This window comes from Prionailurus bengalensis, chromosome B1 (genome assembly GCF_016509475.1).
Source record: "Prionailurus bengalensis isolate Pbe53 chromosome B1, Fcat_Pben_1.1_paternal_pri, whole genome shotgun sequence".
In the NCBI taxonomy this organism is placed as follows: Eukaryota; Metazoa; Chordata; class Mammalia; order Carnivora; family Felidae; genus Prionailurus; species Prionailurus bengalensis.
The window spans coordinates 147,901,149-148,045,327 of record NC_057344.1 but is presented as its reverse complement, the minus strand read 5'-3'; the positions used below and the strand labels follow the sequence as shown (position 1 = coordinate 148,045,327).

The 144,179-nt window shown below is 36.8% G+C and overlaps 1 protein-coding gene across 1 annotated transcript; it reads left to right on the top strand.

The window, feature by feature from the left end:
• Nucleotides 1–47,439: 47,439 nt before the first annotated feature.
• Nucleotides 47,440–142,090, top strand: NPFFR2 (neuropeptide FF receptor 2). The gene is made up of 4 exons (XM_043572505.1): nt 47,440–47,951; nt 123,931–124,280; nt 133,961–134,060; nt 140,503–142,090. The coding sequence occupies exons 2-4, from the start codon at nt 123,953–123,955 to the stop codon at nt 141,350–141,352; spliced, it is 1,278 nt and encodes a 425-aa protein (XP_043428440.1). The 5' UTR covers nt 47,440–47,951; nt 123,931–123,952; the 3' UTR covers nt 141,353–142,090.
• The last annotated feature ends 2,089 nt before the right edge of the window (nt 142,091–144,179 follow it).

The window sequence follows — 144,179 nt, the reverse complement described above, 5'->3', positions numbered from 1 at the left end:
TATTTCCTCTGATGAGAACTCAAAGGCAGTTCTGCAGAGAAAATACCTTTAAAGATGCTACACACTTAAGAGATTTATTTTTAAATGAATTTATAGCACTGAGGAAAAATAGGCATGGCATTTACTACATTTCTTACATTAACTAAAGAATTAGAGCCTTTTTAAAAATGTTAATTCATTTTTGAGAGAGAAAGTAGTAGAGGAAGGGCAGAGAGGGGGACAGAGGATCTGAAGCGGGTTCTGTACTGACAGCAGTGAGACAGGTGCAGGGCTCGAACTCATGCACTGTGAGGTCTTGACCTGAGCTGAAGTCAGGCACTCAACTGACTGAGCCACCTTGGTTCCCCCAAGATTAGAGCTTTTTATGGCTATTTTAAATCAGTCTAAATTCAGGTGGGTTATCAAGTGTTTCTTCTCTATAAATCTTTAAATGTCTCTAAGATAGTGATTATAGGCATACATTTGATAGACAATAAGCTGAGAAGAAAGTTTTAGAAACAAAAGGAATTCTTAAAGTTAATAAAGCTTCTAATTTCGTCTCAAGTGATTTTCTGTCCACTTAGGACTAGGGTATAACCTCACTGATAATATGAATATCCACTATATCTGGATAAAAGACTGAAGATAAGAAGGTTTGACCAGTGATGAAAGCATTAGAAAAGGTAGGGGCCCAGAGAACAATATTTGTGGTGATTGATTTAGGACATGGCTTCCCACATGGAATGTGTCAGCTGTCACAACTGTTCAGTTTGCCTGAAGTTTTAGTTTCTCCCTACGATGGAGTACATTTACATAACCTGCTTCCTTGAACGCTATTGGCATTCTTGACATTGGCTGAGTTTAGAGCACTGACAATATTGTTTTTATCAGCCTGTGAAGTTGAGAGCTGTGACCTAGACCTTTATAAATTCACCAAGGTAATCTCTGGGGCCTGGCTGGATGGTCAGCTGCCCGCTCTGGTAAACATTCCTTCAGCATCTGTAGGTGAGCGTTTCATCACTCAGTAGATGAGCACTTTTTCCTCTGGGAAGATTTATACTGTGTGATTTATAAAAATGATATCATTGGTTTCCAAAATATTCTCTTGAAAGACAATATTGTGAGTCTTTTGAGAATCTTCTTCACTCTATCCTCAGGGCTAATCACTGTGCTTGGCACACAGTCAATGTTGTTGGACAAATATTTCTTGAATTAATAAGTAAATGAATAAGAGACATAATTTAAGCAATGAAAATGCCTGGTTAGGAAAGGAAAAAAAATTGCGAACTCCAAAACCAATGATGTATTAACCTACGTATTGTATGCAATAATGCATAAGTCACCTACTTATTAGCTTTCAACCACAATGATAATATAACCTTAAATACATTCTGATAATGATTATATTTAAAGTCTTGTTTTAATATCATCTCTCATTTGTTGGGCTGAGAAAGTTGGGTTACAAGCTTGAAAGTGAAAAGTGAGAGGAAGAAGTTTGCAGAGTTTTGAATCCAGCCAATCTCATGTAAGAATTTTAAGTGCTTCATTAGTTTAAAAGGGTAGACTTGTTAAAACAGTTTTTGGTCATTCCTGCTTCCTTGAAATATTTTACATTTTAATTAATTTTCTTTCTCACTCTTCCTTTGGGAAAGAAAAGAGAACAATACAATTGTTCAAGTACAAGAATTGCAGTTTTAGACCATTTGTCTGCTTGGGATTGGGATATTCCAGTTAAATAAACACACTGGGGACTGATTTCTGGTTGAAACTATTATTTGGGGAAAAAAACAGACTGGTTAATATGTGAATTAGTGTAGATGGAAAAAATCCAGTTTGGCAGTAGCATTAACTGTCTAGATAACATACATTTTATAAGGATTAATAATAACTAATTCTCATTCTGAGAACCAAAGAAGGAGGAATATTTAGTTCTTATTTAAATACTCCTATTTAAATAGTCCTTTGTAGTCAATTAATGAACTTCTAACCAGTCACTTGAGTTTGTAAATTCCTGAAAATTTGCTCTGACCTCCCTAGCAGACTAATACTGATCTAAGACCATTTTTAGCAAGAGTGGTACCAGAAAGCTCTCAGTAAAAGTGGATTCTAGAAGTAGGTAACTCCAAATAAACGTAATATCAACACTATAGTGGAACAATGTCACATTCTGCAGGTTGCCCAGATGGTTCAGTCCTATAGGACTATATTGTGATAGAAAACTGTGGAATTGATATAGTCCTAGGGCCAGTCCATGAATATGTATGTTTGCTCAGCCATGTTGATGAAAACCACCTTCGAGTCTCCTTTTTTATGGGTTTAGAAAAGAATGCATTTAACCAGATCAATAATTGAATACCATGTCCTTGAAGGAATAAACACTAATAAACGTTCCATATTCACCCCATCAGCTACAATTTGAGGTATGACTTGGTTAATTTGCAGTAGTCCATTGGCATTTTCATGATGCATCCTTTAAAAAAAAAAAACAGCAGCCAGTAAAGTGAAATAGTTCTTATTTTACAAAGTAAGGAACAAATGTGAGGGTTCCGACAAATATTAACTATGACCATTCCAGTTATACTTCTGAAAACTGAACCTTTGGTAGGTCCATGGACCTAGTGGAACCACTGTGAGACAAAACTGGGTTAGAATTCCACCTGACCCCATGTCCTCATGTGCCTTATGTTGCTGGGAATCAGCATCACGAGCATTGTGTCCAATAGTCTTGTCATTACATGAAGGGCCATAGGTCCCTTTGGGAAAGAACTATAGGAATCAGTACTATATACATAATAGTAGTTTTTGCAGACTCTTGCATGGGTACCTGGCATTTCCTTCAGGTTTTGGTTCTGCTCTCAGACCTGGTTCAGATCTGGAAAGTAGACAAAAGGCTTTCCATAGGGCAGCGAATCTTAGTCTTCTAGACATATTAAAGCAATATTCTTGTTGGGTGCTCATCTTCCTTGCTACCATGAACACCTTGCTCTATTAATCATCTCCATAGTTCCTATAGGTCAGCATTCCGATCTTGTTGCCCAATATGCCTATCCTGCTTCTACCAAAATCATAGGTGCCTAGGGAGCCTGGCTTTTTGAAAAAAGCATTGCAAATCATTGGCCTTGAACTACAGAGGATAGCCATCTCTGAGCTTTGTGGTGATGCCACTGCTTCCTCAACATTGCATTCCTTATTTCATGATAAATGAAGTAATCTCCCTGAAGAACATACGAAACTGGTAGATTTCTGGTGTTGTAGAGTACATTCATTCTAGCATGCCCACTTCTGAGACTTTGGATGCTTTCTTCATAGTCTGTGACAGCAGTTCTGGTATCTCTACTTGTCTGGGATTCTAAGGGCCATTCTATCAATGCATTAGATCTGTGTGTGATGTTCTTGCCAGGTATTAAATTCACTTTCTTAAAAATACTGTCCTATATCCATAAACTCTCCCTTGTTCATATTTATATCCCATCCTTTCAACCCAGGACTCCCAGAATTCACTTGCAGATACTCTCCTCTTCCTGCTTCCAGTTTCAGTAGCTTCTTTGGTGTCCACTTCCTTTCCTACATTTGAGGCCCAACATTTTCCTATTAGAGTGATTTCCTATTAAGCAGAGATTTGACCTGAGTTAGGAGATAGAGATAAAAACAGACCCTCAGAAAGATGAGCATTGAGTTACAAGGCACCATCATAATTTGAGGCCTCTGCAAATTTTTTAAGCAGGGCACATAGGGAAGGGGCTCTGCCTTTCCACAGGGGGAATGGACCATTACTGCAGGCTTTGAGGGTTTAAAGAAATCTGAAGATTTATAGTTTTCAAGTGTACACACCCTGATAGGTCCATTCTAAGTCTTTGGGTCCTGTTCATTCTATATCAGGACCCTGACTTTGACATAATAGTCTAGGCTCGGAGAATTTAAGCGTTCTTTGAAGTTCTGCCACCACTACATTCTGCTCTTGAGCTCTATCTACCCTCTAGCTGCAGGAGATGAATTTCTCTTTAAATACTTACAAGATGGCCATGTCAGCCTTATACTTTCTGTCTTTAATGAACAATAACACTCAACAGCTATCTAAATCTGTAATCCTTATAGTCCATTATTTCCCCAGCATGCTAGGGACTGTGAATAATCCTCTTCTCACCAGTGATAGGGTTTTGGGGGGTGAGCTACCTCTAGAATCCATTTTTATTAAGAGTTTTCTGACATCACTCTTGGTGCAAAATGTCTAAGGTCCATGTATTAGTCTGCTAAGGCTAGCATCACAGAATACTACAGAATGGGTGGTTTAAAAAACAGAAATTTATTTTCTCACAGTTTTGGGAGCTGGAAGTCCAAGAAGAAGCTGCCAACATGGTGGTTTTCTGGTTTTCTCTCTCCTTAGCTTACAAGCAACTGCCTTCTCACTGGGTCCTCACATGTGTACTCCTGGTGTTTCTTCATCTTCTTATTGGGTCAGGCCCTGCTATTTGACATCATTTAATTAATATATAATTTTCTCTTTAAAGGCTATATCTCCAAATACAGTCACATTGAGGATTAGTAGTTTAACATGAATTCTGGAGGGACACCATTCTGTCCATAAAAAGTTAAATAGAATCAGAGCCTGAGAAAAGGGATTCCTGCGAATGTGATTTATTGAGGGAAGACTTTCAGGGAAAGAGAAGGAAGTGGGGGCATGATACAAAGCGAGAAAGAACTAAGCAAGACTGTAATCCATCTGAGACGAGTTTTGACCTGATTCTATAGAGAACTCTGGAGTTCAAACAGCCCCACAGAATTGTCCCCATCTTGAGGCAAGGAGGCTGGCACTTGTACCCCATATCCATCCGTTGCTGGCTGCTGGATGTCCCTGGGAGTGTGGCATAGCCCTCAGTCCCAGGAGAGGACAATTCGTTAGAGAAGAAAGAAGCTGTAAGCAGTTACCAGCTGGTGATATGTTTATCTACTTGTAAAGGAGGTCTGGACAACCAACAGCATCCATTGTACACAAAAAAGTTTGTTTCATGTCTCACAATATGTACACACCACTTAAACCACAATTTCACTTCTAGAAATCTATTGTTGGAAAAAATTCGAAGATACAATCAAACACTGATGAATAATGAAGTATGCCACATTATTATTTATGGTGTTGGAAACTGGCAAACATTCTAAATGTCTAAAAAGAGATAATGCTTAAAGGGATTGTAGTGCTTCTCTATCTGGGAATTTCTGCATTAAATTTTCATAGTTTTAATGACTTGGAAGTATTTATCATGTGTTGTTAAATAAGAGTAGAGATTTCAAAAAACTACATACAGTTTAACTTCAATTGTCTATCTCTACATATTTATATCAAAATATCAGAATAACATTAATATATTAACTGAGATTATCTACTAGTTATAGAATAAATGAGTTTTGGATTGTAGTTTTTCTAGGCTTTTCTGTACATTTTAAATTACAAAGTCAACGTCTTTATGAGTTATAAGACTAGAAAGATTTCTAGTTATTCTTAGATAAGATTTGTTCATGTTTCTTTTAATGGACATGTCCATTTTGTCCTTGCAAAATTTATTGGCATAGAAATGTTTATATTACCCCCATGTTTCTAGTAATGCCTAGAAGATCTTTGGTGGTATCCTCTTTTCATTCCTAATATTGGTGATTATATCTTCTCTCTTTTCATAATTAGTCTAACTAAAGGTTTGTTAATTTTATTGAGCTTTCAAGGGAACAGCTTTTGCTTTGTGGTAGCAGAGTAATGACACTCCAAAGATGTCCATATCCAAGTCCCAGGAACTATGAATATGTTATTTACACAGCAAAGGAACTTTGCCAATGTGATTGGGGTTAAGGATGGTGAGATAGAAGATTATCCTGGATTATCTGAATGGGCCCAGAATAATATAAATCGTTAAGAGTAGAGAAATTTGCAGCTGAGTCAGAGAGAGATGTGACTACATAAGGTCAAAAAGAGGCAATGTGAGGGGCTCCTGGGTGGCTCAGTCAGTTGAGCGTCCGACTTCAGCTCAGGTCATGATCTCACGGCTTGTGGGTTCGAGCCCCGCATCAGGCTCTGTGCTGACAGCTCAGAGCCTGGAGCTTGCTTATGATTCTGTGTCTCTCTCCCTCTCTCTCTCTACCCCTCCCTTGTTCACACTCTGTGTGTGCCTCTCTCTCGAAAATAAACATTAAAAAAAATAATAAAAAATAAAAAGAGGCAATGTGAGTTGATACTATAATCCTGGCTTTGAAGATAAAGGAAGGGGGCTAAGGAATATGGCAGCAGAAAATTAACACATTGTTTAATTTCTCTATTCTTTGGTCGTTTATTGATTTCCTATTTATACTGTATCTTTCCTTCACTTCTTATGGTAAATTTTGCTTCCCCCCTCCCCTCACCTTCTTATGCTGGAAATTTAGATAATTTAGACGTTTTAAATGTCTATGCTTCTTATGCTGGAAATTTAGATAATTGATTTTAAATTTCCCTTTCTAACATAAACATTTAAAGCTAAATTTTTAATTCTCTAAATTTATAGCTGTACCCTACAACTAGTTATGTTGTGTTTTTCTCATCATTTATTTAGAAATATTTTTTTTTTTAATTTTTTTTCAACGTTTATTTATTTTTGGGACAGAGAGAGACAGAGCATGAACGGGGGAGGGGCAGAGAGAGAGAGGGAGACACAGAATCGGAAACAGGCTCCAGGCTCTGAGCCATCAGCCCAGAGCCTGACGCGGGGCTCGAACTCACGGACCCCGAGATCGTGACCTGGTTAAAGTTGGACGCTTAACCGACTGCGCCACCCAGGCGCCCCTAGAAATATTTTTTAATTACCCTTGTGATTTCTTCTTTCACCATTATGTAGTTTCATTTCTGTATATTTGGGGGATATTTTGGATACTGTCCAGTTAGTTGTAATACAATTCCATGCTAGCCAGATTTGTGTGATTTCAATTGTTCTAAATGCATTGAGGCTTGTTTTATAGGCTAACATATTGCTAATTTCCTTTATCATTTCTTAGAATTAAGTTTTTCTGTTAATGAATTTTCTTGTATTTTTGTCTGGAACATCTTTATTTTCTTTCATTTCTAGATAAATCTAGATTGACAGGTTCCCTCTCCATCTTCAACATGCTAAGGATGTCATCACACTGTCTTCTGAATTGCATTATGTCTAACAAAATGTGCATGATCATCATTATTTTCCCTGTGTTTATGCTTTTAAGATTTTTTGTCACTGGTTTTTAGTAATCTGATAGTAATCTGCCTTGTTGTGGTTTTATTTATATCTATGCTGATTAGAGTTGGCTGAGTTTCTTGGATCTGTGGGTTTATAGCTTTTATTAAATTCATGAAGCTTCTAATTATTATTTTTTCAAATATTATTCTGACCCTTCCCCTTTAATGAGTCCAATGACATGTATTTGACCTCCTAATATTTTTCATGTGTCAATGAGGTACTCCTCATTGTTTTTCAGTCAGCTTCTTTGTGCTTCAGTAGTGCTAATTTGTCCTGTTGTTTGCTCATGTTCACTAATCTTTTCTTCTGCGATATCTAATGTGTTGACACCATCTGGTAAAATTTTCATTTTGGTAGTTGTATTTTTCAGCTCTCTCAAGTCCATTTTGACATATATATATATATCTATATATATATCTATATATATCTATATCTATATCTATATCTATATCTATATCTATATCTATATCTATATCTATCTTTTCTTCCTCATTCTGTTAATACAAATTCCAGTTGCTTTGACCTCTTTGAAGGCCATCTCTTTCCTCATCTCAACAGAAATGCCATGCTCTGCTTAAAGTGTCCCTCTTTGATCTGGGTCCGGAAAATACAGTTAGAAAGAAAGCTAGGAAAAATGATGGGACTCCTCATTTGTACCTTCTCATCTCTCAGGGACCACAGTCCAGTACTACTTACTGTTAAATTTCAGAAAACATTTTCCCATATATTTTGTGTAGTTTTCTAGTTGTTTTTAGTGGTAACATAATTCCTGAGTCTGTTTTTTCCCTTATGACCCAATGCAGAAGTCTGCTGTATTTTTAAGCTATGTCTGAAAAAAAAAAAAAAAGAAAGAAAAAAAGAAAAATTGGCCCAACCAATTGATTTGTGAAATGTGAGTATGTTGAATTATGGATAACATAGTTGCTTCTTATTAAATTTTTAACCAACTATGCATCTGTATTCAAGTAGGAGAAAGGAATATTTCTTCTGCTTCTCAATTTTCTACTTTGTAGCTGGATCCCAGAAAAGTTTTCCTGCTTAAAAATCATGCATACCCTTTAAGGTCAAGATCACATAATTGTATCTTCCAAAAGAACTTCTTTTTCTCCAAGGAAACAAGGGAAATTCTTTTTGCCTTTGGACTTCTTAGAGTATGTATTTATACCTTTGTTAGGGGACTTACAATGTACCATCTTGAAAGCAGCATGCATGTCTCTTTTCTAGCTTGCCTGAAAATTCCATAAGGGAAAGAACTGAATCATACCATCTCTAAAATTGCCATGTTAGCCTACACAATACCTTTCTTAGAGTAACTATCAAGAAATATTTTTAAATAAGTAAATAGACTTAACTGTTTTGTCTTTGTATTAATTTTGTAATACATATCACATTCTTATATATTGTGTGTAAGGAGAAGTTAACTATACTTTCAAAGTGTCAGTATTGTGTTAAGGAATATTTTGGAGTTAAAAGGGCCTATTTTGGAAAGAATTGAGTCATACCTTTAAGATTCGAGCTAAATGGAACAGTAGAATTCCCATTAGTTTATTTTTATGTGCCAAAAAACAGTACAAATCCATGATCTTAAAACCTGGAGGCACATTTTCAGTAGAGCTCCTTTTGAAACTTTTATTAATTGTAGGCATACGTAGAAGAGAACTACACATTGTTCTGGTTCAGTTGTCATATGAACAGAGTCACCCTGAAATAAAATTAAGGCTACTATTCTGTCTTTAGAAGAGAATGAATACTATCAAGCTAACTTTAAGGGGAAAATGTACTATATAACATTTGGAGACCTATAAAAATAAAGAATAGTGTTATTTTTTAAAAGCTAGCTTATTGCTGCTCAACTTTTTTATTGTTAAATTTTCAAATCTACAGAGGAATTGAAAGACAAATACAAGAAATATCTGCCTATCCTTTGCATAAATTCACTCATAGTTTACCAACATTGCTACTGTTTTGCTCTCTTCCTCTGCAAAGACACACACATACACACCCCTTATTTTTGGTTGAATCATTTGAACTGGAGTTGCTGACATCATGACACTTGATTTTCAGTATTCAACTACAAAAAAGTATAGCAGTTTTCCAAATTAACCTAATTATCACTAATACAAAAACACCATAACCAATATAGTTCATATCTAAATTTCCCTGATTGCACGAGGTGTAGATTTTAACAGTTACTTGATTATTCACCATTCATTCATTCCTTTGTTTGTTTTAGGTAGTAAGATCCATAAGCTCTAACTGAAGTTCCTGCACAGCCTTTGAGTGTTATAGGACTTTTGTTTCTTTTAATACCTAACAGTAGAAAAGCCCCAGTCTACTTTTGTTTTTATTTTGTTCTGTTTTTCATAGTATTGAGTCTTTTAAAGGATCCAAGCCAGTTCCTTTGTAAAATGTGCCAAGTCCTGGATTCATTTGATGATCCCTCATGATTGGATTAAGTCCAGATAGTTTAAGCAAGAATATACTACGTTAGTGACATGTATTTTTTATATATCACATCAGAAAGTGTAAAATGTCACATTGTCACACACTAGTCATGTTAAGATTGTGCTTAAGTAGAAGAAAGCATAATTTTGTACAAATTTGTACAAGTATAGTATAAAGATTTATATAAAGAATAGTATAAAATTATAGTATAAAATTTATATAAAGAATAAATTTATATTGATCATAGCAAATGAAGGCATTTTAAAAATAATGCTAAATATATAATTTATTGTTGGGTTTCTCTACTTCATTGATAAGTGTATAAATTTAAAACACATTCTGATTTCAAATCTGAATATTAGCTGTTATAGCTTTGCTACATTAAAGCAATGATTTATTTCTTTTTGGTGCATATTATTTTGGTTCAAGCTATTATCTTGAAGACCATAGAAAGGTGAATTTCAATGAAAAATAATGTGTATACATAAAATAAATTTGGTTGCAAAATTTTATTTTTAATGATAAAATGACCAATTAATCTGCTCATAAGCATGAATAGGATAGTGTGTTATTGTAGTTAGGTGCATAAAACTAATTTGAATAGAATTTCATGTATCACAATTTTAAATGAGCCTGAATCACCAACCATCCTATTTATTTGATAACCAGGAGGAAATGATTATGCTAAACATCTTTTAATGAATAATCATAACTTGATTTGAAAGCACCAGAAAATTCTGCAGATTTTGGTAAATTGTCATATAAACTTTCTATCAGTAATGGGCCAAGAAAATGAAATGCTATCGTCTACTTCTGTTTGCGAAGCTACCTCTTTCCTGTTCTTACTGCATGTGCCAGAAACACAAGCATTTATAACTAACTGAAGCTCTCTATTGAAATGCAATTCTATGATCAGAAAAGGTAGGCAGGAGTATGTTGGCATCAGGATTAGCTGAGGGGTAAGGAGAGCTGATTTTACTATTATGAACTACTCTTTGAGTCATGGTTTGAAAATAATATTTTTTGTCAGTTCTTCCATCTGGAATTGGTAATATAAAAAATCCATTCCCCTTCTACTTCTTTCCATTCATTTATTCTACAACTACTTACCCAATAGCTACCAGGTGCTGGGATATGGTTGAATAGGCAGGAAGAAGATAACATTTCCTATGGAGCTTACATTTTCATGAGAGAGACAAATGATAAACAGATTTGTATCATAAAATGGCAGGTTGGGACAATTACATTAAAAAATAAAGCAGAGATAAAGAATAATTGAAAATAAAAGGGCCTTTTACACAGAGTGATTAAAGAAAATATCTTTATTGACATTTTAGCAGAAACCAGTGAAGTAAGAGAGAACCATGAATTGATTTGGGGGAATAGAATTTAAGGCACATGGAAGACAGAGCAAGCATAAAGGTCTTGAAAAAAGAGAGATTGATGCATTCATAGAAAACCAAGGAGGCCAAGGGTGTTAGAGCAGAATGAATAAAGGCAGAAGGAAGTGATAGGTGATCAAGGCAGGTTAATTAAGAACTGGGATGTTATCAGAGTGCAGAGTGTAAAGGACAAAACCCTTAGAAGTAGTTCTCAAGCAGGGGTAATTTTGTCCCCAGGGGACATTTGGCAAAGGCTGGAAAACTTGTGAATTGTCACAACTGAGGGTTTGATATTGACATTAGTGGGTAGAAGAAAGAGATAACTGTCAAACTTTCTACAAGGCACAGGACAGCCATCAACAATATAGAATCTTCCCATCCAGAATGGCAATCGTGCCGAGGTAGAGAAACCCTGAGGACCAGAGGGCAAAGAGGTCTCTCGGGCTACTCTGTGGAGATGCAGGTACAGGTAGAGCTGCAAGAATAAAAGCAGTGTGGCTGGGTAGGAAGTTACTGCAGGATGGTGGTTTGGACTACTGGCAATAAGAGGAATAAGGAACGGAGCAATGCAATCAGATAGTGATTTAAATATATGATCAACCAACTATAAATCAAAGGAATGGGAATCTTAAGAAGACATGTTATTTATCATTGACAAAATGAAAGGTAAGGGTTAATTTGTCCCACGCTTTTCTGGGCACCCTGCCTATCCAGAAAAAGAGTCAGTCTCCACCCACTCCTGCAAAGCTCCATGGAAAAATGGATATCATCCAGTGCTTAAAGCAGTCAGCCCTGATCGACTCCAGGAAATGGACCCTGGTCCGACATACCCAGGCAAGGACTGGTATTTGCACAGCCGTAGAGGCTGGTGTGGCAAATCCTGCCAGAATCTTGATCTGGTAAGCTGCCTGCAATGCAAAGCTTTGACCCCAGGCACTTGAGTACATCAGGAAGAGGCAGGATGGGACTGGAGTTAAGGTTCTGACATATCATATTGCTACTGTCCCTGATCCCACCAGAGGAGGGGTTAACACTTCCCCTAATTATGGACTTACAGCCACATAGTCCATGGGACAGGGTGTCTCTCACTGAGCTAATGTTCTTTTCTGCCACATTGCTGACCATTGCTTTGAACTATGAGGAGGCAAGAGGCCAAGTTAGGAGAGAAGAGGGACAGCCCTACACCTCCTCTTGATCCTTTCTCAGCAAGTTTTTCCCTACAAAAGCAAAACCAGCACATGTGGTATATGTGCCCATTGGCCATTTGGATTTATTTGTATCCAAATACACAAATATTACTACTTGGAAATATACTTACAAATACTAGTGAGTTTATCAAGATATAAGCACTCTTGTACATCTGACCTTTCTGGGGTGAAATCTGGAAATAAATTCCAAAATATAAATCATGGAAATGCTGTGATGCAACAGTCTAACGTCTAAAAAATAATTAGGCAAATATACAAGGATATATATATAAGCAGTAAAGCACTATCTTTGTTAGTGAAAATTGGCCAAAAGACTTAATCTAATCAATAAGGAATTGGGTCCGTAATTTATAATATATCAACAAAAGGATTCCATTGGATATGATATATTTCTGTGTAAAATATGTAGTAGCATGGCTAGTGAAATTCCTTTTTATATTAGTACATAAAAATATATACATGTGTGCATTACATATTCAGCAAAATGTTTATTAGTAATGATTTTCTCTGAGGAATAGGAATGAGGGGGGTTTTCCAAATTGTGATTTTTTTTATAACTAGTTTGAATTTCTTAGGATAATCATACTTTTATAAAAGACACACTAAATTTTACTTTTTTTAATTTTTTTAATTTTCTTTATTTTTGAGAGGCAGACAGAGTGCTAGTGGGGGAGGGGCAGGGAGAGAGGGAGACAACAGAATCCGAAACAGGCTCCAGGCTCGGAGCTGTCAGCACAGAGCCAGACGCGGGCCCAAACTCAGAGATGGTGAGATCATGACCTGAGCTGAAGTCGGATGCTCAACCGACTGAGCCACCCAGCTGCCCCTAGACACACTAAATTATAAACACAGGAAACTCTCCATCTTAATGTGTTCTATATTTTGCCTTTTAAATGTTGTTTCAATATATCACAAAAAAAGAACTGGAAAGTAAGAGAATAATTTTCAGTCCTCCAATTGCTACATCATGATAGATTTGCTTTAAATTAATTTTCACACACAACTGCCTCTTGAATTTCCATACAGTATCTTATAGGTGAAAAATAAAACGAATGCCAAGAAGAAATACGTTGTCTTTGAGTGGTGCTATATTTAAAGGGAAATTTGACTTTTTTGTATCAAAAAGGTATATTTATTGGCAATATAACACTATAGTCATATAGTTATATATATGTTCAGTGTCTTGCTATTACCTAAAGTGAAGAAATAAAAGGAATCTATGCAAATATTATGTAGAAAATACATGCACACGGAGAAATTACAGATCTTGTCAGCGCTAGAAAGAAAAACTGCCCCCAACATGCAGTAGCTAGTACTCACAGCTAGATCTTGGTGTTCTTCTTCTGGACATACATTTCTGGGAGCACTGACATCTGACGAGGCAAAAACGAGATTGCTGTGTAATGACAATCATGACAGACACGATTACATGTCTGAACACAAAGACATAAAAATTGTCCAAACCACAAAAATGATCAAATATCCCAATATGTCAGCCAATATAAGTAGTGTTTCTTCTTTAATTAAGGCATTAGCTTAATTTCATTCTTCCTACCTTCCAGATAAGATTTATTAGGCTATCCAATCAGAGAAAACTTCCCCACTTTCTGATACCATCCAAGCCAGAGAAAGCCCTGCTTTTTAAAACCCACTTTGAAATCACTTAACACAAAACCTACATGTTAAAATATGTCTTTCCCACCCTTCTTCAATAAGCTGCCGCAAAATCACCATGACACAGGTTCTCCCTCACTGCAACAGCATGAAAAGGAAGATTTGTGTCCCTGGTGCTATTGAGTTGGATCGACAATACCACCAGTTCTTGAAATAGACAGATTTGTCTCTATGGGCCCTTTCAGCAATAAGATTTTTCTGTTCATCTAGTCATATTGAAGTTGTCAAGTTAAACCATTCTTAAATAGTTGATTGTGATGTTTTCTGGTGCTTAAGATCTCCATGCCCCAACATGAAATAGCTGTTTAATCATGAGTAAATTATTTAGCCTCTTAAGTTTTAATTCTTTCAACTGTAAAGTCTGAGGAATAATACCTATCTGGGAGAATTTGGCAAGAATTAAGTCAGATATTGTATAAGAGTATTTAGCACTGTTGTTGGTCTGTAGTAATTGCTCAATAAGTGGTACTTGAATTGACTGTTAGCGTGGTCATTATTATTTTTTATTACTGTAATTATATTCAATTCTCTGTGTAAAACATGTTTTTCTATGATTTATCTGAGTATATGAATTTAAAGTCTATCCAATGTCTAAATTTATAAATTTCTACTGCATAAGTCAATATTTTCAAAAAATTAACATCCACATCATTGTGTTATAACTTGATTTAAGTCTACTATCTTCACCTGTTGGCCATACTACTTTAAATTATCTCGGGGCGCCTGGGTGGCGCAGTCGGTTAAGCATCCGACTTCAGCCAGGTCACGATCTCGCGGTCCGTGAGTTCGAGCCCCACGTCAGGCTCTGGGCTGATGGCTCAGAGCCTGGAGCTTGCTTCTGATTCTGTGTCTCCCTCTCTCTCTGCGCCTCCCCCGTTCATGCTCTGTCTCTCTCTGTCCCAAAAATAAATAAATGTTGAAAAAAAAAATTAAAAAAAAAAAAAAAGAAAAAAAAAAAAGAAAAAAAAAAAAAGAAAAAAAAATTATCTCAATTTCTTGGGGCGCCTGGGTGGCTCAGTGGATTAGGCGGCCGACTTTGGCTCAGGTCATGATCTTGCGGTCCATGAGTTCGAGCCCCGCATCGGGCTCTGTGCTGACAGCTCAGAGCCTGGAGCCTGTTTCGGATTCTGTGTCTCCCTCTCTCTGACCTTTCCCTGTTCATGCTCTGTCTCTCCCTGTCTCAAAAATAAATTTTTAAAAAAATTTAAAAAAAAAATAAAAAAAATAATCTCAATTTCTTTAATAACATACCAATATGTACAGAAAGCTCAGTTTTTATATTTCCTTTTTATATTTTAGAATAGAACATATAACAATGAATAAAATATTCCAGAAAAGAGTGAAACATCTAAATTTAGGGGTGTCTGGCCCCGATTGTACATGGGTGACTATTTACCTATAGACCACTGTGACTTCTTCATTCATTCCTTCAATTGCTTAGGCTATAAATCTGAGTTAGCCCAAGTTCCTTTCTTTCTCTCCTATTGATCATTTCTCCTTCTACTCTCCTCTTCTTGGCTGAGCTACAGCTCCTGCCTCTTCCTATTTAACAATAAATCCTTTAAAATATATGATGACCTGATAATTTATGTTCCCCTCTGTGTGAACCACCCCAGTTCAAATCACGTCTGTCACCAACACAGACTATCACAAATGCTTTCTAATTGACTTTTCTGTTTCCATTATTTTTGCTTCTCTTTTGTACATTTCTATCTGATAGCTGGGATGAACTTTTAAACAAACAAATCATATCAGGTCATGTCCCTGCTTACAACTTTCCAATGGTCTTTCAGTAAACTAAAAACTCAAACTCCTTATAATGGCCTACATGATCTAGCCCTGTCTCCTCTCACTCATTTCCTCATCTTTTAACTTTGTCACTATTAGCTCCTCTTTTGATCTTCGTTAATGAGTCTCTTCTTCAGAAAAGTTTTTTACCCATCTAAAGTGTCTCTCCCCCAATCACTTTCAAGTCCCTTATTTTTTTCATAGTATCTATCATGATCTGATATTATATCACTTGCTTGTTTGATTGGCTATTCCACCTTCCTAACTTCTCAAATCTCAAAGTATAATGGAAACTATTAAAGAGATAAACGGTAAGGGGGCGCCTGGGTGGCGTAGTCGGTTAAGCGTCCGACTTCAGCCAGGTCACGATCTCGCGGTCCGTGAGTTCGAGCCCCGCGTCAGGCTCTGGGCTGATGGCTCAGAGCCTGGAGCCTGTTTCCGTTTCTGTGTCTCCCTCTCTCTCTGCCCCTCGCCCGTTCATGCTCTGTCTCTCTCTGTCCCAAAAATAAATAAACGTTGAAAAAAAAAATTAAAAAAAAAAAAAAAAAGAGATAAACGGTAGGCATGGAGGTGGCCAAGGTTATTAATGCTAAAACGATGGATTCCCAACAATGCAAATTCCAAGGCAGTTCTGTCAGAACACAATTTATAAAATATGTTAGTAAACACAGGGAACCAATTCCTACTTCCTGTGCCAAGAGGTCAGTTTGCTGTTTTAGATAGTAAAGGCAGTTCTGACAAAACTCACCAATACCCCTTCCTGCAGAGGGACAAAGATGGAGGCAAGGGAGAATGACCTCAGGGACTTTTTCACCAAAGACAGAGGATGATTCCCCTCTCTTCACCACATCCAGAATAACAAAAGTAATTTTAAAAATGAAACAGTAACAAATTCAGAATCAGTAGGGTTTTTTAGTCAATTCTCTTTATTTTTTTGATCTGATAAGTAATAGATTTTACCTGCACTATTTCCTTTATGTTAAGATTTCTCTCCTTAATGGTGACACTATTTCAAATTTCTAGCAGGGACGTAAGACCTCCAAACTGCTCACCCCCATCCTAATTTTAGAAAAGGCAGAGAAAAAGATATTTCTTCATTGAAAATATCCTGATCTTGGTCCAGTCACTGTTTCTCCCTCTATAGGTACTGTGCTTCCCTCTTTATTCAATGTGAATGATCATGTGGATTCAAAATTCAACTTGTCCTTTCTCATTTTGAGAGGCCAGCCTCATATATTCTCTAACAGAGCTCTTACCAAATGACAAGAATGTAAAAGAATTCTCACAACGTAATGCATAAAACTAAGGGACATGCTATGCATAACTCTGTAGCCTTGTCAAAACTTACATAAAATAACCTACAGGGAACAGAACAATTTAACCTTTCTGATTATGCTAAGTAGCAGTTCCCCAGATACACATGTTCACAAAAAAGGACACACTATCATCTAGAAATTGGCCTACGAGCCTCATTAGTTTGCTTAGGTAGAATTGCCCAAGGTTCTTTGGCAAAACAGATCCTGCAAGTGAACAGAATTAACACGTACTTTGAGATCCTTTCCCTGAACAATCTGGGGTCATGAAAGAAAAATGTTAATTTTCCATTTTTCACCAACAAGTTCTGTTAGCAGTGGAAGAGACTTCCTTCAGTGAGAGGGAATCATAATCATAATTATATTGAGGGAGAAGTCTGGAGGCCATCCAAACCTAAGAAAGAGATGAAGATTGATGTATTTGAAAGTAATTTGCACATGTTAACCAATAGTCAACACAAGGGTGGCTGATGTGCAGTACAGAATACTTCACTAGAAAGTCACAGTTCTTAGGACACTTCTCTAATTCAGTTCCCCCATTCTATTCCAAAGCAAGGCACCTGAAGTACATGATAATGAAAGAGATTAATCCATCCACAGGGACAGGTGGAAAACAAAAACAGAGATTTCAGCCATATTGTATACTTGAAGAAACAAAAAAAAAGCTGAGCAGAGATAGAACTAATTACTGGGCCACTGGTTTTAATATACCTGGGAAAACAGTTCCAAATGCCTAAAATGTCCCTCTTTGTTCAGGCTGTCTAGATGACTTGAGAGGATAATGTAAACATTATTAAGCAGGATCTTCGGCTTAAAGTCTAAGGATGACATTTCAATATTACTCAGTGACTCGGATCTACCCTTGCAGGATCCACCCCAATGACTTTAAGATAAATAGCAGTGCTAGATGAACCTACTCCCATTCAAAAATGAATACAAAGAAGGGGCACTTGGGTAGCTCAGTCTGTTGAGTATCCAACTTTGGCTCAGGTCATGATCTCATGGTTCATGGGTTCTAGCCCCATGTTGGGCTCTGTGCTGACAGCCTGGAACCTTCTTTGAATTCTGTCTCTCTCTCTATGCCTCTTCCTGGCTGCACTCTGTCTCTCTGTCTTTGTCTGTGTCTCTCTCTCTCTCAAAAATAAACATTAATTTTTTTTTTAATGAATACAAAGGAAAAAGAAAGAGAGGAACAACTAGATAAGGGTAATAAAGACCATGGCATCTATGCAAAAATTCTGCAAAAGAAAAAAATAAAATTAGCAAAACATTCAAAAAACTTTTTTAAAAAAGCATTCTTTTGAAAAATATGCCATATTCTTAACAGCATGTTTACAAACCAAAGTTATAATTGAATTCAATTTAAATCACAAGAACTATTTTTTTGTTTTCCCATCATAACACTTTCATAACATATTTATATTTTTATTATCCCTTTTTAACATTTAAAAATGGAGAATTTTACCACTCTATATGTAAGATTTAAAGCCCTTTTATCTGTATATACTTTGAAACTAAACCGTATAAACATTATGTTAAAATTCTTATTCCAAACTATTACCAGAACTTGAGTGGTGTCATCAACTATGGATATTGTGGTATAATATTAAACTTGCATGGTTTTCTTTTTCTTGTAAGGCTAGTTTAGTGGTGATAAACTCCTTTGTCTTTTGTTTATCTGTAAAGCTCTTTATCTGTCCTTCAAATCTGAGTGATAACCTTGCAGCAGAGAGTAATTTTGGCTGTAGGTTTTCTTCTTTTTTTTTTCTTTTAATATTTGTTTGTTTATTTTTGAGAGAGAGACAGAGAGTGGGGGAGGGACAGAGAGAGACAAAGAATTCAAAGCAGGCTCCAGGCTCTGAGCCGTCAGCACAGAGCCCAACACAGGGCTCAAACCCACAAACCATGAGATCATAACCTTAGCTGAAGTCAGACCCTTAAGTGACTGAGCCACCCAGACACCCCTGTAGGTTTTCTTCTTTCAGAACTTTGAATATGTCATGCTACTCCTTTGTGACCTGAAAAATTTCTGCTGAAAAGGCAGCTGATAACCTTCTAGGTTTTCCCTTACTTTTACCTATAAAAAGTTATAGGTAACTTTTTGTTTTTGTCTTGCTGCTTTTAAGATTCTTTATCTTTGACCTTCGATATTTTAGTTATTATGTGTTATGGTATGGTCCTTCTTGGGTTTAAGGGCAGTTTTCAGTTATTATTTCTTCAACTAAGTTTTATCTCTTTCTCTTTCTTCTTCTCTTGAGACCCCTATCATATGAATGTTTGTTCACTTGATCTTTTTCAAGAGATCCCTTTATTTATCTTTTTTTTTTAATTAATGTGTATTTATTTATTTAAAAAAAAATTTTTTTTTCAATGTTTATTTATTTTGGGGACAGAGAGAGACAGAGCATGAACGGGGGAGGGGCAGAGAGAGAGGGAGACACAGAAATGGAAACAGGCTCTAGGCTCTGAGCCATCAGCCCAGAGCCTGACGCGGGGCTCGAACTCACGGACCGCAAGATCGTGACCTGGCTGAAGTCGGACGCTTAATCGACTGCGCCACCCAGGCGCCCCAATGTGTATTTATTTTTGAGAGAGAGACAGACAGAGTGAGTGCAGGAGAAGGGAAGAGAGAGAGGGAGTCACAGAGTCTGAGGCAGGCTCCAGGGTCTGATCTGTGAACACAGAGCCTGATGCGGGGCTCAAATTCACAAGTGCAAGATCATGACCTGAACCGAAGTTGGACGCTTAACCCACTGAGCCACCCAGGTCCCCAAATTTATCCTCTTTTTAAAAAACTTCTTTTTTTTGCTGTTGAGCTTGTATGCTTTCCATTACTCTTTCTTCCAGATTGCTGATATGTTCTTCTGTATCCTCTAGTGTGATTTTTACCAATTTCCTTAGTGTGCTTTCTATTTTTACTTATCATATGCTCCAACTCTTATTGGTTCTTTTGAATATTTTCTATTTATTGAAGGTCTCACTGAGTTCTTCCACTCATTTCTCCAGCCCAGTGAGCACCTTTATGATCATTACTTCAAATTTTCTATCAGGCATTTTACTTACCTCAGTTTCATTTAATTTTCTGAAGTTTTTTTTCTTGTTTCTTATCTTCATGCATATTCCTGTCTCCTAATTTTGCTTGACTTCCTGTGTTAGTTTCTGTGGATGCTGTGGATTTGTTTTTATGCATCTAGTGAAGCGGCTAAGTCTAACATTGGAGAAGTGGTCTTATGTATGATGGCCTCTATGTAGACTGTGTATTTGGTGCCTCTTGCTGACTGTTTGGACCTGTGGCTTTATATGCTAGTTACTCTCTTAAACTGTGGTGTGCCTTGATCTCTCTTGCAGTTCTCTCTCTTTGGTTGTCCAGAAGCTATTTAGTCTGCCCTGGGTTCTTCAGGAGGAATTGTTCTATTATTAGGTGTCATTCTGTGTGTTCTGCAGAGGAGGGGAGTTCAGTCTTCCTTCACCATCTTAAACTGGAACCCAGATTATTCAGTTAACTTGACTGGTTATTTCTTCACAGGTGACAGTTACGTGGGCAGGTTCACATTGTGGTAACTCATTGAGCTGTACGTGCATGATTTGTGGGCCTTTCTATATAGATGTTATTCTTCCACACACATAATTATTGTTAAAAGGATTAACTAGCTTTCTTTTTCATAGGCTCCTTTATTTAAAATTTTTTTTTCAACGTTTATTTATTTTTTTGGGGACAGAGAGAGACAGAGCATGAACGGGGGAGGGGCAGAGAGAGAGGGAGACACAGAATTGGAAACAGGCTCCAGGCTCTGAGCCATCAGCCCAGAGCCTGACGCGGGGCTCGAACTCACGGACCGCAAGATCGTGACCTGGTTGAAGTCGGACGCTTAACCGACTGCGCCACCCAGGCGCCCCTAGGCTCCTTTATTTAAATTTAGGCCTGGGTTTTTGTTGTTGTTGTTTGTTCTGGTTTGTTTTACTATGGGAAATCGCATAATTTGGGCAAGCAGCGAGGTGTAGGAGCCGTTGGGAATACACCAGATAGAACACATTCTGATGCTGGAGGTAAAATAAGTGTGTGTGTCTGAAAGGCACCTTTTCTTTCAGGCAAGCCCTGCCTCACCTGTCATTAGGAACACAAATTACGGTAGATCATTATTGAATATCAACAATACATACTATTCTGCTCTGTGTGGACTGTGAGGGTCCCAATCCAGATTCATTCTCAGAGAAGACCAAATAAGGAATCACCTTCAGAGAAAAACTTGTCAAAGCAGAGAAATTAGAATGAAATATATATATTTATATACACACAGTAGATATATAAATTTAATGTGTGTGTGTGTGTATATATATATATATAAATTTAGTGTATAAAACATATATGAATATGAATATATATTTATATTTATGGCCAATGGTATTTTATGTTGTCATTTTTAAATAACATTGCACTCATATTGTCTATTAAAAATGACTAGTTATAAAAACTTGTATTAAAAGAAGAATATTTGGGAGCATCTTGGTGGCTCAGTTGACTAAGTATCTGACTCTTGATTTTGGCTCAGGTCATGATCTCATGGTTTGTGAGTTCAAGCCCTGTGTCTGGCTCTGCACTGACAGTGTGGAGCCTACTTGGGATTCTGTCTCTCCCTCTCTCTGCCCCTGCCCCTCCCCCTCACTCTCTCTCAAATAAACTTAAAAGAAAAGAAGAATATTTGGAATGAAGTAATATCACCAAAGACTTCAATGTACATTGAAAGATTCATTAGGATTTGATGAAGATAAATTGATTCGCATAGTCATTTAAGTTTCTTAATGAATCAATTTGAAATTAAAATTAGTTTAATTTTATTAAATGTCATCTATTTCTATTGCAACGAAAGCTGTAGCGCATTGCTTAGATGTTTATCATAAATATTAACAGTAAAAATTCTAGGTCACTGGGTAATTTTTCATTCTTTTGATTTTATTATCTATGCCTTAGGTACAAACAGGACTATTTATCAGTGAGGTAAAAAATCTGACAGGGAAAGCAAATTGAAGACTTTTTCCCGAGTATTATTTATGGTACCAACTACTCAAAACTTAGTTTTTACATTACTTCTATTCTTATAATTTGACTTGTCTGTTTCTATATACACAGATTTCCAATTTTTACTTACCTTCTGTTTAACACTACATTAAGGAAAATCTTCCCACTTTTAGGTTCATTTCTAAAAATAGCCATTGATTCATATACCAAAGTAAAAAGCAAACTAAATATTTATAGTCAGTAGTTTCAAAATATTTTAGTAGGCAGTATAATTTTTCTGTTTATTTTTTATTAAGTTTTTAAAAGAAATTTTAGGTTCATAGCAATACTGAACAGAAGGTATGGAGTTCTCATATACTCCCTGTGCACACATACACACAGTCTCCCCCTCTGTCAAATCTCCCACCAGAAGGGAGTACATTTGCTACAGTCAGTGAACCTACATTGCCACATAATTATTGCAGTGCAGTATTTTTAACTGACATTTTCTAAGAACTTTAGTGCTAATCTGTTTCTTCAGGCAGTTTAAATGCCATTTGAGAGATAATACCATGGTGACTCAGAATCTCTGAAAACCCCTCTTATTCAGTGAGGCATAGTTTGCAAAGCAGGGTTCTAAATAATAGTTATAAGTTATGAAGCACTAGTTATTACACCTGTTCATCAACTAATAAGAATTCAACAAAACAGAACCTTATAAATTAATATGCTCCTTCTGCATTTCTTTTTTTGTTTTATTTTTCAATAATTATTAAGCAATTGTTGCCATAAACTGAACATTTCTTACTGTCCAATATCTGTATAAGTGACAGTTACGTCTTGTATTTGCATAGTACACCATTGTTTACAATACACAATGCTACCTCATATTTAAGCATGAATACATTTATTCTGCTGTGAAATGATCTTCACAATCATGGCCCTGAAACCCTTTGGCATCCTGAATAATCCAAGAAAGCCCAATTATAACCCTGCTACTATACTTTAAAATCCAGAGGAGTATAGATTTTTCTTTTAAGCATTAGGTAGTAGTTTGAAAAAAACAACATTGGTAGCAGTGGTAACAAAATAATCATATATCCTGGCTGTCATTATTTATGCAGTCACTGCAATTATGTTAAATTTTCTTATATCCCTATTAAGCTAATATTTTACTGTTTAAAATGTACAACTTTATTATATCATTTCTCCCTTATTTCTTTCTTTCACACTTTTGTTACAAAATCATGGCATATATAGTCAATAGAGATTAAAGGCTTCAAGATCTAAGGCAAACATATTGACTAGGATGGACTGAGGATTAATATGAAGACTTTGGGCAATGATATGATTCTTTAAATCTGATGTGGTGGCACCTTTAACTTCACCTTACTCATCAATTAATAAAGGCTATTTATTGATGCATGGGTTTTAAATAAATACAAAGAAATTGACAACACACTGCAATGAGGACAAATACCTGAATCCACAGAAGCATCCATGCCCAGTAAAGATAATATAGAGCACAGCAGACTAGTAATCATGCAACACAAGAGAGTAAGATCAGGAAACTGAACAGAGCCAAGATGACATTTCTTAGCCTCATCTGGTAGAGTCTATACTAACTAGTCAGGAAGTAACAACCAAGCAATTTTGGTTTATATGCTATTTTATTTTATTGTCTCTGTGTTCATGGTTATGTTAGCTATTGTAATAGTTAGGAATGTTTTAACCAGGGATCTCTACATCACAGGGCCTCAGGCTAGGATGAAAGCACTCCGTTTTCTTTTGGACTTTGCAAGCCTAAGGCAGCAAAGTGGGAGAGGTGAATGTGACACAACAAAAAATGAGAAGCACTAAGAAGTTACATTTGACTATGCTGGCTGCCACTCCACCATAAGCCATTAAGAGACACAGCATAATTTTTGGAGGTACTTATGTTTAGCCTGGGAGACTTCTCCGTGGCTAGAAAAATCATGCATCAGAGCAGTCCAAGGAAGAGAGAGAATTAATCTGCCTAACTCCCTCCATTCTCCCACTTCCCATTGGTCAACTACCTTCAACTTCTGGGTTTCATTTCATTATTTGGTCCCTTCTGTTTTTATCTGGTATGCCATATTTCAATCCCTGTGGTATGGTGGTTCACTGAAGCCTCGAAGGGGTAGTAGGGATCAGAAACTCTAGGCATGTAGCTAGTCAGCCTAACTGTTCTAGAGGGAAAGGGCTCCACAGTCCCCAGCTCTCCTAGGGTAGGTGGTTGGTCACAGGCAACGGAAGTCCCAGCAGTCCGATGGTTGAGTATGGAGGCAACTGAGGAGGAGAGCAAGAAGCTGCTGGTTTAGGGAATCTGAGGAGGTGCCTAAGTCTTATACAAAGTCCCAATAAAAAGCACAACACTTTAGTTTGGTTTATTTACTTACGGAGAGTTTGTTGCCAAAGTGGTTTATTTAAAAAGCTTATTCTGCAAAGGTGTGGGTGGATTGTATTGGAACGATAGGCACTAGTATAATTATAGTAATCTTTTCACTGTGTGCTAGAGCTCCCCATGAGCTGAATCCAAGAAGAAGCCAGAGCCCTTTGATGCTAATCAAAACAGATTTTCCTTCCAGGGCACAAAACAGGATGGAAGAGCGGAGTCGATCAGAAGGGGCAAAGAAAAGCTCTCGTGCACCATTTAATAAATGGAACTTGTTATTTTGTAACGTGAAATTACTTAAATTTCCAAGTAAAGGAATCTCTTCAAGCTTGTCTATAGTGCACCCTACCTTCTGCTTTTAAACTAGTCTCACCTGCTAATCCAATGGTTTTCAAACTGCAATAAGCACCAGAATCACCTGAAGGGCTTAGTACAACACAGATTATAGGTCCATGACCAGAGGCCCAGTTTCTGATTGAGTAGTTCTGAGACAGGCCCAAGAATTAACATGTCTAACAAGTCCCAGGTGATCCCATTGTTGCTGGGCTGGGGACCACACTCTGAGAACCATTGCATTTGCTTATCATAAAGGCAAGCCTCAATGCAAACATTGTCTGAGGTGATTGCTCAGGTGCCCCCTTGACCTTTCACCATCTCTTGCTTGGCAGTCTGTTGCCCACTATAGCAGCTGCTCTTTCTACCTCGCCCCTGCCTATACACAGAGTTTTGATCCTTAGTTTTGCTTGAGATGGTTATAAATTCATGGCTTTAGTGAAGTCACTGACTTTAATCTTTTCCTCCTACCCTTTCCGGACTAGCCTCTTGACCATTGCCCTGCATTTGGATTACCTCTCTCCCACACTGTTTCTGGTTTAGCTCCCCTGGCAAGGCTTTCTGTCTCCTGTTCTTTGCCATAATAGGCTTCTGATCTTGGGAAGGATCTTGAGAAGGATTCCAGTTCCCAGACTTTCAAAACCTCAGTCTTGTTCATTCTCTTCCTCAGTGTCTCTCCAGAGTTTCCTTCCTCACCTCCAGGATAGGTGGTTGTGAAAAAATGACCAGTTGGGACTCTGACCCCAATTAACAAACGCAATCATAATTCTAGTGCCCAGAATGAAAATGCAAAAATGTAACGTATGCTACAATATAATACAGATCAAAATTATTTTTTTCTCTTCTCTAAGTCTAGGTGTTTTACACAGTATGTAAACAGTTTTTGTTTGCTTACTTTTTTAGGTAGATTAAGCTGGAGGCAGCATTCAGGATGGATGGGAAAATGAAGAGCCAAAAGTTCTCTTTGGAAATTTAGAAAGAGAAATATCTTCTAGCTAGAACATTCAACATATCTTTACTCTGTGTGATGACATGCTCTTTGGAATGGGGGGAACAAAGGCAGAAAAAGTCATTGCTTTGTGTACTAAGATTAAGTTTTCTAGTAGGAGGGATTTTAGGCTACATATCAATCTTGTTGATGGCTAATGAAGAGAGATTGACATCTCGAAACAAGTAAGCATTTTTAAGGCATCTGTTCTGCTTTCCCTCTCATAGCTCTGATTAAGGTCATATACCTCTGCTACTGTGCATACCCTCCCTCCTAGCCTTACCCATGTGAAGATGGTCATTACTGTCCTGGACATGGTAGTAAAGTGCATTTATTTTCTCTTAATTTGGGGAGCACAACCATTCTGATGAAATCACATTGTTAAACTTCCCATGGCATGTTGTAAAGTCATGATGACTTCCCTGGTGAAGCTGAATTAATTCCGAGAGTTAAGTTGGCATCTTGCCCTCATTGCCATGATTATAGCCTCCTGGGAAAGAAAACATACCCTAAAATTTATGCTTCAGCTCATGGATACCTAATACAACAGTCTTTGAATTAAATATATAATAGTGCCATTCAACTCTTTGTTGGTTAAAAGGCTGTGTGCCTAGTTTTGTATACTTAAATCTTTAGTATGGCCCTGGTGATTTATTTTTAAGTATGGTTCCCTAGAATTTATCTTCCATTTTCTAGGGCATAAGGAATTCCTTCTGTGGAAAGAACTCTAAGAGTTTTCAACAAGAGTTCTGGGAAGACAATGTCATCAAACACTGCAGAAAGGAAGTTGTTCCTTTAAGTGCCTTGTCTTGATTTAGATATGGTAGATCACAACATAACCCACTCAGTATCTTAACTGAAAGCTTGAGTCAGAAATCCATGGATGATCTGGGGCGCCTCAGTGGCTCAGTCAGTTAAGTGTCCCACTTCAGCTCAGGCCATGATCTTACATTCATGAGTTTGAGCCCTGTGTCAGCCTCTGTGCTGACAGCTCAGAGCCTGGAACCTGCTTTGGATTCTGTGTCTCCCTCTCTCTGACCCTCCCTGCTCATGCTCTGTCTCTCAAAAATGAATAAACAGTAAAAAAAAAAAAAAAAATCCATGGATGGTATAATACTTCCTCAACCTTAATAGAAATTAAAAATTTGGCAAAACTGGAACATCTTGTAATTAAGTTAACCATCAAGGAAAGTTTTTGCATCTTGTTCTTTCTGAAGTGCTCCACTCATCAAAACCACTGACATACTCTCTCCCTTTCAAAATGCTGCTTAATCCCAGGCACTTGATATGTTTGGCCATACTGGGAAATTAATAATATTCAACTCATCTCTGACCACTGAGTTCCTCTGTTTTTCTCTATTTCAAAGAAATAGCAGAAAAGCTTTTTTTTTTTTTTTCAAAACTTTTGTTTCAGGATGTTTAAGCAACTTTTTTGACTTTTGTTTTTTCAGTGAGGTGACTCAGCTCTTTTGAGGAAACATAATTCAGGAACGTTTCACAGTTGATTAAAAAACATAAAGTGTATGCAATAAAATGCTAATGAAGAGAAATGCTAATCCTGAATAATGTTAAGAGGAAATACACATTTTAAAAACTGAGAATAAGAAGTGAGTAAAAAGGTCTCTCTCTCATATAACCACATTTCCCAGGCTTTCATGCCCCACATGGCTTCTCGGTAGGTCAATCAGAGGCCCTGGCCAAAGACTAGAAAGTGGAAGGGAAGAAGCAGCCAAAACATTTCTCCTCTTTCTGTACCATCTGTCCCTTGTTCATGGCCCCAGTTTCCCATTAGATTGTCCTTCCTTCTGTAGTCCCAGCTCTCCTTGGACAGGCCCACTGTTATTCCAGCTTCTTCTGGGCAGCCACCCCCTGAGCTCTGCTAATACCACCTCCCCCACTTGACCCTCCAGCCCTCGGACTGCTAGCAGCTTCCACCTCTTTTCTCTTTGGTTTCTTAGCTCTTCCATCTCTCTTTTTTTTTTTTTCAACGTTTATTTATTTTTTTTGGGACAGAGAGAGACAGAGCATGAACGGGGGAGGGGCAGAGAGAGAGGGAGACACAGAATTGGAAACAGGCTCCAGGCTCTGAGCCATCAGCCCAGAGCCTGACGCGGGGCTCGAACTCACGGACCGCGAGATTGTGACCTGGCTGAAGTCGGACGCTTAACCGACTGCGCCACCCAGGCGCCCCATCTCTTTTATAACCAACTGTTGACATTAAATTCCTTTTGATTGCAATATCTCAAGTCACTTCAGTTTTCATGATGTACATAATGATTTCTCTTTACCGGTTTTTTAGAATGTTTGTTTATTTGAGAAAGACAGTGAGGAGGGACAGAGAGAGAGGGAGAAAGAGAATCCCAAGAGGGCTCTGCACGTCAGCATGGAACCTGATGTGTGGCTCTATCTAATGAACCGTGAGATCATGATCTGAGCCCAAATCAAGAGTTGGATGATTAACTGAGTCACCCAGGTGCCCCTTTACTGATTTTTTAAAGTAAATTTTGTTTTTTAGAACAACTATGGTGTACAGAAGATGTGTGAAAATAATACAGAGAGTTCTCATACACCCTGCATTCAGTTTTCCCCATTAGGAACATCTTACATGAGTATAGCACACTTGTAACAATTAATGAATCACTATTAATATATTATTGTTTTTAAAAGTCTATAATTTATTCCAATCTCCTTTGCTTTTTTGCCACATATCCTTTTTCTGTTCTAAGACCTTATCCAGGATATTAATTACATTCATGTAGAATCATCTGGGCTGTAATAAGTTCTTCAACTTTGCTGGTTTTGTATAACTCTGACAGTTTTGAGAAGTAGGTCAGATAGAATTTTGTAGAATGTACTCTATTTGGATTTATCTGATGTTTTTCTCATGATTAAACTGAGTTTTGGGGAGGAAGATTGCAACAGTAAAATGTCATTTTTTTGTCATCTCATATCAAAGGTACATACTATCAACATGATTGATCTCTATGGAAGTTGTCCTTAGTTGACTATGGTAATGTTTGTCAATTTTCTCCATTGTAAAGTTGCTCTCTCCCCTCCCCTTTTCATACTGTACTTTTTGGAAGGAAATCACTATGTGTGGCTCACACGTAAGGAGTATGGGTGCTCTTGTGATTTTAAAGCCCTTATCTTGTAATTCCACAGGATTGAAGGTAATGTTTCTTGATGTAATGTTACTTGTACAATAGGAGAGCTGGCCCCAGGCTGCTCAAGAGATCTTTGTCCATCTTGGCTATGAGCTATTCCTCTCATTTAATATGTTAACTACAGTATGCCTGTGAGTTACACAGATCACAGACCACAATACCTTTATACTATAGAAGAGTTGCCACTTTCTCTACTTCAAATGAAAAAAAATCTGAAATCAGCCAAAGCTCTCTTTTTCTATTACTTAAAATAGTCTTTGTATTCCACAGCTCAAAGTGGGATACCAGAACCATGCAGTGTTTAAAGCCGCAAAGATTCCCTTCCCTGGAAAGGAACTGGAAGAACAATTAGGTATTCATATGGTAGAATCCTCTTATCCTCATTTGCATAGATAATAATAATAATAATAATAATAAACAGTACAAATGTAAGAGACTCAGATGAAACAGCTGTCAGCCACTGATCAAACAATTAGCAGTAAGGACCAAGTTCTCACTTAGTGGGATAGCCTTTAGCTTTTCACCTGTAATAAGACTTAGTAAAAGCAAGCATGGCACAAGTCTGCTGCAGTGAGAATGTCATCGTTACTTTTGGGAATAAATAGCTTGAATCAGACAAACTAGTCATAATATTTTGAATGCAATGTTTCTTTTGAGGGTATTTAAAAATTGTTCCTCTGAAAGGATTTTAACAATCTTAATCAACAGTGCACTAGGTAGTAATATAGTAATGAAATGTTCATATGAAAATCCCTCCTGTCAACTTTTTCATGTTACAACACTGGGCATTGAGTTAAAGTTCTCATTAAACAAAAACCTACTGAAGATATATAATATGCAAGCATATCTAATTTTTGTGGTATCCAGGGTAGTGCTACTCAAGGTGCTGTTTCTCAGTGGGATAATGGGCTTATGTCAGGAATATAAATGAGATACAATTACCTTCATCAAGAGTCTTGTTATAATTTTTCATAATATTATAATCCTATGTATTTCTGTGATGTCAGTTGTTTGTCCTCCATTTTATTTGAGTTCTCTCTCTCTCTTTTTTTTTTTGAGAAGTCTAGCTAGAGGTTAATCAATTTTATTTTTTCAAAGAACCAGATCCTGATTCTATTGATCTGTTCTACTGTTTTTTAGTTTCTATTTCATTTTCTTTTGCTGTAATATTAATTATATCTTTTTTTTCTACTGCCTTTGGATTTTATTTGTTCTTTTCCAGCTTTTTTTTGGTGTAAGTTTAGGTTGTTTGAGATTTTTCTTGCTTCTGAGGTAGGCCTATATTTCTATAGTCTTCTCTCTTAACAGTTTTTGCTCTATCCCAAATATTTTGGATCACTGTGTTTTCATTTTCATTTGTTTCCATGTGCTTTTGATTTCCTCTTGATTTCTTGGTTGATTCATTCATTGTATAGTAGCATGTTATTTATCTTCACGTATTTGTGTTCTTTCCAGATTTTTTATTATGATTGATTTCTAGTTTTATACCATTGTAGTCAGAAAAGATATAGTATAATTTCAATATTTTTTAATTTATTGAGACTTGTTTTGTGGCCAATGAATCAGACAACCTAGAGGAAATGGATAAATTCCTAGAAATATATAACTTCCAAAACCGAGTCAGGAAGAAATGGAAAATTTGAGCAGAGTGACTACAAGTGCAAATTGGTACAGCCACTGTGGAAAAGAGTATGGAAGTTCCTCAAAAAATTAAAAATAGAGTTAACATATAATACAGTAATTCCACTATTCGGCACTCAAGCAAAGAAAACAAAAACACTAATTTGGAGAGAGATGTACATCCTATGTTTATTGCAGCATTATTCACAATAGCCAAGATATGGAAGCAAGCCAACTGTCCATCCATAGATCAATGAATAAAGAAATTGTGGTATATGTGTGTGTGTGTGTGTGTGTGTGTGTGTGTACATACAGTAGCATTGTTTATAATAGCCAAGATGTGAAAGCATCTGACATGTCCATTGATGAATGGATAAAGAAGATGTGGTGTGTGTGTGTGTGTGTGTGGTGTGAGAGACAGAAATGGAATATTATGAGGCCATAAAAATTGAAATCTTGCCATTTGCAACATGGATGGATCTAGAGAATATAATGCTAAGTGAAATGAGCCAGTCAGAGAAAGACAAATACAATAACTTCACTCATATGTGGAATTTAAGAAACAAAACAAAAAAGAGACAAAAACAAAAGAAAAGAAAACAAAACAAACCCAGACTCTCCAATACAGAGAACAAAGGGTGGTTTGTCGGGAGGGATGGGTGAAATTGGTGAAGGGGATTAAGAGGACACTTACCGTGATGAACACCGGGTGGTGTACTGAATTGTTAAATCACTATATTGTATACCTGAAAGTAACACTATGTGTTAAATATACTTAATTAAAAAAAAAAAAGTCTAGCTGTAAAGAAATGTCAGCTTAACTACACAGTGTTCTTAGTGATATATTTAACTTACATTCTGTCACATGCTCTTCATTTTGTATCTGACAAGTAACAAACAGTTCATAGATTCACACCTGTCCTTGGACTGCATTTTGAGTAGCAATGGTCTAGGAAATGATATATAATGGCTTAGTAGTTACCTGGATTTTAGTTTTGCTGTTAGAATATGGTTAAGACAGATCTATATGACTTCAGTTATTCTAAAAATCAGGTTAGAGCTCTTTTGTATTATTCTAGGCATACCTTTTAATGTAAAATCAAGAAGAGTAGGTCTCAGAGATGAAGAAAGGACAGATCATTCAGAAAGTATGCAAAAGATTAGATTTTGAAGTCAGGACAAACATCTGCATACCCTTATAGAGTCCAGAATAACAGAAGGATTTCATTGAGAATGCAGAGTGTTTTTTATAAGGAGACATAAAATTCACATTAATTGCTCTGTTTCCCCCATATGATAGGAATTAAATTCAATCTCCTAAAATGCCCTTTAATGTGACCAGGTCTCCCCATTCCCACTGCCTCTGCCACATTCAAGACTCTTATTTATCCTGTACGATCATTCATAGCATCTTATACTTTTTTGCTCATGTTTTGCATACTCTGCTTTATAACCATTTCTAACATATATATTTTATATTAGATTTTAACAATTTGGAAATATCAGAAGTACTTGAGGATATAATTTTACATATCAGATAAAGGGTTAGTATCCAAAATCTATAAAGAACTTATCAAACTCAATACCCCCAAAAATGAATAATCCAGTGAAGAAATGGGCAAAAGACGTGAATAGAGATTTCTCCAAAGAAAACATCCAGATGGCCAACCAACACATGAAAAAATGCTCAACAGCACTCATCATCAGGAAAATACAAATCAAAACCACAATGAGAAACCAACTCACACTGGTAAGAATGGTTAACATTAACAACTCAGGAAACAACAGATGTTGTTGAGGATGTGGAGAAGATGAACCCTTTTGCACCGCTGGTGGGAATGCAAACTGGTGCAGCCACTCTGGAAAACAGTATGGAGGTTCCTCAAAAAATTAAAAATAGAACTACCCTATGACCTAGTAATTGCACTACTATGTATTTATCCAAGGGATACAGGTATGCTGTTTCGAAGGGGCACAGGCACCTCAATGTTTATAACAGCACTATCAACCATAGCCAAAGTATAGAAAGAGCCCAAATGTCCATCGATGGATGAATGAATGGATAAAGATGATGATGATGTGTGTGTGTGTGTGTGTATTATATATATACACATATATATACACACATATATATGTATATATGCATATGTGTACACACATACATACAATGTAGTATTACTTGGCAATCAAAAAGAAAGAAATCTTGCCATTTGTAACTACGTGGATGGAACTAGAGGGTATTATGCTAAGTGAAATTAGAGAAAGTTGTTTCTTCTAAGACTCATTTGATGACTGTATCCTTAAGTTTTCTATAATTTTAGATTGCGAGCTTTTATTTGGCCAATCTTAATCTATGGGAATACTGCAAGGCCTGGTTCTATAAAGAGATGTTTATTTTCACTTCTTCCATGAACTCAAGAGTTCTATTAATAAGGGACCTCATCAATTAACTCATTATATTTTGTGTATAGAATCAACCGGAGAGTAAAATTTCAAGTTCTAAACCTGTCCAAAGGCAGAATTATGTTTTTAATTTATCTCGGGAATCACTTTTCTCTGTAGAACACAGGCTTAGATAGGTATCTTTCCCTGTCTTCCACTTTTTCCTTGACTCTTCCCTCACCCTTAATATTAAAGGAATAACTTTTCAAAGATCCTGCTTCAGTGGTGTCTCAGTTCCAACTTACGTGCATGATTGTGTATCCTTGTCTTTTGTTTTCTTTGCAGTCATTAAAATGCAAGGGCTAGTATTGGCAAAGGCCTTCAAAGTCTCGAGAGCTGTGGCTTTAGCTATGTTTTTCCAACATCTTCGTGTTTGACCCTAGGGATTTCCCTATTCTCTTGTACTTTCAAATAGGTATTTCAAATCATCATTACTATATTATCCTCATCATTAATAATATTTTCAAGCAGGAGTCACAAACTCCCCAAAATGGAAATTCACAGAAGCTTTTACCTTCTGATTTTCCTTTTATTTCTTAAATATTATGAAGAAGACATGTCACTGCTTTAAATCATACTCTTCTAATTTTATACTGGTGATTCACTAATTTTCTTTTCTTTTAATTTTTAAAAATGTTGATATATTTTTTGGGAGACGCAGAGCAGGGGAGGAGAAGAGATAGAGGGAGACACAGAATCCAAAGCAGGCTCCAGGCTCTGAGCTATAAGCACAGAGCCCTGTGCAGGGCTCAAACCCATGAACCATGAGATCATGACCTGGGCTGAAGTCAGACACTTAACAGACTGAGCCACACTGGTGCCTCAAATTCTCTAATGTCTGCTAAATACTGGGCAGATGCTTTTATAGCATATAATAAAACTTGAAAGCATTAGCCAGAGTTTGAAGTCCCTAGTGCATCCATTAGGAAACTGGGTTGGACAGGTTATTGCTAGCCTTTTCTCTAACACTCATGTGTTTAATTTTCTCTGTCGTTATTTTATCTAAATCACCTTTATATTTCTAGAAGCAGCCCTCAGGGTGGATTTTTTGTTCTTTATGCCAATTCTATTCTTTCCTGCTTAAATGATACTTCCCTTTGTGCCTATTTAATGCCCTGATTGTTGGAGAGTAATTGTGCATTAAAAAGTCACCATTTATATTTTATCATTGAGAAACTGAAGACTTATTACATTATTCCAAGGATATTCTCTCTTGAGGTAGGGAAGCACCTTTATCTGAGCAAAGTCTCTTTTGAAATAGCTCTCCAAATGTTAAAAACTATAGCAAATAAGCAACCAAGACAAATGGTCTAATGATGACAATTTTATAATGACATGAATTTGATAGGTTTAAGTTAACATTGCTGTAACAGTCCGTTGATATTCGATGTTAAGATGTTTACTGTCTAGTCTAGCAGACTCTTTTGCTGTCCCCAAAAGAGTGTTCTTATATTTTTTTCATAAAAAACAAAAAACAACAGGCCTGGAATACTGTACAACTGCCTAGGTTTCGTTTGTTTTTTTGTAATGGTGATGTAATTATCTAATTATCAGAAACATCCAACTGAAAAGTCTAGTACTTTGGGACGTGCTCAGTGGATTTCTTTGTAGACAAAAACATTTACTTAAAAAAATTTTAACATTTATTTATTTTTGAGAAACACAGAGAGAGAGCATGAGCAGAGGAGGGGCAGAGAGAGAGGGAGAAACTGTGAGATCATGACTTGAGCTGAAGTCGGACGCTCAACCTACTGAGCCACCCAGGTGCCCTTGTAGACAAAAATATTTACACTAACTGTTTCTTCTACAAATTGAGAGTATTTATATTTCTCTGATTCTTTAGAACTTTTGAGAACTGATTTGTTATTCAAAGTAAAACACATAGAATATAAATAGACTGACTAATCCTCAATTCTACTGTTCTGTGTAGTCACAAGGAACCAATATGTTATTTTTAAATAATTTTAGTGCTTATATTTCACTAAAAATGTCAAAATAATGAATCTATCCAATAAGTGATAAATTCTTCACATTGTTTTTTATTTAAAAAGCATTAATAGATAATTGGCATGGAACTAGTATTTTAATGGAACATTTTGATTTATTACTGGGTCAGGATGATATTATTAAATGAATTTGTTGTCAAGGGGCACCCTCCACAGAAATATATGTAAATTGGTCATGAATAAATCACTAATATGAAGAATGTATTAAAATCTTAATCTAATTATAATTTAATTGAAAGTTTACAACTTTCTATTCTTATAGCCTACATCCATTGTTACAAACGTGTAAAAAGAGAAATATTAGCTAATTAGCTATTAGCTAATATTAGATTGTTTTTTACATCTTTTAAAATGCCCAGAGTACTTTTTTAAAGTTCATTTATTTATTTTAAGAGAGAGAGAGAGAGAGAGAGAGAGCGAGCATGGGAGAGGCAGAGTGGGAGGAAGAGAGAGAGAATCCCAAGCAGGTTCCACACTAACAGTGTGGAGGAGCTTGAACTCATGAACCTTGAGATCATGACCTGAACTGATATCAAGAGTTGGATGCTTAACCAACTGAGACACTCAGGTCCCCCAGATTTCTTCATTTGAATACTTTTGGGAATTCTTCATGGGTATGAAAGTGATGCTAAACATAAATCCTCATATCTCTTTACTTATAAAAAATTATAACATAGGGGCACCTGGGTGGCTAAGTTGGTTAAGCGTCCGACTTCAGCTCAGGTCATGATCTCAGGGTTCATGGGTTTGGGCCCAACAACAGGCTCTGTGCTGACAGCTCAGAGCCTGGAGCCTGCTTTGGATTCTATGTTTCCCTCTCTCTCTGCTCCTCCCCTGCCCACACTCTTCTCTCTCTCAAAATTAAATAAAGATTAAATTTTTTTTAATTATAATATATAATCAGTATCTTTAAAAATGATGTAATACTTATTCAAATCTACTGAGAAATTTGATCTTTGGTGATTGGTAAGAAAATACTTTAAGAAAAAGGAAAAAAACATTTATTTTGAAATAAACCCAGATCTATTACCTATCTATCTTGTATTGTGATTTTTTAAATTAGGCAAACGATTCAAATCTCTCTTGCATCGATACATTTTAAAAGAGGGAAATGGGGATATATTTATCATCCAGCTTTCTGGTAGACTACTGTGAAGATTAATGGGATACTATTTACACTTTAATGACAAGCATTTTATCTAAATGAAAGTAACCTAAATTCTACTTCCCTGAGAGCTGGGTGGTGAAGAGCATTATTCATTGTTAAGCATATAACATCTTTTTTTGTTGTTGTTCTCTTAGATCCTAAGAAAAGGGAAACATAATCTTGGGAGAGAAAGAGAAAGAAAGTAAAATTTGTGACTAATATCTACCATCTGACTAAAACCTGGAAATTAACAGCTAATTTTTGAGGTCTCTGATGTATCAGATATTATTATACATTATATGTACTAACTTATTTAATCGTCACAAATGCCTTATCAATAGATAATACTATTATCCTCATTTTACAGATAAGGAAACCAAATAACAGAGAAGTTAAATAACATGTCCAAAATTCACAAAGCTGATAGCTATGGGACTAAAATTCAATTCCAGGTAGTCTAGCCCCAGTCATGCCCTCAACTATGATGTTCAATTGCTTTTATAACAAATACTACTTTTATCAAAGTAACGCCATACTTGATGACATCATATCTAGCTTTCTAATCCTGATTTTCTAAAGCAATTTATTAGCTCAGCCAACATGCTTACCTGTTATGTACCAATAACAATTTTAAGAGCTGGGTTTTCACAAGTGATTAAATCGGCACCCACTTACTTGGGCTTATATTTAATGAAGGAAGCAGATAGGTAAATATATATTAAAATGTGATGAATTTTAATAGATGTATGCATGAAGTGCTAAAAGGGCACAAGGGAAGGCACCCTCTTTAGGGGAAGGCCATATGCAAATACCCTGTGTTGAAAAAGCAGGGCTTGTTTAGAGAATCATAGACTCAGAATGGCTGGAACATAGAAAGCAAAGGCAGACGGAAAAAAGATAAGAAAGGAAAGGTGGTAGAGGATAAACCAGAGAGCACAGTCTGTTCAATTGTCTACTTGATATTTTTCACTTTGAAAACAGCATGTTTAAAACAGAGCTCATTTTCTTCTGGTAAAATGTGGTCCTTGCGGAGTGGTTCTCAATTTGGTGAATAATGCCCTAAACTACCTAACCAACCAAGGGAAAAATATTTGAGGTATCTTCATTGCTTCTTATTTTCTTGTATTGTAAGCCAACGAGCTTCCAAGTTCTGTCAATTGTACATCCTAGGTATCCAGAAGGTCTCCATTCATCTCTCAGTCTAAATTGCTATGTGCAGTCCAGTACTTCTTTTGTTCTTAGCATCTTTTGAGGCAATCATATATGCTTGTTCTCCTTCCAATGCATTGTATGTGTATAGAGATCAATCATTGTATAATACCAATGCAATCATTCCATTATTCTGCTTAAATCTTCAACAGCTCCCTATTGCCCTCAGGAAAAACCTCCTAATTCTTGGTGCACTCAGCTTTTGACTTTCTGCTGCAACCTGTCCTTCCAGTCTTTTCTTTACTTCCTGATGGCATGAGCTCTGGAATCCTGCTTTCCTGAACCACTTACTGTTATTCTCATGCAGATGTGGAATAGTTTAGTGGTTAAACTTGTGGCCTACCTGGTCAATCTGACTTGATTTCAAGTCCTGGCAATTCAACTGTTAGCTGAGTGGTTTTAAAAAAGTTATTTAGCTTCTCTGAGACTACACATTCTTAGCTGTAAAAGAAAAAAATACACAGAATTTTTGTAAGGAGCAAATAAGATAATGCACTTTGCAAATTCCTGGCCTTTATTTAGCATTTAATAAATACTAATTTTGTGTCTTTTTTTTTCTCTTTTCTCCTTGGTTCCTGCAAATATGTTGTTCTGTCTACTTGGAATACCCTCTTTCTACCCAAGGGTTTGTCTGACAATTTTTTCCTTGCACTTTAGTATTATTTGAAGTACTAAATACTCTAATAACAAACAGCTGAAATGTCGCCTCTTCCAGGAGGTCTTGCGTGGAGTCCCAAAGGAGGATCTAGAGAAATCTTGTTAAATATCCCCATAGTGACTTTATTACAGTTATCACAGGAATGTAATTATTCATTTGCCTGCTTTTGAGCCCTGGAAGAGAGACACTCTTTGAACTTGCTGCACTCTGGAAATCCAGTAAATTCCCAATACTTGTTGACTGAATATTATCAACCAGCTCAAGCAGATGTTTTGTTGCCTTGACTGTTACCATCTTACCAATATGTACTATTTTCTCAAGATAATTTTAAACCTAAGAAAAATCATATATCTTTGCCCATTTACTCCTTCATTTATTAAATATTCATTGGGATTCTATCCTAGGGCACTTTGCTAGGTTCAGGGATAAAAGCAACAGCAACCTCAAAACAAGCATTTAGTTCATACTATTGATATATGAAACCAAGACTTGATGTGTTAATAACCCCTGAGCCTGAAATAATGTTATAACTATTGGTTAACAAACCATCTAGTTAAGAACTGTTTTATTGATCTTTTTAAAATCTATCAGTCTGCAAATCCCTGCAAAATCACTGTTCTTTATTTACATGTACATATGCTTGAAATACACATAGTGTTACTAAAAGAGACACTGACTTTATGAGACAGTAAGAAGCTTTTGCATGGCTTTGTATATCAGGTGGGCCAAACTTAGCAGACAATTTCTGACATTGGAAATACTTGTAAGTCTACACATGCATCCACAGGGAGGAATAGGAACATCCCAGGTATAGCTATATGGATATAAGCATAAAGATTCTTAGGTCTACATCCTAGATTTGATTTTGAATGAAACACTTAGCTTCTTTCTCCCTTACTCTTTTCAAGTGGAAAAAGAAAACTGTTTGATCACTTAGAACTCTTTATGACTTAGGCGCCTGGGTGGTTCATTTGGTTAAGCGTCCAAATTTGGCTCAGGTCATGATCTCATCGTTTGTGGGTTTGAGCCCCATGTCGGGCTCTGTGCTGACAGCTCAGAGCCTGGAACCTGCTTCAGATTCTGTGTCTCCCCTCTCTGCCCCTCCCTTGTTCATGCTCTGTCTCTCTCTCCCCAAAAGAAATAAACACTAAAAAAATGTTCTTAAAATAACTCTTTATGATTCTCCATAGTCTGTGTGTGCCAGACCCATAACTTTATGTCCCTGCCCCACTCACCCCTTGTCATTGAAATCCTCCAGTGGCCTTGTCTCCTTGCTCTTTCTCTTGACTTCTTGAGGCACCTGATGTTAATATGTCCTTTTTGAAACTTGCCTGCTTTGATTTGATTTCCATGTCACTGGACACATTCTTTTCACACCTTTCTAATTTATCCTCATTTATTTCCCAGGACTGTCTTGCTTTCTATCTTATAGATATTCCTTAAAGCTCTTAATTCAAGCTGCCTCTCTTTTCAAATTTTCCCTTGCTGAGTCAACTTATTCCTTCTGCTTTAACTATCACCTCCATGTGGATGACTCCCCAAATCTAAATTGGAAATCTGATCTCTCTGGCATACTCCAATTCCATATTTCAGCTGCTTATTTGGTATCACCATCTGGCTCTCCTGGATTCAACTTAAATTCAGTGTTTAAGGCAGAATCAGCATTGTGTTCAGGATGTACATCTTTCTCTAGACTTTATGTTAATTGTGTTAGCATCCCCTGGTTATTGAAATTCTAAATCTAGTACAGGAGTCATCTTGGCCACATAGCAAGTTCCTGCAGCATGTACCTATATCAAGCATCCTACTTACCCCTTCTTTTCCCTTTCACTGTCTATTTAATGCAGACTACAGAAGATCTCTGCCCACATCCTCTTCCCGCTTACTGCTACTCTCACCTTTGTTGTCTGCTTAGGATTTGATGTACTCAATATTTAGGTCAGGCTCCTTCTCCTCAGCTAGCCTTGCCCATAGGGACCCACACATGCCCAGCTAGCCCACCCCCATCCCAGGTCCCCAGCCATAGTCCTCAAACCATGGGAGAAAGACAACACAAATCTTCCTAAATTGTAGATAACCCAATGCATGGAACACACAGTAGAGATGCTGAAAGTAATGGATAAGATACTCAAGATTTCCTTCTATAAATTTTTTTTTTGCCTACTCATTCTAAGGATTCAAGAAATATATCTCAAATCAATTGTAATCAAATACATACAAATAACAATACATTGCTTACTGATAGCACCATTGGTTGTATTCTTTTTTCCAGTTGCCTATTTCCTTGGGTTTTTTACATTATGACATTTGTCAAAGGAATAGCTTAGTTTAGGCAGATTAAAATGCTAAGGTGGAAGAAAGGAATTAGATCTGGAACAAAAAGAGGTCTTCTATTTTCCTTTCTAAATTGTGGTCAACGCTGTGAGCTTGGTCAACTTTCTGAGTGTCTATATGAGTGCACCCTTTCACATTCATATAATACAGAAATAATGCCTGTCCTGATTACTTCTGAGTGATTGGGAAGCTTTAATTAGATGTAAAAAGACCTTCAGAGATTCCCAAACCTCTGGGAATTTGGCTAATCATCCAAATCACCTGGGAGAGTTTCCTAAGGCCTTGTCCCCAGAAATCTCATCTTTAAAGTCCCCAGTAACCTGCCATTTGGAAACCTTATTATACAAAATTTCAAAAGTGAGTATTATTGTAATATAACTCCTGGAGTCTAACAGTTATCTTCCTGGGTCTTTGGCCACTGTTATTTCTGAGTTCAATAGCATCTTGATCATCTTTGGACTGCTTTTAGTTCTAAACTTCATATGTGTAGTTACCCTGACTTAAAGTTCAAAATCTTTAGATAATGACAAGTTTTGACCTTTACCTGTAAGGCCTCTGGCAAAGGTTTGATAAATGGATTTAGTCATTTCAGATGGTCAGAGCATTTTACAGTCTAAGTTGACAACATAAATCCACTCTTACATACAATGGACTAAACTAAATTCTCTAAAGTTATGGGTACTTGAGAAAACACAGAAACACAGATATTTTGGAGTTAATAAAATGAATTGAATGAAAACATGCTTCTCACTCTAATGCTTCTTGGTGGTTTTGAACATCAGCTTTCCAGGAAATGTGAGATTTTTAATTCCTAAGCATTCACCATAACGTGATCTATTTTTCCAGAAGCAGCACATAACTTTATCTGTCACATATTGTTACTGGAGTTTTGATAACCCATGATTTTTTAAGGCAGCTTAAATGTAAGAATGAGCTCCTAGAGTAGAACCAAAGCATATAACTAGAAATTACTTTGTAATGCCTTTCCACGGTTCAGTCTAACATAAAAGAGAGGTTAAGCAGGAAAGAAGTCTAATAATATCATTCTTTGAAGAAGAATGAAGTCTAATAATATCATTAATATTATTCCATACTACTCGGCAAAGCATTCATCACATTGTGGAGATATATAAAAAAGGTCAAATATATATTGTTTAGAAATCAATTGTCCAGTTGACCCTTGGACAATGCAGGGGTAGCGGGGTGCTGACCCACATGCAGTCAAAACCCATGTGTAATTTTTGACTCTCCAAAACTTAACTATTTATAGCCTGCTGTGGACTGCAAGACTCACAGATAACACAGTTGATTAACATATATTTTCCATGTTATATATATTATATACTGTGTGCCTACAGTAAGGTGAGCTAGAGAAAAGAGAAAGTTATTAGGGAAATCATAAGAGAAAATGCATTTGCAGTACTGTACTGTATTAATGGAAAAAATTTGCATATAAGTAGATCCACACAGCTCATGCCCATGTTGTTCAACGGGCAATTGCATCTTGATTGATTCTGACTTTACTAATTCCTTTGTAAAAGAAAACAAACTAGAGTATTTAGTACAAAGTTGTTTCACGTGCTTAACGGCCCCCTGGCTTTGACATATGCCAAGTTTTAGCCTACCTACTCATCTATAATCAGGCCTTGAATAACTTCCATACTATCTATCAAAGGTCCCTGTGTTTTGATTTTATAAATGAATTTCAATTTCCTTATGTAGAGTTAGCATAATAGATAATCACGAAGATGTGGGGCTCAGGCAAATTCGGGTTCAAACACTGTCCCTATCATTTACTAGCTGTGTGACTTTGGTTAATTACTAACTTCTGTAAGATTGTGCTGCTCAAAGTGTTGTCACTGGACCAGCAACATTTGCATCATCTGGGAGCTTGTGAATTCATAATATCACAATCACTTCTTGTTTGGATAAGATCTTGTGGCAATGCAGTCTTCTCTTCCCTGTTTCCTGCTATGATGGTATTAAGTCATTATAGGTAGAGAAAGGGCACCAGGCAATGATAGGTCAGGTCTGGTTCCTTGAGCTAAAACCAGCCTCATCTGGCCTTTTAGAGAAAGGAGCTGTCCCTCACTGCTGAATCTGTTTTTCTGATTGCATAATTCCTGTGCACAGAGACTTCTTATGCAGATCCAGAGCCAGACTCTCTAGGCACTTTGAATAATTTCAGTGGAGAATATGTGGGGGTTTTTTTTGTTTGTTTGTTTTTGTTTTGTTTTGTTTTGGTTCTTCATTTCACACACAATTTGTGGGGAATGAGGAGAGGAACAAGGCTTTGGACTCCTCTATTTGATTACCTTACTCCATAATGGCAGCTCTATCCCTCCCATGGAACACCTTTTAGGTTTCATGACAAGCAACTGAAAAAGCCCCTCCTATCACTTCAGTGAGCAGCTGTGCAGACAGTGTTACAGAATAGGCTGGCCCTGGTCCTAAAGAGTCTAACATTCTCTCTCGTCTCCTACAGCCTATGCTTCTCTCATATAATCAAGCAAGGAACTGTTCCTACACATCCCTCAGAGTTCCCTAGCTCCTTAACTTTGCTCTTGTTGTTTCCTTTGCCTCACCTGCCTAATCTACCCTATCCCCATCTTTCTATGTCTGCATGGAATTTATTCTTTGACGCTTAGCTCTTGATGCTTCCACATGTGATAACCTTTCTTCTTTGACTCCAAACCTCTTTCCTAATCACATGCTAACCTGTGTCTTGCCACTCCATAACAAGCAAAAATGGAAGTTTAGGAGCAGAGTTTTATGTATTTAAGTCCTATTCATTTTCCCCTTGCCCATCCAAAGTATTAGCACATGATTTTACCCAAGTAGAGCGTCAACAAATGTTAAGTGAATGAAATAGACTCCTTTCTGGAGAGACAAGGAAATAGACAAGTTTGGAAAGCAAAGTGGACCGTTTGCATGGCTGGGATAACTAGAATAACTCAGTAACTAGATTTTAACTGAGAATTAGAATCATAGGCCCTTTATAACTTGAAAAACGCTGGTTGAATATCTTTATATTATATAGACAAGCTGAAATTCATGAATCACTAAAATGACAAAATGGAGCCAGGTTCTAGGACTCCTGATTTTCCATTCTGGTGTTTTTATCCAACTAAATAACATTTTCTTTTTAATTTTACAAACATTATTATAGAATAATTAATAAAAATTCTGGAAAAAATATATTCACTCTACAATCATACCACCATGACATGTACTCTGTTTTATCATTCAGACGCTCACTCAGATATTATACATAAGAATTCATATTTTTGTATACATGAGATCCTAATTTACCTAAAATATAATGCTTAATTTATTTCACTTAATATTTTCTAATTTTTTCTCTCTGAAATTGTCACAGTCCTATAAATTTCATTGAGTTTGTATGCCAGATTGCCTATGGTTTTTCAACTTTAAGTTATTACAAATAATTTTCTGCTTGTAGCATTTATTTACTTTGAATTATTTCTGATGGATATATTTGCAGGAATTAGTTTATGAAGTCAGAGTCTAGGAACATTTTTTGTTGGCTTTTATACATATTATCAAACTGCCTTATAAAAGGATTATGTTAATTATGATACCTTCATATCAACCTGACAAGCTCATATTATTATATTTAATGGGAAAATGGAGCTTGACTATTGCCTTAATATGCATTGTTCTGATTATTAGCAATATCTGTTTCTTCTTTACAATAATAATGGTGCGAATTTTTACCTATGTCCTTTGTCTTTAGGTTTTTCTTAATGCAACATAAGCCTTGGCTATCTTCAGTGCAAACATTATTTTTAATCAATCTGTTTTTTGCCTGCCAAAAAACCACGAGGTCAAAACAACTAAATCAGAAAATATTGGATCAGAAACGACTACAGTTATGGTTATGTTCTTTCCCCACCCTCCTTCCCTTATCTTACCCTCCCACTAGTCACTTGGTTCATTTCTGCTCCTTTCTTTCTGGTTCTCTTTCTCCTTCCTGCTGTGCCTTCTATGATCTACTCTCCCAAAGCTACCATATGGTTAGCATGTCTGATCCTTCCTTCTGCACCACAACATATCAGTTTATTATCATACTGTGTAAAGCAATATTTCCAAAGTAGGGTACACATCATTTTAAATACCATGTAGACAAACTATTTTAAAATTCTTATTTTGTACTGTATATTAATATGCACTTTCTACTTACATCAAGTTATACTGAACTTTTTAAATGTTTTTTTAACGTTTTATTTATTTTTGAGAGAGAGAGAGAGAGAGAGACAGAGTGCAAGTGGGAGAGGGACAGAGAGAGGGAGACAGAATCGGAAGCAGACTCCAGGCTCTAAGCTGTCAGCACAGAGCCCGATGCGGGGCTTGAACTTACAAACCGCGAGATCATGATCTGAAACGAAGTTAGATGCTTAACGGACTGAGCCACCCAGGCGCCCCAAGTTATACTGATTTTAAACTTATACTAAAGATTATACTAAGTGAGGATTATACTAAGTAGTAAATAATGGCACATAAAGATGTATATCTTTCTTTTAAAGATGAACTTTCATTTCTCTCACATGTAAAAGAAGTCAGAGATAAGCCAGTAAAAACTGGAAAAGGAGTTTTCCAGAGCAGTCAAGGACTCAGGCTCCTTTTATTCTGCTTCTCTGCCATCCTCAGCGTGTAGTTTCTGTCCCATTATGCAAGGTGGTGTCTTGGGCTGCACCATATTTAAGTCAGCAGAGAAAAGGATGGATGGAAATGCCATTAACTGAGCAGGGAAACAATGTTTTAGGAAGAAGACGATGAATCGAATTAGACATGTTGAATTAGAGTTGACATTGAAACAGCAATTGGAGATGTCAAGTAAGAGTCTGGACAGACAGTCTCTCCTCTGAGGAGAGGCCTACAGGTACAAATGTTTGGGTATCCTGCATGTATGTGGTAATTGAGGGCACTGGTGTGGATATGAATGCCTAGAAGTTTAATTCAGAGTAAGAAGAGAAACGAACCTAGCACTGAGCTTTAAGTTGGTGCATTTATTAAATGGCTGTGTTGGAAACAAGAACCCTGTAAGAGAGGGAAAAGTCATTAGCTACATATGCAGGGTAAATAAACAACAAAAGAATAGAGAAGAATTATGAAAGATGCCAAGATAAGACACGGTTTCCAAAGAAGTCAAGCCCTCAAAAGCCAAGTAAAAATACTGGCTGAAAAAAAATCCAATGTATTTATCAACATGGAGGATATTGGTGATCTTTGCTAGGCTGTTGCAAAGATGAGACATTTAGAATGAGATCACCAGAAGCTTGATCGGAGCAGGTCGATAAGTGAGCAAGAAGTGAGAAAATGCCAACAGCACAATTGGACTGCAGTTCACAGTATGGCCATGCCTGGAGGGACTGATGTGGGTGTGTGTACTTAAGGCCTTGCAGGAGCTTTTTATTAAATGGGATGGATCGAGTTGGTTAAGCGTCAGACTCTAGATCTTGGCTCAGGTCATGATCTCACAGTTCATGAGTTCTAGCCCCGCTTTGGGCTCTGCGCTGGCAGCTTGGGATTCTCTCTCTCTCTCTCTCTCTCTCTGTCTCTGTCTCTGTCTCTCTCCCTTGCTCTCTGCCCCTCCCCTAACTTGTATCTGCTCGTTCTCTCTTTCTCTCAAAATAAATAAATAAACCTAAAAAAAAGTGGGAATAACTCATTTGACAGGGAGATATACAAGAAAGATAGTGTGAGAATGCAGAAATGTGGGAGAGGGTGGCGAGCAAAGCTTACAGTTGTATAGGTGAGCGTTAGCTAGTGGGAAAGACAAGCTTTTCTATTTGAACCAGGTGAGGTGAAGCACGATAAATGAAAGGGTAGAGGTTAAAGCAGTGTGTGTGGGTATTCAAAAGGAAGTAGAGAAGAGAAAGGGCATCTCAGGTCCTTCTCTGGTTTTATATAATTTTCTCCTGCTATGGACATGGTCTAACATTTCCAGTGGGGTTTGGGGGTGTGGGGTAGAGAATCAGGACAGCAGTTCACACTGTGTCACTTTATATGGTACAGCAAGTGTCTCACAATTTAATGACTATTGCATGACAAGTTTTGTATTTCTTTTCATCTGTAATAAAATTCTCACAAGCTAGACATTACCTCACTGTCTCATCAAAAACATTGCTATTATTCCTATCATTTTGATGATCTTTTTTTCCAGTAGGAAGAGAGATTGAATGGGATGGTGGTCTACATTTTTTTTTCCACTTCAATTTGAGAATCTCAGATTAATTACAGAATGCCTTCCTCTTTTTAGCTTTATTCCCCTTACGTAATTTATTTTCTAAGTCTTGCCTCCTATTAGTTATCTGTTTAATGTCTTTCTTTTTTCTATGACTTTCTATGCATAGGGTATCCAGATAAACCTCACAGAGGTGGGAGTGGTGTCTCTACCTTGAACTTGGTGAAGTCTTAGGAGAGATACGTCTTTCTGCATCTTCAACATAGCCATAAAGCAGGTTTAAACACATGCACATCTGAATCAACAACCTTAATTCAGGGCCGAGGGATCCTATTTTAAAAGGTCTCTTCAAGCAGTTTTTGTATCCCACATTTACCAGGGATTCAGGAAGAAAGATTTAATAGAGAACTGAATTCAGCTTCTGAAGTCCTGCTTTGTCATTTGAAAACTGCCTCAGTGGCTTTGGACAAGCCACTGAACCTTGGAGCCTCTGTGTGGACTGGGGAGTAATTATATACCACCACCCATTGCTTAATAAGCCCACCCTTGTGAGGATCAGACCTGATAGCAAGCATATGCAAAGGCTTTACCCACACTTGACCCTGCCTGTGTTACTATCTTAAAGTACCTTTACATGTTCCTTTCTCAGTAATTCTATAAACCTCTAAGTTAATACATTAGGTTTTAGGCATGATCCATTAGCAACTTCCAGCTGAGCAGATTTTCTTGTCACAATCACTGAGCATTCACCCCTGGCTCTCTCCTTGCCCCTTCTAATTATGATGTGAATTCACATTTCCAGAATTCCAGAGAGGTTTTCTTGCAACCTAAAAGGTCTTTGCAAGGACTCACGGATGTGATGAGAACCTTAAAACAATAGCTAACGTTTATGGAATGTTTAATATGTCCAGGCATTTTGCACATACATGCCCATTCAATTCTCAGATTCCCCAGTTATTATCACCATAACCTCTATCTCTATTTTACCAAAGAGGCAGCTGAGGCACAGAGGGGCTAAATCACTCGCCCAAGGTGTGGAGAGGCAACTAACCACGCAAAACCAGAGGGCTGCTTTCTTTCCTTTGCTGCACACGGATTCTCAATTTCACAGAAAGTATCCATGTTGCCCTAGGGGGGATGAGAATAGCTTTTCCTCAATCCCAGCAGCCGGCAGGTGCCCCCTGGAGAGTGACGTTTCAGCTGAAGGGGACGAGGAGGCAGCGAGCTGAGCGCAGAGCCCGGGGCGCCCAGCCGGCGGGCAGCGACAAGCAGGGTTGGAGCGGCGGGGACAGCGGCAGGTGGCGGGAGCCGGGGCCGAGCTGCAGCCCCGGGAGAGGTGGAACCTGTTGCTGAAGCCCGGCCAGGGCTCTCTGGCTGCCGGGACTCGGCCGGCCGTTGTGCGGGTGCAGGTAAGGGCGTGGCCAGGCTGGGCTGGGGTGCGCAGCGTTTCCGCCGGCTTTGAGGATTCCTGTTTGCGATTGGGGACGGTTACCTTGGATTTTGCACATTTCCTCTTTCGACCTTTCCTCAATCCCTCTCCATCTAGTTCCTCGGGCACCCTCTGTGGAATCACTGTCCAGGAGGGTGTCACTTTGGTCACCAGCCCAACTTTTGGGGGGGGGGGGTCTTTCCCGCCCAGACTCTCCAGGCCACGGATGCCTGTTCCCAGGCTGGCAGAGCTGGGACACGACGAGGGAAAAGCGGCGCTTTGTTAACCATGAAGTTCAAAAACCCTCTCCAGGGCCCTATTGATACAACTGTTAGATCTCGCAAAGCGTGCTTGTTGCTAGCGAGACTTTTCTAAACTGCTGTCTTCACCCGTGGTGACTCTGAGCAATGATCTTTGCGTCTATGGCTGCATCTTGTGCGTTTCGACCTGCCAGAAAGGCTAAAATGTGGTTTCTTACCCTGGTACGGGACACCACAGAGCCCTCGGTGAAGGCACTTGGAGAGATTTTTTAGCTCTTCTTTGGACTGATCTAGGGTTTCCAGAAAGGCTGGTTTACCCTCCCTTCTACCAAACCACCAGGCATTTTCCAACAGGCAGCCCTAGGTCAAGGTTAGGGTCTGGTGTGGGAGAAAAGGAAAATTAATCTGCCCTACGCTGTCGTTTTCGCTAAAGACAGAACTGTAAGGAACGAAAACGTATTTGTTTACTCCCGCCCCCCCCCCCCCCCACCCCGTTTCCCCTCGGCCAGATTGTAGATACTTAAAATATTAATTTATTTTAAAGACTTTTAAATATGACGTAAGCTATAAGAAGATGCTGGGTTTTTTTCCCCGACCAAAATAGTTGAGGTTGCGTTAACCACGTGTCTGAATTTCTCTTTCCATCAGACAACCAGATTATTTTCTATTGATACAATCTGATGAGGGAGGAGGATAAGCCAACGGTGGTTTGTTAACTTTGGATATACTTGTTTCCAGCTAGAATCCTAATGAAACCAAAACACAGCTCGTGTAAAATTACCTTAATAATGGTATTTTAAGTTACAGTTCAATTTGCAAAATTGCTGTGAAATGGCCAAAGATGGAATCACTCTCATGAACAGAAAGTTGTGTGGCAGGCTTGTGTGTATAGCTCAGTGAGAGTTTTCTGTCTGTTAAAAGCTGTGATAGATTAATCATTTAAGAAAATAGCTGCTTCACTATACACTGCACTATCTTTAAAGGTACACGTATTAAGATATGTATCAATATTACCAAAGAGTAGATATTGTTGTAATGATCTAAACTGTGCTTTCATTATTGCTTGATAAGGACACATTACTCATATATCTTTATCCTGTGCTTTTTATCGCTGTATAAGGTTTTCTAAACTCTATATAATCCAATAAGATCTTTCTACCAGCCATTTTTTTCTTGATATTTATAGGTATCTTCGGGAGAGCTTGGATCTGAAACTTATTTTTTCTTCATTTACCTAGCACTCTATCATCTTATCCGGCATTTTTATTCTGGAAGATTTTGTGAATGTATTATTTAAAAGTATATGTTTATGTTAGAAACTTGTTGTTTTATTTTTGATTCTTTTACCTCATAGCTCCTGTTAATCGCGCTGCTCACCAATATTTTCTCTCACAGATGTCAAAGACTATAGACTGTATAGATATGAATTCACTAGTATCAGTGAATAATTTCCTCCTAGAAAATCAGTTCATTTATGGTTCTTGGCTGTTGTGTGATTCTTTTATGAGAATTCCATGCAAATGTCTCTGTGATAAATATTCATGAACTTTTTCACTGTATTGTATTAAAATATATTTCTAGCTATAGTCAAGATGCAAGATGAGAATTTTGTTCCTCAAAGCTTCATCTACTTAAAAATAGTCATTTTGTTAAATACTATCTATTCTCCTCATTATGAAAAGGGAGAATTGATTGTAGGGGAACCCTTCAAAACTGTCCTATATATTTAAAGAATGCGAGATAAATACAACCTTACATTTCTTAAACATATCTATATGCTCTTCTAACAATCTTAAATTGTTTTCTTAACCACATGATTTCTGTGCTTACCGTTAGCCTAGCGTTGACAGCTTATTTTTTTTCTTTCTCTTTCTCTTTAGTTTTAAGCTCTGGCTCTATGGGATAAAATGGCTCTTCAATGAATTTTCTGGTTGCCTTGAAGCTGGACATTAAGGGTCCAGAGGGTCCCTCCCTCTGCTGAACCAAAGGCAGATGTAAATGTACTGCCCCAGCAATGAGCTGGCATGGTCACCCCAACAGACAGCTGTCTAGCATGGATCTCAGGTCCTTCCTGTGCCTTGTGGGATTTTGAGATATGAGCCTTCTAAAAGTGAAGAGATCTGGTTCTCTTCCCCGACAGGCTTCTAACTGGCTCTGTGCCTGAAGCAAATCATTTAATTTTGAGTCTAAAATTTTCTCAGATGTAAAAGGAGTTATGAGTTCGAATAAGATTCCCCGCAATTTTTCACTCCTCTTGGTTTCCTTGTTTCTGTAGTAAGTGGGCGAAGGATCCAGAGGGAGAAGGCTTAGATACCCTTGACACTTGACAGCAGCTATCTCAGGCAAAGCCCTGAAAATCCTGTGACCTCAACGCCTCCTGTGTAAAATGGGCTCTTAAAAGAAGTGAATAGGATGGTGTATATGACGACTGGATGCCGCTTCGGGCACGTGGGAGATGCACAGTGATATTTTTTTAAGGCACCCATCTGACAAATGTAAAGGTTTTTCTGGCTCTGGCCAGGGAGGAGACGAGCAAAGGGCAGAGAAGTCTCTCCTACATGTTCGGATGGTCATTACCGGTATGGCTCCTAGGGTAGCAGCCGAGACCAGGTGATGGAAGGTTCAAGCATGTTATGAATGCCTCTTTGATGTCTCCCCAACCCCCACCCCTGCCGCCGAACACATGCAAAAAAGAGTGAATCAGGACAGCACAGTCATCAATTTGTTGCAATGCCACACAAGACTGGGAAGACTGCCCTGTTCTAGTTGTCTTGTAAAACTAGCTTCGGTCGTCTGTCACCAGTGAGCACACCTGGTATGTTACATCACGGAATCAGAATAGCAGCACGACCCAAATCACACCATGCCAGTAATTCGGGAAAAGAAAAAAAACAAAACGACCCCTGAAGTGCCAAGAAATTGTCTCTTTCTTTGTTGCCACTGAAAATTTGACGTTTCCAAATATTCTCCAAGTACGTTTCTTATTTGCTTCTTGGGCTGTTGAAAGGGGTCTCATTTAGGTGCCTGCCTAAATGGACAGTCTGGGTCCACTGGAGTCTGGGTTCCAGTGTGACAACAGCAGACTGATATCCTCTGCTAGAACTGACGCCTGTTTCTCTGGTCCCTCACAGAAATCTCCATCGGCCCATGCTTTCAAACCTCCAGAGGTCTACCAAGCACGTTAGAATTTTCTAGCTCTGGCTGCATTCCCACAAAATTTAAAAAATAACAATTTTCCAAATGAGATAGGAATGACTCAACCTGGAGGGAGCAGAAACTATAATATGAAATAATATGTATAATCTCATTCAATTTTTATGATTTTAGATATTAAGTACAATTACAATCCCTGTCTTCTTCATAAGGAAACTGAGGCTCAGGAATCAGTTGCCCGAAGTAAACATATTAACTAGGCTGAGGAATCAGGATAATGAACTCAGGTAGCCTTAAAACCCACATGCTTAGGGGCACCTAAGTGACTCAGGTCATGATCTCACAGTTGGTGGGTTCAAGCCCCTTGTCGGGCTCTGCACTGACAGCTCAGAGCCTTGAGCCTGCTTCAGATTCTATATCTCCCTGTCTCTCTCTCTGCCCCACTGCCCCTCTCCCCTGCTCACACAGACTCTCTCTCTCTCTCTCTCTCTCTCAATCAATCAATCAATCAATCAATCAATAATACAATTTAAATTTAATTAAAGGTAACTGTTTAAGTTTTTAAATCTTCCTTTCCATTTTATTTCCTGTCCCTGAATTCTTGGCACACTGGTACTGAAGTGAATGTCGGCTTTCTCTAGGAACTTACCTTCTGATCCTTTTTATAAGTAGAGGGTATCAAATTTGTAACAGGCACCCTTTCAGCAGTTTATAGCCTTACCTCTCCTTTGGCTCCTTACTCGGAATCTTCCGGTTATGTCTCTGGAATTCCCAAAACTTCAACAGGTTTGCAATCTTTTTTTGTTTTTTTCCGTAGCCATTATATAATTGATATCACTTGATATACTACTTCAGGCTTAAAAGTCTTCGGCTAGAATCCCGCGTCTTCGAGGAGGTTCTCTTTGTCCCCGCTTAATTCAGCTGGAGTAGCTATCTCAGATGATTTCTGACGTGGAGTGTGCTTTATGCTCCTTAAAGCGAGCGGCCCTACAGGTTCCCTGGCAAGTAAACCCTGAGCTTCCCCAAGTACCCCATCCTCAGCTTGCTTTCCTTGATGTTTTGATATTCCAGGTTTTAGCAACTTCTAATTTGTGTTTTCTCACACAAGTGAGGCCTTGAAGGTTCTACCACATGCAAAGCCTTCCAGTTGTCTCTGACTTCGTCTTTAGCCCTCGGCCCTCTAGTCTTCATTTAGTCCCCTCCAGCCTTGTATGGACCAGGCTTAGTCCTACTTACAGCTTTGGCATTCACTATTCTCCCCGCCTGAGAACGTTGCCTGTCAGAACTGCACTGGGAGGCATTTTGCCCTGTCAGTCTCAGATCTGCTGTGCCTTCCCATGACACAGGTCTTCACAGTACCATCTGCTGTCCCGGAGCCCACTTGCTCCTGGAGACGACCTCCATTGACTCGTTGACTTGTTTATGACCTTACTTTTCAGAAAGAGAATCTAAGCTCCATGTAAGGAACTATGTGCTTTCATTTTTACCACTGGCTTCAGTACCTAGAACAGAGTCTGGCACCTGGGGGATACTGGCAAATATTTGCTCATTGAAAATTTCATTGCCAGGGCGCCTGGGTGGCGCAGTCGGTTGAGCGTCCGACTTCAGCCAGGTCACGATCTCGCGGTCCGGGAGTTCGAGCCCTGCGTCAGGCTCTGGGCTGATGGCTCAGAGCCTGGAGCCTGTTTCCGATTCTGTGTCTCCCTCTCTCTCTGCCCCTCCCCCGTTCATGCTCTGTCTCTCTCTGTCCCAAAAATAAATAAACGTTGAAAAAAAAATTTTTTTTTTAAATAAAAAAAGAAAATTTCATTGCCATCTCCCTATCAGATTCCCCTGCATCTTTCTGGAGGTGCAATCAAGTTACTAAAATTTCAACCTTAGGCTGGTCCCATTCTTCCTTTCTGCTGTTTTCTCCTTTCCACTGATTCTACCTTAATTAAAAGACCAATCCCTATATATGTTTTCCCTTTCATGTTGGAGAACAAAATTTGAAAAAGCTATTTACCATCGATTGCATTATTTTAATATACATTCAAGCTTTGCAGTATCATTTTATGTTGAATTTTAAGAAAATCTGGGTCTGAACTAGGAAAATATAAATGCCGCATTTACTTTAGATTTAAGTTAAATCTACCCATTCTGTTTTCATCACCATGATAATTATTCATCTTTAAAAATATTTTATTTAAAAATACGTACATATGTAATTTTATATAAATGTCCAAATTATATCACAATGCTATGGCTTTTGAATTTGTAATTTTTCTGTTTCCTTTAACTGCCTTTGTCCGCTCCTTATTCTCTTCTGTTTCATTATCACAGATAACCCATTTTAGCAACTGAGTTTTATTATCCTAGATTTTCATACACTTTTATAACCATTCACATACATACATGTGCAAACATGTTTGTGTATACACACATGCACATCAGTCTTTTTGTCATCATTTTTAAGAAATGTGCACCTTATTTTTTCTTACTCATTGATACCTTGTGGAAAGTCTCCATGTCAACCATTATACATGAAACTAAAATTCTACATGTCTGTATAATATTCATGATGGACATATTAAGAAACAATAAATTCAGCCAATCACCACTTTATAAACATTCACTTTATTTCCAGAGGTTTTTATTGTCTTCAGTTTTATCACAAAACAAGGTCATAATAAAAATTGTTGATGATTTCTTTTATTTCTAAGCTCAAGGGGTAGAAATATTTATAAGTTTTAAAGTATGTTGCCCTATTGCTTCTGAAGTGTTATATTCACATTTTTATCAGCAAATTGTGAAACAATCCGTGTCCCTACAGCTATCAATGTTATAATTCTTCAGTTTATAATTGTTACATTTATTTAAATATCTTAACTTGTGAAGTTAGTATCTTTTGATGCTTTTCAGATATGTGGATTTGCTCTTATGTAAATTGTTTAATCAATTCTTGTCCATAGGTTCTGCTGGGCTATTTGTCATCGTCTGATGAATATTTAAGTGTTCCTTAAATATTGTCAATATTAACTCTTGTACAGTAAATATTTCCCATTTTGTCATGTTTTTGCTCATAACTTATACTGTGCACATTCAAACTATTTTTTTAATAATCCACACATTTAATTCTTATTATGTAAATTCTAAGATTTTAGTGTTTGATTACTGCATCTTTGTAGTATATCTTGAAATCTGGAGTTGTGAGACCTTCAATGGATTGCTTTGGTTTATCGGGGTCTTCTGTGGCTCCATACAAATTTTAGTAGCATTTGTTCTAGTTCTATGAAAAATCTGTTGGTATTTTGATAGGAATTGCACTGAATCTGTATATTCCTTTGGGTAAGTATGAACATTTTGATAATATTAATTCTTGCAATCCATGAGCATGGTATATCTTTCCATTTGTGTCATCTTCAATTACTTTCATCAGTGTTTTATGGTTTTCAGAGTACATATCTATCACCACTTTAAGTTTATTCTTAAGTATTCTATTCTTTTTTGGTACATTTATATATGGTGTTTTTTTTTAATTTCTCTTTCTGTGACTTCATTAGTGTCACAGATTTCTGTGTATTACCAATTCTGGGTATTAATTTTGTATCCTGCCACTAGACTGAATTCATTTATTACTTCAGTAGTTTTTTGGTGGAGTCCTTAGGGTTGTCTATGTAATATCATGTCATCTGCAAATAGTGAAACTTAGCCTCTTATTTACCAATTAGATGCCTCTTATTTCTTTTTGTTGTCTGATTGTAGTGGCTAGGACTTCCAGTACCATGTTGAATAAAAGTGTTGAGAGTGGACATCTTGCCTTGTTTCTGATTTTAGAGGAAAAGCTCTGTTTTTCACCATTAAGTATGATGTTAGATGTGAGTTTTCATATATGGCCTTTAGTATGTTGGAGTATGGTCTCTCTAAGCCTGTACTGTTGAGATTTTTTATCATGAATGGCTGTTGAATCTTGTCAAATGTTTTTTTCCACATCTGTTGAAAAGATTGTATGATTTTTATTCCTTGTTTTGTTGATGGGTATAATATTAAATGATTTGTGTATATTGGGCCATCCTTGTACTTCTGGAATAAATCCCGCCTGATTATGGTGAATTATCTTTTTAAAGTATTGTATGCCATTTGCTAATATTTTGAGGATTTTTGCACTTACCTTCATTGGGGATATTGGCCTGCAGTTTCTTTTTTGTGGTATCTTTTTCTGGTTTTGGTATCAAGGCAAAGCTGGGCTCATAAGAATGTATTTGGAAGCTTTCTTCCCTCTTCTGTTTTGTTTTGTTTTATTTGAAATAGTTTGAGAATAGGTATTGACTCTTTAAATATCTGAGAGAATTCACCTGTGAAGTCATCTAGCCCTGGTCTTGTATTTTTTGGTAGGCTTTTTATTACTAATTGAATTTAATTACGTGTAATCAGTCTGTTTAGACTTTCTATTTTCTTCCCAGTTTAGTTTTGGAAGATTGTGTGTTTCTAGGAATTGATCCATTTCTTTTAGGTTGTCCAGTTTGTTGGCAAACAATTTTTCATAATACTGTCTTATAATTCTTTGTATTTCTGTGGTGTTGTTACTTCTCTCTCATATCTGATTTTATTTATTTCGGTCCTTTTTCTTTTTTTCTTGATGAGTCTGGCTAAGGGTTTTAGTCTTTACATCATTTATTTCTGCTCTGATCTTTATTATTTCCTTTCTTCTACTCACCATGGACTTTGTTCTTCCTTTTCCAGATCCTTTAGGTATAAGATTAGACTGTTTGAATTTTTTCTTGTTTCTTGAGATAGACCTGTATTGCTACATACTTCACTCTTAGAACTGCTTTTGCTATGTCACAGAGGTTTTGGACTGTTGTATTTTTATTTTCACTTGTCTTCATGTATTTTTTAAATTTCTTCATTGAAGAAGAAATCACCATCAATTTCTCTATTTATGTCCATTCATATTTGCTTTATGTATTGAAGTGCTTCTGTGCTGAGTGCATAGATATTTACAATTGTTATATCCTCTTGTTTGATTGATCCCTTTATCATTATGTGATGCCCTTCCCTGTCTCTCGTGACAGTGTTTGTTCTAAAATATATTTTCTGATATAAGTATTGCTACCTCAGCTTTTTAAAAAAAAAACAAAAAACAAACTTCCATTTGCATGGTGAATGTTTTTCCATCCTTTCACTTTCAGTCTGAATATGTCTTCAGATCTGAAGTGAATCTCTTGTATGCAGCAGGTAGATGGGTCTTGCTTTTTTTATCCATTCTGCCTCTTTGTGTCTTTTGATTGGAGCATTTAGCCATTTATATTTAAAGTAGTTATTGATAGGTGTGTACTTGTTGCTATTTAAAAAAATGTGTTTTCTTGTTGTTTTTGTAGATCTTCTCTTGTTCTCTTTCTTTGTGATTGATGAAGATAGTGTTTTCTTTGACTTTCTCTCTATTTTTGTGTATCATTGGTTTTGGGTTTGTGGTTACCATGAGGTTTATATTTAACATCTTAAGTAACTAGGCCATATTAATTTGATAGTCATTTAAGTTCAGACACATTTAAAATAACAGAAAAATAAAAAAATATTTTTCCCTTTTTCCCCTTATCTTCCCTTTTTACCCCTTTCTCCACCTTTTATGTATACATTGTCATAGTTTACATCTTTTCATCCACATTTTTCTTATGTCTAATTATGGACATTTCTTCTCCACTTAAAGAAATCTCTTTAAAATTTCTTAAAAAGGCTCGTTTAAAGGTGATAAACTCCTTTATCTTTTGTTTTTTTCCTGGGAAGCTCTATTTCTCTTTCAAATATGAACAATAACCTTTCTGGGTAGAGTATTCTTGATTGTGGATTTTTTTCCCTTTAGCACTTTGAATTTATCGTGCCACTCCCTTCTGGCTTGCAAAGTTTCTGCTAAAAAATCAGCTAGTAGCCTTATAGATTTTCCCTTGGAAGTAACTTTTTTTGTGTTTCTCTTGCTGCTTTTAAGATTCTCTTTATCTTTAACCTTTGACATATAAATTATGATGTGCTGTGGTATAGACTTCTTTGGGTTATTCTTGTTTGGAACTCTCTGTGCTTTTTGGACTTGGATGTCTATTTTCTTCTCTAGGATAGAGAAGTTATTATTTCTTTAAATAGGAAACTTATTTCTCTCTTCTTCTGGAACCCCAAAATGTGAATGTCACTTGATGTTGTTCAAGAGATCAGTATCCTCATTTGAAAAATTCTTTTCTCTTTTTGCTCTTCACCTTGTGTGTTCTCCATTACCCTGTTTTTGAGATTGCTGTTATGCCCTTCTGCATCCTCTAATCTACTGTTGATTCCCTCTAGTATGATTTTATTTCAGTTGTTGTATACTTCAACCCTAATTGGTTCTTTTTAATATTTTCTATCTCTTTATGGAAGATCTCACTGGCTTCTTCCACTCTTTACTCCAGCCCGGTGCATATCTTTATGCTCATTATTTTAAATTCTTTGTCAGGCATATTGCTTATCTCTTTCATTTAGTTATTTCCCTGGTTTTTTTCTTGTTCTTTCTTTTGGAGCATATTCTTCTGTCTCTATGTTTGGTTGATTTTTGTGTATTTATGGATTAGGTGAAGCAGCTACTTCTCCTAAAGTTCAAAGAGTGGTCTTGTGTATGGTGTCCCCTATGTAGACTGTGTATGCAAGGTGAATTTTCCTGGCTAGCTGACCTATGGCTGTTTATGCTAGTTACTCTTTTAAACTGTGGCATGTCTCTGTCTCTCTTCCTGTACTCTTGCCATTCCACCTTTGGTTCTTTAGTAGCTTCTCAATAAGCCCTCAGTTCTTTTTCAGGAGGAATTTTTCTATTAGTATGTGTAAATTGGTGTGTTCCATGGAGAGAGTGAGTTCGGAGTCCTCCTAGGTCACCATTTTGAACTGCAACTCCTCTAATACTGTTTTCTTTTTATGATACTGTTTTTAAAACTGCTTCTAATTCCTTTCTGCAGTTTTTTAGCCCTCTATAATGTTTTATTGATCTGAGGTTTATCTAGAATTAATCATGTTAGTTTCTAAATGCTCACTTTTCAATTATTTATTTCTAACTTTATTATTGTATAGCCACAGGGTGTGCCAAGTATACATAGATAATTCCTAAAACTAATACAGAGATCGTTAAAAATAAACAAGGAAAATGAGTGGGAGAATTACATGTAAACATTAAAAAAAATGATGCTGAAACTCACTGGTGATCAGAGCATGCAAATTAAAACAAGATAGTGATGTCAGCAAGATGGCTGAATAGGATGTCCCTTGCTCATATACTCCTCTCAGCAGCAACAATTTGACACCCATCCATGGGCAAAAGTACCTTTGTGGCAACTGTAGGATCCAGGAAGAATATTATGAAACTGCATGTCATCCAAGAAGAAGGAGAGATGTTTCGAGAAAACAGGCACCCACCCGGACAGGTGACTGCCAAATGGGCCTCAGCTATGGATCCAGAAATAGCTCCATACCCCTGAACATTTGGCTTCATCACTCTTTGGCTTTGTTTCTGTCGATGGTACCATACATCAAGGTACCTTGGCATCTCACTCATGTACCTGGTGATGGGCAAACAGATCTCAGTCCCATTCCTGGACCTTGTAGGGTCCTGTGAACTGGCTCTAGCTCCTCTTGGCCATGATCTAGGAGACTCTGGCAAACACTTATTTAAATAATCACCCACAAGCAAGAGAGCTTTAGTGGAAGTTCAGGAAGCTAGTGGAGAAATTCTAGCACAACATTGAGAAAAAAACTCAGAGGTCAGACACATTGGAGAGAATAAGAGGAACTGATTAGCTTTACCCACAACACCCTCCCACCAAGGGGGGTACAGCTCAGTCCCAAGAGAGCCCTTCTTGGACTATGATTTCTCCTTCAGGGGAAAGTGAGAGCCTGAGATTAAGTATCAGCTTTCCCAGCTGTGTGGGATGCTGCCAGAAAGGCCCATTTGTCTCTTGCACCATTCAGAGTACTGAATCATGAGCTTCATAACTGGGAACACAGCAGCCAGAGCTTGAAATAGATGTGAATCCTTGTAACTGTGTCAGACTACAGGCCTTCCAGGCCTGCCTGTGAACCACTGGAGACTCCTCAGCTGCAGATTCCCCAACTGGCAACCCCCAAAACTTTACATGCCTCACTTACATATCTACCCACACACATTGTGCCTAGCTCTCATTGGCAGCTCCAGGGAGCAGAGAACAAGCTTTTGCAGTAAGTGGGGACAAACAATAAGCCAGCCCTAATATGTGGGTCTGGAAGAAACCACAAACTTGAGCATTTAGCAGTGCCTGTGGAAAATAAAAGGGAGGCTGTCAACTCTCAGCCTGGCTTGGCAGGATCAAGAGAAGATATATAAGCTTAAGAATCCTGCTACATAAGGGAACAAGAAGTGTGAAGCAAGTGTATCCAAATGTGTGAAAGAGACCAAGAATCCCTAGCTGGGCTAATGAAAGGTTTCTGTCCTAATGTCCATCAACAAACACTGGAGGAAATGAATCCTCCTACAAATGTGAAGACAGCAACACAAGACCTTAAGGAACATGAGAAATTAAGGAAACATGACACCACCAAAGGAACACAGTAATTTTCCTGTAACTGACCTCAAAGACATGGAGATTTTGATTTACCCAGTAAAGAAGTCAGAATAGCTGTTTTAAGGAAGTTCAGTGAGCTACAAGAAAATGGTTAATTCAATGAAATCAGGAAAACAATACATTAATAAAATGAGATGTTTAGCAAAAACATAGAAGTCATAAAAAAGGACCAAACAAAATCTGGAGCTGACGAATATAATATATGAAATGAAAAATGCAGTAGAGAGGGTCAATGACAGAATGGACCAAGCAGAAGAAACTATGATGCAGAGGACACAAGGAGACATATATAAGCTTCACTGTTATATAATGTGAATTACTGTATTGTTATAATGAAATGGTGGAAGTCATAAAATGCAATCCTAATCAAAATTGCACTGGCATTCTTCTCAAAGCTAGAACAAACAATCCTGTAATTTGTATGGAGCCACAAAAGACCCTGAACAGCCAAAGTAAAGTTGAAAAAGAAAACCAAAGCTGGAGGCATCACAATCCCAGACTTCAGCCTCTACTACAAAGTTGTAGTCATCAAGACTGTATGGTATTGGCACAAAAACAGACACATAGACCAATGGACCAGAATAAAGAACCCATAATTGGACCCACAAATGCATGGCCAACTAATTTTTGACAAAGCAGGAAAGAGTATCCAATGGAAAAAAGACAATCCCTTTAGCAAATGGTGCTGGGAGAACTGGACAGCAACATGCAAAAGAATGAAACTGAACCACTTTCTTACACCATACACAAAAATAAACTCAAAATCCTAGGTCCTTAGGATTAAGGACCTAAATGTGAGACGGAAAACCAGCAAAACCCTAGAAGAGAAAACAGGCACACCTCTTTGACCTCAGCCACAGCAGTTTCTTACTTGACATGTCTCTGAAGGCAAGGGAAATAAAAGCAAAAATGAACTATTGGGACTTCATCAAGATAAAAAACTTCTGCACCATGAAAGAAACAATCAACAAAACTAAAAGGCAAACAATTGAATGATAGAAGATATTTGAAAATAACATATTGGACGATAAAGGGTTAGTATCCAAAATCTATAAAGTACTTACCAAAATCAACACCTGAAAAACAACCCAGTGAAGAAATGGGCAGAATACATGAATAGAAACTTTTCCAAAGAAGACATCCAGATGGCCAACTGACACATGAAAAGATGCTCAGCATCATTCATCATCAGGGAAATACAAGTCAAAACCACATTGAGATAGTACTTCACACCAGTCAGAGTGGCTAAAATTAACAACTCAGGAAACAACAGATGCTGGCAAGGATGTGGAGAAACAGGAACCCTCTTGTACTGTTGTGAATGCAAACTGTGCAGCTGCTCTGGAAAACTGTTGAGGTTCCTCAAAAAATTAAGAATAGAAATACCCTACAACCCAGAAATAGCACTACAAGGAATTTATCCAAAGGACACACATCCAAAGGATATCCAAAGGATATGAGTGCTGATTCATAGGGGCATATGTACCCCAAATGTTTATAGCAGTGCTTTCAACAATAGCCAAATTATGGAAAGAACCTAAATGTCCATCAACTGATGAATGGATAAAGGAGAGGAGGTTTATATATACAATGGAATACTACTTGGCAATGAGAAAGAATGAAGTCATGCCATTTGCAACAACATGAATGGGACTGGAAGGTATTATGCTAAGTGAAATAAGTCAGACAAAGACAGGTATCATATGTTTTCACTCATATGTGGAACTTGATAAACTTAACAAAAGACCATGGGGGAAGGGAAGGGGAAAAAATAGTTTCAGAGAGGGAGGCAAACCATAAGAGACTCTTAAGTACAGAGAACAAACTGAGGGTTGATAGCGGAGCAGGGAAGAGGGGAAATTGGGTGATGGGCATTGAGGAGGGCACTGGTTGGGATGAGCACTGGGTGTTGTATGTAAGCAATGAATCATGGGAATCTACCCCCAAAACCAAGAGCACACTGTGTATACCGTATGTTAGCCAATTTGACAATAAGTTATATTTTTTAAAAAGTAAATATAAATTAGATTATTTGGTTATTTTGGTTCTGAGTTATATATGTTCTTTATGTATTTGGGAAAATAGTCCTTTATCAGATGTGTCGTTTGCAAATATGTTCTCCCTGCTTCCATTCAGTAGGTTGTCTTTTAGTTTTGTTGGTTGTTTCCTTTGCTGTGCAGAAGCTTTATATTTTAATGAAGTCCCAGTATTTGGTTGTTGTTGTTTTCCTTGTCTGGGGTCACACTAGAAAGATGTTGCTATGACCAATGTCATAGAAATTCCTGCCTGTGTTCTCATCTAGGGTTTTTATGGTTTCAGGTCTCACATTTAGGTCTTTAGTCATTTTGAATTTAGCTTTATTTTCGTGTAAGAAAGTGGTCCAGTTTCATTATTTTGGCATATATTTGTCCGGTTTCCCCAACACCATTTGCTGAAGAGATTGTCTTTTTCCCACTGTATATTCTTGCCTTCTTTATTGAAGACTAATTTTCCATATAATTGTGGGTTTATTTCTGGGCTTTCTATTCTGTTCTATTGATCTATGTTTCTATTTTTGTGCAGTTCCATACTGTCTAAATCACTACAGCTTTGTAATGTAACTTGAATTGGAATTGTGATACATCCAGCTTTGCTTTTCTTTTTCAAGATTGCTTTGGCTATTTAGGGTATTTTGTAGTTGCATGCAAATTTTAGGATTGTTTTTCCAGTTTTGTGAAAAAAATGTTGTTGGTATTTTGATAGGGATTGCATTAAATCTGTTGATTGTTTTGGGTAGTATGGACATTTGAACAATATTTCTTCTTATCCATGAACGTGGAATATCTTTCCATATCTTTGTGTCATCTTCCATTTCCTTTGTCAGTATTTTATAATTTTCAGAGTGTAGGTTTTTCACATCTTTAAGTTTATTCCTAGGCATTTTATTATTTTTAGTGTAACTATAAATGGGATTGCTTTCTGAATTTTTCTGCTGCTTCATTATTGGTGCATAGAAATGCAACAGATTTCTATATATTGATTTTGTATCCTACAAATTCTTTTGTCAGTTCTAATAGTTTCCTGGTGGAGTCTTTAGGGTTTTCTATATAGAGTACCATGTCATCTGCAAATAGTGAAAGTTTGACTTCTTCCTAACCAGTTTGGATGCCTTTTATTTCTTTTTGTTGTCTGACTGCTGTGGCTAGGAATTTCAGTATTACATTGAATAAAAGTGGTGAAAGTGAACATCTGTGTCTTGTTCTTGACCTTAGGGGAAAAGCTCTTAGTTTTTCCCCATTGAGTATGATGTCAGCTGTGTTTTTTTTCATAGAAGGCCTTTATTATTTTGAGGTCTGTTTCCTCTAAACTTACTTTGTTAAGGGTTTTTTTCATGATAATGTACTTTTTCAAGTGCTTTTTCTGCATCTGTTGAAATGATTCTATGGTTTTTGTCCTTTCTCTTAAGGATATGGTGTATGATATTGATTGATTTGTGAATACTGAAGCTTCTTCACCTTCCAGGAATAAATCCTACTTAATCATGGTGAATGATTCATGATTAATATATTGTTGGATTGGGTTTGATAATATTTTGCAGACTTTTGCATATTTTTTCTTTCTTTTAAGATTTTATTTTTGGGGCACCTGGGTGGCTCAGTCGGTTAAGTGGCCGACTTTGGCTCAGGTCATGATCTCGCAGTCCGTGAGCTCGAGCCCCGCGTTGGGCTCTGTGCTGACAGCTCAGAGCCTGGAGCCTGTTTCAGATTCTGTGTCTCCTTCTCTCTGACCCTCCCCCGTTCATGCTCTGTCTCTCTCTGACTCAAAAATAAATAAACGTTAAAAAAAAGGATTTTATTTTTAAGTAATTTCTACACCCAACATGGGGCTCGAACAACCCCAAGATAAGGAGTTGCATGCTTTACTAACAGAGCCAGTTAGGCACCCCTGCATCATTTTCATTAGAGATATTGGCCTGTAGTTTATTCCTTTTTTTTTTTTTGTAGTGTCTTTATCTGATTTTGGTGTCAGAATAATGCTGGCCTCATAAAATGAATTTGGCAGCTTTCTTTGCTTTTTTTTTTTTTTTTTGAATAGTTCGAAAAGAATAGCTATTAACCCTTCTTCAAATGTTTGGTAGAATTTACCTTTGAAGCCATCTGGTCCTGAAATTTTGTTTTTGGGGAGTTTTTTGATTACTGATTCAATTTCTTTGCTGATAATTGGTTTATCCAAATTTTATATTTCTTCCAGCTTCAGTTTTGGTAGGTTATATGTTTTAGGAATTTATCTATTCCTCCTATGTTGTCCAATTCATTGGCATATAATTTTTCATAATATTCTCTCACAATTATTTGTATATCTGTGGTGTCAGTTGTTATTATCCCCCTTTCATTTGTGATTTTGAGTTCTTTCTCCCTCTCTCTCACTTTTTAAGAGTCTAGTTAGAGGTTTATCAGTTTTGTTGATCTTTTCAAAGAACCAGGTCCTGGTTTCATTGATATGTTCTATTTTTTCTTAGATTCTATATCATTTATTTCTTCTTTAATTATTATTATTTCTTTCCTTTTGCTGGTTTTGAGTTCTGTCTTTTTCTTCTTTTTCTAGCTCATTTAGGTGCAAGATTAAGTTGCTTGAGATTTTTCTTGCTTTCTGAGGTAGACCTGTAATGCTGTAAACTTCCCTCTTTTCCTACATCCCCAAAATTTTGGACTGACCATTATGTTTTCATTTTCATTTGTCTCCATGTATCTTTTTTTATTTCCTCTTTGATTTCTTGGTTGACCCATTCATTTTTTAGTAGCATGTTATTTATCGTCCATATATTTCTGCTCTGTCCATAGTTTTTCTTGTGATTGATTTCTAGTTTCATAGCATTGTGGTCAGAAAAGATGCATGGTATAATTCAGTCTTTTCAAATTTGTTGAGACTTATTTTGTAGCCTAAAATGTAATCTATCCTGGGGAATGTTCCATGTGCACTTGAAAAGAATGTGTATTTCTGCTCTGTCAGAATATGAAAATATCTGTTAAGTCCATCTAGTCAAGTGTGTCATTCAAAGCCACTGTTTCTTTGCTGAAGAAGAAACAGCAAATGATCTGTCCATTGATGTAATTGCTGTGTTAAGGTCCCCTCCTGTTAAATTGTATTACTGTAAATTAATTTCTTTATGGTTGTTGTTTTTATGTATTTGGTTGCTTTTATGTTGGGTGCATAACTATTTATAATTGTTATATCTTCCTGTTAGATTGTCCCCTTTATTATTATACAATGTCCTTTGTCTCTTGTTACAATCTTTGTTTGAAAGTCTATTTTGTCTAAATATTGCTACCTTAACTTTCTTTTAAAATCCCACTTGCATGATAAATATTTCACCATCCCCTCACTTTCTATCTACATGTGTTTAGGTCTGAAATGAGTCTCTTGTAGTAAGACTTCATGTATTAATAACATTTTATGAATAAGCAATTACAAAAGACAAAATATAAAAAGCTTAAAGTACAAGTAAAGATTTGCCATTTCACCAATAATCAAAAAAAATGTTATTTAGAGCAAAAATATGCAATTGTGTTGATCTCTCATATGAACAATTTTTAAAATGATAATGTTAATGAAACAGGTACTATTTATGTTGCTAGTGTGGCACTGTAAATTTTCGATAACCTCAAAATAACTTGGGTATAACTTAATATAACTTAATACGTTTACTTCATAGCTAGTAAATGAAAAATGCCGAATAAACAACTCCATAAACAGTGATGTTTGGGCATGTCAGTAGAGGTTTAATATCTATTGCCCTTAGGGTAACATCCAAGTTCTTATTATGGCCTAAAAGGTGCTTTTTCATTGAATATTATATATATTTATATATGAGTTATATATAAGGAATAATTGTATATATATTATATATAATATAATGAACTGAGCATAAACATCTCTGGCCTTTTTATATAATTTCATTATGTATATATACATATATATTTATATATATGCAAAGAAGTCTATTTTAGATAGATACATGGATTTATTATGTATATAATAGTTTTCCTTGCACCACACTACTTCTTCATCTCTAGGCTTTGTCTACAGTTAACTAACTCATGCCAGGCTCTCTTGTTTCCCTCAGGTCTTGGTGAATACTGATTCTGCTATTCTCATTGAACCTCCCCTTCCCACCTGCCCATCCCTTGCCTAAATACGTCTCATACTTCAGGTCTTGACTAATTTTTTACCCATAGGAGGCCTGTCCAGTCCAGGTTAAATCTCCCTGATACTTTGAACTAGTGCTCACATTGCCCAGTCATACAACTCATTATCTTTGTAGTTAATTGATTAGTGTTTGTCTTTAATTCATGACTGTTAGCTTTATGTAGGCTGCTAAGTCTGAGTACTGTGTTTTGTTAATGCTGAAAGATAATAAATGCATGCATGAATATAAATAGAAAAATATGCTGACATGTTAACATTTGGGTTCTATAAAGTTTTACAATTAATAACAGCCTCCTTTCTGCCCACCTGAGTTTGGAGCTATTTAGAGATAGATGCAGGAGTCAGGCATAAAGATATCCTATCAGCATTTGATTATTTGAGAATCTGGCTTAGAGTTGTAGGCAAGGGGATTTGCTATAAAAGTTGGTTTTAAATTAGACAGGGTTTCCCACTTCATTCCTCTGTCATAGGGAGACCACCCAGTTCATTTTTTATGAACACAGAGAACTTCTCCTTATGGCAGCAAGTTCCAAAAGAGAGTATTAAAAAGGCCAGAGATGTCTACGTTCAGTTTCTCCTCCCAAACTTTCTGATTCTTATCAGAAGAGTGAATGAAGAGCCGGGAGGTTGATCTGAAACCAGCTTTCTCTGTATGGAAACATCAGGAATAAAGAATGTTACCTCTAGATAGTAGTAATTTGAGTTTTTTTTTAGTTTTTTTCTTTATAATTTCTGTATTTTATAATGATCATGAACTATTTTTACTCAGAAAAAAAATTCCTAAAATCTAAGTTGCAACAGTAGTTTTTCTTGGCTATATTTTCTCACCAGTGTTAGCTGAGCCAATCTGTAACATATCTATATCCATGTAAAATTGTAGATCCCATGTGAGGATGAAAAAAAAAGCCTGATGGAGAAAAATGAGCACAATTTTGGAATATATAGAAGAAAAATATCCATATTAGTGGTTTACAATTGCATGGGGGTAGCCTCCTATATGAGAAAGTCATGTTTTAAACAAAGTGATTGTTGCCAAAAGATATGAATGCTGAGACTCGTGTTACAATACTTTGGTAAGGTGACCGAAATTTTTTTTCCTTGTCTTTTTCTCCAGTATTTTCTCACTATTTTCCCACCAGCAATTCATAATCATTAGGTGTGTGTGTGTGTGTTTTGTTTTTTTAAGTTTTATTCATTTTGAGAGAGAGAGAGAGAGAGAGAGAGAGAGAGAGAAAGAGAGAGAAAGAGAGAGCAGGGAGGGGGCAGAGAGAGAGGAAGAGAGAAAATCCCAAGTAGGCTCCTCACTGTCAGTGAAGAGCCCAACACATGGTTTGAACCCATAAATCAGGAGATCATGACCTGAGCCAAAGTTAAGAGTTGGACCTTTAACCGACTGAGCCACCCAGGTGCCCCAGGTGTTTTTTTTTTTTTTAATTTAAGTATACTTGACATTGAATGTTATATTCGTTTCAAATGCACAACATAGTGATTCAACAATTCTATGTATTACTCTGTTCACCATAATAAATGTAGTCACCATACAGTGCTATTACAATCTTACTGTCTATATGTGCTGTACTTATCTCTGTGACTTTTTTATAACTGGAATTTGGTACCTCTTAATCCCCTTGATTTCCTTTGCCTATCCCACCCACCCATCTCTTCTCTGGGGACCACCAGTTTGTTTTCTGTATTTCAAAGACTGTGTTTTGTTTTTGTTTTTTAGATTCTACATATAAGTGAAGTCATATGATATTTGTCTTCTCTGTCTTATCTCACTTAGCATAATACTTCTAGGTCCCTCCATGTTGTTGTGAATGACAAGATTTCATTCTTTAAATGGCCAGTATTCCATTGCATGCATGTATATGTATGCATGTATCCATTCATCTACTGATGGACACTTGGGTTGCTTCCATATCTTGGCTATTATAAATCATGCTGAAGTAAACAGAGGCATTATAATCATTAGTTTTATTGGAGTTAATGGGAAGTTTTAAGGCTAGAAAAACATCACACATAATTTTTATCTTCGAAATTTTAGAGATTATCAAATTAAAATGTATAAATATTAAGTCACATAGTTTGGGAGAACCAAAATGAGGACTCAAATTTCTTATCCTCTAACTGGATGTATTTTCTGCTTTAGAATACTGCCATCCAAAGACTATACTTTCAGGGATCATTTATATAGTTCGTAGAATACTGCCATCCACCACAGTTCACAACTTCTGAAAAGCTTATAAAGGAAGAAATACAGGAAGGTCCACAGCAATACAGCTTCCAATAAAGAAAAGGAAGAAAGTTCTCATTTCCCTGAAAACTTTTTGAATAAAACATGATGGATAGTTCTGCTAGGTGAACTAACCTTTTTTCTGTGGAACATATTATTCAAATTGAAAGCTTATCTCTTACATTCAAATATTTTTAAACCTACTTTTAAACTTTGTATTTGATGACTTTAGTGCTCTGTTGCACAACATAATTGGATTATTTTCTCTACAAGTAAATGACAAGGATAAAACTTCAAAAATAGAACTGTTTGACCTTAAACCATGTCCTCTTAAAAATAGTATTTGGAAATGAACCAATGTACATTTATTAAATAGAATCTTTAAAAACTCAGTTTCAAGGTGTGGTTGTTTCATTGGTTGCCTTTAGTTAGACCCAGAGAGTAATTTTCAACTCAGAGTCCTCATAAAGAATGCATATGTGTTCCAGTGCATTCAATATGAACAAAAGTTTAATTTAGCTTGGCAGGGTATAGCGCGATAGAATTTTTTGAGGGTGGTAATTTTGGTAAAATGGGTAAATAGCCTAGGAAATGATCTTTTAGCTAAAGCTACAGAAAACAGACTACCATTGATTTGCAGAATATGTTGTTTGGTGTTTATTTTAAACATCTGGGAAATGTTTTGGGGAAGTTTTAAAAAGCTAATACAATTTTTGCCTTGGACGTGATAGGGTTTGGTAACTAACAGATTTACCTTACAAAGCCATGATCCCCTAGCAGTGGTCTGGTGGGAACACTGATGTGATATATGTCCTGATCCATATAACTGACCTGTGGTGATATATGTAGCAACTTGTCTGGTTTTCTAAAGTAGCAGTGGTTATGGGGCGCCTGGGTGGCGCAGTCGGTTAAGCGTCCGACTTCAGCCAGGTCACGATCTCGCGGTCCGTGAGTTCGAGCCCCGCGTCAGGCTCTGGGCTGATGGCTCAGAGCCTGGAGCCTGTTTCCGATTCTGTGTCTCCCTCTCTCTCTGCCCCTCCCCCATTCATGCTCTGTCTCTCTCTGTCCCAAAAATAAATAAACGTTGAAAAAAAAATTAAAAAAAAAAGTAGCAGTGGTTGGCTAGAGGATTATATAACTGTGCTTCCTTGTCAACCTGTGAACAGACTTAGGAAAAATAAAATGTCTGGGCTGTTTATGATTTAATTAGAATTATTTGAGTGTTCTATTTAAAGTTATATCTGTTTCAATAAAGATAAACATGGCTATGGAATGAAACCCAATTATTTTGGAATACAAGGACCAGTTCAATAGAAAAATATGTCAATCTTTTTTACTGCTGCATCGGTCACAAGGTGCTGCTGCCACATCCTGTTGTCCCAATAATAGATTGTGTTTCTGTCTAGACATATGGGTTTCCTCGTATCATCTTAAGTGGATTAAGGACAGCTCATGCCCTGGTTGTAGGCTGGTGGTATGTGCATTTAATGGTTCGAAAAAGAGATGATAGCTAGTATACTCAGTGGTAAAAAAAAAACTTCATTACAGTGGGATATGTGTTTCTGTGTTTCTTGTATTATAATTTTATGGTAGTAAGAGTTCTCATAAACAGCTGGCATCCTGGTATAATCTGACTAAGTTTCATCATAGGCATGCTTTGGTTAGAATGAAGTTGCCAGAAAAAAAAAAAAAGAATGTAGTTGCCAGGTTAAATTAGGGAAAGTGTGTGGAACTTGTATATGATAAAACTAAGAGAACTAATAAGGGCTTGGCAATATGTGATATTATTGCTGGTTACCTGTACTGCAAGGCACTAAGGTCCTAGGAAAGAGGCAGGTTGCTTTAGAAGCTCAACATCTGTTTTTCCTATTGGTTATAGCTCTCACATATTGTAGAACAATAGGTAAGGTTTCAAATCAATTGAAATATGTGCTATAACAAAACTAATCCATTTGTTCAAAATTAAAAAAAATTCCATTTCTTCTTCCCTAGTACACTCTGCAGGTGATGACAAAGTTAACTTGTTGTACAATAAAATTTGTTCATTTATTTTCCTCTTAACCACTGAAATTTTCCCTCTGTCACTGATAATGCAAAAAGGTAAACCTGACGTGGGAATGCTATCATTAGAAAATTTTTACTCTAATTGAATAAGTTCTTCTGCAAAGACAATCTTCTATTCTTATACATGATGAATGTACAGCTACAAAACAATAATTATGCCCACTTGGAAGTAGAGCAAAATGTTTTTTTAGGTTTAATAAAGAAATCAAAATATTAATTTTGTTGTCACAATTGATTAAAAAAAAGAGGTTTCTCTAAATTAATAGCTTGACATGGTATGAGATGATAGCTATTTGTTTGTTTTGTTGGTAAAACAAAGTATTTTTCACCCTGAATTATCCTCTGTTCTCTGCTACTATGTGAAATATAAAAGTAAGATGGGGAAGAATATTTAAAGGCTATAAGATGCTTCTCCAGGTAATTAGCATATAAAAAAACAACTTGCCCCAATTCTTTTTTCCAAGGGCTAGATCTTATAAACTGGATATATTCCAAAGGAGTTTTTCATTTTTTATTAATAAAATACATTCACTTGGGGAAAAGAAATCATATTAAAGGATGATACCTGAACTTCAAAGGAAGCCCATATAATTTCTTTTCACGCTACATTGGTATTTTTATTTTTAGTCTCAATAACTGCATGAAGTACACTGCAGTCGTATTAAATATCTGGAATTAAGTATACCATATATGGGCTCCTTTTAGAATAAATGAACATTTCCCGGGGCGCCTGGTTGGCTTAGTTGGTAAGTGTCCAACTTCGGCTCAAATCACAATCTCAGATATCATGGTTGGTGGGTTCGAGCCCCACATCGGGCTCTGTGCTGACAGCTCAGAGGCTGGAGCCTGTTTCATATTCTGTGTCTCCTCTCTCTCTGCCCCTCCCTCCCTCCCTCTCTCTCTTTCTCTCTCTCTCTCTCTCTCTCTCAAAGACAAATAAACATTAAAAAAATATAAAAAATACACCATGCTCCACAGTTTATTGTTTTGTTGCAACTAAATGATCCCAATAGAAGAAGGATATGATTGATTCTGAGGGAGTTTACATAGTAGAAAAGCTTATATTGAAGAAGCAGTGTAGCCTATGGGTGAGATTTCAGTTAAAAAACTGTGAGCCCATCAGTGAGGTTTCAGTTAAAAAAACCAGAGATTGAAGCAAGAAGAGTTTTAATATAGATAATTAGGTTTTTGCAAAATTGTTTGGAGAACTGGAGGAATGGAAGTCAAGGAAAACTACTGCGAAATCTCAGGTTTACTCCAAATTTTAAAGAATCAGGATGTCGCGTGACACACAAACTACCACCAGTGATCACAGCTCCCTCTCACAGGGGGTGCATGGCTTGCAAGAATGCTGTGAGTCTGCAAAAGCCTATGCTGCTTCCCTCTGTTGCCAGAGGAACAACAGTATCACTTCTAATCTCTCTTCTGGCCTCCGAACATCATTTGAGTAGCTCTTGTTGTCAGTGTCTAACATGGAGCTCTGCTGGCAGAGAAGTGCAATGAAGGATAAGGGAATGCTGATGAGCTGGGAATAGCCATATAAGGATAGTCTTTTCTTTTGGCTACTCAGCATTCTTACATATCTTTCTGTGCATGTTTACCTTCCAGATTTCAAAATCAACAGCATCAATCCTCTGTCTAAATTGGTGAATATATCTCTCATGGAAGTCAAGATGTGCTTACACTCTTTCCAGTTATAGGAAACCCATCAGCCACTGTATCCATTTCTATGTGATGCTCATTCCTCTCTTTAAAAAAAATGTTTTTTTAAATTTATTTTTGAGTATGAGAGTGTGAGTGGGGGAGAGACAGAGAGGGGAACAGGAGATCTGAAGCGGGCTCTGTGCTGATAGCAGCAAGCCCGAGGCAGGGCTCAAATTCACAAATTGTGAGATCACGACCCGAGCCAATGTGGAACGCTCAACCAACTGAGCCATCCAGACACCCTCATTCCTCTTTGAATTAACTCACAATCCTCTTTTGATGTCCAGTAATATGAAGACTAATTAGAAATTTAACCACCACCATCACCCATTATATATTATGCTAGTGGAAGAGAAAGAAGGTTTAAAAAAATAGGACACACACACACACACACATGCACACACACACGTTACCTAAATAAGCAAGAAGAAAATATTCATAGGTAATATAACCTTCACTTATGCACCTAGTATTTAGACCAGAATTGGTATTTATAACTTCATTCACTACTTATTCATTGTCCATACTGATTTTGTTCTTTACCAAGTTGAATAACCCAAACTTTCATTCTTGGTGTCCTACCTGTACTGGGTTGCTGTAGATTCCATTTAGTTTTACCACTGGACATCTAGACATACCTTCATTGTATGTAACAACAGCCCTATATCCCGTTATAATTTGATGAATCACTTCAACTGGTACAGTAACCTCCTTCTTTGCCTCTTGATTCAATGACACTATAATCCCAAAATGGTTAAATGAGATCTCAAATCTCATTCACTGGAAATACTTTTGTGTTCTCTGGTAGTGGAACTCTTCCTTAGGAACCCAAAATTTAAACCAGAAAAGCTTAAAGATGTATGGCTGGAATGGAAAAATTTTGTAGTTTGATTCTCATGAATACTAGGGAAAGGAACCACTACTGTTTTGATACTCTAGTATAAGGGCCTGTGTATTCTGTTGTGGGAAAAACAACATATAATGGCTGTATTTCAGAGAAAATAGGGCAATCTGTAGGACTGGCTTCATTCTGAATGATACTGTTTCCCAAGGAGGGAGTCTACTGTTCTATAAAGTCTATTATTTCTGGGTTATGAATTCCATGGAAAGACCAATGAATGCATTGGATACCATATGATTGTTTTCCTTATTTTTTCTGTAAAATGTTTGTGGAGCAGAAGCACAATGCGTAATGTGCCATGAAAATGAGTCATGTATTTAGTAAGTGTTAGCAGTACAGACAAAAGCATCGCAGCAGGAAAGGCAAATCCATATCCATAGTTAGTCTATTTTAGTAAGAAACAAACCTTACTGCCATGGTGTTAGCTGGATCAGTGTCAAAAAGAGAAATTTGTGTTATTGAACACATATATAGTATCTGTGGATATTTAAGCACAGGGTAGCTTGGGAAAGAGTCTAGTTAGCCACCTGGAATAGGTCGCATTATATATATACGTGAATATTGAGAGTCTCCACTGAAGAGAGTCTCCATCTTCATTCACATGAAAATGACCTCACAATCTGTGTTTATTTAAATTGCTTGATCTGTATACTTCATTCCCAGACCCAATATCACCAGTTCTCCAGTATTGGTCCATTAGCTGTTGATAATTAATCACTATATATCCATGTATTTGGTAATCTCCCATGGCAGACAAACTACACAACCAGATGACTAATCAATTTGCTATCCACTGGGAAGAGTTCCTTCTCCTGATGCCCCTCAGAGCCATTCCTAAGCTGTCTGTTGCAAAACCTTCCCTTGCTCTGGGCTCCATTAAAATTTGGCAGCTCTAGGGGTTATTTAGCAAATACATTAGTAATCCTTTGTAAATATTGTTTATAGATGTCAGATGAGCTCCTCAAATGCTGTGCTGCTTAGCTGTTGAAGGGTACAAGATGAAGCAAAGGGCTTTCCTTTTGGCAGGGATAATTATTCATGCCTCGGATCATTATTCCCCTGGAAATTTCATTAAGTGGCAGGTTCCTGAATTTTTGTGGAGTTTATCTCCTACCATCTGGTACTCATGTGTCTTATCAAGGCATCTACTGTATTAGCTAATTACTGTTCACCAGGTCTAATTAAGATGATTTCATCATTTTAATAGACCAGTGACAGGAATATGAACAAGGTCCCTGCAAGCTAAGTTATAAAACAGAACTAAAGAATTTACATAGTTCAACATAACCTTGAGGTAAAGGAATGAAGATATACTATTGTCTCTGCACAGTAAAAGCAAATTAGTTCTTGTAGCTTTTGACCATGGCATGGAGAAAGAGACTTTTCAGACAAAGAGCTGCATACTAGGTTCCAGGGACTCTAGTGATTTTTTTCCTATAATAGAAGTACTTCTAGAATAGCAAAGTCAATGAGAATCAATACTATATTTAAATTACAATAAGACCCCATCATTCTCCAACATCATCTTTTTTCCTCCACTTTTTAAAGTCTATTTAACAGTTATATTGATTTGTAGATAATTGATATAAAAGAACTGCACATTTTTAGTGTGCACAATTTGATTAGTTTGGACATATACAAATACCCATGGTATCATCAACACAATCAAGGTAGTAGATCCAATACTTCCAAGTTTCCTTGTGTCCCTTTGATTTTGCTTTATTTTGTTTTATTTTGCGGTAAGAACACAACATGAGATCTATCTTCTTAACAAATTTCGAAATGCACAATACCTAAGTGTTAACTATATGCACTATGCTATATAGCAGATCTCTAGAATTTATTCATCTAGCATAACGGACCTTATACCCACTGAATACCATCTTCCCATTTCCCTCACTCCCTAGCCCCTGGCAACCACTATTCTATTCTCTGATTCTATGGGTTTGACTATTTTAGATACCTAATTTGTCCTTCTGTGAATGGCTTATTTCACTTAGCATAATGTCCTACAGGTCCCTTTATGTTGTCAGAAATGGCAAGAATTCCTCCTCTTTTCAGGCTAAATAATATTATGTAACATGTATACACCATATTTTCTTTATCCTTTTATCTATTGATGAACAGTTTGGTTGTTTCTATGCCTTGACTATTATAAATGATACTGCAATGAACATGGGAGTGCATATATCTCTTTAAGATCTAGATTTCAATTCATTTGGATATATACCCAGATTGCTGGATCATAAGGAAGTTCTGTTTTTAATCTTTTGAGGAATCTCCATATTTTTTTTGTTTTTTGCTTGCAAGTTTTTATTTAAATTCCATTTAGTTAACATACAGTGTAATATTTGTTTCATTTGTGGGATTTTGTGATTCATCACTTACATAAAACATCCAGTGCTCACAACAAGTGCCCTCCTAATCCCCATCACCCATTTAACCTATCCCTCTGCCCACCTCCCCTCCAGCAATCATTAGTTTGTTCTCTATGGTTAAGGGTCAGCTTTATGGTTTCCTCTGCCTTTTTCTGCCCCTATATTCATCTGCTACATTTCCTAAATTCCACATATGAGTGAAATCATACGGTATTTGTCTTTCTATGAATGACTTATTTCACCTAGCGTAATACTTTCTAGCTCCATGCCCATCATTGGAAATGACAAGATTTCATTCTTTTTTATGGCTGAGTAATATGCCTGTGTGTGTGTGTGTGTGTGTGTGTACATGCCACATTTTCTTTATCCATTCATCAGTCAGTGGACATTGGGCCCTTTCCATAATTCGGCTACCGTTGATCATGCTGCTATAAACATTGGCGTGCATGTAACATTTCAAATAAGTATTTTTGTATCCTTTGGGTAAATACCTAGTAGTGCAATTGCTGGATCATAGGGCAGTTCTGTTTTTAACTTTTTGAGGAACATCCATACTGTTTTCCAGAGTGACTATGCTAGTTTTCATTCCCACCAACAGTGTAAGGGGGTTCACTTTAATCCACATCCTTGCCAACATCTGTTGTTTCCTGAGTTGTTAACTTTAGCCATTCTGACAGGTGTGAAGTGATATCTCATTGTAGTTTTGATTGTATTTCCCAGTTGAGTGATGTTGAGCATCTCTTCATGTGTCTGCTAGTCATCTGTGTCTTCTTTGGAAAATGTCTATTCATGTCTTCTGCCTGTTTGTAACTGGATTGTTAAAATCCAGTTTATTTTTTGGGTGTTGAGTTGGATAAATTCTTTGTATATTTTGGATACTATCAGATATGTCATTTGCAAATATCTTCTTCCATTCTAAAGGTTGCCTTTTAATTTTGTTGATTGTTTTCTTCGCTGTGCAGAAACTTTTCATCTTGAAAAGTCCCAGTAGTTTATTTTTGCCTTTGTTTCCCTGGCCTCAGGAGATGTATCTAGTAAGAAGATGCTTCAGCCGATGTTAAAGAGGTACTTACTGTCTCTGTTCTCCTCTAGGATTTTTTTTGTAGTTTCCTACCTCACATTTAGGTCTTTGATCCATTTAGAATTTATTTTTATATATGGTGTAAGAAAGTGGTCCAGTTTCATTCTTTTGCATGTTCCTGTCCAGTGTTCTTAACGCCATTTGTTGAAGAGACTTATCTATTGGATATTCTTTCCTGCTTCGTCAAAGATTAGTTGACCTTATATTTGTAGGTTAATTTTTGGGTTTTCTGTTCTGTTTCATTGATCCATGTGTATTTTTGTGCCAGTTACCAAACTGTCTTAATCACTATAGCTTTGTGATCTATCTTGAAGTCCAGAATTGTGATGCCTCCAGTTTTGCTTTTCTTTTTGAAGATTGCTTTGGCTATTTGGAGTATTGATAAAAATCCTCAACACAGTAGGGGTAGAGGGAATATACCTCAACATCATAAAGGCCATATATGAGGATATCTAATATCATCCTCAATGGGAAAAATTGATAGCTTTTCCTCTACAGTCAGGAAAAGACTGGGATGTCCACTCTCCTGTCAGCACAGAGCCCACTTTGGATCCTCTGACCCCTCTCTCACTGCCCCTCCCCTGCTTGCTCTCTCTCTCTCAAAAAGTTTGGAACACTTGCTTTTATTACATGCATTTCTTATTCTTTCAAAAGTCTTTTGGCAACACATACAAGTCAGAGAAATTTAATTATTAAAAAAAATTTTTGTAATGTTTATTTTTGAGACAGAGACAGAGCATGAGTGGGGGAGGGGTAGAGAGACAGAGGGAGACACAGAATCTGAAGGAGCCTCCAGGCTCTTAGCTGTCAGCACAGAGCCTGACGTGGGGCTCAAACTCATGGACCATGAGATCATGACCTGAGCTGAAGTCAGATGCTTAAGTGACTGAGCCACCCAGGCGCCCATTTACATTTTTTATTCTGTACTTATTTGCTTGCTTACATTGAAATAAACAAGGCAATTTGAAGAAATGAGTGTTTTCCCTCTAATACTGCTGTGCAGCAGGGAAGGCAGCCTCTAAAGAAATGTGGTTTGAAGTAACTAAAGAGAAAAAAAAGCATTCATAAGTACGTTGGGGTCATGAAGATGCCCTAACAATCAAAGTAAGAGGAAAATGTTGCAAGTGGAAAGCAGTGCCATTTCAAGCGTTGAATGTGCAGCCTTTCAAAGCAAAATGTCAATTGGCACAAATAGGAATAAAAGCACCCTGCAGATTTGCTTGAGAAAGGCAAGAGTGATTATTTCTCAGCAACCCCACTCTTAACTCAAGACCAAGGGAAGCTTTCCTGCTTAGGTGAATAGGACATGGAAAAACCTTTATGAGAGGAGGGGGTCTCAAGTCAATTCAGGAAAATCTGATCTTTGACTCTACTAGGTGCTGAGGATACAGACTTGGCCAAAGGAAGTGATTGTTAATCTGTGTGAAAAGCAGAATAAAAGCATATATAAGATGAAAGCAATAAAATTTGCTTAATCAGAGAATGGGTCATGGATGAGGAAATATGTGACCGGGTCTCAATTTGTGTTTATAGTTTACCAGATAAAATAAGTGGTGGCGGTAATAAAAAGGAATCATATATACAAAAGCATAGCCGTGAATAAGTGAGTCACAACGGGAAAACTCTGTCCGCCAGGAGCATAGGTGCTCTGGGATAGAAGAGAATGAAGATGAAATATCACAGTAAAGATGGCATATTAATTATTTATTACTGCAGGTAAATTTTCCCAACACTTAGTTGCTTAAAACATTTGTGTCACAGTTTCTGTGGGTCAGAAATTAGGCATAGTTGAACTGCCCTCTGGCTCATGATCTGTCACAAGACTGCAGTCAAGAGTTTGGTTTCATCTGGTGACACAATAGGGAAGGATCCAATTCCAAGCTCACTAGCATGGTGGTTAGACAGATCCAGTCTCTGATGTGCTCTTGGCTTGAGGTCCAAGGTTCCCCATCTCACCCCCAGTTCCTTGCACTCTCCTTACATAGCTCACAACTTGTCAGCTTGCTTCATCGCAATAAGTCAGCAAGAAGAGCCAGGGAAAGAATAAGATGGAAGTGACAATCTTTTGTAGCTTAATCTCAGAAGCGACTTCCATGATTTTTAAAACTTTTTGATTTTTTAAATTTTTTAAGTTTAATTTTTATTTGATTTTGATGTAGTTGACATACAGTGTAATATTAGTTTCAGGTGTACAATATAGTGACTCAACATGTCCATACGGTACCTGATGCTCATCACAGCAAGTACACTCCTTAATCCCCATCAGCTATTTAACCTATCCCTCCATCTACCTCACTCTGGTAACCATCAGTTTGTTCTCCATATTTAAGACTCTGTTTCTTGGTTTCCCTCCCTCTCTTCTTTGTTCTCCCTTTGCTCATTTGTTTTGTTTCTTAAATTCCACATAGGAGTGAAATCATATGGTATTTGTCTTTCTGACTGACTTATTTCACCTAGCATAAAACTCTAAAGCTCCATCCATGTTGTCCCAAATGCCAGGATTCTATTCTTTTTTATGGCTCAGTAATATTCCATTGTGTGTATGCATGTGTGTATATATATATATTTATATATACATATATTTCTATTTCTATTTATATGTATGTGTATGTACATGTCTGTTGGCCATCTGTATGTCTCCTTTGGAAAAATGTCTATTCATGTCTTCTGCCCATTTTTTAATTGGAGTCTTCATTTTGGGGGTATTTAGTTGTATAAGTCTTTTATGTAATTTAGACACAATGCTTTATCAGATGTGTCGTTTGCAAATATCTTCTCCCATTCCGTATATTGACTTTTAGTTTTGTTGATTGTTTCCTTTGCTGTGCAGAGCTTTTTATTTTTATTTATTTTATTTTTTTAATCTTTATTCACTTTTGAGAAAGAGACAGAGCATGACTGGGCGAAGGGTAGAGAGACAGGGAGACACAGAATCTGAAGTTAGCTCCAGGCTCTGTGCTGACAGCTCGTGAGATCATGACCTGAGTTGAAGTCAGATGCTTAACTGACTGAGCCACCCAGGCATCCCAGAAGCTTTTTATTTGATGAAGTCCCAATAATTTATTTTTGCTTGAGTTTCCCTTCTTCAGGAGACCTATCTAGAAATAGGTTGCTACAGCCAATGTCACAGAGATTACTGCCAGTGTTCTCCTCTAGAATTTTTATGGTTTCAAGTCTCATATTTAGGTTTTTAATCCATTTTGAATCTACTTTGGTATAAGAAAGTGGCCCACCTCATTCTTGTGCACGTTGCTGTCCAGTTTTACCAGCACTATTTGTTGAAGGGACTGTCTTTTTTCCATTGGATAATCTTTCTTGCTTTCTTGAATCTTAATTGACCATATGGTTATGGGTTCATTTCTGGGTTTTCTATTCTATTCTATTCTATTCTATTCTATTCTATTCTATTCTATTCTATTCTATTCTATTCCATTGATTTGTGTGTTTATTTTTGTGCCAGTACCATACTGATTTGATCACTACAGCTTTGTAATATAACTTAAAGTCCAGAATTGTAATGCCTTCCAGCTTGCTTCTCTTTTTGAAGATTACTTTAGCTATTTGGGGTCTTTTGTGGTTCCAGACAAATTTTGGGATTGCTTATTCCAGGTCTATAAAAAACGCTGTTGGGGGACGCCTGGGTGGCTCAGTCAGTTGAGCATCCAGTTTCGGCTCAGGTCATGATCTCATGGTTCATGAGTTCCAGCCCCATGTCGGGCTCTGTGCTGACAGCTCAGAGCCTGGAGCCTGCTTTGGATTCTGTGTCCCGCTCTCTCTCTGCCCCACCCCTGCTTGTGCTCTGTCTCTCTCTGTCTTTCAAAAACGAATAAACATAAAAAAATTTCTTTTTAAATAAAAATTAAAAATAATGTTGGTATTTTGATAGTGATTGCATTAAATGTGTAGATTGCTTTGGGTAGTTTAGACATTATAACAATATTTGTTCTTCCAATCCATGAGCATGGAATGTCTTTCCATTTCTTTGTGTCCTCTTCAATTTCTTTCATCAGTATTTTATAGTTTTCACAATACTGTTCTTTCACCTTTTGGTTAGGTTTATTCCTAGGTATCTTATTTTTGGTGCAGTTGTAATTGCAGCTGATTCCTTGATTTCTCTTTCCACTGCTTCATTATTGGTGTATAAAAATGCATTAGATTTCTGCATGTTGATTTTGTAGCCTGTGACTTTACTGAATTCATTTGTCAGTTCTACCAGATTTTTGGTGGAGTCTTTCATGTCATGTATATACATATACATATACTTATATACATATACATATACATATACATATATATATAAATGTATTTGGACACTGTATTATATATATATAATATAGTGTATGTGTGACACATATATGTGTGTCATCTGCCAATAGTGAAAGTTTGAATGTTTCCTTACCGATTTGGATGCCTTTTATTTCTTTTTGTTGTCTGATTGCTGTGGCTAGGACTTCCAGTACCAAGGTAAATAACAGTGGTGAAGAGTGGACATCCCTGTATTGTTCCTGACAACAGAGGAAAAGCTCTCAGTTTTTCTCCCTTGAGTATGATATTAGCTGTGGGTTTTTCATATATGACCTTTATTATGTTGAGGTATGTTTTCTCTAAACCAGCTTTATTGAGGGTTTTTTTTAATCATGAATTAATGTTGAATCTTGTCAAATGCTTTTTATGAATCTACTGAAATGATCATATAGCTGTTATTTTCTTAAAGTAGGTTACATACCCAGCATGGAGCCCGGTGCAGGGCTTGAACTCATGATGCTGAGATCAGTACCTGAGCTGAGATCAAGAGTCAGATGCTTCACTGACTGAGCCACTCAGGCACCCCAATGATCATATGGTTCTTATCCTTTCTTTTGTTAACGTGGTGAATTTGTGAACATTGACTACCCTTGCAACCCAGGAATAAATCCCACTTGATCATGGTGAATGATTTTTTTAATGTATTGTTAGATTTGATATGCTAGTGTTTTATTGAGAAATTTTGCATCCACATTTATCAGGAATATTGGCCTATAGTTCTGTTTTTTAGTAGAGTCTTTATCTGGTTTGGTATCAAGATGCTGGCTTCATTAGAATGAATTTTTCCTACCTTTTCTATTTTGGGGGGATAGTTAAGAAGAATAGGTATTAACTCTTTTTTAAATGTTTGGTAGAATTTTCCTATGAAGCCATCTGGCCCTGGGGTTTTTTTGTTGGGAGATTTTATGATTACTGATCCAATTTCTTTGCTGGTTATCAGTCTGTTCAAGTTTTCTATTTCGTCCCACTTCACTTTTGGTAGTTTGTATGTTTGTAGGAATTTATCCATTTCATCTAGGTTGTCTAAATTGTTGGTATGTAGGTTTTAATACTATTCCCTTATAATTGTATCTATGGCATTGGTTGTTATTTCTCCTCCCATTTGTGATTTTATTTATTTGGGTCCTTTCTCTTTTCTTTTTGATAAGTCTGGCTATCGGTTTATCAGTTTTGTTATTTTTTTCAAAGAACCAGCTCCCGGTTTCCTTGATCAGTTCTATTTTTTTATTTCTATATTATATTTATGTCTGATGTAATCTTTATTTACTTCCTTCTGCTGGCTTTTGGCTTCATTTGTTCTTTTCTAGCTTCTTTAGGTGTAAGCTTAGGTTGTTTATGTGAGATTTTTCTTGCTTCTTAAGGTAGGCCGGTATTGCTATACTTCTGTCTTAGGGCCCCTTTTGCTGCATCTGAAAGGTTTTAGACCATTGTACTTTTATTTTCATTTGTTTCCATGCTTTTTTTAATTTCTTTTGATTTCCTGGTCCACTGATTCATTGTTTAGTGGATGTTTTTTAACCTCAATGTATTTGTGGTCTTTACAATTTTTTTCTTGAGGTTGAATTCTGGTTTCATAGCATCGTGGTTAGAAAAGGTGCATGATATTATTTCAGTCTTTTTGTATTTGTCAATACCTGTTTTGTGACCTAATATGTGATCTGGAGAGTGTTCCATGTTCATACACTTGAAAAGAAGGTATATGCTGCTGTCTTAGGATGGAATGTTCTGAATATATCTTTCAAGTCGGTCTCATCCAATGTGTCATTCAAAGCCATTGTTTCCTTGTTTATTTTCTATTTAGATTATCTGTCCATTAATAAAAGTTCAGTATTAAAGTCTTCTACTATTGTGTTATTATCAGTTAGTTCCTTTACATTTTTTATTGTTTTGTATATTTGAGTGTTCCCTTCTTGGGTGCATGAATACGTACAATTGTTATTTGTTGAGTTGTCCCCTTTATGATTATATAATGCCCTTCTTTGTCTCTTTTTAAAGTCTTCGCTTTAAAGTTTAGTTTATCTGAGATCATTGTTGCTACTCTAGCTTTCTTTTGACATCCATTTGCATGATGTTTCTCCATCCTTCTACTTTCAGTCTACAGGTTTCTTTAGGTCTTAAAAGAGTCTTTTGTAGGCAGCATATAGATCCATGATTTTGTCATATTTTATCCATTAAAGGCAAGCCACTAGGTCCAGTGCCCATTCAAGGAAGAGGGTGGGAAGGGTACAAGGGTATTAGATACCAGGAGGCAGAAGTCATTGGGGGTCATTTTAGAAACAAACTTCACAAGATGGTAAACGTAGTTCCTTCCATCAGGAATAATAGTATTGTAGAAAAGAGGTAGGTTATAGGGGAAAATGGAATTGATGAAGTAGGCATGTAGCAAATTGTGGAGAACAATTTAGTGTTCCAGTGGAATGACAGGAGAGCTTGCATAAGAGAGAGACACTGAATCCTGTGCTTGAGGCTAAAGAATGCTAATGTTTGTCACCAGAGAGATCCAGAAACAAAAGGGCTTCAAGTACCTCAGCAAAGGCCTGACAGCTTACTGATGAACACAGATAGCACTGGCCCACAGCACCAGGGACACTCGTTCCTACCCTGCAGGTGTACTGCTGCCAGAGAGATGCTTGCATCCTCACCAGCCTGCCAAATATGAACAGGGACATGAGAGGCAAATGACAGAGGGCAGTAGCAATGCCCTCTCGCCCCGGGGTGGGGCAGGGGGCTCAAGGAAAAACAAAACTAGACATGACAGAGACAGTTTGCACATAGTACTGAGAACATTTAAAAATTTACAAGAAAGCATAAAGAGACTTTGTAAAAAAAATCATTATTTGGGATTCAAATTATTTTGTAGGCATGGGAAGAGGTAATGTTAAGAATTGAGAACAGAATTAGTGACCTAGAATATCAAGTTAAGAAAAGGTTTTCTGAAAAAAAAGATGTGAGAGATAAAATAGAATGAGATGGAAATAATGGATGCCTAAAATGTGAATGTGAGAAGTTCTAGAAAAAGAAAAAGTACTGGATAAATAACAAGTAATTATTAAATAAATAAGAGAAATAGGCCCTTGGTCTGACGAAAGCTTTCTTCCTTAACAGATTGAAACAGAAATCAAACTCCAGTGTTAATGTTTTTAAAGAAACTCCTGGTCATGTCTAATTCTGATGAAAGAGAATTTCTGACCCTACTATAAGTAATAAAAATTGACCAAAGGAAGTATACATTTTTTTTCTCATGTGCTCTATTCCAGCCAAAGTGGACTATTTACTATTCATTGAGCACACACCACCATTTACTCATTTCCTTCTGCTGGAGGAGCTTTTCTCCAGCAGTAGATGTACTATGCAGCTTATATTGGAGAATAAAAAGTCTATAATAATTATATCAAGACAGCAGCAGGATACTGCAACTCTCCCAGGCAAACTAGTTCTGTGGTCACCCTACCAGAACTCCAGAAGGCTCACCATTGCACTGCCTTCAGGTCTCTGCTCAAGTATCAACTTCTTAGCTTTCCAGATCACCCTACATGAAATAGCAGTCATCACTACACCTGCACTTCCTGTCACCCTTGACCTACTGGATATTTCACCTTGCATAATATGCATTTACTTGTTTATTATTTCTTCCCACTTCTGATAGTAGGGCCTCCTCTGTTTGGTTGACTGCTATATCCCCAGTGCCTAAAAGAGAGTGGCACATTGTAAGTATTCAATAAATGTGTAATGAATAGATCAATTAACAAATGAGCAAATGAAGAAAGTAGAAAACTCAAATAGACAATTTCTATAGAAGAAATTGGAAAGAGGATAGGGAGATGGGTCTAGCTGAGGCATTATAGAAGTAGTGGTTAAGTGTAAGGTTCTGTAATTTGACTGTCTAAGGTTCACTTCTGACTCTTCCTTTCTTAGCTACATGACACTGAACAGATATTACTTGGTTTCTTTACTTCCAATGTCTTCAGTTTTGAAATCGTGATGATAATTACAGCTTCTAAATAATAAGGAACTTCATGAGGATTGAATGTCTTAGGAGTGAAGTACATAGATCTGTGAGTGGCATAAAATATTTTTTGATCTTTTGAAGAATATAAAATACCAATGCTATTTAAGCTATCCTAATGAGGAAAGTAAGATATAACAGTAGCATAACACTACTTGTAAAAACTAAATCTCACTTGTAAAAACTAAATCTCACTGCTGACTAATCTCATTTATGAGTAAAATTTTTTTAAAAAGTAATCTAAATATGAGCTGTGTGTTAAAAGAGCAATGAAGTATGACCTATAAGAGAATATCCTATGAATGCAAATAAAGTTAATGGTAGATTATAAAACTGAATCCTATCAACACAAGTAATTTAAAAAACTTTATCATTGCATCCTGAAAAGACATTTTATAAAATGTCTTTCTTTACCAGTATTTCCTAGGTAAAGTGCTAAAAAAACACAGAAATAAAAGAAAAATGTTTATATATAGAGTCTTCACCAAACTCCAACTGGAAAAATTCTAATAAGTGGGTTGCTTAAGCCATTTTAGGAGTCAAAGATGCCCATGATTACTGCAGATGCTGCGGTTATTATTACTTAACACGAGAGTTCCAAAGCATTTGCCATAAGACAAGGAAATAAACAATGTTGGTGAAAGATATAATGCAATCAAAAGTCTTTTCAAAGATTAGAAAAAAATTCCAACTTTTTTAGGTAGATATTTAATGTACAGATTATTTCTGCAAATTAATAAAGAAGTGACAACCAACAAAATGAAAATATTGCTGGAAATAAAATTGGAAGTTCAAAGCAAAATAAATCTAGTCATTAACCATATAGAAGTATGTTCAACTTAGTTATAAGGAACTATAAATTAAAGTTAGATAACACTTTCTGTATATCAGATTTGTAAAAATTAAAAGATGTGATCATACCATACCCACTTTCCTTAATAATAGCTTGTATTTATCAAGCACTGATTATATACTAAGGACTGTTCTCATATTCCATGTGAATAACTCATTCTTCATAATGAGTATATGGCATAGATACCATTATTATCGTCACTACATTCAACACCTGGTTAAACTGAAGAACATGGAGGGTTAGTAATTTTAGTAATTTAGCAAAGTCACACTTCTGAAAAGTTGCAGAGCTAGAATTTGAACCCAAGCAACCTGGCTTCAGAGATTGTGTCTTTAAACACTAAGACAAATTTCTTCATCATTCTCAGTAGTAGAGATATAGGGCTCTTAGATATTACTCATTGAGATGGGAATTATTATAGACTTTTTAGTGAGTACTCACACAATGTCTATTGAAATGAAAACTATCAGTATTCTTTTACCCCACATTTCACTGAGGAATCCGTTCCATAGGGGAAAAAAGTACAAGAATATATGGATATTTATACAAGGCTGTGTATTATAGCATGTGGCTTCTAAGGAGCAGAGGTAAAGGGGATGTGTAACATTAAAATAATAATTGAAAAATCTATAATTGTAATAATGGGCCTTGAGATTGCCTCCTTAATATTACTCCCATTTTTCTTAGAAACATCTTTATTCAGCATTTTTTTCTATCTGCATTCCCCCTCAACCCATGCCAATAAGACATGCTCTATTTCTTTTAATTTTTAAATTTTTAAAAATTTTTATTTTTAATTCCAGTATAATTAACAGTTTATATTAGTTTCAGGTGGACAGTATAGTGACTCAACAATTCTATGCATTACTCAGTGCTCATCATGATAAGTGATCCCCTTCACCTATTTCACCCATTCCCCCACCCACCTCCCCTCAGGGAACCACCAGTTTATTCTCTACAATTAAGAGTCTGTTTTTTAGTTTGTCTCTTTATCTCTTTGTTCCTTTGTTTTATTTCTTAGATTTTACATATGAGTGAAATCATATGGTATTTGTCTTTCTCTGATTTATTTCACTTGGCATTTATAACCTCTAGATCCATGTTGTTGCACATGGCAGGATTTCTCACTGTATTTTATGGCTGAGTAATATTCCATTGTGTTTGTGTATGTATATATACATATACATATATATACATATATGTGTGTGTATTTATTTATTTATTTATTTATTTATCTATCTATTTATTAATTTATGGAAGCAACCCAAGGGTCCATAAATAGATGAATAGATTCTTTGTCCATTCATCTGTTGATGGATCATTCATCTATTCATGGGCACCTGGGTTGCTTCCATAATTCAGCTATTGTGAGTAATGCTGCAATGAACATAAGGATGCATATATCTTTTCAAATGAGTGTTTTCATATTATTTGGGTAAATACCCAGTAGTGGAATTACTGGATCATATGGTAATTCTATTTGTAATTTTTGAGGAACCTCCATACTGTTTTCCCCTGTGGCTGTTTCCCCAGTTTGCATTCTCATCAACAGTGCATGAGTGTTCCTTCTCCACATCCTTGCTAACACTTGTTGTTTATTGTGTTTTCTATTTTAGCCATTCTGCCACGTGTGAGATGATATCTCATTGTGGTTTTGATTTGTATTTCCCTGATGATGAGTGATATTGACCATCTTTTCATGTGTTTCTTAGCCATGTGTATGTCTTCTTCGGAGAAATATCTCTTCATGTCTTCTGCCCATTTTAAATTGGTTTATTTGTGTTATGGTGTTGAGTTGTATTAGTTCTTTATATATTTTGGATACTAACCACTTATTGGATATCTCATTTGCAAATATCTTCTCTCATTAAGTAGGTGTATTTTTGTTTTAATTGTTTGCTTTGTGCAAAAGCTTTTTTTTTTTAATGTATCCCAGTAGTTTGTTTTTGCTTTTATTTCCCTTGCCTCAGGAAACAAGGGAAACAAAATAGATAGACATATCTAGAACGATGTTGCAATAGCCAGTATTATAGAAATTAGTACCTGTGCTTTTTTCTAGGGATTTTGTGGTTTTAGGTCTCACATTTAGGTCTTTAATCCATTTTGAGTTTATATTTGTGTATGGTGTAAGGAATGGTCCCATTTCGTTTTTTCCATGTAATTGCCCAGTTTTCCTCCTATTTTATGAAGAGACTGTCTTTTTTTCCCATTGTATATTCTTGGCTTCTTTGTCATAGATTAATTGACCATACTACTGTGGGTTTATTCCTGGGTCTTATTCTGTTCTGTTGATTTCTGTGTCTAATTTTGCACCAGTACCATACTATTGTGATTACTACAACTTTGTAGTGTAGTGTATCTAGAAATCTGAGATTGCAATACCTCCAGCTTGGTTCCTTTTCTTCAAGATTTGCTTGGCTATTTGGCTATTTGGGGTGTTTTATGACTCCATACAAATTAGAATTGTTTGTTCTAGTTCTGTGAAAAATGCTGTTGGTATTTTGACAGGGATTGCATTAAATCCTTAGAGCACTTTGGATAGTATCAACATTTTAATAATATTTGTCCTCCCTATCCATGAGCATTGGAATATCTTTCCATTTGTTTGTGTCATCTTCAATTTCCGTCATCAGGGGTTTATAGTTTTCTGAATGTAGGTCTCTTACCTCCTTGTTTATTCCTGGGATTTTATTCTTTTTAGTGTAATTGTGGATGGAATTGTTTTCTTAATTTCTCTTCCTACTACTTAATTATTAGTGTATAGAAATGCAACAGATTTCTGTATATTGATTACATATACTGTGAATTTACCAAATTCATGTATTAGTTCTGGTGGTTTTTGGTCAAGACTTTCAGATTTTCTGTATATAGATAGTATCATATCATCTGCAAATAGTGAAAGGTTTACTTCTTCCTAACCAATGCTTTTTATTTCTTTATGTTGTCTCATTATTGTGGCTAGGACTTCCAGTTCTAGGTTGAATGTTGTCTCGTTCCTGACTTCAGGGGAAAAGCTCTCAGTTTTTCCCCATAAAAGGTGATGTTGGCTGTGGGGTTTGCATAGATGGCTATGTTATGTTGAGGTATGTTCCCTCTAAACCTACTTTGTTGAGGGTTTTATTATGAATGGATGTTGAATCTTGTAAAACGCTTTTTCTGCATCTATTGAAATGATCATATTTTTTTATCCTTTCTCTTGTTGATGTGTATCTCTTTGATTTGCAAATATTGAACGATGCTTGCATTTTAGGAATGAATCCCACTTGATTGTGGGGAATGATGCTTTTAATATTCTTTTGGATTTGGTTTGCTAATATTTTGTTGAGGATTTCTGAATCTATGTTAGAAATGTTGGCCTGCAGTACTCTTTTTTTGTAGTGTTTTTATCTGGTTTTATTATCAAGGTAATGTTGGCCTTGAAGAATGTATTTGGAAGCTTTCCTTCCTCTTTTATTTTTTTGGAATAGTTTTAGAAGACTAGGCATGAACACTTCTTTAAATCTTTGGTAAACTTACCTTGAAGCCATCTGGTCCTGGATTTTTGTCTGTTGAGAGTTTTTTGATTATTGATTCAATTTCATTGCTGGTTTCAGTCTGTTCAAAAAATCTATTTCTTCCTGGTTCAGTTTTGGAAGGTTATATGTTTCTAGGAATTGATCCATTTCTTATAGGTTGTCCAATTTATTGACATATAATTTTTCTTAATATTCTCTTATAATCATTTGCGTTTCTGTGATTTCAGTTGTTATTTCTTCTCTTTCATTTCTGATTTTGTTTGAGTCCTCTTTTTTTTTTTTTTTTTGATAAGTCTGGCTGAAAGTTTATCAATTTGTTGATCTTTTCAAAGAACTAGCTCCTGGTTTCATCGATCTGTCCTACTCTTTTTAGTTTCTATTTTGTTTATTTCTGCTCTAATCTTGATTATTTCCTTCCTTCAACTGTTTTGGGGTTTTGTTCTTTTGTTTCTAACTCCTTTAGGTCTAAAGTTAGGTTCTTTATGTGATATTTTGCTTGCTTCTTGAGGTAGGCCTGTATTACTGTAAACTCCCTCTTAGAATACCTTTTGCTGCATCCCCTAGATTTTGGACCATTGTGTTTTCATGTTCATTTGTCACCATGTATTTTTTTATTTCATCTTGATTTCTTAGTTGACCCATTTATTGTTTAGTAGCATGTTATTTACCTCCATGTATTTTTATTTCAGACTCTTTTTGGTTGATTTCTGCTTTCATAGCATGGTGTTCAAAAAAGACTTCAGTCCTTTTGAAATTGTTGAGATATGTTTTGTGCCCTAAAATATAATGTATTCTAAAGAATATATATGCTGCTGCTCTATGATGGAATGTCCTGAATATACCTGTTAGATCCATCTGGGCCAATGTGTCATTCAAAGCCACTGTTGTTGATTTTCTCTTTGGATGATCTATCCATTGATGGGATAGATCATCCAAATACTTTTGGGGTTCAAAAGTCTCCTACTATTATTGTATTACTACCAGTTTCTTACTTTATGTTTGTTAATAGATGCTTTATGTATTTAGATACTGCTATGTTGGGTGAATAAATACTTGCCATTTTTATATCTTCTTGTTGGATTGTTCCCTTGATAATTATGTAGTGTCCTTTGTTTCTTGTTAAGTGCCTTTATTTTAAAGTCTATTTTGTCCAATATAAGTATTGCTATCCCAGCTTTCTTTTCATTTCCATTTGCATGATAAATACTTTTCCATCCCTTCACTTTCAATCTACATGTATCTTTAGGCCTGAAAGGAATCTCTAATAGGTAGCACGTAGATGGGTTTTGTTTTTTATCCATTCCATCACCCTGTATCTTTTTGATTGGAGCATTTAGTCCATTTACATTCAAAGTAATTACTGATAGGCATGTACTTATTGCCATTTTGTTACCTTTTTATGCTTATTTTTGTAGTTCTGTTTCTTTTCTTCTCTCAGTCTGCTGGCTTTCTGTACTGAAATTTTTGAATGCCTTTCTCTTTTTTTTGCATATCTATTTCTGGTATTTGATTTGTGTTTACCATTATGTTTATATGTAACATCTTATACATATAGCAGTCTATATTAATTGGTGGTTGCTTAAGTTTGAACCCATCCCAAAAGAGCTAAAATTTTACTCCTTTTCTCCCTAACATTTTAGGTATGTGGTGTCATACTTTATATACTTTTGTGAATCCCTTGACAGATTGTTATAGGTATACTTAATTTTACCTCTTTTGTGCCTTCTACTTTTCTTATTCCTGCTTATGGTCTTTCCTTTCCACTCAAAGAACCCCTTTTAATATTTATTTTAAGGCTGGTTTAGTGGCTATGAATTCCTTTAACTTATGCTAAATGTCAGTGAAACTCCATCTATTCTTCTATGCTGAATGATAGGCTTGCAGGATAGACTATTCTTGGTGGCAGGTTTTTTTCTTTCAGCACTTGGAATATATCATGCCACTGTATTCTGGCCTGCAAAGTTCCTGCTGAAAAATCAGCTGATAGGCTTATCTTGCTGCTGTTAGAATTCTCTGTTTGTCACTACTTTTTGATATTATAATTACTTGTGTGTCTTGGTGTGCACCTCTTTTGGTTGATTTTGTTGGGGACTCTCTTTGCCTCTTGGGTCTGAATTTCTGTTTCTTTCCCCAGATTTGGAAAGTTTTCAGCTATTTATTTTTTCAAATAAATTTTCTGCCCCCTTTCTCTCTCTTCTCCTTGTGGGATGTCTATAATGTGAATGTTATTCTGCGCGATGGTGTCATTGAGTTTTCTTAATCTATTCTTATTTTTTATTATTCTTTTTTCTCTCTCCTGTTCAGCCTGGTCCCTTTCCATTACTCTGTCTTCCAGAATGCTGAAGACACTCTGGTTCCACTTCTGCTTCCTCTAATCCACTGTTCTGTCTGCTGTATTTTTTTAAGTTTATTTATGTATTTTGAGAGAGAGAGAGAAAGAGAGGGAGGGAGGAAGGGAGGGAGTGCACACATGAGGCAGGGCAAAGAGAAAAGAGAGAGGAAAAGAAAATCCCAAGCAGGCTCTGCACTGTCAGTATGGAGCCTAATGTGGGGCTCGAACCCATATACTGTAAGATCACAACCTGAGTCAAAATCAAGAGTTGGACGCTTAACCAACTGAGCCACCCAGGCGTCCCTATTCCCTTTCATGTATTTTTAATTTCAGTTATTGAGTTATTCATCTCTGATTTGTTCATTTTTATGTTTATCTCTTTGTTATGTGTCTCACTGCAGTCCTCCACTCTTTTCTCCAGCCCATTGAGTATCTTTATGATCATTAGTTTAAATTCTCTATCAGGCCTATTATTTATCTCTGTTTCATTTAGCTCTCTTGCTGATATTTTTGTCCCATTCTTTCATTTGAGACCTATTCCTCTGTCTCCTCACTTGGTCTAACTCTCATTCTGTTTTTATGTGTTAGGAAAGTCATCTCTGTCTCCTACTCTTGAAAGTAGTGGCTTTATGAAGAAGAGGTTCTGTAGTGTTCTACAGTATAGTGCAATGTTCCCTGATCACTGGGATCTGGCACTTTAGGGATATCTCCTAAGTGTTTTGTGTGTCCCTACTATTGTGGCTGAGCTGCATTTATGTTCAGTTTAGTCATCTGCAGTGGCTCTTTCTGTCTCTTTTGGGCAGGGTTTAGTCCCTGTGTTGTTAATGGGCCACCTGGGCTGCCTGGGCTTGATTTGGGTTAGAAGAAGCATTTGCCACTGCTGCAATAGCACCGAAGTTCAGAGCACTGTCTTTGTGTTTTCATTGGTGGATGGGGCCTGCAGGCAGACCAGATCTGCCCTCAGCCCACTGCTCGAGCCACAGTAGAACTCCTATGTGTGGTTTTCTTTTCCTCTTCCTGGGGCAGGAGTCACTTTGGGGTGGTTCTGACCACTGAGGGCTGCTTGCACACTGCCAAACTTGTGGCACCACTTTGGGTGGAAGGTAGCCAAGGTCAGGTTGGATGGAGCAGGTCTGCAGGAGAATGCAGGAGTGGAGGTATGCTGTTAGCAAACTAGGTGAAGAGTGTTAGGCTATGCTTGTTCCCATAGGTGTTCATGTATCTAGACTGGAGGGTATGGTAGGGAATTGATGCCTTCTAGCTCTTTGTTCTTCTAGAAGTCTCCCAAAGGCTCCTGCCCTTCTAGCACATGCTCTGAAATAAGTAAACAAATATCCATCCCATTTACTCCAGGCGTTTTTCAAACTGCTGCTCCTGTGTTGTACTCAGCAGACCTGTTATTCTGTCTCTTTAAGAGTGGAGACTCAATTTCTTCTTGCCCTCCTGCTTTCCCAGGGCCAAGCGCACTTATTTTTAAAATTCCAGATGTTAAGCTACACTGATTGTAAGAACTCACGAAGCAATACCCCTTCTGTTTTCAATTAAATGTTATGGGGATTTGCCTTCCCAGTGCAGGTTCCCCATGCTTGGGTACCTAGGGGGTCTGACTTGGGATCTGCTTCTTTCCCCTCTCCACAAATGGGGCCTCCCTCCCTCCCACAGACATTCTTACAGGTCAGCTGGCTCCCAACTGCATCTCCACCCTTTTTATTCTCCTTGATGTAGCCTCCTCTCTACATTTAGCCGTGGAGAGACTGTTCTTTCAGTCTTCAAGTCATTTTCTGGGTTATTTAGACAATGTGGGTATTTAGGTATATCTGGGGGAATGAGGTGAGCCTAGTATCTTCCTACTCTGCCATCTTCCCCAGAAGTCCTTTTTTCTCATTTTTTGTTACTACTTTTCTCTCTCCTATTCAGGTTGATTGTTTTTCCATTACTCTGTGCTCCAAGTTGTTAATCCATTCTTCTACTTTCTCTAGTCCACTATTTTTTCTCTCTAGTGTATTTTTAATTTCAGTTATTGAGTTCTTCATCTCTAATTGGTTCTTCTTTATGTTTCCTATCTCTTTGTTCAGGATCTCACTCTAGTAGTCCATGTTCCTTGAGAGAAAGTGACAGCTAATTCTATCCTAGCTTTAAGCACGGGGTAGATAATTGAGGCCTTATCAGTGCTATGAAATAGAACTTTCTGCTATGATGGAAATGTTCAATCCAATACAGTAGCTAGAAGCCAGTAAGCTATTGAGTACTTGAAATGTGCTAGTGTCTATCATAGTAGACTGTGCAGCCTCAGCTAATCAGTGTAATATCATTTCCTGAGCACAATGGTCACTTTAAGGATGGTCATGTTACCTGATTCAAATCATTGAGACTCAAGGAGTTTTCTTTGGATCTTCAGGGATAGCATTTTTGTGCCTTTTTTGAGCTGTGCTTTAGGCAATCTCCCTAGATGTGGATGAGGCATCATGTAGTCTCAGGAGTAATTGCGATCCACTCTGGAAATGTGAAAGGTAGCCATTTTAAAAATAGGTAGACATGATTGAAGACAAAGTAGACAGAAACAAGCTAACCAACTGAATTCAATCAAGTTTGTAGTTGATTCTACTTCTGTATTTTCTAGTAACATATGCTATAAATCATTCTTCTTGTTCAACACATCTGAGATGGGTCTCCTCTTGCATCTGAGTATATCCTGATTCAATATTTGTCACGTGGAATAGTGTATATCAATTAACATATGATTTACAATTGTTTTAGTTCAACTAAAATGAGTTCTAGGACATTTTTTTAAAGTTTTTATTTATTTATTTTGAGAGCTAGCAAGCACAAGCAGAGGAGGGGAAGAGAGAGGGGAATAGAGAGAGAATACCAAGTAGGTTCCACACTGTCAGCACCGAGCCCAATGTGGGGCTCAATCTCACGAACCATGAGATCATGGCTTGAGCTGAAACCAAGAGTCACTTGCTTAACTATGACATCCAGACACCCCAAGTTCTAGGAAATATTTTTAAAAGAAAAAAAAGCAAGATACAAGAGACAGTATATGATGTCACATTTAAATGAATGATTTTAAAAACTTTCTGTAAGTGAGAGTTTACAGACAAGGAAGGGGGACTCAGGCTCTGGTGGTCTGTATGGTGATGGATTAGAGTTGGAAAAATCAATATCAACTCATGTTCAACTTAATATAGATAAACATTGTTACATGTAGAAATATTTATAGATATCCATTTATGCAGGAGTTAGTGTACATATTTCCTGTTCTAAGATTTCAGAAAAAAAACGAATTAAAATTAAAGAAATACAAATAAAATATAGACTTTAGTTAATAATGTGTCAATATTCAATAATTTTTAAAACTGTACCAAACTAACATAAAATGTTAATAAGAGGGAAAACTGAGTTTTGGAGTATATGAGAACTCTCAGTTCTATGTTTATTTAAAAAAAATCCCTATATATGTGTTACTGTGGAATTGAAGATGAAGAATGGTGTAAAAACAATGCACAGTATCCTTGTGTAATAATTATTGAGGGAGTGAGAAAAGGGGAGAAAGGAAAAAACATTGTAGATAAATGGAAAATATCAAAGGCATAAATTAATCAAGGCATGTAATATAAAATATATGACCAATGTTGTTAAACATAATTAGATATATTTGTGAACAAAAATTATTTCAGGAATAAATGACGATGTTGATGAAATCTTAGGATGAGTCATTGAGATTTTCTTCCTGTATTTCTGTCACTTTTTTGTACTATCTGTAGTAAAATGTCAGAAGCAAATAACATTGAAACTCAGTGAGAGAAAAACAGTTTTGAACACCATCAACAGAAGTTATGATTCAATAGATCTGGGGTTACTGCTCAATGAACCTGCGTTTTTAGCAACTCCCTAATGTTTCTCATATACAAACATGTATAAGAAACAAACATGAGTACAATGAATGCCAAAACTGTTTGGTAAATTTCACCCTGCAGAAGCTATGGATTCATGGAGAAGAGTGTAATTAATTGTCAAGATCAGGGGAACATGCAGAAATTGACATTTAGTTGATTTTTGAAGATCGAGTAGGATTTTGTAGTTGTAAGGAAGAGTGTGGCCTAAAAGAACAATAGCACAACCAAGACAGGAACGAATGAAGCCTTTGTATTTTTGGAAATAGCAAAAGGGCCACTGAGGCTACAGGGTATAAGTGGTCAGTAATAATTCTAGAAAGATAGGTAAATGCCAAATGTAAAAAATCATCAAATGCTCTTCTGTGGAGCCTTTTTCTTATAGTTTATTACTAATCCATTCCTGTAGTAAAGAACGAAGTGACCTAATTTGAGGTATGCATTAGAAAAAAAAAAAAGATTTCTCTGAAAAGATGGATTGCAAGAAGAAAGAGAGTTGGGTAATAGCATATATTTTGTATTTTTGATGTTTGGGAAGAACATTGCTTTTTCTGTTTTTAACTAAATTGTTATATTCTAATAAAATTATGTATATACATACGTGTATATATATACATATATATCATTTTAAGAATAAAATCATATATATCATTCTAAGAAAACTTTATGCAAACTACTCCTCTAATGAGCATGTACCCCAAAAATGAAATTGTCAAATGTAGTAGAGTATATAAGAGGTCAAGATTCAGACTGCAAAAGCAGCCATTGCCTTCAAGCTTTAGGAAGTGGCCTTAGCAAGTACAGGTTCGATGGAAAGTAGAGGCGGGGCCCAAATTTCTGTGCACTGAAGAATGAATGTTCTAAAAATAGACAGCATTATTCTTCTGCAGGAGAAATGATAAGCGAGTGCTACGTGAGGAGGCAGGCTTGAGAGTGACCAAATCATTTTAGCAAAAAAACAAGCTGATATATCCAAGCTGTGAGAGAAAGAGTTCATGAAAAAGTCACTGAGAGAGAATGATTGCTCATCACCCACTTTTTCCTGCACTCTTAGACAATAGATCTAATGTAATCGTATGAGATCATTGAAGAAGTACTATGCATTGTCAGCAAAACATTGTTTAAAATGCTTATTCAATGTTGCTGCCTATAGCAAACGGCATTTCTCAGAAAAAGTAAAATATTGCCATTTGAACTACAAAGTAATAAATTATCTGGATGTAATCCTACTTTTTCTTCAAAATGAGAAAATATGTCCTCCTACCAACTTACATAGTAAATGACTTGCCTGGGTACGTGGGATAAAACTCTTCTTAAAAATAGCTTTTGTTTATGTCTTGAGGTTTCCACGGTCTTCCCCTACCTCATATTCAGCCTGTTCAGAAATACTACTTTCCTGAGTTCCATTCTGTTTCACGAATGTAACCTTGTGTACATGATACTGAATGTGTTCTGTCTTTCTGTTGGCTGGCATAAACCAATTAGTAGAAAATTGGTCCCTGTGCCACATGCTATGGGGATAAAACCACCTCTTCCAGGGGCTGTAGTGGGCCAGGGAAAGTGGAAAATTTACTGCTAAGTCTAATGAAAGATAGAATTAAATAAAAAGAAATATTCAACTGCTCCTCAGTCACCACACACACATAACTGAGGTCTCTTGCTTCTCTTTCCAGTTGACCTTCAACGAGGGCAATACAAAACTTACAGTCCATTCATGATTTTAGTCCTGGTATAAACGAAGTCCTCTTAAAAGGAGGTTGATTATTAATTAGCATCCCTGAAAGGTTGTTCATTTTGCCAGTCTTTACCAGTGGTACTGACAATGTTACAGATCATAACAAGCACATACTTAGAATCCTCACTTAAAGGGGCTCTCTGCTCAGGTAAGAGAACCATCAACTCCCTTAGCACATGAGTGTCCTGAAAATTTAGGGCAAACTTTCCACAGGGCTTTAATTTTCACTTGATTCCATTTGCCTATTTTGCTGTGGTAATTCTTTCACACATTGTAGCTCTTAGGAAACCAGTATTAACTGACATATTCTTGTAAAAAAAAAATAGACTTGCTTCAGAAGATATTTTACTCAGGATGTAAATTTGGTTTAGTTTTCAATCTCCATATAGAGGTTTTATCTTTTTTAATGTTTATTTTATGAGAGATATCATGAGCAGGGGAAGGGCAGAGAGAGAGGAAGGGAGAGAGAGAATCCCAAGCAGACTCCTCACTGTCAGCATGGACCCCAGTGTAGGGCTCAATCTCATGAACCATGAGATCATGACATGAGCCGAAATCAAGAGTCAGAAGCTTAACCAACTGAGCCACCCAGGTGCCCCTCCATATAGAGATTTTAAAGGTCATTTATGTTTGTGTGTTAGGGTGGTATGTTGAGAGTCATTATTTCTTTTCTTTTCTAGAACCATTCTTATATTTAACAAGTTAATATAAATTAGGAAATAATGGTATCTGACCCTTTATAATGTATACTTGTGTTACAATGTTTGTTCCATAAGACATGTCATGGGTTATCAGGCATAAATTATTGTGCCTTAACTTTTTGGAGTTCTTCAGTATAAGGCTGTCTTACCCATCACTAAAATATAATTTAAAAAATCATATTCTTATTTCTTAATTGCAGCTGCTGGTTTGTAGTAAATATTGATTAGCTATATTTTGTTTTTAGAGTAAGGATTTGTATGCACAATATGCTGAAATTTTCAAAAGGCTATCCAAACATTAGTATTTAAAAGCAAACGACAGGGGCGCCTGGGTGGCGCAGTCGGTTAAGCGTCCGACTTCAGCCAGGTCACGATCTTGCGGTCCGTGAGTTCGAGCCCCGCGTCGGGCTCTGGGCTGATGGCTCAGAGCCTGGAGCCTGTTTCCAATTCTTCTGTGTCTCTCTCTCTCTCTCTGCCCCTCCCCCGTTCATGCTCTGTCTCTATCTGTCCCAAAAATAAATAAACGTTGAAAAAAAAAAATTTAAAAGCAAACGACGTATTTGCTTTTTTTAGTATTTTATTTTGAGGTAAGTGTAGATTCACATGCAGTTGTAAGAAACTATACAGAGAGATTCCAGGTACCTTTCACCAAGTTTCCCCAAATGGTAACATCTTGCATAAGTAAAATACAATATCACAAGCAGGAATTTGACATGGATACAATCAATTGATTTGACCTAGATTTTACCAGTTTTATATTCTTGTGTAGGTCTTCAGTTTTATGCAGTTTTAAAACGCGTAGCTCTGTTTGACCATCACAACAGTCAAGATACAGACCAGTTCCATCACAAGGATCTGTCATGCTGCCATTCCGTAGCAGTAGCCACCTCCCATCCCCCTAAACTGCTAATGTGTTGTCTAAGTCTAGAATGTTGCCATCTCAAGAATGTTAAATAAGTGAAGTCATACACTATGGAAAATTTTGAGATTCATCTTTTTCACTCAGCATAATTGTACTGAATTCACAGGCTTGTAGGTCTACTTTAGGGTTCTCTATTCTGTTCCACTGACCTAGGTGTCTATCCATTCACCAATACCATATTTCCTTTATGAATGTAGTTATGTAGATAGCTTTAGCAGCAGGTAGAGTGATTCCTTCCCCCTTTATCCTTCTTTTTAAAATTGTCTTAGCTATTTTAGATCCTATTCTTTTCCATATAAACTTTGGAATAAATTTGTCTAGGTACCCCCCAACCCCTACCAAAAAAATACCCAAAAAACCTTGTATGGATTTTAATAGAAACTGTAATGAGTTTATTGATCAATTTTGGGGAATCTTCTGTCCTCTTTTAACTTTTTTTTTTAACTTTTATTCATTTTTGAGACACAGAGTGTGAGCAGGGGAGGGGCAGAGAGAGAGAGAGGGAGACACAGAATCGGAAGCAGGCTCCAGGCTCTGAGCTGTCAGCACAGAGCCCGACATGGGGGCCAGCTCACAGACCTTGAGATGATGACCTGAGCTGAAGTCAGACGCTTAACTGACTGAGTCACCCAGGTGCCCTCTTCTGTCCTGTTTTAAAAGCCCCAGATTTTTTGAAGCTCATGTCATAACACAAAGCTCCCTACTAACCTTCCTTGTTGCTATCATGTGATCTCACTTATTCAGTGATATCTCTAGCTCTGGTTCACTGGTCCACTCTTTCTCTCCATTCTTTTTCTAGGCGTTGTCAGAGGGCTTATTGTAGCTTTTGGGTTTCTTACCTGCCTTCCCTGAAATGACATTTTCCTACATGCTGTCCTATCACCTTTATGTTTTACTCCCTCATCTTCATCTATGTATCAGGAAACACTCTTTAACATCCAGTTCATTTACTTGAGCACATCACTCCAGTGATTCTTCAACTGTATTCAAAGCTTCTTTTCAATAGTACTGGAACACTATAAGATATCCATATGCAAAAAAAAAAAAAAAAAAAAAAAAGGAGTAAAACGATTCTTAACCTGTACCTTATACTGATAACAAAATTTAATTCCAAGTGGATTAGAGACCGAAATGTAAAACTTCAAACAATAATTCATCTAGGGGAAAATATGAAGAAATATTTGTGGTTTTGGTTAGGAAAAGATAAAATTCAAAAACTGAACATCATACGAATTAAGAACTTACACTCTAAAAAGCCAGTGTTGAGAGAATGAAAAGGCAAATTGCAAAAAGAAAATATTTGCAAACCACACATCTGATAAATGTTATGTATCCAGAATATATGAAGATCTTCCAAAACTAAATATTAACAAAACAACCCAGTGAAAGCTTGGCAAAAGATTTAAGTGAACACTTTACTGAAGAAGATATATACATGACAAATAAGCACATGGAAAGATGCTCACCACCAATATCATTAGGGAAAGACAAAACCACACTGATGTATCTCTACATACCTATTAAGATGGCTAATATTTTTAAAAATGATAATACCAAGCGTTAATAAAGATCCAAAACAACCAAAATCCTATATTGTGGTTGAGAATACATAACAGTACAACTATTCTGGAAAAATGTTTGGCTATTTCTTATAGATATGTTTACCGTATGACCTAATAGTTCTACATGTAGGCATTTATCCAAGTGAAATGAAAACCTTTATTCAGACAAAAACCATAGAGAAATGTTTATAGTGGCCTTAGTAGTGGTTGCCTCAAACTAGAAAAGAAACTTCAAAACTAGAGAATAGATAAATGTGGGATGGGCAAAATAGGGAAAGGGGTGGGAGATACAGATTTTCAGTTTGGAATGAATAAGCCACAAGGAATAAAAGGTACGGCATAGGGAATAGATAGCTAATGACATTATAATAGCTTTGCATGGTGACAAATGGTAGCTATACTTGTGAGCACAACACAACATATAGAGAAGTTGAACCACTATGTTGTACACCTGAGACAAATGTAACATTGTGTGTCAACTCAAGAAAATTTTTTTTAATGTGGTGCATTTGGGGTGCCCGAGTGGCTCAGTTGGTTAGGCTTCTGACTCTCAATTTCGGCTCAGGTCATGATCTCGCAGTTTGTAGGTTTGAGCCCCGCATTGGGCTCTGACGGTGCAGAGCCTGCTTGGGCTTCTCCCTGTTCCTCTCTCTGCCCCTCTTGTTCTTTCTCTCTCTCTCACTCTCTCAAGATAAATGAATAACTTAAAAAAAGATTTAAAAAATGTGATACATTCACACAGTAGAATAGTACTCAACAAAAAAATAGTTCAGTAGTTGCAACAATATGGAAAAATTTCAAATGTATTATGCTAAATTGAATGAAACGACTCGAAAGGCTACATCGTATAATACCATTTTTATGACATTCTGGTAACTGGAAAACTGTAGGGATAGAAAACAGTGGTTGCAAGTGACGGGAGCTGAGGAGGAGAGATTGACTACAAGTGGTGCATGGAGGAATTTTATGAGCTATTGGAGTTGTTCCGTATCTTGATTATAATGGTGGTTCACGACTGTGTACATTTGTCAAAAGTCACAGAACTATATACTAAAAAGGTAAATTTTACTGTATATAAATTATTTCCAGCAAATGAAAAATAAAACCCACATCTAATCCAATGACCTTACCATCCTGTTATTATTCATACACCCATTAGGTTCTGTTGTCTACACTTGATTCCATGTCATTCGTAAGTTCCTTATAAATACTTAACTAATTTATTCTCTCTACTATTTTTTTAATTTAACTTTTAATTTCAGAATCATTGTGGATTCACATGCAGTTTTAAGATCTCTCCACAGAGGGGTTTCATGCATCCTCACACAAGTTCTACCAGTAGTCACATCTCACAAAACTACAAAGTACAGTATTACAACCAGGACTTCGACATTCATAGAGTCAAGACACAGATGCTTCTATCCGTAAATACACAGACATTTCCATCCATGTTGCACTTTGACTACATCTACGTCCCTCTTACCTGTACTGCTTCAACCCCTGGCAACCACCAATCTGTTCTCTCATTCTATAATCATGTTATTTCAAGAATGTCATAAATGTGATACCACACAGTTTGTAATTTGGGGATTTCCTTTTCACGCAGCATAATACTCTGGGGATTTATCCAGGTTGTTGTTATCTACCAATGATTCATTTCTTTTTATTGCTAAGTAATATTCTGTGATTTAGATGTATCGTAGTTTAACAATTAGCTCTGTTTACTTCTAGGTAGATATAGAAGTCCAGGTTTCCCACTCAGGGTGAGTCCAGGGGTAGATGGGTGGTGGTTATTGCTCAGTAGGGGTGGCAGTCCTAACTGTCCAATAGACCTCTGTTGGTACCTTCCAGACCATGAGAGCTGTGTTTGTCTCATAACTGCTTCCCAGTAGCCATCACTGACACTGGATGGGGAGGACTTGTTACCACTTGGTAGTGATGAAAGTCCTAGCTCTCTTAGTTTCCTCTGATGCTACCATGGTAGAGGGTGGAGATGCCTTGCTAGAAGTTTGGTCCACCCTCTTCTCCTTTGCTGGTATGAGTATTGATGGAGCCTCACTTTTTTTGTGTGTTTTTGTCTGGAATAGGGTGATGAGTGTTTAAGAGTTTGTTGTCATACTATTCTGTCCCATTTTTGGTCCTTTGGCTAAAAAGAGCAGACTTTTGAGCACCCATTGGCATTTCCAGTTTGCCTTGTTCTTCAGCTTCAAGTCTGAAATCTATGAAACACAAAGAAAACCCAGAGAACTCTCCAACATATCATTATTTGCATCTGAATATATCCGCCTGCCCTGCCTTCTTCTCTCCACTATTCAGAATCTTCTTGTATTTGCTTTGTGTAATGTCCAGGATTTTTAGTTGTTTTTAGTGAGAAAAATAGGGGAAAGATGTATACTCTGTCTTCCCAGATATAGAAGCGCTTTCCTAGTTTATCCTCTTGGGAAGAATTCTGAATACAGTTAGAACCAAATGTCTTTCTACTTTTGCCTATACAGAATAGCCTGATTTTGCTGGAGGAAAAAAAAAATCATACAATTACATAACTAATCATTTAATTTCATTAATGTAGACTTGGCCTTTGCCTTCATTCTACATTTCTCTGTAAGCTCCATTTTTCTCTTTTTTAGATATCAATTTCATAACTTCTCTTCCCTCTTTGAATCTCTAGTAAACTTTTCTCCCTGTACTTTGCTCTCAACTGGTAACTTTATTCACTCACACTGTACTTTATCCATTCTAATAATATGTATAAATATCTAAGAATATCCATAAATGAGAACATGTCTTAGAATTAGTGATGCCTAACAATCAGCAAGATGACAGCCATAATATAGTTGTCATTGGGGACATTGGCAGTATTAGCTATTCATACTATTGTCGTTTTTCTGTCTAAAAGTATGCTATTAATAAACTCAATATTATAAGGGGTAAAAAGTATTGAATGTTTAATTTTCAACATTTTTTCTTTCTTGGCAGTATATAAAATAAAGTTGCATCTTGTAATTTACAGTGTCTTGCATTTGATGAAACATAATGTATTTAAAAAAAATTAATGTTTATTTATTTTTGAGACAGAGAGAGAGCATGAATGGGGGAAGGTCAGAGAGAGAGAGAGACACAGAATCCGAAGCAGGCTCCAGGCTCCGAGCTGTCAGCACAGAGCCGGACACGGGGCTCAAACTCACAGACCGTGAGATCATGACCTGAGCTGAAGGCCGACGCTCAATCGACTGAGCCACCCAGGCACCCCAGATGAAACATAATGTATTATAAAATTATAAGCAGTCTGAGGTGTTGCCCCATTTGCATAAATACATATTTCTATATACATAGATAAATGGACAGACATATGCATACTTAAAACACATGAGGTGGCTAAGTCAGGGAAAAGAGTTTTATTTATACCCATGGAAAGACAACAGGCAGATTAACACTGCAACATAGGTCCCCTGTGCCCAGCAAGTCTGTGGATTGGCACAGTGTGAGCCAGATGGAGATATGACCTACACAACTGGCAGATTTAACTTAGTAGGTGAAGGAAACAGAAAAAAATGAATATTTTTCATTTATAAAGAAAAAAAATCCCTGCAACCCCCCCCCCATCTCTTTGTGAGAGAGTCTTCTGAAGATGTAATGGAAAGAATCTGTGCTCTAGCTCTTTTATATATAAATAAATCTTTTTAGGGGTGAAATAAGTCCAATGTGTTCAGCATTCACAACCTAGAGATGTCACCAAGGGCCTGGGATTCATCTATTTTGAAGTGTAAACACCTGGGAGGGTTACACTAAAGTCTTCCTGGAAATCTCTGGGATAGTCCGTCACTTTTGGAGTTAACATAAATGCCTATCCCATGGTATAACCATTTGACTCTTGGGGAGATACTAGAAGATTTATTAGTCTTTTGTATGAGAGCAATTAACTTCATCAGAAAAACAAATGACTACAGACCTAATCTAATGATTCTAGATGAAGTAAAAGCAAACATTCTCGGTATTTATACTATATACATTTCTGTTTCAGAAATCTGAGGCATTTTAACAGAAACATTGAAAAACCCAAGGAAGATTTATTTTCCCACAGTTACATAATGCTAAAATGAGAATCTATCTCAATTTCATCTATAGTTCAAAGATAGAACATACCAATTTGTTCCAATGCCAGCTTTATTAAATTGGGAATTGTGTTTCCTAGAATCTCCCTCACCTGTATATTTCTACTTTAGATTTGGATAAGAGAGAAAAATCTCATGAAATTAGGGAAGTTAAAGGGAAATAGTAACCATTACTCTTGGAAGGACCTACGAGTGAGAGGCAGTGGCAAATAGTTGGAGACATGCTTAGCTTTTGCTCACTCTCCTCGGTTCCAAATCAAACCCTTTTCCCAACTGCTGACCCTGAGGACCAACAGAGGCAGTAGACACACTGAGACACCAGCTTCCCATATAATTCCCTTTACACAATCTTTGTAAAGTTGTTGAACTTGCTTGGCTTCCCACGTGTCCTCTGCACCAGTGCTTAAGGATGACAGTTTAGTGACATTTAATAAAGCCCATATCACGTGGTTCCTCCTTCTGTACTGAACCCTTATTGATATACCCCCTAACCAGGACAAATAAAGGGGGTGGCTAATAATTGGCCTAGTAATTCTTTGTTGACCTCCCACTACCCACCTCTGAAAATTTTAGAGTCTCAAAATTCAAGGAACAATTGGAGATGGAATTTTGCTGGAGAAAAATGGCATAGAGATGTGGCGTTTTCCCTTGTTTACTGTTCTCCCATCCCACTACTAAATACACATACACTTCATAAGCAAGAGATGGGTATATTCCTACTAATATCAACCCTACTCGGGGAGTGAGATGGAGGCAAGAGTGAATTTAAGGAGACTACCATGGGTTTGAGACTAAAGACTTGTCTCTTTAATGGGCAGGAGGCTTAATGGGCAGGAGGCTGGTTGATGCTGACTATGGTAGCAAATAGATGACTGTGTTTGGAAAGTAACTGTACTCCCAATACAACTTCAGTAAGGATACATGTTTCCCAGGGAACAGAGAGAAAAACTGTGGAGACCCCAGCATGGGACTAGTTTAGAAATAACTTCTTTCAAGACAACTTCCTTCAAGGAATAGAGCGAGCTCAATAAAAATATTGGAAGGGTTCCATCTAATGAAGTAGCTAGAGGAGAGTATCTTCTCTCAAAATTACTTTTTGTCATTGCAGTCAGGCTTTCGTCCTACATACTCTGCCAAAGATAATCTCGTATAGTTTATGCAGAATATCTATTTTGCCAAATCCAGTGACTACTCTTTTGTTCTCATCTTACTCAATATCTTAGCAGCTTTTGAGTATTTGAGATAATTGGATGTTCTCTCCTTCTTGAAATACTTTCCTCTCTTAGTTTTAGAAACATCATACTGCTGGCTTTTTGTTACCTCACTAAGTGCCCCCTTTCCAATCTCCTTCACTGATTTGACCTCCTCTGCCTCTGGACCTCTCTTCTTCCTGTCTACCTTCTTTCCATATGTGACATCGTCAGATTCCATAACTTAAAATACCATCAATGTGCTAATAGTTTCCAGATTGGTCTCCTCAGCCCTTGTCTCTTCCCTGAGCCCCAATTCATATAGCCAATGCTTTCCATCTTCACTTGGGCATCTAAAAGGCATCTTCTCTATAATATGTCCAAAATAGTACATGCTTACTAATTTAAATAAATATTGCTGCATCCCATTAATTTCTCAGGCCAACCCAGAGTCTGTCTGCTTGTTCTAGTCTTTTCTACCCAAGTCATATCCAATTCATTGGCAAATAGAATTAGTACTACCACCAACAAAGATCACTAATCCATCCTTCTCTCTCTATTTGCACTGCTGTTACCTAATCTAAGGGATCAGCATCTTCTATGTGAATTGGAATCACTTAACTGACTTTTCTGCTTCTCTTCCTGTCCCCTCCTCTGTGCAATCCATTCAACATATAACAGCTGAGAAAATATTACTAAATTGTAAATCAGATTATTTCCTCCCTAGCTTAAAACCCTATTAGAATAAAATTTATTATTTTTACTATGACTTATAAGAATTTACACGATTTTGTCTTTGCCCTCTTGTCTCAATTCCACAAAGGGACAGAAAACAGCATGTTGCAGCTGGGTAACTGCAAATAGTTTATATGGTTGAGGATAAAGTAGGTGGAAATTTGGAAATTGATGACACTGGAAATATATGAGGGGTCAATGTGAGAAAGACATAGGAACTTAGAAGTTCAGATACTCTGAAGAATTTGAGCAATACAATGACTAGATCAAAACTTAAATGAACATTTCTGAGACCAACTGATTGGAACTAAACCAACTTTTCTTATATAGTCATGATATAAACAATGGTTCAGATTCACCTTTGTAGTAGATGTTCTAAGTGACCCACTCATTCTGTCAGCCCTCTTGTGATTTCAGCAGCCGCTGCAATGCTATCACAATGTCAGCATTCTAGCTCAATAGTCTGCCCACTCTGGATTCTCTGCTTCAGTGCTTCCCAGGAAGCAGCAGGACTTTCAGCCTGGGAAGCAGGACGTTAATGCCCTGATAGGCAATGCTCAACAAGGGTCTGTAGTCAGTAGATAAATGATTTGGCCACCTATTATGCTTTCAACACATTTACTCAGAGAGTCCTCCTTTGTCCACAGTGGAAGCCAGCTTGAGGACTCATCTTTATTGGTTTTTCTTCTTTTACTTTCTTGTTCACCCTGCTCTTTCATTCTTAATTCCTGAAATTTCCTCTTAAATAAACTACCTGCACTTAAGTCCCTGTCTTAGTCTCTGTTTTACATGGAACCCAAGAATGATAATCATTCATTTCTTTATTCAAGAACTATTAATTGAGAACATCGTGTAGTATGTTAAGAAAACAAAATCATTAAAAAGACATGTCATCTAATAGGGGCAAGTCTTCTAAGAATATAATTTGAATCTATGGGACAAAAAAGAAACAATATTAACACTCTTCTACATTCTGTAGCCATATCCATTTTTTCCCTAGTTATTATAAGCGACATGAGGTGGTTTTCAGCTAAACAGAGTTATGGTTTGTTCCAAGATTTATTTCTTATGTCATTGCTATCCCAGACTTCTTTGAAGCTTAATAATCTTCAGCTATGCAAGAGGAGAAAAGAATGTGTATTAGGACTAAGGGTTTATGACTGGATTTTGCATTTCAAGATTCAAGATTGGTGGTGGTATTTTTCCCAGAATTTTTATGTTTTGCTCTCCTTCCTCTCTCCTATATGACTTAATCTTTTTTTTTCTGTTAAAAGTAGATATATGCTATGTTGAGATTATCAGAGCATAAAACATATCCTTTAATTTTAGAGTTGTTTTTGCATAATTGCCTTGGCAAATGGTGTTCTATTACTTTTCTTTTCACTTTTTATTGAGGTAATTACTGATGACGGAGAGCAACTGAATTATGTCAGATTTAATGAACTAAATCCATAAGACAATTTAGACATAAAGAAGCGTTAATCATTATCTAATTAAAAACAAAAGCTTCTGAACCCTCCTACACTACCTTTCACACCATTCTGTAGCATATGATTTCTTAGAGAAAATTAAAACTTTGAGATGAAATTAATGGGTAAAAATCAAATGACCTTTGGTAATTCCTAAAACTACCAGTTTAGATGTACATGCATATTGCCACAGCAGGCCAAAATCTGAGAGAAAAGGATGGAGTAGAAAGGTGGCTTTCCTCATCTTACAAGCTTCAAGAGAGCAGGGGCTGTGTCTGGCTTCCATGATACATAGTAAGATGCTTGATAATGACTGCTGGTTCTCAGTGTGCCCTCATAAGGTCACTGTGAGCATTCTTTACATGAAATAATGCATATAGGATTATTGAGTAGCAAGTACATAGTAAGTAGCAAAATCAATGTCTTTTCCTTGGCATCCCCAATTTCTTGTTTGGTCATCAAAGTGTCAATTATTGCTCTCAATTGAAGTTTAAAAGTAATTTTAAGAAAACAGTCCGTGAACTGGCTTAGATAGGATACAAAGATTTAGGCCTCTTTTGCTGTGCAATAGGGAAAAGGTCTTAGCTTTTGAAGCCCTCAAATCTTCTAAGTCAGTAGTACTTTAATGGTCCAGATCATGGGCGTCATTAACAACTGTTTCTGTATGCCTGACTATAGGCAGGCTACGTAATTTGAAGCTATTCTGGGCATCTGTATGTTCTATTTAGGCCTTTCAGCATGTAAGTTGATAAATTGACAATTAAACATTAGTTCTTAATTTTAAGCAAGGGCATTCTGGATACTGAGATAGTGTGGAGTAATCTACGTGTTTTCTGATTTTCTAACTAATTACAAGGGAATAATCTTATGTCTATTTACTTGAACATTTTAAACTGGTTAGCAGAGAAAAAGTTCGAAATTGATTCATTGCATTAGCTCTGTTTAGTATTCAGGATACTTTAAAATCACTTTATTCCAATTGTATGCTATTCATCAAAAAATGGATTCTCTTACAGATATTTTGGAAGAGTGTTAACAGCTTACTGCTAAAGCAGGGTAAATAGCAAATTGTCGGTAGAGACTGAGTTGAATATAAACAGTGTAAGATGACATGCTTAAGAAAGAGTTATAAAGCCATTGGGAACAGAAAAATATATCTTTTAGATGACTAAATTGTTGATAAATTTTGGTATGGTATTTAATTACAAACAATATTTTACAGATCTGTAATTTGCTCATAAACATTGTTAGAAAAATTGGGAGAAAAAATAAAACTTAAAAAACAATTATTTAGCGTCAGAAGAGTGTTAGGCTCCATCAGGAATGACAACTGGAGTTTGAGAGGTTATTTCATGCTAACACTATTTTGTTGATGTGCATGAATATTTTGATATGTGGATTGTGCCCCGAAGGTACATGGCAGCTTGTAGGAGTTTGAGTTTTAACACTCATCTCTGATCACTGAAAAATCTGAGTTATGCGACACACAGTAGCTTGCTAGAAATATGTCTAAGACCCCCTAGAGATTCTGTGAATTGTTTTACTAAAAGCTTTGCTTGCTGCTGTTGCTAATGTGCTGGGAAGAAAATCAAAACAACATACAAAGAAAAAAAAAATCCAGGACCCTTGGTGTTTCCTCTGGAAAGACAGATAATATGATTTTTTATTGCCTTCTACTTCCAGAGATTGTTGCAAGGGCAGACAAACCAGTCTAAATATGTAATCTAGAAAAAGTTTTATTAAAACTTTAAATTTTGCTGGTTATTTGAGTTGCTGTTAGTAAATGATCAAGCTTTAGTGAATGATTCTCTTGTTTGTGTAACCTTTTTTCAGTTGTGACTGGTGGGGACCCCTCTAAAGAATCTAGAAGAAGATTCAGAGAAATAAGCTAACTTTCTGAATAAAAAGCTAACAAGGATTTGAGAACTTCCCCTAGGCTGAGGATAAAAGGGATGTGTTTGTTTTCTTGGAGCAGGTGGCTAGGATTGTGGGAAGGGAAAACTGAAGGGACTGAATGGTGAGAGTAAGAGCAGTTCCTTCCAGTTGTGGTTACAGAAAAGGAATTACCCCTGAAGGAAAAACATTTTCATGGTGGACATGGCTGAGAGATATAATATTTTTAAATAAAATGAATGGGGGGGGGGAGGGAGCCAAACCATAAGAGACTCTTAAAAACTGAGAATAAACTGAGGATTGATGGGTGGTGGGAGGGAGGGGAAAGTGGGTGATGGGCATTGAGGGCACCTGTGGGGATGAGCACTGGGTGTTGTATGGAAACCAATTTGACAAAATTTCATATTAAAAAAAAGAAAAGATTCCACATATAAGAAAAAAATCACTATGTTGTAACCTGAAACTAATGTAACATATGCCAACTATACCCATATAATATTTTAATTAATAAAAATTCAAATATTAAAAATGAATAAAAGGACATGAAACATGAAAAAAATAACAAAATTAAGACTTTATTTCAAAATACATAATATGTAAATACTTTTTTTTTAAAGACTAACAATCTGAGCTCATACCTAATTTCTGAATTTGTATCTTCGGAAATATTGAAATATTTTGATCCCTAAAAATAAGTTTAGGTCATTTATGGTTGAAGTCCAATTTCATACTTTATATGTAGATTTGATATTTAACTTAATAATTCTGCTCAGCTAATGTATTTTCAGCATTCCACATTCTGTGCTCCAAAAAATTAGTAAATTTTCATTCCAAATGTAACTGCAAGAAGTATAAGGAAAACATTAAGAAATAACGTGGGATTTGGTCTCCATAATATACAAATGAAGAAACTGCTTACTACTGGCTGAGTCAGTCACATAAGAATTGAATCAGTAACTTAAGAATTGTAAAGAAAACTGTATAATCTCTGGATTCAGACACAGTTGAATTCAAATTTTGGTTCTTTTGCTTAATTCCTGTGTGATGGTGTTTTAAGTTACTTACTCTTCTCAACTCTGTCTTTTCATTTATAAAATAGGGATAATGCATGAATCTCAGAATTGCTATGATTAAATGAAATAATAACTGTATAGCAGCTAATACGTGGCTCAATAGAATTTGTCATTACTATTAACTTCCTATCTCTGACAGGAATAATAATAATAATAATAATAATAATAATATATTTTTCCAAATTGCATACTTAGCAAATCATCTTCAAACTAAGATAGCATAGGAAGGTTTTCTTGACTTTGTTTTCCTTTGCACACCATTAATAGCAGATTGAATTTTGGTAAGGAAGTTTCCTATTAATGTAGTTTCTTAATTTGTTTAACATGTATAAAATATGTCATCCAAACACAGAGGTAATTATGTTACAATCGAACATGATGAATAGCAGAGAAATGAAAGTAATACAAACTTCAGAAATGTTTTGTGTTGTTAGAACACTAACCAGCAGGAAGATGCTCTATTTTAGGTCTGTTATCATTTCAAATCATCCAGGCAGAACTCAGAGGTCTGAGAAGCGTCTTTCCATGCATTTTCCACTCTTATAGCTTTATATTGAGAGAAATAGTTCTATTTTCTTGTCAATGATAGTATCCAGTTGCTAAAATATAATTACTTGCAAACAGTCTTTAAGAGTTATTTTTCACCTTATAGGAAAAAGAAATATCTGTGCTATGCCCATTTACTTACACATAAAATAATAAATTTCCATTAGGAAAAATAAAAAAAAATGCTTGGTCACAAGAGTCAGTCTTTGTTCTGCACATTACTTCATTTTATGTTAACAAATTTATTGAGCTAATTCACATACCATGCAATTCACGGATTTCTGCTTTTTACTTCCTGAACAAGATCTCCCTAAGATTCCAAAGATAAAAGCTAAATAAACAAATATATATTGAATACTAAATCCACTTAAAAAAAAGGTCTGGAGTAGAATACAGTAGGTGCTCAGGAGGAGACAAATATTTACAACATTTTTTTCCCTTCAAGGCATTAATGTTTAAGGGAAATAGACATATGTACACAAATATGTAAAATATCAAAACATAATTATATATATATGTGTGTGTGTGTATATATATATATATATATATATATATATATATATGGAGAGAGATTATTTTTAGTGACTAATAATCAAATACCTGGCACAAAAACTGAGTTAGGAATTTGAGGGAAAAATACATATTTCACAATAGGTTAGTCAGTGAGAATTTCCTAGATAAGATTTATGTTGGGAGTTTAAAGGAAGGAAAGGACGAGGGTATCTTACCCATCTTCCTGAGTGAAGATGAAAGAAGGCATAAAATCATGAACAGAAGCAAAGGAGTGGAAAACAAGAGGACATCCTCAAGGAACAGTAAGAGGAAAAAACCCAGTTCCTCTTGAGGAAAACTATAATATATTCTCCGACTAGGATAGTCATGAGTAAGATTGTTAGCCAGCACTTCCACAAAAACCACAGGATGTATAGCAGTTTCCTGAAATATTGCATTTTCACAGGAGTGAGCTAATTGAAAATGATTGTCATTTTTTAAAAACTCGGATATGCAGATACACTAAATATTATCTTCTAAGTCATTTTAAGTGTTTCAAAAATGCACAAATTCCATGCATATGGGCTCATTCTCTTAACCATTTGAGTTCTTGAGTAAAGAAACTGGAGTATTGAGAATTGAAGGAGATGAGGCTGAGGAGACCCATTGGATTCACCTTGGGGAGGAACTTGAGTGCCAGGTAAGTAGGTGGACTTCACTCAGTAGTTTTGAGAAGCCTTTGAAAAAAGCTAAACAACTAGGGAAACGTGAAAAATAAAAGTACTTTAGGAAATTACAATGGCAACTTAATATACAGGATGGATGAACTAAGACAGATTATAGGCTGAGACCAGCTTAGAAGATGCAAACACCAATGATTTATTGAGAGTCACACTGTTGTGAGAGCCAGTTCTGTGATCTGATTCATAAAAACTAGGGTCCTTTCTTCTCGACTGTTAAAGATTAGAGAACTCATTTCATTGGGCCCTACAATTACTAATTTAAAATCTAACAACTGTTGGTAGTCAAAGGGAAATATTACAAAGGCAGTAGCCTTGCCTTTAAGGAAACACAGTGACACTAAATGAGTGATAGTGCTGTGCGCCTGGGTGGCGCAGTCAGTTAAGCATCCTACTTCAGCCAGGTCACGATCTCGCGGTCCGTGAGTTTGAGCCCCGCGTCAGGCTCTGGGCTGATGGCTCAGAGCCTGGAGCCTGTTTCCGATTCTGTGTCTCCCTCTCTCTCTGCCCCTCCCCCGTTCATGCTCTGTCTCTCTCTGTCCCAAAAATAAATAAACGTTGAAAAAAAAAATTAAGTGAGTGATAGTGCCATGTTATTTTTAAACTGTTATTTCTAAACGAATGGAAAATATTACCCACTAATCTGTGTTGAATATTAGAAAAAAGTGCCTCCCAAATTTTATCAGAAATCATTCAAGAAATACATCTCACTTTATATGAGACATTAAAGTAGAGCCAATCATAAGCTACCCTAAGTCACAAATGTTCATATGGTCATCTATTTTAAGAAAAATATCAGACAATGTTTTGAAGTCATTCTCAAAAAGTTAACTATTCCCTCAAAAGGTGGTAATGTTTTTAAGCATTCCTGGCAGAATATTTAATGAGCAGTTTAGCTGTGGTTCCTTAGCAGAATGAAGAGGTCTTGGAATGGTGAAAACTATGAGGAAGTAAGTGGTAAAGTCACATTTCTGCTCAGGAGGATCTCTGTTATAACCACATAAGTCTTCTGCCATATTTAATTCTCTCCATTTCTGTAGATAGTAAAACATTCTTTCACAGGAAGTAAAGAAGCTACCATGAAAGTAAAAGGCCTTAGGGTACCACATCAGGCCTAAGTTTCCCTTGATGATAAGTCTGTTATTTGGGGCTTTTATTCATTCATCTTCTTTGGGGCATGGAACGTTGGTTCATAAGATATCAATTTCTTGAAGCTGCCAGGACAGCTAGGACAACATATATTCTGGCTATTTGTTTTTTTACAAAGGCTTACATCATGATGTATGGTGAAATCCCTGGTTGAAAATGTGGAATGTTTATATACATTTCTGAAGAGTGGTAAACTATCTAGTTTCCATACTCCTGTATTAATTTTCCACTCAAATCATCTAAGACTCAAATCTCATAATCCCCAAAGCCTATGCAGCTGAGAGTGGAATAAAGTGGGCCAGGGATGCCTGGGACTAGTTTCTGCTCTTGGTTCTTCCCTTGTGCTTCCCTTCAGATGGTCTTTCCAGAAGATATAAGTATCATTAACTCCTGGAAATCAGTTCTTCCTTCAAAATGGTTACAAGCATAAAACCAGAAGTGTGCTAATAATATCAAAGGGATATTCAAGTTAAAGAGGGTTTTATAGGCGATGTATATATTCATAGGACATTGTTAGGTGACACAGGAAATTGGGAAATCTGTTATCTTTCTGTAGTCCAAATATTTAAGGATAGATTATAGAAACATGTAGGAAAGAGTTGTAAACTACTGTAGTACAATGCCAGCTTTTTGTCCGATTTTAAAAGTGTATGAAGTACTGACAATTGTTATGATTCATATTTAATATTTTCAAAGGCTATATAATTGATGTATCTGAAAATTTGTCACTTAATTTTCAACATAATATGTATACTTTGACAAGTAAATTTAGGTGTTCAGAAAGTAAACAAAAAGCAACCAAATTTCTTCAGGATTCACAAGAGCACATGTATTTGAGTATTACTAATCATAATATGAAGGAAACTTAGTTAAAACTCAGATTTCAGATAATACCATTTCCATTTTAAAAGGCTTCTTTGAATGAATAATAGAGAAAGAAAAGACATACAATTAAAATAATAAAATACAAAATATATTTTAAATTCTATAAAATGTATGTGGATACTTACATGCTTCCAGAAAAAAAATATTTTACAGGAAATACAAATAAATAATAGATTTTACTACATAAACATCTGAATTTTTTAACCTAAAAACACTGTAAAAATTAAGTGCTGGCTGAAAATGGCAAATGAAATATATATAACAAATGGCAAAATGTCTAATAAAAAACTTTTATGAACCATTAACAACCAAAAAAATGAATATTCAATATGAAAAAAGACAAAAGAAATAAGCAGTTCACCTAAAAACAAATTCCAAAAATATGGAACTAAAGTTCAACTTTATTAATATATTTTTTAATTTAAATAAGGAGTTAACCATTTTTAAATATAGTAAATTGGCAAAATTTAAAAAGTAGTGGGGGGTAGAATTTTAGTGCCTAGTATTGGCAAGACAGAAGGAACATTTTTAGGCACCACTGAAATATGAATTAAGGTCAGTGTCTGAATAGACAATAAATAATATTTGTCAGGAGCAAAAAATGACCATGATTTTTTTTATCTATTATTCCCATTCTAAGAATATTCTAGAAAATTCTAGTAAGTTATAAAATATCAATATATTACTTTAATACCAGAAAAGCTGGAAATTTTTAAATTGTCCAATACCAGATGATAGGTTGAATAAATTGGAATACATCTTGTAACAGATCAATAGTCACCAATGAAAAATTATTCTTGGACAGAGTCAAAAAATTATTTTTGACTATGAACAAAAACGTATGGTATATCCTTAAGAGACAAAAATAATATAAACATGTTCTTAGTATAATTCCGATTTCAAATATGAGTGTAGCTTGCTAAGATATTCACAGATCCTCACGCCTTTGGGGTTTATCCTTCTGTTAATTATGGAATGGAATGTGAAAATGAAAGTATTTCGGGGGTTCCTGGCTGGCTCAGTCACCAGAGCATGCAACTCTTGATCTCAGGGTTGTGAGTTTGAGCCCCACATTAGGTGTAGAGATTGCTTAAAAACAAAATCTTAAAAAAAAAAAAAAAAGAAAGAAAAGAAAAAAGACATAAAGGAACGATTCTGGTTTTAGTTCCAGGTAAAACCCCCGGACAACTATGTAGGATCACCATGCAGATTTGTAAAGGTGGGTACCAAGGGATACTGATCCTCGGGTTGAAGAGATTAAAAGGCCCAGGATTACAGATTAGAAGATGATTGAGAGAGGTTTGCTGAGGTGTGGTGAATCACCCACGTACAATATGGAGAAGTGGGGGTGCTTGCCCCCAAATCATGCTTAGAAGAGGGACTGATGGAGACATGCAGAGTTTAACATATGAACTTACTATTTCAGAGGACATCGTGAACTTTTATCTGCCTCGCATGTAAGACTGATGGGGTTCTTGAGCAAATGGTAAGAAAGAATTCTTAACACCTCTTTGGTGCAAATAGGTGATTTTGTTAAAGCACGGGGAACAGGACCCATGGGCAGAAAGAGCTGCACTGGGATCGTATGGACTGACTGATTATATACTTTTAAATTAGTGGGGGTTAGGGATAGCGTAAGTCTCTAAAGAATTTGCAAGCAAGGCTTTCAGGACTCTGAGGGACTACTGTGAAAATAAGAGTTACTTTTAGTCTTTAATAAAACCATAAAGGAAGTAACGCTGCCATGAGTTGCTTGAGGAAGGTCACACTCTGCCTGTTTCAGGTGTCTATCAGTGGGCTCCAAGCTGTGAGGAGATTTAATTTAAGCTACTTTTCTCTTGCTTTTGTTTCCCTTATTAAGACCTCCAAAGTGCCAGAACCTGGCTAGCTGGCTTGTTTCTCTGATAGCAGATCGAACTACAGTTGATGGCATCGGTCAGCTTGCACTCCTAGAGTCTTTTTGGACAAAAGATGGATGAGTGTTCACAGTGGGACAAGGTGATTGGCACGGCTGCATGATGGTTAACACGGCTGCTCTATGGCAGGGTGAACAGTTGGGTTTCTCAAGGCTGAATAGAGAAGCCAGAGATGAATTTCCTCCCATGAAGGGAACTGTATTTGAGAGATCCACAGCAATAGTTTAGCGTCTCTAAAGAGCCCACCAAAAGTGCCCACAAAAGTGAGCGTCAGCTTTAAAATTCTTTCTAGTCCAAGAACACCTCATAACAAGACTGGAAAGAAAAGTAGGACTTTTCCTGCCCCTTTCCACCACCCTTTGTCCACCCACAACTCTGGCAAGGATGGGAACTGAGACGGACAAGATGAGGGTGGAGATATTACAGAGCAAGTCAGCAAAGAAGACCGGGAGGCATCCTTCATGGAAATTTAAATTTTTGTTATACTAGACAAGACATATTAATTACTATATTGCTTTTATGATCAGAAAATGATTGTAAAAGTAATAAAACCTCTTCGAAATTTCACCTCGGGCCAAGGAAGAAATTAGCCTCAAATAATAAAATTTAAGTGTCAGCAAGATACAAATGTAGTTGCTTTTACATTGCATCAGACAACTCATGCTTATTCAGTGTAGCTGTTATTTACAAATGGTCTTCATCCCATGTGCTTTGGAAAATCTAGCATTCACCTGTCTCTCCACCAACACCCCCTCCCCAGTATCTCTAGGAATTCTCTAGATATCTATGATGCATTCTTGTTCCTGTCTAATTCTTTGTAATTGCTTTTTTCTCTCTGCCCTACACTAACCCAAATATTATAACACTTCCCTTGATATTTGAAAAATACCCCCCACAAAGTCAGTTAATGTTTAATAGACTCTTGCTGATAATTTGGGGTTATAGGCAGGGAGGAGTTTTCTGTGTAGAACAAAAGTTAGTTTGAAATTAAATATTAGACATGACAGAGTCTAGAAGTTCCTTGGCCACATCCAAGTCATGGAACTTCATTCTGGTCAGTTTCTAACTCTCAAGTTGCCCACGCTTAGCTTTGTTGCTAATTTTTATACTCTTAGGATACCCTTTTTAATGTTTCCTGACTCTTCTTGACATTAATTGTGGAGCTCAAATCAGATTAATTAACATCTCTTGTCTTACTTTCCTTATATACTAAACAGGGGTACTTTTAGTAGCTACTTTTACTAGACTAAATGGGTTGACACATATAAAGAAATTCACAGACTGCTCAGCACAAAATATATATCAAAATGCTCAAAGGTAATAAAGTAACTAAAATAATAATTTAAATAAAGTACTTTGGATATTCTACTCATTGTTATTATGCCCTAGAGAGTGAGGTTGTATGAGTTAATTCCCTTTCTCACATGAAGACAATTCCTCAAAGTATTTTTCTAAATGAAAGTTCTTATCCTAATAGAATATATTATGTCCTTGAAAATAATATTGTTTTTCTTTCCAGCATATTTGTATAAAAAGATTGGTAGAAGATATACTAAAATATTAGATTATGTATTTCCAGGCATAATTATATGAAAGGCTGTTTAATTCTCCATGCATATTGGATTTTATAGCTAAAATCTGAATTACTTTTTTAAAGTCAGAGATCTTATTCATGTTCATGCCTTGGTAATAATTTCAAGGATATAGGCAATCAGGAAGCTTAATCAAAGAAGGTATGGGACTTTGAGGGTGGCTTTTTAGGACCCCTCCTCCTGCTGAGTGTGGCTTTTTAGGACCCTTCATCCTGCATGAGATGTTCACTCTTTGGCTCAGAGGAGTAGGTAATGCAGCTGAACCTTACCTGAAGACCTCATCTAACACGGCAGAGTGAGTGTTCCATTCATGAAATATCTCCATTTTATATCCCAGTTTAAATGCCATTTCTTAGGGAGTCATACATCATAAATCCATAGATTCTGTGTTTATTTACTCTAATATTTATCCAGGAATATCCTATTAAAAACTTTATATAGGTGAAGACTTAACATCCTAGCAAATATCATTCCCCTACCTGGAGGTAGAGTTATAATGTCCACAGGAACATTAGTCTGAATCCTCAGTCTTCCTTTCTTTCCCTGGGGGCATTCTCCTTGTGTCTGGGGGAGAAATGGATTACTGGCTGGCTGCTTTAACATCTTCCACCAATTCTCTCTGACCTCAGTTACTATTACTTTGCCACACATTTCTCGTTGTTATTCTTTGTCTTACTCCATTTTCTTTAGTATTTCAAAGAAAGAATAGTGTTTATAATGCCTTGATGACCACCAAGATTTGATTTGAAGGTCCAATGAGGAGTAGGAATAAAGCATGTTCATAGTGACTGTATTTTTTTAAAGGTCTTTTGAAATCCTTTTGCCTTCTCTATGACTGTTTATCTTCAATTGTGCACAGTTGTTTGAACCTTGTTGTATGATCTGATGGAGACATTTAATTGAATGTGCAATGTTTCTAAAGTCCAGTTCACTTCCTCTTCTGGATAATGAATTGTAACGTGTTTTATATCAATCAGAGGTTCAGCTCAGCTTTCCAATGCATTACTTTCTTCTGGGGATCATCATTTGCATAAGTCTGGTTTTCACTTAATTCTACCAATGAAGTTACAAACCCTCTAGCATACCATGTTGCTGCGGCAGAGGCTTATACAACATTTGACACATTCTGCATTAATAAAACTAGGAGTAGTAACCTTCAGGGCCGTGTGTTCCTTCTTTTTTTTTTTTTCCAGATTACAGATTAATGACCCAGTCTTTTTCCAGAGGAAAGAATTCCAAGGATTTTTCTCTCAATGTTGACTATGTATTAATCAGGACCAGATCTGAGAGAGTGGAACTGACCAAGTTCGTCTTCCCCACTCCAGTGCTTCCAGACTGGTTTCTCTGTCCTCAGGAAACCAGGATCTAACAAAGGCTCACTCATCTGTGGGTGTCTTCCCAATTCAGCCCTCTCCGCGTTTTATCCCACTGTGGCTGGAAGGGGCTGAGGCCAGCTCATGGGCCCCTGCTGGTCCCACAGCCATATGAGGTCGGTCTGACTCTTCTCTGGTGCACAGGTGGGTGAGACTCCTCCTCCAAATGTTTTGGCCTTTGGTGCTGGTTACCACAGCTCCCACAGAAGCACTTCTGTTGGCAGACGGATGCTGAATTTTAGTTGTTAGAAGGGCATCTTATGCTTTCATGATGCTGATATCCTAAGGTCATATATTTGAAAGTGCTTTGAAAATGCAAATATTAGGCATTATTACTGTCTCATAATTATTGCCAGTGATTCACACCCGGCTCGACCATGTGTGTTTCCAACATTTCTGGCCTTACCATTTTCCCTCTCTCTCCTTTTCAATTATTTTAGCAATCTAAGTTGTCATAAATTAGTGACTTTAGTAACTATGATTACCCTTTAGTGATAATCATCAGAGTTTAGTTTAGGTCATCCAACATAAATGGAAGCAAATACTGCTACCTTCCTCTCCTTAAATCCTTGTATAAGTACACAGGGAAAAGAAAAGGAAAAAAATGAAGACTAGAGTATAATTAATAATAAATACCACGGTAATAAAGGCAATACTGCAAATCCCAAGAGATGGATGAGCAAAATAGGGAGTAGCGACCACAGTTCACTTTTTTGCGTCTGGCAGTCTATGTAGCCTGTGATTGGTGACGATTTATTACAAAGTTGGTCACTTTAATGAGTATTTGATACACGAATAAAGGTCTAGACTCTTCCTTCAGATGACTCATTCTTTAGATGATCTGTATGAAACAGCACATTTCATATCAAAACTTAATAGGTTAGGGTCTTTATGGATTCTTTGTTAATTGAAATTGGGGGGACATATCTATTTTAGGTAAGATAACACCATTGCTAGCCATTGGATGACTTACTCTGATTGTGAATTTATAAGAGTTTGAATTACCTTATCTGCTTCTGTTCTGTACAGTTGCATTCAGATAATAACACATTTTTTCCGGATCATAAAAAAACCAAAAATCTGGAAATGTGAAATAAGTTGAAAAATATAGAAAAACACCAACATATACTAATATCAAACCAGTCCATCTCCCACTGAGTAATGCACTGTTAGTGGTTTTTAGCAAATACAATTACAGGAAGGAAAGAATTTTAAATGACTTGCTCTCTTGATTTCTCTTCCTGAAGACCCAGACCCTGTTTCTACAGATAAGCATAAGGGTCTGGATAAGCTCTGGCAACTTGGGCTCTAAATGGAGCTGATGCAGTTTAACCTACATCTGTGTTCTCCCCAGGGTCAAAGATGAAGGAATGATAAAGCTCACAACCAAGTTATTTTACTCATCACACAGATTTCCATGTAGAAATAAACAATACAAGATAAATTAGTGTTAAGATGGCTTATAATTAATTACTCAACTTGTAAAATACTAACTTAAAAAATTTAGACTTTGTTATTAAAAAGACATTACACATTTTCAGTGAAATATTCTGAAACTATTGAACCATCGATATGGGTAGACTATAAATCTGCCTTCTAGAAACTGGTATACACAAATTTCTTAGTCCTTACATTATTTCATCTACAGAATTAATATGCACAGAGTATACTTTAATTCTAGACTTAAAGATATTCAATCAGAGATTGATTTTATTTAAAGCATTTTAATCAACTGTATAGAACTTTTAAGTGTCCAGTGAAAAAGATGCCAGAAGCAGGAATACCAAAGGGCAATTTTCCTTGGCGTATTAAACTGAGATAAGTGGATCCCCCTAGAATCAATCAGGACCTGGCTTTTCTCTGTCTCACTCACTACAGTAATACTAGGGGTGATGATGTTATCCCCAAAGTTATACTATTATAGGTTAACCTAATAGCCAAAGCTGTGGCCTCACATACAAAATTTTACAATTATGTGTCAGGAGGAACTTAACCCTTAAATATGACAGGTTCCTCCTTTACCCTCTATGTGGCGTGTTGGCATGTTACCTTGCCAAATATAGTCATCAAGCCAGTAATAGGAATAGTGAAATCCATGTTGGCTCCTAAAACAAAATCTTATTTTGGTTTATCAATAATACATTAGAAGAAGAGGAAAAGAAACACTCACTTGTCCAACAACTGACATGGAGTTTAAGTTAATACACGGGAAGGTTTTGAAAACCTTGTTCCATCTCAACCTTCCAAACACTGTTATCCCAGCAGATATAGTTGCTCTAAGCTGGAACATAAGAAAAACAGAATGTGAAAATATAAAGCATTATGTCTTATTAGATATTTCCCCCAACATATTTTTCAGCTCTAATTGAATCTGTGGGCAGAGGTTTCTTATCAGTGATATTTAGTGACCTACAGTGTTGTCATGCAGTTTTCATTTATATTTACAGCATTTCCTTGCCTTGGATACAAATATCCTTAAATATTTGTGTGAATGCTTTTCTTTTGGATACTTTGAAGCAATTTTTATCAAGCTAGTAGGTATTCTCAGTGTCAGGCTCTGGACCCAGACATTTTCAGCTTGACTCTGTATGGTAGAGTATATCTAGTCTTACTCAGATTCCATTCTTTTTTCTTTTCTCCTAACCCTCACCCCATCCCACACTCACTTTCTTTTCATTTTGCATTTTTGTTTGGGCTTAGGGACATTAAACATAGAAAGGCAGAGATGAGCTTTAAAAATTAGAGGAAAGGGAAGAAATAAAATGGCAAAATATTGGAGGAAAATGATCCCCTTTTATTGGTTTATGTTTATATACTTGTTTTGTAGTAATTTACCTTGTTTACTTACTGTTTGTTCCCTGTACCTGAAATAGAGAAAACTATCCAAAGTTGAGTATTTGAAATGAATACTACATATCTTGATCTCCATGCAGTATTTATAAGAATAAACATGCTCCCCTAAAATGATACAGATATGTAGTTGGTGAAAGACAGAAAAATGCAGAGTAATAATGAGGTCGTTAATGTAAACTGGGGTCTGATTATCTTACCAATTCAAAGTCCATGAAATTACTTACCGCCCCCCCCCCCAAAAAAAAAGAATATGGGAGCTCAATTGTGTTCTATCAAATTTATTTCCCTTTAAGGGCACATATAACGTTCTGTGCAACCAGTTGCAGAAAACAACGTATGCAGAAAAGAGTTAATGAGCAGGTCAGAGCCTGACATCTTTAGAAAGGACTGTTGTAAGGTCTGCCCTTGGTTAGAGTCTGGGAACTTAAATCAGAAACAGTTCCCTATACTGACATAAAGTGTCCATAAGTGACTGAAGTGGCTCATTATACCTAATCTGTTTGTACATTGTTCATGCTGCACATGTACTTTCCATCTGGGAGTCTAAAATTTTGATACTGCTTGGAGGAAGGTACCATGTGACCATTCTCCAATTAAAAACCTAGGATGCTGAGTTTCTAATGAGCTTCCCTGGTAGACAACACTTCACACATGTCGTCAAACTCATTGCTAGAGGAATTAATCTCACTGTGTGACTCCACCGAGGGAGACTCTTAGAAGCTAGTTCCTGGTTTCCTGCAGATATTACCTTATGTGCTGTATTATTTGCTGATTTTATGTTGTATCCTTTTGCTGTAATAAATATTGGCTGTGAATACACTATATGCTAAGTCCTCTGAATTCTTCTAGTAAATCACCAAACATGGGCATGTTCTTGAGGACCTCTGATACACAAGGTTGACTGAAATATCTACATGAAGATATATTGATTCTAAATAAAAATTTGTATTGAATATATGTGAATGAAATTATGTTAAGTAAAACCAAGGCAAGTAGCATAGACTTCTTTTAAGAGATTCACATATAGTGTCTATCTCTGCATACAGAAGTATATAAAAAGAATATTCAATTAACAGAGTCAAAGCAGAATAAGGAATATACAAAAAACTTATTTCTGTGGGAGTTTTGAAGATATAGACACCTCATCTTGTTTCAATTGCCAGGAAAGCTGAAAACCTGTTAAGTTAGCCTTAAAGGAACAAGTAGGTTTTGACAGGTTATGATATCTAGAGACAGGAGAAAAGGGGAATTTTGGAAGGTTTCCCTTACAGAGTTTCTCTTGAAACCTTGCAAATGAGTATGAGGTGTTATGAAAAAGTGAAATATAGAACCTATTGAGGAAATAAAAAATAATAATCGTTACTTAGGACACAAAGTGTACATTTCAAATCTCTTGGTACAAATCCTAATAATTTGAATGATCTATATAACTCATTTCCATGCAACATTCATGGATTATTATAGGACCATCAAAATTCCATAGTGTTTTAAAAGTATTCCTCTTAAACTCAGGCACAGAACTGACTTATGTTCTATTGGTTTCTAATTATGCTTTTTCTTTTCTAGCTCTCTTTTGTTCAGGTCCATCATGAGTGAGAAATGGGACTCAAACTCTTCAGAAAACTGGCATTATATTTGGAGTGTCAATGGCACAAAATATCACCTATACTCAGATATCAATATTACCTATGTGAACTACTATCTTCACCAGCCTCAAGTAGCAGCAGTCTTCATCACTTCCTACTTTCTCATCTTCTTCCTGTGCATGGTGGGAAATACCGTGGTTTGCTTTACTGTAATGAGGAACAAGCATATGCACACAGTCACTAATCTCTTTATCTTGAACCTGGCAATAAGTGATTTACTGGTTGGCATATTTTGTATGCCTATCACGCTCCTGGACAACATCATAGCAGGTATGTTGACATGTGTGCTGTACAAGGATGATATGTTTGTCCCACATTCCTGTACCCATGGCAGGGTCATCCGTTCATTTGCAAATATTTATGGAGTTCCAAGAACTTCTCCAGGTACCTGCCCTCATACATTCTAAAGGAGGAGAAAGACAATAAACAGAGGATAAGTAGTCAAAGAACAGTAGGAATTATGGATAAAAATAAAGCAAGTGACAGAGATGAAGAGTGGAAACTGTCGTTTTTATAGAGTTCACTGAAGGTAATCAGAGAATGAGATCTAACGTTTTTTTACTGATGATTTTAAATTTGCTTAATACAGTTCAGGGCACATAGAATGTAGTAAAAATATTGGGAATATTCTACACTGTAGAGTTCAAGGAACTGGTACAGTCTGGTTTCAAATGATATAACGTCTTCAGTCTAACAGATGCTGGGTCCCTCTTGTGGTTAGCTAGGGAGATTTCCAATAGTTTTTGAGGGAAGCAGCAGTCCCGTGTACCACAAAAAGTGGTAGTTTAATCAGTGGCAATGTACATACGCAATATGAGTAACTTAACACTGCATCAGTTAGGGTGCTGCCCTGGAGTCCTTGTGGCCTGTCTTGCTACTTCTCTAGGGCTACATCATACACTCTGGAAGTGCAGGGGCAGTGGATCTCCTGCTCCCAGAACAATTTTGGCACATGGTACCTGCTTAATTGTTGTAGACTCCAACTCGAAAGCTCTCTTTGGCCAGCAAAAGAGCAGACTCAAGATTAAAACGAGAGATGGCTAATGTCCGGGAAAAGACAAGAGCCCCAATAAGGGTCCTTGTCCCATATTTATTCAAATCAGAAGGCTTGCAAACGTGATGGTCGTGTACAAAGAGACAAAGAAACTAGGAACATTAACTTGGGGACATGATGGGGAAAGGGGGATTTTGAAGATATACAGTGTTTGGGGTTTGGGTCAATATAAAACAAAATCCAGGTGCCAGGCAGATGGGTAGATAGTTGTTAATGGCAGACAGGAGGCGTCATGCCTGTTTATCTTTGCCAGCCTAGGGGATGAGACAGATGGGGCATAACCTCAGGTTAACAAGGCCCCTTTTCTTTTGTTAATCATCTCCGCTCTGGGCTGCTTTGCCTGCAGTGCAGCAGTCCACAGTCCAATTCACCAATTTACCTACCCTGGCCCTCTTCTCCTATGAAAGCAGCTTTCTGCTATAGTACGAAATTTGGGGTGCTTTCACCATGAATATCTAATCTTGTTATTCCTATGTATTGGGCAACTTTGCGCCATTTCTATTTCAGGCCGTTGTCTCTATTTTGGGGGGCTCAGCACCCCCTCCCTATTTTGGGATGCCTTTGGACCTCCCTATTCCTGGCACCTTTGTGCCTCCCTATTTTTGGAGTGTCTTTGCACCCCCCTATTCTTGGAGTGCCAATCTGGTGTACCCAAACTTGCGTGTGAGCATTTTATGGCTTTGTATTTCTTTATGCCTTGTTAACCCATTGGTGTAACCCTGGGGGATTCCTAAGCTTATCCCCCACACTTAATAAATATTTGTTGTATTAATGAGTGAGTGGTATTCATGAGAGATACTCATATTCCAAATATGTATAAGAAAAAATGATACAATAGGAACATATCAAAAATATTTAGAGTAGTGTGAGCCCTGTCATAGGTCCTACCCCTTCATTCAAGATCAGTGCACTGAAGAATAAGAGGTTTATCTTTAGAGATGACATCTGTTGCCTTCCTTTCTCTGCAGTGGGAGCAGGGAGAGTTTAAGAATGCCTCTTCTAGCATCTGTACTGCATAGATTCTGTGTTTTTTATGTACTTATTTTTAAAAATAATTTATATTTTTAACAAAAAGGAATGTGCATTTAAAAAAAATTTTTTTTTTAATTTTTTTTTCAACCTTTATTTATTTTTGGGACAGAGGGAGACAGAGCATGAACGGGGGAGGGGCAGAGAGAGAGAGAGACACAGAATCAGAAACAGGCTCCAGGCTCTGAGCCATCAGCCCAGAGCCTGACGCGGGGCTCGAACTCCCGGACTGGGAGATTGTGACCTGGCTGAAGTCGGATGCTTAACCGACTGCGCCACCCAGGCGCCCCTAAAAAAATTTTTTTTAATGTTTATTTATTTTTGAGGGAGAGAGAGAGAGAGTGCAAGCAGGGGAGGAGAGAGAGAGGGAGACACAGAATCTGAAGCAGGCTTCAGGCTCTGAGTTGTCAGCACAGAGCCTGATGTGGGGCTCGAACTCACGAACCGTGAGATCATGACCTGAGCTGAAGTCAGATGCTTAACTGACTGAGCCACCCCAGGTGCCCCAAGGAATATACATTTTTAAGACACTGGGCTAGGCAAAAAGAGAGCAAAACAGTTGATTTAAATTATTGTTATCGCTCTCAAGAAACTTACTTTTCCAGTAAGAAATGTTCTCACTATCTCCCCCTATAAATATTTATAAAGAAATTATTATCTAAACTCTTCCTTAATGTTACCCTTCCTTATCCCTGATTCTCATTCGCAGGAGGCAGCCACATTCAACACCTTGCCTTTATTTTTGGTATTTATTCTCATGTTTCTAAATAACATATTTCCATTATAAAAGGTATTATCTTCACACTGTGGGAGATGTGATGTAGTTCTTCTAATCTTCTACCACAAGAGGTATTTCCCCCAGCAGCCTCCACTGAAATGACATAGAGCAAAAGAACATAAATTCACAGAAACTGCCACATACTGCTGAATGTGAAGGTGGGAAAACAGGATTGGCTGGAATTGTGTACACATGCAATCTGATGCATTTATATAGACACACAAAATCACATTCACACTCTTTATCTCCTCTCATTTTCCCAACATTATTATAATTTTTAGTTGTCAGTATGCAGAATATATGTTCCTATTATTTGTATCTTAGCTCTGCTGAGGCATGAATGTTAATACAAGAAAATTCCCCAGGATTAAGCACATGCTATTTTTGATTGAAAGGACTATGATATCAATATGAAAGAGTGCTGTGATATCAATTTCTTTTTTCTTAGATTTAATAAGGGCATCGTATTTTTTTTATTAAAAAAATTATTTTTGTAACGTTTATTATTGAGAGACAAACATAGAGCATGAGCAGGGGAGGGGTAGAGAGAGGGGGAGACACAGAATCTGAAGCAGGCTCCAGGCTCTGAGCTGTCAGCACAGAGCCGGATGTGGGGCTTGAACTCAGGATATGTGAGATCAGTGACCTGAGCTGAAGTCAGTTGCCTAAACAACTGAGCCACCCAGGCACCCCAGGGGCATTGTATTTTGATTTGCTTAGTTGGGGGTATGTACCTGTAAGTAATATAACCTCAACCTCCCCTGGTTAATTTCTTGTTAATACCTTCAGCCATGTCAGGTAACTTGTGAATTGCATCTTTTTTTTCTGGAGATACCCTGCTGGTGCTCTCTACCCTTTTGTTTCTATTCAGACATACTGCTTTTTAGGCATGGAGCTTAGCTGCTAGTGCTCTGGGAAGTCCCTTCACTGAGACCCTAAGGACTCTCTTTACTACTCTTTGTGTTCAATCCCCTATTTTCCAGAACCATGTCTTCTTTCTTGGTTTATTTCTCTGTTAGTTTCCTGAGAAAGTGTGCATTAAGATTAAAAAAAGAAAAACCAGGGGCACCTGGGTGGCTCAGTCGGTTAAGCATCTGACTTCGGCTCAGGTCATGATCTCAAGGTCTGCTGTGCTGACAGCTCAGAGCCTGAAGCCTGCTTCGGATTCTTTGTCTCCCACTCCCTCTGACCCTCCCCCATTCATGCTCTGTCTCAAAAATAAATAAACGTTAATTTTTTTTTAAAGAAAAAACATTTGAGATCTTGTTTGTCTGCAGTTATCTTTATTCTGCTCTCTCTCATACCTGATTATGGTTAGCTGTATGAAGTATTTAAGACTGGACATTTTTTCCCCCTCAGAATTTTAACAGAGTTGTCTATTATTACTGCTGGGAAACCTGATATTACTGTTGAAAAATCTAATGATGTTCTTCTTTTATCATCATTTGCATTTTGAAAACTTGGGGCTTGTCTTCATCCTCAGTGTTCTGAATTTCAGGCAATTATGCCTTCCATAGGTCTTTTTATTTTTCATGTGTTGGACACAAACCAGGTTCTTTCAATCAGAAACAGAATGCTCCTTAATCCTGGGGAATTTCTTGCATAATTCTCATCCATTTTACTTTTTTCAATTCATATTAGTCAGATATTAGAGGTTCTGGGTTGCCTTTTGTTTCTTCATCTTTCTTGTTTCTGTTCCTTATTGTTCTTTTTTCAAAGATTTTCTTAGTTTTCTCTTCCAGACACTATATTGAATTCCACATTTCTGCTCTCATGTTTTAAATTCTTTGACCTATTTTATTTTCTGCATGTTTCCTATACTATCATGTACATTTCATCAATAAAATGTGTTATATCTCTGAGGTTTATTTTTATGCTTTTATTTTAATTCCAGTTAACAGGGTTATATTAGTTTCAGCTGTACTGGTGATTCAAATGGTGATTCAAAAATTCCATACATCACCCAGTGCTCATGATAGTACATGCACTCCTTAATCCCAATCACCTATTTCACCCATCCTCCCACCCACCTCCTCTTTGGTAACCATCAGTTTGTTCTGTATAGTTAAGAGTCCGTTTCTTGGTTTATCTTTTTTCCTATGCTAGTTTGTTTTGTTTCTTAAATTCTACATATGAGTGAAATCATATTGTATTTCTTTCTCTAATGGGCTTACTTCACTTAGCATTTTAATCCCTAGGTCCACCCATGTAATTGCAAATAGCAAGATTTCAGTCTTTTTTGCAGCTGAATAATATTCCATTGCACATGCATGTACGTGTGTGTGTGTGTGTGTGTGTGTGTGTGTGACACATCTTCTTTTCCATTCATCAATCAATGGCTACTTGGGCTGCTACATATCTTGGGTATTGTAGATAGTGCTGCTATGAACATAGGGGTGCAAGTATCCCTTTGAATTAGTATTTTTTTTATTCTTTGGGTAAATAGTAGTGAGATTGCTGGATCTTAAAGTAGTTCTATTTTTAGCTTTTTGAGGAACCTCTTTACAGTTTTCCAGCACTCTGGAAAACAGTTTGCATTCCCACCAACAGTGCAAGAAGATTCTTCTTTCTCCACATCCTCGCCAATACTTGTTTCTTGTGTTGTTGATTTTAGCCATTCTGACAGATGTGAGGTGATATTTCACTGTACTTTTGATTTGCATTTCCCTGATGATGAATGATGTTAATCAGCATCTTTTCATGTGTCTGTTGGCCATCTGTATGTCTTCCTTGGACAAATGTCTGTTCATGTCATCTGCCCATTTTTTAATGGGGTTGTGTTCTGGGTATTGAGTTGTAGAAGTTATTTATATATTTAAAATACTAACACTTAATTGGATATGTCATTTGCAAATATCTTTTCCTATTCAGTAAGTTGTCTTTTAGTTTTGTTGATTGTTTCCTTTGCTGTGCAGTAGCTTTTTATTTTGATGAAGTCCCTATAGTTTATTTTTGTTTCTGTTTCCCTTGTCTCAGGAGACCTATCTAGAAAGAAGTTGCTATGGCTGATCTCAGAGAAGTTACTGCTTATGTTCTCATCTAGGATTTTTGTGGTTTCAGGTCTCAAATTTAGATCTTTAATCCATTTTGAGTTTATTTTTGTGTATGGTATAAGAAACTGGTCTAGTTTTTCCAGGTTTCTTGAAGAGACTGTCTTTTTTTCCATTGGATATTATTTCCTACTTTGTTGAAGATTAGTTGACCATGTAATTGTGGGTTTATTTCTGAGTTTTCTATTTTGTTTCAGTGATCTATGTTTCTATTTTTGTGCCAGTTTAATACTGTTTTGATTACTACAGGTTTGTAATATAACTTGAAGTCTGGATTTGTGATATCTCCAGCTTTGCTTTTCTTTTTCAAGTTTGCTTTGGCTATTTGCAGTCTTTTTGTGGTTCCATACATATATTAGGATTGTTTGTTCTAGTTCTGTGAAAAATGCTATTGGCATTTTCATAGGGATCACATTAAATGTGTAGGTTGCTTTGGTAGTACAGACATTTTTACAATATTTGTTCTTCCAGTCCATGAGCATGGAATGTTTTTCCCTTTCTTTGTGTTATCTTCTATTTCTTTCATCAGTGTTTTATACTTTTCAGAGTATAGGTATGTCACCTCTTTGGTTAGTTTTCTTCCTAGGTATCTTATTATTTTTGGTGCAGTTGTGAATGGGATTGCTTTCTTAATTTCTCTTTCTGCTGCTTCATTATCAGTGTATAGAAATGCAACAGATATCTATACATCGATTTTGTATTCTGCAAATCTTTTATCAGTCCTAGCAGCCTTTTGGCAGTCTTTCAGATTTTCAGTGTAGAGTATCATGTCATCTGCATAGTGAAAGTTTGACTTCTTCCTTACTGATTTGGATGCGTTTTATTTTTCTTGTCTGCCTGCCATGGGTAGGACTTATAGTACTATGTTGAATAAAAGTGAGAGGGAACATCCTTTTCTGTTCCTGGTCTTTGGGGAAAAGCTCTCAGTTTTTCATCATTAAGGATGAAGTTAGCTGTGGGTTTTTCATATATGTCCTTTTTATGTTGAGGTATGTTCCCTCTAAACCTACTTGTTGAGAGTTTTTATCATGAATGGATATTGAATGCGGTCAAATGCTCTTTCTGTGTCTACTGAAATGATCATATGATACTTATTCTTTATTTTATATTATGTTGATTGATTAGCAAATACCGAACCACCCTTGCAACCCAGGAATAAATCCCACTTGATCACTGTGAATGATTTTTTTTAATGATTGTTGGATTCAGTTTGGTGTATTTCATTGAGGACTTTTGCATCTATGTTCATTAGAGATATTGGCCTGTGGTGCTCTTTTTTTGGTATCTTTATCTGGTTTTAGTATCAGAGTAATGCTGGCCTCATAGAATGAATTTGGAAGTTTTTCTTTTTCTATTTTTTGGAATAGTTTGAGAAGAATAGGTATTAACACTTCTTTAGATGTTTGGTAGAATTCACCTTGAAGCCATCTGTTCCTGGGCTTTTGTTGAGAATTTTGTGATTACTGATTCAGTTTCCTTGCTGGTAATTGACCTGCTCAAGTTTTCTATTTCTTCCTGTTTCAGTTTTCGTAGGTTATATGCTTCTGAGAATTTATCCATTTCTTCTAGGTTGTCAAAATTGTTGGCAAATAGTTTTTCATAATAATTATAATTGTATTTCTGTGGTGTTGGTTTCTCCTTTCTCATTTGTAATTTTGTGGCCTTTTTCCTTTTTTCTTATAAGTCTGGCTAAAGGTTTGAAGTAATTTTTTTTAATATTTTTCATCTACTTGATTTTTTTTTCTTAAGTTTCTTTTTTCCTATTTTAGCCACTTTTATATTCGAGGCTTCCCATCTGTCAATTGCTGCTTAGCTGCTTGTGTTTCAGACTGAGACATGGTGCGGCTTCCTTGGACCTCTGCATGCCTTAGGTTTGAGGTTAGGCCCACTCTTAGCCTCATTAATCTGGCCCATTCGCTGGAAAATCCACAACTGTCAAAAATTGCACATCAGGGGGCGCCTGGGTGGCTCAGTCGGTTGAGCGTCCGACTTCAGCTCAGATCACAATGTCGCAGTCCGTGAGTTCGAGCCCCGCGTCAGGCTCTGGGCTGATTCCAATTCTGTGTCTCCCTCTCTCTCTGCCCCTCCCCCGTTCATGCTCTGTCTCTCTCTGTCTCAAAAATAAATAAATGTTAAAAAAAAAATTAAAAATTGCACATCAGTGTTCTTGGAAGGATCACATTCCCCAGAAGGCAATTCTCTGACCTATTGCCATGGGAGTCGTAAGACTGGCTGCTCTGTTCCAGAGCCTAGTGGGTCTCTGGGCAGCAGGACCGCATGCAGAGCATGTATTTTCACTTCATCATTGTGCGTCATTGTGGTACCTGTGGTACCCACCACACTTGCACCTGCTGACTCGGAGTCTAGAGCCCCTCTGCTTTTACTTCCTCAGAGAGTAACCTCCATTCTTCTGCTAGCAGGGGAAGAACAAGTGGCATCTGGTTGTATTTATTCATAATTCAGCCAGTTGTGTCATTTTCCCAGCTTTATTTTCTTTCTGTGTATTTGAGTTCTTTGTTCTCTGGTGCTTTCATTTCAATGGAATTTAGTGAGGGAGATGAGATAAATCATATGTTCTATTTTTGACCAAAGGCTATTGACACTCCTTTTTGCCTTTTTAATACTGTAAACAGCCAAATATATTTTAGGACTAGGAAAATGTGTTCACTTTTAGTTTCTATTCAGGGGAGTCATTCAAGCATCTATTTTAACATGAGCTGGATAGATGCCAAAATGGTTTTTTCTGGTAGACTTGGATCATTTAGATTATTGGGAATATTTTAAATTAGGTACAAATATTTTTTAAAAATAAAGTACAGATCTGTTTAAGAGAAAATGAATGTTATTTTTTTCTCAGGTTTTTAAAATTTATCTTTTGGGAAACGAGAATATTTGCTAGTGGAAGAATATGATTACTTTCTTATAATAGCAGGGGTGTTTATATTAACCTGTTATAATAATTTTACTAATTTCTTTTATAAACATTCCAGTAAATGAAGTTTACTTAGAAAGTAATTCAAATGGACTATTTTTGTTTATGCAAAGTGCTCTTTATTCTTGAAATACGTTTTAGTCAGCTCAGGCTACCATAACAAAATACTATAGACTAGGTGGCTTAAGCAAAAGACATTTATTTTCTTTCTATTCCAGAGGCTAGACGTCTGAGATCAGGGTGCTGGCATGGTCAGCTTGTTGGTGAGGGTCCTTTTTTTGGTTTGTAGACAGCTACCTTCTTGCTTTGTGCTCACATGGCCTTTCTTCTGTGCATGCTCCTAGAGAAGAAAGCTTTTTTTTTCTCCCTCTTCTTCTAACGGCACTAATCCCATCACGTGGGCACCACTTTGTGGCATCATCTAAATATAATTACTTTCCAGAGGCCCCACTTCCAAACACATTGAAACTTAAGGCTAGAATATATGAATTTGATGGGAGGGCAGATAGAGCACAAACATTCACTCTATAACAAAGTACCTCTGAGGTAAATTGTCTCATTACATTATATATGAATAAATATTAATTTTATTTATTCTACATGTGACTCCTATTTCCCATGATTTATGAGGTACATTTTCAAAATTATAAAACCAATATTCTTCCTGTCTTACTCATTTAAAGGGCATTATTGCATAAAGTTAATGGTTTAGGCTCTGGAACCATACAAGTGAGATTGAAATCCTAAGTATGTTGCTAACTAGCTGTGGCAAGGTATGTGATATGTGTGTGTTTATTAGCTAGTCTATATCATGAGGAAGAGAATAAAGCCTTTGAAAGTCTATTTGGGGGATTAGATAAATTAATAGGTACAAAACACTTACCACAGTGCCTAGAATGTTGTAACTACCATAGGAGTTCTGACATTAATAGCACTACACTAAAAACAGCTCTGGAGATATTAATGAAAATAATGGGAAACATTGTTTTCTGGATATCATTTAGGAAATAGTTGCATCAGTCTCGATTTCATGCTTTTCTGTTCATATTTTTTGTGAAATTTAAAAAACTATGATCTTTTCAAAGACTGTTTCAATTTGCCTTTCAGGATGGCCCTTTGGAAGCACAATGTGCAAGATCAGCGGATTCATTCAGGGAATATCAGTTGCAGCATCAGTCTTTACTTTAGTTGCGATAGCTGTGGATAGGTAAGTCAGCACCAACATATGAGTCCAGAGAAAAATTTATTATCTACCAAATTTCGTTATATTTGCCCCAAACTATATCCATAATATCTATCCTTTAAGAGCAAGGTATATCTATCTACTAAAGGTTCAGTAATAAAACTACTGAAATTTTCATATTTTAGAATTAAATAATTAGGGATGATACGTGTCTTAGTTTGGGCTGCTCTAACAAGATTCCATAGACTTTGTGGCTGAAGCAACAAAAACTTGTTCCTCAGTTCTGGAGGCTGGACGGTCCAAGGTAAGGATGCCAGTATCTTCTGTGTTTAGTGAGAGACCTTTTCTTGGTTTGCAGAAGGCTATCTTCTCCTTAGAGAGCACAAACCCTAGTCTCTTCCTATTCTTATAAAAGGTCATTAATCCTATCATGAGGAACCTACCCTCTTGATCTCTTCTACCTAGTTACTTCCTAAAGGTCATGGCTCCTGATATCATACAACCAAGGGTTAGGGTTTCAACCCTATTCAACGTATGAATTTCTGGGGGACACAAACCTGAAGTTCAAACAGCATAGTTTATATATTTTTCACACTAGAATATTGAATTTTCTAATGGTGAAAATGTGAAATAAATCTGATATTTCATCCAAATGTTAAGGTAAAATTTAATAATCCATTTACACATATTGTTGAGTGTGCCTGTAATGGGCTGGGTTGTATACCATCTCAAACAAATTAGACAAAGTACCTCCTAAAGAAGTCCACACTCTGGTAGAGGTAGACAAGACACATTAATGAATACTACTCTCTTACATAACAATGGTACAAAGGAGAGAGTGATCAAGTTACTTCTCAGGACAGGGAGTGTTGCATTCACAGAAAAGGTCATATCTGTCTAAATCTTGAGGGGTCAGAAATTTACCTTGGAAAGAAACCGAGGAAAGAGCATCTCTTAAAACAGATATATATATACGGCAATTGAAATAGGAGGATACTTGTCAAGAGAAGTACAGAGAGATAGTCCAGCTAGAACATGGAAGGGTGGAATAGCACATTAGGTCACAGAAAGTCTATGATAGACCTGGGGCACCTGGGTGCTCAGTCAGTTGAGCCTCTGACTCATTTCAGGTCAGCTTACGATCCCAGGGTCTTGGGATGGAGCCCTGCATCAGGCTCTGCCCTGAGTGTGGAGCCTGCTTGAGCTTCTTTCTTTGTAAAACAAAACAAAACACATGTCTGTGGATCTGTCTTCCATTTGTCCTGAAGACAGCAGGGAGCTGCTACTAACATCTTTTATGTAGGGGAATAATGACTAGATTTTCATTTTAGAAAAACAAGTAGAAAGGATTTAGAGTTGTGTTAAGACTAAAGAAAAAGAGTTAAATTTTTGTAACAACTTAGATGGGAGAGGATGTGTGCATGTGTTAAGGCAGTGGCAATTAAGGGATACTTGAGAAGGAAACTGAACAATGATCTGAAAGATGTCTCCCCAGCCAAGGAAAAGGACCAAAAAGGAACCAACCAGTCAGCAACACATACATGTAGATGAGAGAGTGTTTAAAAAATACAATAGAATTGTTGACATTAAAAAAAGCAAAACAACTAGTAGATCCTATTTTCAACATTAATCTGTTTTTAAGAACCCATCTTATACATCCAGTTTTTTTGGTTTACATGTAAGAAGAATAAAATTTATATATATATATATATATGCTAGCCACCAAATGCCAAAGATATCTTTTTACATTAAAATTTGGAAGCTAATCATTTCCAAATTTACCATATCCTGTTACTACTATTATTTTCTACTACTAACTAGTGCTACTACTAAATTATTTAGTTGTGAATATTTGTAGTACTATATCTTAATTTTACAATTATTTATGTCATCTTTACAGTGAATTAAAAAACTGTAATATCCTTTGTATTTTCTACTTGAATCTTGAGTTTATCAGGTTTATTTCATTACATTTAGTATTAAGTATCCCTTAATTTCTTTTTCACGGTTTCTAGTATGCCTCCTAATTAGAGATTTAGAAATAAACATTGCTGTTCATTTTTTAAAAATGTTTATTTTTGAGAGAGAAGACTGCGTCTATGTGCACGCACACAAGTGGGAGAGGGGAGAGAGAGAGGATTTGAAGCAGGTTCTGCACTAATAGCAGAGAGCAGAATGGAGGGCTTGAACGTACAAACCTTGAGAACATGACCTGAGCTCAAGTTGGATGCTTAACCAACTGAGCCATCCAGGTGCCCCAACAGGAGGGATACATGGCAACGTCAAGATTCCTGAGTAAAATGGAAAAGGATTGAGTAGACCTACCAAGAGAATTTCAGCAGTGTCTGTCATGTTTTATGTCTTTTAAAAAGTGATGAAAATATGGTCACCTGTGACATACCCTTTGCTATCTGCCTTCCAATCCATATATCATTTCTTTGTGGTTTCAGTTATTTTTTGTAATACAACAAGTCACCTCCCAAAACAAGCCACTTATTTAGTGGCTCATGATGCTCATGAATCTGTGATGTGGGCAGATTCCCTGATTAGGGAAATATACCTTGTCTCTGCTCCACTTGGCATCAGGGAGGGGAGCTCCATAAAATCCCACTCTGATGGTGGTGCCCAGATTGGGAGGACTTAAACAGCTAGGAGACAGAACTGAGTCTTCTCAGGCACTTTATTCCTACTGGTTTTTCTCCACATGGGCTCTATAGCATGACAGCTTCAAGGTAGCTGACCTTCTTACATGTAGTCTAAGGCTTGTGTGTCCTAAGTGCCAGTGAAAGTCATGTAGTGTCACTGCTACATCCTATTCATTAGAAGTAAGTCACTAGGGGTGCCTGGGCGGCTCAGTCGGTTGAGCATCTGACTTTGGCTCAGGTCATGATCTCACAGTTCATGGGTTTGAGCCCCACATCAGGCTCTGTGCTGACGGCTTGCTCAGAGCCTAGAGCCTGCTTCAGATTCTGTGTCTCCTTCTCTCTCTGCCCCTCCCCTGCTCACGCTTTGTCTCACTCTTTCTCAAAAATAAATAAGTGTAAAAAGAAGTGAGTCACTAAAACCAGCTCATATTCATGGAGAAGGGAATTGAATTTGGAGGACATGTTTTCAAACCATCACACCTTCATGTCCATCTGAACTACCTGCATCTGAATGCCTTTCTCAGGGTCAGCTCTTAGAGGAAGCCAAACTAAAAAATCTCCCAAACCTATTTCTCCAGACTAAGTCTTTCTCCTAAATTTCATACTTATATTCAAAATCCCTCCTGGATAACTTCACCTGCATATCCAACAACAAGCACTTCAAAATAGACCCAGAATTGAACTTGTCTTCTCTACCAGTCCCCCACAAAATAAGTAAACAAAAAGTTAGCTCCTTTTCTCATTTTCCCAAATCAGTGAATGGTAGTATCACACATCCAATCTGTTCTTGAACTTTCCTTCTCTCTCCAACTTCTATCTAGTCACTCTTTAAATCCCATAAGTTCTTCACCAAACTCCACACCCAAGAAACAAATAATCCAGTGAAGAAATGGGCAGAAGACATGAATAGACACTTCTCTAAAGAAGACATCCAATTGGCCAACAGGCACATGAAAAGATGCTCAACGTTGCTCCTCATCAGGGAAATACAAATCAAAACCACACTGAGATATCACCTCACGCCAGAGTGGCTAAAATGAACAAATCAGGAGACTACAGATGTTGGCGAGGATGTGGAGAAACGGGAACCCTCTTGCACCCTCTTGTTAGTGGAAATACAAACTGGTGCAGCCACTCTGGAAAACAGTGTGGAGTTTCCTCAAAATATTAAAAATAGATCTACCCTATGACCCAGCAATAGCCTTGCTAGGAATTTACCCAAGGGATACAGGAGTGCTGATGCATAGGGGCACTTGTACCCCAATGTTTATAGCAGCACTTTCAACAATAGCCAAATTATGGAAAGAGCCTAAATGTCCATCAACTGATGAATGGATAAAGAAATTGTGGTTTATATACACAAAGGAATATTATTTGGCAATGAGAAAGAATGAAATCTGGCCATTTGTGGCAATGTGGATGGAACTGGAGGGTATTATGCTAAGTGAAATAAGTCATAGAGAGAAAGATACATAACATATGTTTTCACTCTTATGTGGATCCTGAGAAACTTAACAGAAGAACATGAGGAGGGGAAGGAATAAAAAAAGGTTGGAGAGGGAGCCAAAACATAAGAGACTTTTAAAAGCTGAGAACAAACTGAGGGTTGGTGATGAGTATTGAGGGCACCTGTTGGGATGAGCACTGGGTGTTGTATAGAAACCCATTTGACAATAAATTTCATATTAAAAAAAATCCTATCAGTTCTGGGTGCTAACGGTCTTGAACAAGTCTACTATCTTCCATTGCTTGGGATAGAATACTGAGATTTTTTTTCCTAACTGGTCGTAGTGATAAATTTTATGTGTGACCTTGACTGTTCCATGTGGTACCCAGATATTTGGTCAGACATTATTCTGGGTGTGTCTATGAGGGTACTTTTGATGAGATTAACATTTGAATCAATAGGTTGAGTAAAAGATTGCCCTCCCTACTATTGTTGGCCCTTATTCAATCAGTTGAAGGCCTGTATAGAACAAAGAAGCAAAAAGGCTGACCTTCCTGCAATTAAATGCCTGACTTTTATTGATGAGACATCAGTCTTTTTCTGTCTTCAGACTTGAACTGCAACATTAGCTCTTCTGGTGTTGTGAGCCTGATAGCTTTTTGGAACTTATATCGGTGGCTATCCTGTTCTCAAGCCCTTAGATGTGAACTGGACTATACCATGGGCTCTCCTGGTCCCCATTTTGCCAGCTGCAGATCTTGGGACTTCTTCCCAAATTGCATGAGCCAATCCTTTAAATATCTTTCTATATATTCATATTGTTGACTCTGTTTCTCTAGAGTCTCACTTTCTCTGACTCAGAGAAGCCTGAGTAACTTACTGGCCAAATCTAAACTCCAGCATGATTTTAGCATAATTGCACAATATTTTCTTTGGCCATTTTCTGACAGCATTTTCTTTTTTGTTGATATACATATATATGTGTGTGTGTGTGTGTATATACACACACACACACACATATATATATATGAATATATTGTATGTATATTTGTTGAATGAATGAAAAAATATTTGAAGACCCAATAGTTGGTTTGCAAAAAAAGAACAAAATACCTAGAATTGTGCCTATAAAGTTACCTATAATTTAAAGGTAGGTAGATGGGAGGAAAGGGGGTGCTGGGTGGTTCAGTTGGTTAAGTGTCTGACTTCAGTTCTGATCATGATCTCGCATGATCTCACGAGCCCCACATCAGGCTCTGTACTGACAGCCTGGAGCCTGCTTCTAATTCTGTCTCCCTCTCTCTGTGCCCCTCCCCCACTTGTGCTCTTTCTCTCTCTCAAATAAATATAAATAAACAATAAAAAAAAACACTAGAAGACAACTTGTTTAAGATAGCAGACATTACCCATGCAATGAAGGACAATAGAGCAATTAAAGTTCAAATTAATTAGTATATGAAGATATGTTAGATAAAGCTTTTAAGTGGCTCAGCAGCAACTCCATGTTAATTTAAGTTTTCTTATCTGCTGATCTGGAAAGTAATAGTTTTCATAACATTTCCTTTTTATAGAGTCATCACAAAAATCAGAGATTAAGTAGGTGATAATACTTTGAAAAATATAAAATATTACACAGTTGTATATGGTATGATTATAATGAGCATGAATAATAACATCAAGACTCACAAAAGCAAAATTGCAGTAAAATGAAATCAGCATTATTCTACATACTGACATTGAACTTTCGTGCTCACCAGAGGGCATAGAACGTCTGGAAAGCAAGTAATCAGAACTCATAATGGAAATTCTCAGACTCTTATAGTTGTGAACCAAGCCACCAAAACACTTTAGTGACTTGAAACAAGAATGCTTAAACATTTCTCACGATGCTGTGGTTTGGTTGGGTGCCTCTGTGTCGTTTCTGTCATCTTGCTAATGTTCAGTTGGCCAAGCACACAGATAATGTGGGAGGGGAGCACAGAGGTCATGAAAGGAAAGTATAACAATATGGTCTCTGAAGCCAAACTATCTGTTTTAAATCACGTGTAGTTGTGGGCAAGAGTTTTTACGTTTTCTAAGCCTATTGTGCCAGTAAATGGGGAAGCTTAAAGACCATCAATGCAAACCAATGAAAAAGAGCCTAAAACAAAATACTAACTATTCATGTTCAATATATGCTAGTTACCCCTATCACTCTCATAGTCTGAGTTGAAATTTATATCAGTTACAAAAGACATCAATGCATGCCTCTCTACTGCTAATGGTAACTTTCTATGCTTTTTGAGGGGAATGTGAGTGGGAGAATTAAATTCAATTCACAACTTGGTCAAAAGTTACAAGGCAGTGTCCCACTGCTATCTGCCTTTAATTGCAGGTTCCGCTGTGTTGTCTATCCTTTTAAGCCAAAGCTCACTATCAAGACAGCATCTGTCATTATTGTGATCATCTGGGTCCTGGCCATTGCCATTATGTCCCCATCTGCAATAATGTTACATGTACAAGAAGAAAAATATTACCAAGTGAGACTCAACTCCCAGAATAAAACCAGTCCAGTCTACTGGTGCCGGGAAGACTGGCCAAATCAGGAAATGAGGAAGATCTACACCACTGTGCTGTTCGCCAACATCTACCTGGCTCCCCTGTCCCTCATTGTCATCATGTATGGAAGGATTGGAATTTCACTCTTCAAAATGACAGTGCCCCACACAGGCAAACAGAACCAGGAGCAGTGGCATGTGGTGTCCAAGAAGAAACAGAAGGTCATTAAGATGCTCCTGATTGTGGCTCTGCTTTTTATTCTCTCCTGGCTGCCTCTGTGGACACTGATGATGCTCTCAGACTATGCTGACCTGTCTCCAAATGAACTGCGGGTTATCAACATCTACATCTACCCGTTTGCACATTGGCTGGCCTTTTGCAATAGCAGCGTCAACCCCATCATTTATGGTTTCTTCAATGAGAATTTTCACCGTGCATTCCAAGATGCTTTTCACTTCCAGCTCTGCCAAAAAAGAGCAAAGCCCAAGGAAACCTATACCGTAAGAGCTAAAAACAATGTGATCATAAGTACATCTCATCAGTTACCCCCAGGACCTGCAATTCAAAATTCACATGAGGAAAATTTGCTTTGTAGGAAAAGTGCTGAAAAACCCAACCAAGAATTAATGATGGAAGAATTAGGGGGAGTCACCCAGAGCAATGAGATTTTAAAAGAGCTGGTATGATTATTTTAACTATACAGTGTGTTATATATAGAAATACTATTGCTTTCTATAGCTTTGTACTTGAATTCTAAGAATGTTCTAAAGAAAATATGTACTGAAAGCCCTCTTTGAACAGAAGTGGAATAGTCTTATGTTCATATCCAATCTTATGGTATATAAAATATGTAGAGACTCACATACAAATTTGCCTGGATAAATCCGTTTTCTAGGAACAATTTTCAAAGCCTGACCTTTTCCAATTTAGCCAGTTGGGTAGGAGTCAAACGTATGTATTATGTGTATACAAATATATACAACACACACACTTATTTTCTCCAAATGGCAATAAATGGGCAGTTATTTGCATGAGAGTACATTTTGTCAATTCTCTTTTTGCTTTTAGAGTTGAAATTTTAGACTACAAAATTATTTGTGCTTTTAAAATATACTTAGCTTTCTTAGAAGAACTGCAATAGCAAATAGACACTATTTCTTTGTGTTTAAGGTTGATTTTTCTTTTAAAGAGTACAGTTAAAGTTGGTGAAATCATAACATTGTTGGCTTTTTAATATTTTCATAAATAAAATTCATGCTGTAGCTGAACCCATATTTCTTAGAGGTGACTTAGGATGCCAGTTTGACCCTCTCTAATAGAATGTCTGACAAAGAAGAAAATCCTTTTTTTTTTAATGTTTATTTTTTGAGAGAGAGAGAATATGAGCAGTGGAGGGGTAGAGAAAGAGGGAAACACAGAATCTGAAGCAGGCTCTGACCTGTCAGTACAGAGCCTGATGCGGGGCTCGAAGACACAGACTGTGAGATCATGACCTGAGCTGAAGTCAGACGCTCAACTGAGTGAGCCATCCAGGTACCCCAAGAAGCAAATCCTTTGGTAATGCAACATTTGGCCAACATTGGAGAATGACCACTCTCCTTTGAAGGGCTGAGTCAAAGATGTGTGGCAATCATTAGTAAAGTCTGCGCAGAAAAAGACCAATTATTCCAGGTTTCCTGCTGGGTACAGCAATTAAATACAGCACTCTTACTGAATTAGTAAACTAATACCGCTGCTAAAAAGAGAATTGCAAACCCTTGGGTTCTGCTATGTTTCAATTATGTAATGGCAATAGCTGTAAATGTTAGCTTTTATTCTAGGGTGAGATTAGTCCCTAGAAAATTTGAAAATAATAAATAATTTGGCAAATAAAAATTGCTTGGTTCAGGCCAAGAGTGATGAAAAGTGTTATTTCCTACAATCAGGAAGGACAACTTTTGAAGTCTAGCTTTAGAATTTGATCATCTATTCCTTTGCCCCAGTTACCAAAGTACTATTTACAGTAAATGTTGAAGGTTACTTTGTTGGACTCCTACTTTCTAATGGGCATCCTCACATTCTGTCAGCACCTGAAATTCATCATCACTAAACCCCACACCCTTACTTGTCATCTAACTACCTTCTATCAACTTCAACCCCCTTTCATATGTGTATTTCCACCAATAGTCTGTTTGTGACAATGTAGGTATTATCTAAAGTGATATATTTTCTCTACCGTGCTCATTTTCTTGAGTCCTCCTAAGCAGAGTTGTTAATATCCATATTTTTACTAACAGTCTGTTCAAGACAATCTAGGCCACAAGCCACAGAGCATTAAACTTAATGGAATTTGCCTGACTAGATTTCAAACTTTCTTGGGATTAGTGACTTCTTTTTTCCTTCCATTTTTCTCCCTTATTGAACAGAAATATCTACAACTGTTATTCCATGCTTGTACCACCATTGTGTTTTGGAAGCAGATAACCTGCCTCTTTAGTTTCAGTGGTCCACAGATGGACAGAAATGGTGTCACTAAATTTGTGATAACATGTTATGGCAAAAATACAAAATACACTTCCTTTTCTTTTTTGTAGTTAATTCTTTGATATGTTTGAAGTGTATTTTTTGTAAGAGAAAAAATACAAATTATTTATAGTATTTAAGCAGTTTTTCCATTCAATCATACCTCTGCCTGGCTTGAGCACTAGCTTCTTGAAAGGGATTCCAGTTTGAGAACGCCCTCCCTTCTAGGTGTGTTGCCCGTGCTGCTCCCTGGCTTAGGGACCGTGCTATGGTGCATTACCTTAATGGGAGATAATGGCCTATGAATTACACCATGTACAGATGAAGCACATGTTCAATACAGCAAAACGAATAAGAAAAATTCAGCTTCGGTGAACTTATATAGAAAGTTGTACTCCAAAGAGTATAAAAAGCTGTATGAATTTCAGTATAGATCTAAGTTTTGTGTTTTAGTTTTTGATTCCAATGTGGAACAAGGATCACCACAGTCAGTGAGTAAGACCAGCATGACACAAAGGCAGTATGTGTGGTAGTTAGGATGACAGATACTGGAGCAAGGCAGACAGGTTCAAATCAAGGATTCTCTGCTTGTTACCCAGTGCATGATTATGTCGGAGTTACTTAATCCCTCTCTACATTGGTGTCCTCATCTGTAAAATGGGGTAATAATGGTACCTGTTCATAATTTTGTCTTTAAATGAGTTATATTGCATAAGACATTTGAAACAGTGCTTAGCCTTCAAATACTCATGTGTGCAATTTGTTACATGTACTAAATAGTCAGGTGGAAAAGCCACAGTTCTTAATCCTGGATAAAAAACATAATCCCTGAGCACTTGTGTGTCAGCTTTTACCTAAGTGTCACACAGTGATTGACTTACAGAGGCTGACATAGATGTAGCATATGAATTCTAACTAAAGGGAAACTGGAAAAAAATAAATGTAAGTGAAAATCTCAAGTCTGGAGGAATGACAGTGGGCTAAAAATGGACAAGAACTATGCATCACTTC

What these genes read in the sequence shown, in the direction of transcription:
- NPFFR2 (XM_043572505.1), top strand. Translation starts at nt 123,953, where the DNA reads ATGAGTGAGAAATGGGACTCAAACTCTTCAGAAAACTGGCATTATATT. An exon ending in CCTGGACAACATCATAGCAG is followed by an intron (nt 124,281 to 133,960) that starts GTATGTTGACAT and finishes TTTGCCTTTCAG; the next exon opens with GATGGCCCTTTGGAAGCACA. An exon ending in GTTGCGATAGCTGTGGATAG is followed by an intron (nt 134,061 to 140,502) that starts GTAAGTCAGCAC and finishes CTTTAATTGCAG; the next exon opens with GTTCCGCTGTGTTGTCTATC.